Genomic DNA, 144,179 nt, shown 5'->3' with positions numbered 1-144,179 from the left:
GAACGCTGAAGATCACAAAGCATCGAGTAGGATGCTTTCATCTCTCCAAGAAACATCGTGACTGCTGAGCGAATACTGATCAACGCACACACACATGCGCACACAGACACCAAGGCAGACACACCAATCCTTCTCTGAACACCGAGGCACACACACCAATCCTTCTCTGAACACACTCCATTCCTCTCTGCTGCTTAATTAGACTATTCAGCCCTCTGGCCTGTTTAGCGATGCTAATTTTCAAGCATAATGAAACACGATGCCATCAAAACATGACCTGCTTAAAAATGATAATTACTGTTTTCATTCCTCCATGATCCTCCCTCAAAAAAAGATATGGCCAACAATAAAAACAGCTCTCCTCCCGTGGCTCCTCTCTGCTTATCCAGACGGAGTTAACTGCACAACCTGCTCCTCTAGTACCCACTTCAAACCCTCCACTCTGACTTTAGGGTCCCTCTGACTCGTGTCTAAGACTCGACTCACTGCGGTCCACTCGCTATCTATACATGTATTTTTAAAACACATTTAAATTGTCATTAGTTGATCTGATGAGAAGTATAATATTAAAACCAACAGCAGAGCACACAGAGGAAATCAGAGTTCTTTCAAATACAGCATCAATGCAAAATATTAAGAAATTAAAGACTGTGGAGGATTAAAAGAAAAATGTATGTAAAAGTTCCCTCACTGGCTCTACTCCATATGTCTTAATGGGTAATCTGAGAAAAAAATGGTCTTACCATCTGGTTACTCCAATTATTGGCATCCTGGCTACAACAGTACATAAATATTACACTGGAGACAAGTAATGTCCATCTGTACGGCTGAGTGCTGTATCCTGAAGAGAGGAACCTTCTGCTTTGCTGTTCTGCACACAGGTCTGTGTTTAAAAGCATATATATACAGACACATCACTTCTCATAATTATTCCTGTTACTGGCAAAGCCAAAGGCTGGTTTGCTGGAAGCCTGTGCACACACATAGACCCACACCACGCACACCGCTCAGATGTTTGTGTAATGCAGAGCATTTAAATCAAACAGCTCAAGTGGCTCAGTCATTCTGCTGGCATGTGAGGCATGCACACACACACACACACACACACACACACACACACAAATACATACAAGCCCCATCTGCAGTATGGTTTGCACACATGTCGAGGCGTGTGCCAGTCATTTGTGGGCAAATCTCCAAATAACTGGCACCTGGTTGGCACCAGCACTACTGTAGCAGGTGTGAATGTGTGTGTGTGTGTGTGTGTGTGTGTGTGTGTGTGTGTGTGTGTGTGTGTGTGTGTGTGTGTGTGTGTGTGTGTGTGTGTGTGTGTGTGTGTGTGTGTGTGTGTGTGTGTGTGTGTGTGTGTGTGTGGTGCATAATACCCCACAAGGGAGGCAGAAGGGGGAGTTATGGCAGCAGGATGGGGGACAGGGGCACTGGATGCCCAGTAACTGCCTCATATGGTTTGGGACAGCAGTAAGAGATGAAGAGGAGGAGGAGTGAGGGAATGGGACTGGCATCAGATACCAGGCCACAAGGGGAAAGAGAGCGAAATTAAGTAATATGAACTAATAGTATCGGATCAAGAGAAAAATCACAGGCAGAATTGAGGGCATTAAGACATGAGGTGATAATAACCCATCAAGTTATCCCTTTACATACTTTATACTCTTGGGAAATTTGAAACATGTGGGAAACAGGCACATGAACATACCAGTATTTACAGAATAAAAATCCACTTCCTGCTCGTCCGAGTGGCAATTTCAAAGTTCCCAAACAATGTAAGATACATGAGAGTAGATGACTAACATTACATCTGGAAGATGTGTAGAAATTAAGTGGTTGAATGGTTCTGGCTGTTCTCATCCAGATTTTGTAGGAAACACTACTAAAAGTAGTGGGCTAGAATTCGTATAAATTTCACATAATCGTGAGTCAGGAGGCTGGTTGGTTTGCTGCAAAGTAGGAAAACAGACAAAGAAGTTGAGATGGACCAACAACCCAGCACTAACCGTAGGTTTACGTTATCTCTAAAGTGAATATAAGGATAGTAATGCATGATCATGATCATTATAGAGCTAATAATTGATGTTTGGTAAACATGAAACCATAATGTTGGTTACCGAGATGCTGGTGCTAGAGGAGGTTCTCACTGTGTTTCACACAAATGTTGTAATAAAGCTATAAGCCAAAGTTCAGACTTCTTGCACACGCGTCCTAAGTCCTATGCACATTTCCTGCTATCTCTAAGCTCCACCAGCTCACTGTCTTTTCATCCAATTACAACCTAACAAGCTCGTCGCCTTGAGTCAATCACCTGCAGGCTGTCAAAGTTTAGAATGTCATCCCCCTTCTACTGTCTCATCAGACGCCAACACGAGATGCCCCATCTTTGTGCGTCCACACTGAGAGGGGGAATTTACTTGTGCATCCATGTACGATTTCTCTCTAGAGTCTAAGCGCCAAAGTTTGATTCTCTGTATACAAAAATAATAATATTTCAATCTATTTCTATAGATTCGATTTTTAAATTTGAAGTATATTCCTCTGTTCACAATAACATTAATAATACTATATTATTCGAATGAAATCATTTTGATTTGTTTCTCTATAAGTCTTTTCTAAAATAAATAATCCTTGAATTAAAAAATTCTTTAAATATGTACAGAAATCTACCACAAGTATCAATGTGGAGGAAACCAGTGAAGTGTTTCTGCACTTGTTGTTGTGAGTCATGGCTCTCACAATAACAAGTCGTTGCTCAGAGACACAGACGACACAAAATCCACACGTGCTACAGTGACAGGACATAAAAATATGACCTGAATAACAAGTTGATAGTCCCCTCTCTGGGCGGCACAGGGGGAAACCAACTGAAATCTGATAGTAAATGCTTTTTGATGGAGTCTGTGTAGAGACACACTAGGGTTGAGACATTTACCCAGCATGCAACATGTAAAGCCCTTGCATAGCTGTGACTTCACCTCGAACAATAAGAACCATCTGCGTGAAGAAAGAAAAAAGGACGAGAGGAATAACAACAGAGAGAGGGGGAGGTTTGGCATGCGGGCAAAACATCAAAATAAATCTATAAATCAATGGCACTAAATGAAATCCCACTCTCATTATAAACCCACGCAAAACTCATAAGCACTTCAGCGTAGACTACACAAACACGAGGCCTGGCGCCAAAAAACACATAGTTGTTCCCCATCGGGTGTTCGAGATTCAGCAGCCGTCCATTACAGAGGAGATGGCAGTGACGACGACTTACGTCCGCACGATGTTATGTCGTTGTTCACCCAAGCTGACCTCCCTTCATCGCTGCTTCCTCTCCCAGTCCCCGCCCCCTATCCTTCTTCTTCACGTGAATTTAGCCACGTTCACCACGTTCGCTTTGTCCGAAAGATGCAGCGACAGATGCAAAAGTTTTAGTTGTTACTAGATTGTGGCGTTTTTGATCAACAATGTGCACGTAGATGTCATTAATATCAGCTTGTATTGAAATACGTATTCACTTGGTATTCTCTGTGTTGAGTCTGCATGAACTCATGTGTGTCCAGCTGTGTTTTGCGCCGGGCCAGATGTGAGTCTGATTGATATGTTTGGCACCCTCCCTCCCTTTCACACACGCTCACACACTCACACAGTGTTCCTCCCTGATCCAGATGTTCTGTGTTCATCGCAGCGGCTCAGAGACTTTTTGGCAAAACGGGCCACAGCTCCTCCCTCACACTTCTCCTCAACCAGATGCTCGGAAACACACCTCACACAAGGAGAGGGAGACAGAGGAGGAGCAGAAAAGTGATGATGTTGTCACACAAACACTTAGACACAGACATAAATACACAATGCTGCGTCTACATGGCCACAGCTTTAACCATAACTACGACTCACCCCTTTATAGGGTAAGTTTAAGGACATTAACCTGAGCCTAACCTAACCCCATAATGTGACTGTGTCAGTTTTAGGCCCAAACAACTTTCATAATACCTAGCAGACCACAACTAGACACACATACACACAAATACACAGACACACACACACACAATGAGTCATTGGCACCTCGTATTACGGTAAGCCATATATCGGTGATGTTCCTGAGAGACAAGGAGGAGTGTGAGCGTGTGTGAGTGTGTGTGTGTGTTGCAGCAAGGGATTGTCCTGGCTTAGTCATCACTGTGCCGACAACTTTCTATGGACACAATGTGCCGCACTCTCTCTCCTCCCTCGCAGTTCAGCTGAATTCCAGTTGTGTCTTATTGGCTGAACAACTGAGAGGCTCATGTCATTTCAAAGTCCTTTGTAACCATGAGATTAATGATATGATTTATGGAGATTCAGTTGATTCGGGTCAAAGAATGTCTTAGAGGAATCTGATCAACAAACTTTGCAGCAAACACCAATAAATTATTATTCATCCATTTGGAAATATAGGGATTTTATTGCACTGAAAGCTCTGATAAACCAGCAAACTGAAGTGAGACTGTTAAATATATCAGAGCATTCAGCAGCTGAAGAACCAGGTATTTATTTACCTGTTGGGAATGAAAGAATAAAAAGCAGAGTGAATACTGGACTTCCAAACATCAGGTGGCCAGAAACACACAAATACTCCTCTGTATCTGCTTGGTGTGTAATTGGGTAATTGTTTGCTTACAAGCTCATCAGAAACTGTTGATGACAAGACTCACATTTTCCTGACATTTTCCTGAGGGGCTGTGCTTGATAAACTGAAACGAATGTCCAAGTCAGTAACTCTAGACATACAGACACATATCAGATGTGAACTTGAAAAACAACAAGATTCCAGAGCATCTTGTGGTTTAGTTTGCAGGTTTGGAAGTGACTAAGAACAGCAAAACTTAGCTATGTCTTCAAAACAAAACTGTAAATCAGTAGTAAATGTTGGATGATTATCCAAATAACACGCACGCACACACACGCGCACGTATGCACACAATGACTGAAAAGTGACCCAGTTTCTGGGCCCTGCAGACTTTAACTGACACTGAGTGACCCGAATAGTGATGCTGCTGACACTTGCTATCCTCAAAACTCTGTGTTTCTCTCTTCCTCTCACACACAGATTGTGCGACAGTTGATGTGTTTGTGTGATGCAGCGGACATTAACCAGGGCACCTTTGTTTGGACTGAAGGCTGACCCAGGACAGGGTTACAGCCTTATTCATTGCAATGGTTTATGAGGCTTTGCAGGAGTGAGTATGAATGAGTGTGTGCATGGGTCAGACAGACAGACAGAGAGAGAGAGAGAGCGTGCTTGGTGCTTGGTCAGTCTTCCCTCCAGGAAATATGGCTCTATATACAGTACACACACACACACACCATCATTTTCAGATAGTGTGACACAAATGCACATTTCACCTTTCATATGTAATATATATTAAAGAAACACTTATTTGGGGATAGAAGCCCTGTTTGCTTTCTTATTGGCAGGTGTTTTGGAGCCATAAACTTGAGACTTCGACTTAAGTCAAACTTAATCATCCCGTTTCAGGTCCTGGGGAAGTTTATGTGAAGATATTAGTAGAAAGCCTTTAGCAGCTCCAGAGGAAGCTGTGTAAAATCTGATAAGTCTTCAAGTGATGTCACTTAAGTCAGTGTCGATAGAGGGTGTGGTGGTAGAAAGAAGTTACATCACCAGACTTCAACCAAAATACTGCAGACACTTTTGACCTAGGACAGACTTTGACATTCACAGATGCAACAGACCTGCATGTTGACTTGAATAAAAACTGCCCGTCAGTATAGAGGTTGTCAGTAATGTCCCGTTGAAGGGAGGCATCTCAACGACATCTCTAATCAGCTGTCAAGCCTACATATACCCAGTCAACCCATATGCTGTTAGTCTCACATTTCCTGATTCATCCTTTCCCATCCCCTCATCCATTAACCTCTCTATCTCATCCAACCCCTCTGCTCATCCCTACCCAAATCCACTCATCCTCTTTTCCCTCCCTCATCCCTTCTTACTAAGTTTGGGGCATACCTCTTACATCTCTAATTCTATAGGTACCGTCTGGGGGGGCTGTAAGAAGCTTGGGTGGAATAATTCCTGAGATGGAATCCCCACACTGTATCCCTCCGCCCAGTTAGCAGACCAACCTGTCAGACACATCTTCATCTATAATACAATAATCGTACTGAACCCACAGGAAAATTGATATCATACTTAGACTTTACTTCCTAATTCAATCCAGAGACGCACAGGGAGTTGTGTCCAGACACAAAAGTCAGACAACCAAGTCAGCTGATGAGCAGACATTTTCCACATCAATTCAATGGCTGCAAAACAACACAATTAAACAAATATGTAATCACTATATCAATAACTTATTGCAGGAAACATTGCAGCTGCAACTAGAATGAAGCTCAGTCGAGGTCACCTCCATTAAGGCCCAAAAGTTTCCTTAGATTTATTCAAGCTGCATCAAATCTCCCACACTCATAGATGTAAATCCTTTTCATCAAGTGAAAACAGTGAAAATGTAGAAAAACACCCTATCAAGCAAAATTCCAAGATCCTCTTCATGATGTAGATCCGCACGATGATTGACTGGGTTCTTTCAAGAATCATACAACATCTATACCAAGTTTTTTTGAAAACCATTCAGTTGTTGTTGTGTCCTCTTGCTTACAAACATACGAAACCAACCGACCAACATACAAAAAAATGGATAGGGGTTAAAACATAACCTCCTTGTCAGAGGTAAAAATAGTTGTATACAGTCTGTACCAATGCTGTTTAATATGAACCCATATGAAACGTAAACCACCTTGGGTCCAGCAGCTACCGTGAACAAATATAAAGAGACCCTGAGCCTCTGTAGAAGCAGCACATACAGATCAGGGGAGTGTTGTATACAGAACAGTGTGTAGGAGGCTTGTGATGCAGTGAGGAAGCACAATAGGCAATATTGCATCAGTAATATCTCGTTCTGCCAAGATTAGGTCTGTGAGTGACAGTTTACAGACTGATGGATGGTGGCAGGTGAAGCAGAACCATGTGTTTAACCATAAATCGATCCACAATCCATACTGTTTTTTTATGCAGTACCCCTCAGACTGCAGTACTGTTCAATATGACTCATAACATCATATAATATAGACTGGTGGGATGTCCTTGAATGATTTTCCATGTTCTGTAATATATAATATTTATGGAGTCAGTTCAGTTTACTTGCAATCAGATTCTCAAGGGTTTTTCCTGTAGGGTTAAAAGTTTCTGAATTTAACATCAGAAAAAGCAAAGCTTGTCTAGAGATGCACTCACTTGCCTGATTCTGTTGTCAACAAATTATTCAGTATCCTGCACCAAGCAGCACTAAAAATCTTCATGTGCATGTGACTCAGCAAGAAAGCTGCAAGGACTCTAACAAATACACAGTGGACCCATACAACGACAATAAACATGATCTTCTTTTACATTAATGTCAATTTTCCACTTATTTCTTTATTAAAAAACAAAGAGCAATGTGGAAAGAAAATAACAATTGAACGACTTCCTGTAACCGACTGATATGTTTTCAGGCAGTTCTTTCTCCTGCAATTTACTCTGATGTGCAGATCATATTGGTTATGTGACATTTATTACCAAATAAACATGAACTATGGTTCTCATCAGTTTCTGAGGAGCATGAGCTAGATGGATTTAAAGAGTGTGTGTTCATGTGTGTCACAGTGTTCAAATGTTTAACCCATTAAAACCTCTGGCCTTCTCTCAGATCGAGCTTGAGATTTCTGAAAAGGAGTAAGCATCAGATTAAATCATCCACCAAATTATACAACCACACATATGATCTTTCAGGCTGGTTTCTGGAAAGAGTGAATCATGGACGGATGAAGAAGTGACTCAGTCTGCTTATTCAGGATCAGCTCTGTCACTGACTCTTACCTGCAGCAGGCAGTTTTGATTTGAGCACAAAGTGACTACACATCTATAAGCTAGTTAAATTTAAGACATGTTTAATAACATTTGAAATTAATTTTAAGTACTTCCAGGCACTGACTTTAACCACCATAAGTACTGGTCATTCTCAAGCCACTATTCATTAAACTTGCATTTATTCATGTTCATAAACTTGCTAAAAGGCTGGCTGGAACCAAATGGTAACCTTTAAAAAAGTTGTGTAAAGGGTAAAAATATATCGAATTAAATTCTGATAAAAATGTATCAAACAGAGGCGGGCAGTGGGTCAGAATTAAAATGATGATCATGCAAAAGAACTTTATAAGTTTATATGAGGACGAGTAAGCGATAATTTTTTTTTTTTTTACATCCCCTTTGACTCCTCCACTTCCAGTCAGATAAGTTTCACGACTGACAGAGATCAAGCCAGTGCATCAAAATGGACAACAGAGACGTTTTCAGTGGCCTGTGAAATATGCCACAATGTATCAGCTGTTGATAGTCACAAGTTCTGCACTTTATCGCTGAGGAAACACACTGACAGCTGCAGGAGTACAGGAGCTGCGACAGTTCACAGATACTTTTCACAACTCAAGCACCAAAACAGGAGCACAAGGAGGCCATTGCCCATTTGATGTGAGGGACTTGTATGTTGCATGTGCGTTTGATCGCAGGCGACGGGTCGGGTCGGGTCATATGTTAATGTCTCTAGATGTGACTTGGAGATAATTACGGTTTGGAACCTGAACAGAGCTTTGCAGGTTTGCAGTTTGCAAACATGGACCCGTGCAGGACTCTGCTGCAGGCACCCTGATTTAATTCTGCATGTTATGGGAAAGATGCAGAACATAATATCTTTAAATTCAGGTAAAAATAAAAACAACACAAGAACTTCCGTTACTGCCTGAGTCACCAAAATCAGATTTCTTTGTTCATATCTAATTCAGGTTTTTTTTTTTTTCAGTCTGACCTTTTCAAACAAGAATTCGTGACACTTTCATATGTGGTTTAAATCTGATGCAAGTGACCTTAACATCACTCTACAGCAACATTATAGTAACAATACTGTACAGCCACTCGCTCGTACAAACATGGAAGACAGCAGACACTGACAGAGGCTGTTAGTGGCAGGACAGAGGTGTAGGCATTATCCAGACTTCTCCAAACTTGAGATCTCGTATAACAACCAATCAGTTAGAAAACATCATGAAAGAAATGGCTCAACAAGGCCACAGAAGAATGTTGCTGCAATGTCAGAGGACAATTAAGAATCTGAAAGCAAAGTCCAAAGAAGCTCAAGCCGAACCAACGAAGCAGTCATGGTTAACACATCTGTCCATCTTACAACGACTTTACCCTTGTGGTAAACTGAGCTGTCAATCAACGCTGGCGAACAGGAGCCTGAAACGTCAGGGAGCAGAACTACTTCAGCTGGCAGCCACGATATTAGCGATAACAAGATTTGTAAGTGAACTTGCAGCCTCTGAGCTGCTTATAATGTGAGCCATGAGCCGTTCTCTGACTGCTCAACAACTTATTCATGAAACCGTATGGGCTGACTTCATTGGCCTCAATGTTGTTCAGGGGGCTGCGTGTGCATGGTATGATGTGTTGTTCCTTTGTGCATGCGGATCAGTTCAGTTAGTTTGTTGGCCAAACCAAAAAATCGGATCTGAGCAATAAATCTGAATTGAGCACCGAGACTTGCAGTGTGAACGTAGTGTTTGACAGGACGAGAAGCAGAAGAAGTCAGACAAGTAGACAAGTTGTAAACAAGCCAAACATTTAGATTCTTAAAACTTAAAACTGTTTTTCAAAGTTTAATAAATTCATCTTTCTTTTCCCAGACAAGTCCATTCTGAAGCAAGTTTAAAATATATTGTTCATACCAAATAATGAGGATTATGACAAGAAACTTTGAGAGATGTGCTTGGAATAGAACAAAATATAATCACTATGAAGATGGAGGGATCCAGGAAGCAGCACTGGTTTCCAGAGCCAGTCCGGTCATGGTTTGACTGCAGCTTAATGAGATTTACTGGCACTTATTCACATTATCACTCTCCAACATGCAAGCAGACATGAGCAGACAAATGGGCAAATGGGACCATACACAACATGCCATTCATACTGTGAACACTACAAATGACTGTGAGATCAGCTCAATTCAATATATGTCTTTATCTCCACTGAAAAGAAAATAATAAAATCAAATTCTCAGCTATGATAATACATAAGTAGAAGTCAAGGAACGATCAATGCTAGTGGTCAGGTGGCTGAATGAGGTCAGGCTACCAAAACATGTGTGTAAACAATGCACTGTCAACTCAAAAGCAGAAAACACACACAGCTCCCACACTTTTTATCCTCTTCTTCCAGGCTTATCAGGTTCCTGTGTCACCGGCCCTTCTGCAATGCTTTCAGTTCCCACTCACACAAGTTAAGCCTGAAGAAGATTGTCTGCGTCAGAGTTTGTGTGTCTCTGTATGTGTGTGTGTGTGTGTTTTTGGGTGTGTATGTCTGCAGTGACTTCCTTCCTTTTGTAAGCAAACGTGCGTGCATCCTAAATCATGATGCATGCGTGGATTTGTTGTGTGCACAATGTGTGTATGTGTGTGCATGCGTGCGTGTTTGTGTGATGCGTGCATGCTGTGAATGGGATCCAAGACACAAAAGAGAGGCAGATTAACATAACAATATCCAAATCCCTCTGTGCCCTTGGAACAGCAGGCGAAGAGGGTGCAGACAACACTAACTCTCTGTGAGTTAGCAATCTTGTGTTTGCCTCCATCATCAGAGCATGGACGTGCCTGCATGACAGAGTGTGCCTGTAACTGTGACAGGAAAAGTGTGTGTCGGTGTGGGTGTGTGTGTGTGTGTTTGTGCAGTGCAGCCAGGCATGAAGTGGAGCAGCATTGTCAATATGCTCCTGTATCATATTGTCATTCTGTGTTCCCACTTTGTATTCCCTCCTATCAGTCCAGACCCGAGCCACAGGCCAGCCCATCATCTGTGCTACATTACTGTGGAGTTCTCTTTCCCTATCTCTCCTATCAAGAAAATGATCTTTCATTTCAAGAGCATTATTTCTTCATTTCACGTTCAGATTTTGTATCGCTTCCTCTCCGAACCCCGCCCTCTCTCCTCAATACTGTAGATCCCTTCATGCGTGCAAAGTTTGTCTGCTCCTCATCAAAACTGCTCTTAGAATTGCTTTTACTGCAGAGTTGAGAAGCTTCTCCGGTTTGAGTCTTTCTCCTCACGCTCAGGCTGCTTCTGTGTGCTTACAAAACTTCTGCAAAAAGGGATCAACAGAACTTGAGAGGGCCAAAGTTTTGATGGGAAACTGAGAAATAAGGCTCTCATCTAATATTTATTATAACCAGCATTGCTTTAAAACACAATCACATCAATAAGGCATAATTACACATGAACAGAACAGAATAAAGTTCGAGAGACAAAGTCAAAAAGAAAAAGCTTTACATGACTTTGTGATGCTGTAATTTCTTAATGTGTTGACAACCCCACCCATGAGCTTCAATTGTGCAGATTTTACATCAGACCCTAGTCACCAAGAAGAAGTGAGGCAGGTGTGGCTCTGCAGTATTCAGAAACTTTGATCCCTTACAGTGAAAAGGAATCAGGATTAAACCTTGGATCTAGTTTTTGAGAAGTTGCATTGGTGAAACATTCACATTTTTCCCATCCACCGTTTCTCAACATCATGTCTCCATCCTCTTTCAAACTCTCTCTTCTGTCAACTATTTTTCTTTGCCCACACACACACACACACACACACTCACTTCTCATTTCACCCTTTGCCAACTTAATTTTCAATTTCACATTCCTCCTCTTGTCTCCTCCCTCCTGTTGAGCCTCATCTCACCATTCTTAATTTGTCCTCATTTCGCCTATTACAAGTACTCAGTATTCTCGCTCATACCCTTGTTCTATTTTCCAAAACACTTGAGAGCTGTACTTCTCAGTTATCTAATCATGACGGCAGAGAGAGCGAGAGGGAGAAAGTCAAAGAAAGAAAGGAAGTGTTGGAAACTCGTGAGGGAATTTAAGCAAAGCCGTCCCTCCCTTCAGCCTGACAACGCTTGAAAACACACTGTTAAAATAGGGTGTATGGCAGGTGTTCACACACACACACACACACACATACACACACACACACATTGTCATATTGATACGTGCTCACAAAAACATGTGCAGAAACTAACGCTTTGCAGGAATCAATTTAGCAGGTTTAATCTCTTCCATATGGGCGTCGGGGCTAATGCATCTGCTAAGGCTATTAGCCGCTATGAGCCCTGTGGATACAGGCTAGACGAGCCCTATTATCACATTGGCAGCGCCTGAAAATATCACTGTAGCCAATAACCCAACAGCAGCAACAACAATAACAAACCGCTGTTCTCACCATCACAAAGACGACAGGTCTCCTGGGGACCTCTGTCGTGCTTGCAGATTCCTGCCTCGTTGATACAGGGTCAACTTGATGGAGAGAAAAAGAGGTGAGGCTAAGAAAGAATAGGCCATGTTGCTGATTGCCACGGTAACAGACGACCCAGTTTGTCACTTAAACACATCCAGGTGCACGACCGCACACTCACAAACACCAGAAGACACTTTGAATAGGTGAATACACCTTTGTATGCTGGATGTCATCTGCCAGTTCCTAAACAAGCAAACACGGAAAGTTCACACCTGTTTGACTCACCTAAGCTCGATGGCCTCCTCCATCTCGCCACAAGAACTCATCTCAAGCCGGAACGACAGCAGACGAGAGGAGATGACAACAAGCTGAGAGCAAGAACTCCCTCAGACCAGACGCCACGGCAAAAGCAACAGAACGAGAAAAAGATGCGAGGGGGAGATGAGAGGAGCGAGGAAGCGTGTGATGATATTGCATTTGAGAATGAGGGACAGAGAGGAGAGGGAACACAGAGCGCGCTCAAGAGAGAGAGGGAGAGAGAGAGAGAGAGAGAGAGAGAGAGAGAGAGAGAGAGAGAGAGAGAGGGAGAGGGAGAGAGGAGAGAGAGAGAGAGAGAGAGAGAGAGAGAGAGAGAGAGAGAGAGAGAGAGAGAGAGAGAGATAGAGAGAGAGAGAGAGAGAGAACCACACCTCTTCTTAAAGGATTAACTTGGAAGAAGGAGCCTGGACACATTTGCAATTACACACGATACGCAGAAAGTGATGCACCTAAACACAATAAAATTGCCCACAACCCAGTCTGGATGAGCGTCTGGTGTACACACACCCACACACACTCACAGCTGCGCTAAAAATAAAGCCAAATCAATGTTTGATGCTCCAAATCCTGGGAGTGGGGGAAGAAGAGAGTGGGAGGATAGAAAGAGAGAGAGAGTAGCAGAGAGAGAGGAGGGGTGATAAGCGAGTCATGGCGGGTGGTGACACAGTTTTCTTCGCTCTCCATCTGCTGTGGGCGAACTGGTCAGCAGTGCACTGGGGGAGAGGGCAAGAACTGGGGCTGGGGACGGGCGCTGGAGGACGAGTTTAACCGGAGGACTGGACCTCATCCTGGTTGTGTGTTTTCACAGCTGGACACGAGGGAGAGTGCTGCTCCACAGAGCTGGATGCTGAAGGGCAGGCTGAGGCTACAGAAGGCAGCGTTTCCAAAAGATGAATTAATAATGATCTGTTTCTTCTTATGAATCCCACAGACCATCACAAGCACCTGGTCAGATGCCAACGCCATGTTTTTGGTTCCGGATTTTCTAGCTGTGGTGTAGAGGTATTCTAGTAAATGTGGTTCCAAAGTTTGGTCACAGGGCTCGGCACTTTCAACAGCTCTGTGGGACACGCTCTGATTTACATAATGTTTAGGTCAACTTTTTAACTGTGTCAGATGTGACGCAGTCGATGCCCTTGCATTGCACTGTAGTGTATCGTAAATCGTTGCATGGCCACTTACTATGCAAATTACAAATCTAAGAAATTCTCGTGCCCAAAATATAGTAGAGCGAAAGCGGCAGGTTAGCTGTTGGGTCAAAGATAGATCAGCAGATGGATGCAGAGGAAGGACAGAAGAACAAATTGATCTGGCACAACAAATACACACATCCACTCCCTTCTGTTACAATACTTGTGATTGCCATATTTCTAATGTCAACCACCCGATAGGCGACACAAAGGATATTTAATGAATAATCTTTTAGTACAAAAATTCCTCTTCATCACACGATAAACCTCTGTGCAGAGTTTTGGCATCAGTTAATCCTCCTTGGATCTCTATCTCAAACACCCAGAATCAAAAAGGCTTGTTGGCATTGGGTTTCGAGACAACACATAGACTGGGAACTACACCACTGCATCTTTGCACCTCTCATCAGAGGCGTAAAAGTAGTGGTATAAATGCACTTGAAACACAGTGATATCAGGGAGGGTAGTTAGGAAAACACACACATATAAGATGTGCTGCCTTCAGACATGAATTGGTCGTCAGATGTTTTCCAAAGGGGCTGTACGTCAGAACACAAATGTCTAACATAGTTGAATAAGCCTATTTAGAATACAGCAGGAAAATGCAAAACGGAAATTAACAAACAGATTGTAAGTATCTCAGGATGTAGAAGACAAACAAGATTTAAGAGCTTTTGGTGATAAGAGCTGACGCTGGTGTTGATGTGCTGTACACAAAAACATCTGATTTCCGCATTTGAATTGATATGCCATGTCCTGCCTCCAGCTCGCTCTAACCCAGACGCCTGGGCACGCCAGATTGCTCCTGACATTCTCATTTTGTTTTAAACGCATCTGACTCAGACACTCTACTGCTGCGGTGTTTCTGTATGTGAAAAGCAACCTCCTGACAAAGTCCAGAGCCAATTGTCAGCACATTATCTGGAGTTCCTCTAAATACAGCGATGGTGCGAAAACTCAATTGCTTTAACTCTAATAAAGCAGTGAACGTTCACAGTTTATTTGCCACCTTTAACTGCATGTATAATGACTTGAGGGACACTCTAGCAGTTTGCGGCGGAGCTCCACTGTGTATTCTTGCTGTTTAGCAGCAATGCAGTTCGGTTACAACACCAATAAAATCTAACGTGAGTGGAGAAACGGATTCTGGTCACACAGGATGCACTTTGAGACACGTCGGGCCGAAGGTGAAACTCAGTTGGATGTAGTCTGTGTTGCAGGAGGGTTACAGCTGAGGCTCAGGCTTTGCTGCAGCTCAGTGTCGTGTTGTGTGTTTAACGCTATCTCACACATTCCTCGCCCTTCCACGATGCAAGTTCATCCCCATAAGCTGTTTACCGCTCCAACCCAGAGCCAGAGATAAACAATGGATGAGAGTCAGAGGGATCAAAAACGTCCTTGTTGTGCTCTGGCTTTGTTCACGTGTCTGTTACAGACACAGCATTCTGGATAATTCAACAGCAGCTTCCTCTGTGCTTGTTGTTGGCAGAGGTGACATTAAACGCTGACTGGCATCCTGATTCTGATGTAATAAAAATGTCCCTGTGTGACTTCACAGAACGGCAATAATTACAAAATGCATTAAGCACCCACTCCAACCAAATGGTTAGATACAACTACAAGAATCGTTTCCTGATAGTGTTGCTGCAAACACACGTCTTTGTCCCGTCTTCTATGACATAATTTGAAGACCATTAAATCTACTGAAATCATCACTGCTGACAGATATTACCTCATGTTAGGATCCTGTCACACTCTCTCGGTTTGGAGTTTTTCAATTGTTAGAAAGGTGCCCAGCAACTGTGACATTTACAAATACAGATAAACCCCCACTCACAAATGTCACTGTGGTCCCAATGCTACCAGAAGATTGTTCTGTAAATCTGACATCTGATGTGGGAAAATATGTGTGTTTCATTTAATCTATTAGTCTGGGTCTGCAAGAACAAACTTTTTGTGACATGGCCAAAGCTGTATTACAGTATGGTTGATGAAAATGTTTAAATTTGGCTTTTAGTAAAAGCTAAGAACCATGAGCTTTCATCATTTCTACGTTTACCTCTTTAATAGCTCATCCTCCTCCGCTGTTCTTCTTCACTCCTCCAGGAGAGAGAGAATAATAGGGTGAGAAAAAAATATCTAAAAATAAGACGCAGCCACAGAGGAAGACAAAAGGAGCCACAGTTTTTAACTAATCAGAGGTGGGTGCAGTGTGTCATATCTGCCAAGTACTGTACTGCAGAATGTGTGTGTGTGTGTGTGTGTGTGTGTGTGTGTGTGTGTGTGTGCGTGCGTGCGTGCGTGCGTGCGTGCGTGCGTGTGTGTGCGTGTGTAGGCATCTGCTTGTGCATGCGTTTTCATCTGACTGACTGTGTATATCTGTGTACATGGGCAGACACTAACATAAGCCATTTAAAGCTGCTGCGTAGTTATGAAACATGATGATCTCACCGGCCAGGTTGTGGCAGACACACTTCCTGCTCGCAAGAAATAAGCCCTGCGGCACGTGTTTCATGCGAGCTTTCCCACCAGTTAGAGCACACACACAGAAACACAATCATCTTGTCATTGTGTTCGTAATTGTCTACATGTGCATGTAATATGTTTGTGTCTGTGAACATGTTAAGTCTGGGAGGCTGTGGTTTCGCTGCCACCATGCCTCAGTGAATCCATGCCAGCTTGTTATTTTAATCAACACTCTGTAACACACACACACACACACGCGAGCACACGCACACACACACGCGAGCACACGCACGCACACACACACACACACACACACACACACACACACACACACACACACACACACACACACACACACACACACACACACACACACACACACACACACACACACACACACACACACACACACACACACACACACACACACACACACACACAGACACACACACACACACACACACAACAAATACTTGGTAATCTAGGTTTATGTGCAAATAAGCAATCTTCAGAATGTGGCAGCAGGCCCTCGAGCGCAGACATGCATATAATAACAAGTAACCACCTACTTCCTGTATCCTCTCAGAAACTGTAATGACGCTAAAATGAATGAAGAGGGGTTACTGAGCAAGTCAGTCCTTTAGCACCAGGTTGTTAAAGTTTAATTCTCTAAAAGCTGCTGTGTGTTTTTGTCATATTTCTTCTTATTTATATACTAATCAGGCAAGAAAATTTGAATTCATAAAGTCAATACAAACTGAATCCTTGAATAAATCAGACCCAGTCAAATCAAGTTTATAGAGGAGAAGAGTAAAGTTTTACAGCATTAAATGAGTGTCCTGTTACTAAGAGCAAGAGGACCAGTAAAGGCAGGGCTGATGAAGGCTGCAAGCTTTCAAACATGCTCTAAAGTCTAGACATTTTCCTGAAATTATCCGGAGGGGCTGTATATGAAAACAAAAAATGTCTGAGTCAGTTGTTTCAGACATTTTCCCGGAATCTTTTCTGCCAGCTTCCTGGTTAAATGTCAAGAAAGTGTGTTGAGGCCGTGTGAAACATTCTGCAGACACAAAACTGGAAGAATATGTGTATGTTTGCTGTATAGAAGATGCAAATGATGATGTCAACTTGAATTGACAGTGAGATTAGATAGCTTTTCATTTGCGCAGTGGAATTTATATTTCATGTCCTGCCTCCAGCTCTACCCAGACACTGCCCAGCACCTGAAAAACACTTTTCTCAAGGTAGAAATTTAGTTTGAATGTGACTGAATCTTCCACTGCTAGACAGTGTGTTTTACTTTCTTTCATTTTATGCATAGCATCATATACAGCATTCCCTCCTCGAAAAAATAACCAGAGCAGACGAGAAGAAAACATCACAAAAAAAGTTGTTTTCTTGTTTTCTTTAATGTGGAAAAGACAGAGCTTATTGGAGGAAAATAAAACCCGACCACTGCATGACATCATTTCCTTTAAAATACCACATGTGACAGGCATGCAACAAAAACCTCAATGGAGTGCGTGTGTGTGTGTGCTTGTCAGTCTATTAGAACAGCCACCTCTTAAATCTACACTAAGTTATTTCTTAGCCGCTATGAGGCAGAACAATAAGCTTGAAATACAATACTGATTTATTCCCACCTCATTAAATCCATCATAATATATAAATATTGATTAGCGAAGCTTTAACATAATGTAACATGAGCTAATGTGGCATTAGAACACAAGAAGCAACAATAAGTGTATTCTGTGCAGAAACAGGTGGCCAATCTTTACCTGAGTTTACTAAATGTGCTTCGTTATGAGATTTCGGCTGCTCCAGATTGTCATCACGTTATAACGCCTCTTTGACTTCTTCCAAACCAAACTCCAGCGATCCAATCAGTGGCTGATAAGAAAGCCTGATGCATTTTGATCAGCCAGTCACCTCAATAACAAGCACCCAGCAAACACCCTCTTTTTATCCAGTCACATTCCGAAAAATTATACCCAGTCGGACACGCTGTCCAATCGTGAGGCAGGACAGCCAAATCCTCAGGCCTCATCCTGACAGGCTGCTCATCGATTTCTGCCTCTGGTCAATACCACTCGTTTTTTCTTCTTTCTCTCCCTCCTGTCATCCATTTCTCCTCTCGGTGACTCCATCATCATATGTCTCCATTATCCCTGACTTATCTTTCTCCACACGCACACAAAGCCTGCGGTTACAGACAACGCCAACTGTAAGATGATGGAGGAGTGTGTGAGTGTCCCCTCAAGTGTCTTTGGACACACACACACACACACACACACACACACACACACACACACACACACACACAGACTGAGAGTGTGTGTGTACATGAATGAATGAGTCAGATGTGCTGGGCCAAAGAGATGACAGCAGCTAGTTTCTTTTTGAAGGCCTTGCATCCTCTCTCCCTCTTCCCAATCAACTTGGCATCCAAACTCCGTCATACCAGAGTACACACGCATACATGCCAGGGCAATGTGAAAACCTCACTGCTGCATGGCAACCGGATTCCATGGCAACCGATGGTATGGGGATTTTTTTGTGGGCCGAGAGAGAGAGATAGACAGAGAGAGAGAGGAGGGGAAGGAAAAGGGGGGGTGGCAGATATTTGGGAGGAAAAAAGGGCAACTCTGGAAAAGAACAAAAATAGAAAGAAAGAAAGAAAGAAAGAAAGAAAGAAAGAAAGAAAGAAAGAAAGAAAGAAAGAAAGAAAGAAAGAAAGAAAGAAAGAATGAGGAAGGCAGAGGAAGTAGGGAACACACACACACACACACACACACACACACACACACACACACACACACACACACACACACACACACACACACACACACACACACACACACACACACACACACACACACACACTTCAGATGGGGCTGAGGAGACAGAGACAGTGACAACATTGTGGGTGAGAGTAGACCTCCCTCGGGGCAGATTACAGTGAGGTCTTCCGGTTGAGGGCCAGGAAAACAAGATAGAGGAAAAGAAACAAACAGAGGAGGAGAGAAATAGATGGAAAAGTCCCGAAATATTTTTGGTGAGGTTTTAGATTATAGCCGGCAAACAACAATTTAAATATGTTGTAAATATGGTATAAGGAAAATACTAAGCAGGTGGTTAGACAGTCAGAAGCAGCAAGAATTGAATTATAACAATATATTATATTATTATCATTATTATCACATTTAAAGTTTGGTGAACAATGACACATTTCTTATTACTGTCCACATTGCCAACACTTAAACTGTAAAAAAGGAAAATGTCAGAAGAAAGAAGAAGAAACTGACATTTATAAGTTTTAAGTAAATAACATGATGCTATTATTTAATTTTTGTAAGGACATTTTTATAAATGAATGAATCAAAGTTGTTGGTCTCTCATTCCTGTGGGTCTTCCTGTATTGTATTTTACTGATGCTCCATATGTGCTATAATTACAGGATTACTGTTACGGAGGTGTTGGAGGAGAGGAGAGGAGAGGAGAGGAGAGGAGAGGAGAGGAGAGGAGAGGAGAGGAGAGGAGAGGAGAGGAGAGGAGAGGAGAGGAGAGGAGAGGAGAGGAGAGGAGAGGAGAGGAGAGGAGAGGAGAGGAGACATGGTGCCTTGTTGCCTGTGTAACAGCGCCCCTACTGGATTGAGGGAGCGCATCACTCTGACAGCAGCCTGTGCTCATGCTGTGTATTTGTGTGTGTGAGTCATTATCCAGGTCCCTTTGTGGTCTCTGACCTCTGACCTCATGTCAGATCTGTCCAGACAGGCACAGTTTTTTCACTTCCTTTTGCTGACCCATGTCTGCATGCACTGAATGCAAATCCCACTGTATGAATGTAAACGTCATGTAAAATAATGTTGCATTGTTTTAGCAGATTTCAAGTGTTGATAGGCAACACAATGCATTCATGCATAATGCATGATTATGCTTGTAAAGCAACTAAATACAAGGACAAAGCTTTAAAATCAATGAGGCTTTTAAAGCTTTTAACATCTGCTGCATCACTCAGTCTGACTGCTTGTCTGTCTCTCTCTGCATTCCTGGACAGGAAACATTTGGAAGATGTCTTAATGTTAAAACAATGGCCTCCATATATAGATTATAAAATGAAATGTATATATTTATTTAAGCAGTAAAAGTCCTGTTGAGAGTAACAATCTCCTTTACAAGGGAGTCCTGGCCAAAGCAGGCAGTAACACAAAGTACAAGTTAAACAAGTAAAAACTAGAATTATGGTGCAAAACTGACCAAACATCCTAGAACATTCACATCCCAGAGACTCCATTAGTCTTTTAATTTGGATTTAAAAGCATTTGCTAAATTCCGATTTTGTAACTTTTTGTCACATATTCCAGTCTGATGGGGCTAGGTACCTAAACGTCCTTTTCCCAATCTCTGTACACACCTCCGGTACAGATGTAAAAGTCTGTTGACCACAGATAATACAGTCCATCACAGGGAATTAAAGTACCGCTGTTTTCTGTCCCAGATATGAATCAATATTTTGCTCTTCTTATCTTGAACTTGACCACCTCCAACAGACAGCAGACGGTCTAATGCTGGCTCTATATGTATACGCATCTGCTATCTGTCAGTCTGTTTATTCATCTGTATGTCAATCTATCTCTTTGCCTGTGTGACATCCACCGGAGGGGGACTCTTGCAGCATTTTCTGGGCCACCAGAAGAAGGCCCTGTCCTCCTCTATTTGCCCACATCAGCAATCCTCCTTACAGCAACATCTGGTGACACAGAAACGTACTAAACAAAATAACAATACCTCTGAGGCACAATTGTTTTCATGGACAGAGCGGCAGAGGGCCATGAGGAAGATTTAAAAAAAAAATTAAAGTCAGTCTCTGTTATCATCGCCAACAAGAGCAGTACCAGTGGCCGACTTTTTCAGTGGTTTGGGAGATTTTGTGGCTGCGAGGCGAGACTGAATGACCTTCATGAGATGGTCGTGCCTTATCGACCGGCACTGAAAGCCCAAGCTGGTCACCCAGAAACACACACACAGGGGAAGTAGCAGACATGCACCGTGGTGACGCTAAATCACGTATTGGTGTCTCTGTTAGCTGAAATCTTACGTGAATATTGAATAATAACCCATGTGTGGATATTCAGGACCTTTACGAAAAATATATCTCCTCACACTCTATGATCAGGATACATCTCACAGCAGAGGAACTTTATGTCTAGATTATCTCCAACAAATATCAATGAGCTGAGCTATTTTGGGAAAATTTTGACAATTTACCAAATAGGACTTTGACACAAACCTTTGCAGCGCTGTTGTGATGATATTTTCTAAATGAATAACATTGAAAAAATGTGAATGAGCACAAGATGGCTATTCGTTCTTCATGATTGGACATGCCCACGTTGGCCCTGCGGTATTCTACAAATGCATCGCTTTAACTGGTGTGTGAAAGAAGAGAAGAGAAAATAAAAAAAGAAGGACTCAGTAAATATTTAGAGGATAGGAAAGGAGGGAAGTCGTGGTAACAAATAGGGAGCAGAGAATGAAAAAAGACTACAAAGATGGAAGGAAACTAGAAGGAATTAAAACACACATGGAAGAGAACAGAGAATGAAGGGAAGGAGCATACAATAATGAGGAAGTGAAAAGGACTTGGGAAAGAGAGAAGGGAGAAGGAAAGGAGACATCCACAGGTCCTATCGCATTCGAGCTCGGTTAAAACATCCAACAGCGAGTTCCAGAAAACACGGCCATGTTAGACTTCTCAGAACATCAGTGTGTCTCCAGGAGAGAGGAAGTAGAGTGGGATTGTGAAGAGGCAGAGCAAACACAGCGGAGGTGAAGACCCGCAACCTGAGCCGAGGCCAGAGAAGGAAACCGGGTAAATAAACCACAAGTGGACACGATGTTTATAGGACCGTTGCTAGAAAACAGACGCTCAGCTAAAGTCACTGTGACACACAGACGAGAGGAGAGGATATACAACATTCATGTGTCGGTTCACTTCAACCATATCGGCCTCTGTGACCCACACACACTCCCCCCCCCCCCCCTTCCTCTTTCAGCACCGCACCAAAACAAACATCCATCAAAAGCGAAGGCAAGACACCTCAATAGGCATCATGCCACTGGAAAAGCGTGGCGGGACAAAAGAGAGGGATTCTTTTAGAAACCAAGAAGTGTGTGTATGTTTGCACGCATGCTTGTGTGTGTGTGTGTGTCACCCCCCCCAGTCACTACAGATTACAGACACACACCACAGATGGCCAGCGCGTCTCGTCTTTTCACCACCGCCGCCGGGAATAATGGCCAGTGGTGGTGGCCCCTCCTCTCCCCCCCCCCCCCCCAATCCATTGCCTTTCTCCTTTGTCAGCACGTGTGTCCGTCAAATGGAAGCGTGTGAGGGGGACAATGGCGGCCAGACAAAGAGCCCGCCTACCCCCCACCAGGAGGCTGAACAGTGGGGCACGTGGGCCTTATCATCCAGGGAACAATAGCACGGAGGGGAGACAGGGAGCGAGGGTGTGGCACCCCCGGCACCCACCGCAACATGGGATGGTGAGGTGCATTATGGGTGGCCCTGGGTTGAGTTGAACTTGGAAGATGTATTTATTTTATTGGAGGGCATATAACACCAAAAAATAAATATTCAGCAGCAGTGTTTCCTCTGAGGTGTGTACATCTGGTGAGATACAACATTTACGTTTTAATTCATCAAATTATTAGTCACTTTTTCACTTCCTCTCCAGATGCAAATACTTGCCTTTTTATCTTTCAGCCCATCAGCTATACATTTGCATAAGTAACACGAGCGCTGACTGTTATCAAAGCGTTCCATATGTCTGCAGACAGACTGCCTCCCTTCCAGACAGCTACAGGATTTCATTAATATCTAAACAGTTTGATGATGAACTTGTAAAGACATAAAACCTCTGCTTCAAGTCACAAATCCATCATCATTAAATCCGGTGAAGGGTTTTGTTGTTATTGTGTAGTTAGAGTGAAGACTAACCTCGACCTGTTGGAATTTGAGAGTCACTTCTTGAACAGCCACTAGGAGTCGCTTGGTGTAGCAGACCACTTTCTGCTCGTATTCTGCATTGTGTTGTGATGTTCGGCTACTTCCATACTATTCATAACATCCTGTCTATAAGAACAAACCTGAAATATCTTGCACAGGAATTGTTTTGAATAGCTTGTATCCTGTAGGCTAAGCAGTGAATCATTGTAAAGTGCAGAAGATAACTGCACAACTGCTGTTAGCAAAGATAACAGGGTCAGTGACACTTGTAATTGAATAATGTGTGCTACACTGGTAGCATGTAGTAATTTTAAAAGGACCTGACGAATCAGCGAAGGCTACGCTGTAAGTGAAAAGATCCAATCAGCAAGCGGTTGAGAGTCTATGTCATCGTGTCCAAACTTCTCTTTCTGCCGGTCCAGACTAAAACACAGGGCCGGAGTTTTCAAACGAGTCCAACAGCATTTCCAAACTTCTCTGATTTCCGAGTAGTGTGGACTTTCATAGGAAAAGAAACACAGGAATTGCACAATCGTTCCGATCAAATAATTTTTGCTTCTGTCTACCACTCAGCTCCCAGCGTTGGCTCTCACTGCAGCAGGACATGGAAAAGTAGCACTGAAATAGAAACCCAAGGGAAACAACCAGGTTTGCTACAGGAAACTAGGGAAGGAACCTATTTAGAAACTTATTTTGAGGGAGGTTTATATTGGAAAATATAAAATAAAGAAAATTGCTCGCTACATGGATTAAGCTACGTGCACAGACTAAAATATGGACTTGATTTTGATGTAAGGACACTCTTGAATCTTAATTCAAGTCTTGGCGAGTTGATTTTCAAACAGCAACAGGATAAAATTAAACTAATCACTTCCAGAGAAAAGGTCATCAGTGACACACAGTATTCAGAATTTGCAGTTTTAAGGGCAGGACCAACAATTAGCATTGCTCTGGCATTTCATATCAAACCACAGTGTTTGTCATTTGATGGCCCCAACCAAACCCTCAGCTGAGACAAGTCCACTGCGGAGGGCGAGACCCAGCTGGTGGATTGACTCCGGCCTCAGGCCTCTACTTGCTCCAGAGGCTTCACACCATCTCTCCTGGGACATCTTTGATGTAACTAACTGGATACCTGCCTGAACAGGGCAGGGTTATGAGTGTTCGTGAGTATGTACACTCAAGGGCATGCATGCTTGTTTGTAAATGCAGGACAAGGTTTTTCTTTTTTGTCTGCGGAGGTCAGGGTGCAGAGAGTAAGGGGAGAAAGTTTCGAACAGCTGGGCTGAAGCTGCAGGGGCACAAGACAGAGGAGGGGGCAGTGACATGCAGGCAGGCGGGCTGCTGACAGGCTCTTTTCAGGCAGCAGCTGGTTGGAGTGGGGGTCTTACCAGCTGTGCCTCCGCTGACCTCTCCCCACACTTGTCCACCTCCTCTTCCTCCCCGGAACCCCTCTTACCCTCCCCCAAGAGCAAAAAACCTCACCCAAATGTCAGCAGGAGCACGCAGGCACATCACACACACAACCATCTGTCGGTAGGAGGAGAGTTGTCTCTCTGATTGCTCCATAACACAGTGATGGTGACAGTTGTGGTAAAAAAACGCAGCACCACACCCCAAACAAAAGCCCTGGAGATATGGAAATATTCTTAACCAGACATCTACCAACAAGCCTCCTCTGACATCTCCAACCCAGAAACAGCTTCCCTGGGTAGATCCGTGTGGCTGAAAGGCTGTGACTCACACACACACACGCACACACACACACACACACACACACACACACACACACACACACACACACACACACACACACACACACACACACACACACACACACACACACACACACACACACACACACACACACACACACACACACACACACACACACACACACACACACACACACACACACACATTTTGAAGCAATGACGGGAAGCAAAATAATCCTCACAGGCGCTGGAAATGGATCAATAGTAGACTGTTTTGAATATGAGTTTTGTTAATAGTTCTGAAGTAACTTCTGCAAGTTTTTTATTGTACAGCATGTTGATGATCGCTGAGTACAGGGGATATTTCTGCTTTGTAATGTTTTCATAGAAAAACCTAAACCATTTACGCCAAATTAAACAGCACAAACATATCAATTTAGAGAAAGCATCATTAATTATGGTGTGCTTCTATCATTCTGTTACAGTGCATCTCATATTTCTTAATCCACGCCTCTTGGAAAGAGAGGATGACTCATGGAGCTTCAACACCTCTCTTCATTATGATCTGCCTCCATGCTGACAGCAGATCAGCACAGATCAGACATAATTGATATAAATATTACAACATATTAAAAAATCCTTCAGCAACCCTTCAGAAGTGCTTATCCAGAGCGCCACTAAATAAATGCATCCACAAAGTAATTGATTCAAGCTCCATTCTTGTTTTCACTTCGTTGGGTGTGCCTGGCGAGTGGAATCTGCTGTATCGGAGCGGAACTATATTTGAAAAAGAAAAGCCAAAGAGAAGAAGGGACAAAAAGAGTGAGTAAAGGCCAAAAGTCTGTAGGATTAAGAGAAAAAGAAAATATAATACTAATAATATAAAGTAAGTATAATTAGCCCAAGCTCAGGCAGTTGGGCATAAAGGAATTAAGGGGAGTCACTTGGGAGCTACATTCAGTCTCTCCTGAATTTGATTTCGGTTTTAATTAGAAATACTCACCAACACACACCAACCTGGTTCCAAGTGAAATATGACTGGTTTGTGTTACAGCACAGTTCAAAACAGATGGAGTCGGTTGAAGAGAAGCAGTGGTTTTGCTCCTAAATACCTCAAAGATATTCCTCAATTCACTACACACTGCTATACTCACATGTTAGGATGATTTGAAACATTAGTTTTCTCTGAAAAAGGAGAATGTGCGCATGCGTGTGTGTGTGTGTGTGTGTGTGTGTGTGTGTGTGTGTGTGTGTGTGTTAGTGTGTGTGTGTATGTGTGTGTGTGTGTGTATGTGTGTGTGTGTGTCTGTGTGCGTCCATGACCTTTAAGTCACTGGCAGGCAGAAGGACTTGTAACTTGTGAATGAATCCACCCGTGACTGATGGGTCTGGATACTCACTAACTGAGCGAAATAGCATTTGCAACTCTGTGCGTGTGTTTATTAAATCTGTTCTGTGTTTGTTTCCTTCTAAAAGTCAAACAGGTTCCAGGATGATATTTATTTGTGATATAGGGAAACCCTCCTGAAGAGGGTCTCTTTACTCTGTCTCTTTACCCTCAAGGGTTAGCAGTTTGAATATTACATATGGACAGATTGTATTAGATAACACAGACCTACATAGAGCCATGCACAGACACACACACAAAGCTCTATTACTTGCAAATGCACTTATGGTATCAAGAGTATACTTGAAGGAACATTTTGCTAAGTAAATATTTTGTATCTCATAAAATTTCAGTCTTAAACCCTGTAAATGAATTGGTTCCTCAATCTTGTAATGTTTTCTTCAGTCTGGTCTTGTGACTGAAACAGACACAGTGACAGCAGAAACATATAAAAAGTAATTTATTTCAAGAAAAAGTGTGATTTTAAGCCTGAATATGAGAAAAAGTGACTTGAACATATTTCATAGTACAAAACGGTGTTGTTGCCTCAGCTTTAATTTTTATTAAAAAATGATATTTCTGTTTCATATCTTGTGAGACACACATACAGTACAGATACAAAGGGGAGGGAGTAGCCTTCACAGCACATTGAACCCAATCTCTCTAACTTTGCTTTATGAACCTGGGGCCTGAGGCAAACTAGACTAGATAAGATTATTCTCTTTGCATGTTAGGCAAGTTGTAAATACTGTAGATGTGCACTGGGGAATTGGTGAAGAAAATTGTGAGCAAAAGGAAAGTAGTGTAGAGCAACGCGGAATGCAGCCCAATGGGGAAATGAATGTGCATGCATGATGTGTGAACAGGATGATGTTTGTACAACTCTCATCTGACCTCTGACTATTTTAACTCATTCACAAAACAAAATACAGAACCACACACATTCTGTAAAAGAAGGAGCCACAATAATCAATCCATCATCCATACCACTTCTCCTTTGTGGGTCATCGGGGGAGCTGGAGAGAGGTGGGGTACACTCTGGACAGGTTGCCAGCAAATCGCAGGAGCCACATACAGAGACAAACAACCATTCACACTCACATTGAGACCAACAGTGAATTTAGATCCTAACCCCAATCTGAATGTTTTGGGACTGTGGGAGGAAGTTTGAGTGCTCAGAGAAAACCCACACAGACACGGGGAGCGCATGCAAACTCCACATAGACAGAGTGTGGTTGTGATGCAGCAGCTATTAACATACACCTGCATAGAAATAGAAATAGACAGCATGCATAAACAGCAGTGAGGCCTCATGCAACTGCTCTTCAGGCTGAGGATCTGTCCATCACAACATGTCTCCAGGGAAAAGGAAAGGAAGGGATCCGAAACCAGTATGCCAAGTCGATTTCCCTCCCTGCGCTAACAACCAGCCAGTCTCAAAAATCTTTCAAAATGCATTTGTGTCAAAATATGGCATTCACTTTATAGCCAAATTATCATCTCCTGCGAATACAGTTTGACTGTGCAGCACTTCAGCAAGAAGTCTGTCTTCCATACAGCCTGTGTCACAGCCACGTACTGTGGGAGGCGGCTGCCAGGATGTAAACAAATCCATGTGAGGAAAGAAGCTGTGCTGAGTTTGTAAGTGTGTGTGTCTATGTGTGTGTGCGTGTATGTGTGTGTGTGCGTGTATGTGTGTGTGTGCGTGTATGTGTGTGTGTGTGTGTGCGTGTATGTGTGTGTGTGTGTGTAAGAGAGAGGAGGGAAGAGAGAAAAAAGCTTCAAAGATGGTCTACAGCTGAGAACGGGGTTACAAGAGGTTGAGATTCTCCTCTGGTTCTCAAGAATGCAAAGCAAGAGCAATAACACATTCCCTATGTGGAGCACAGTGGGCAACACTGGACAGATAGGATGTAAACACACACACACACACACACACACACACAGACTCAGAGAGTGTGGTGTGTCCCGGGCTTGTTCTCCTCACAAGTATATCAAGAAGCCATCTGGTGAATCAGACGATCCAGATACAGGATGTGAATGAGTGAGACTGGTGTCTAGCAATATATTTGTATTCTTCTCTCACAAACCCTTTATCGCCTCTGTTTTCCTCCTTTACTCCTTCACCTCTACCACCACTCTTTAAAAACAGAGAGACGATGGGTTATGTCAAAGGACGGGAGGCTTAAAGAGAATGGCTAATGCGAGCTCACCTCCCCTGACATATCGACTTCACAGAGACCGGAGTGGTAGTACAGGGCGAGAGATGAATGAGGAGCTGCTCCACTGTGATCAGACCATAGTGTTCCAATTACATCAAATCATTTCCACGCTGGTTGCGTCACATTGATGTCTGTCTCCCAAATATTCCTCTGGGATCCGAGGTGTGAGTAGACACAGCCTGTGTGAGGACCGTCTATACACTTTCTATCGATCTCCTTGTTAAGGCTTGTTGAGGCCTGAGGTGCCTGGAGCCCCATCCAATGAAGGCGACTGAAGAAAAAAAGCAAAAGAACCCCAGCTGTATCTTCAATTCCATCATGCCTGTAGTCAAAGCAGTGGAATTTACTTCAGAAGGATCGCGTTGAGTGGAATGATGTGAAGTAGTTTCAGCTATGAAATACAATAAAAAAATCAATGTTACTGGATGTGTTTTTGGTTTCCTATTCCAAAAGGGCGTGGATGTGATGTGGTTCGGCAAAGAAGTTGGTGCAGACAGGAGTGTGGTTAAACGAGCTTGCACAGACCATGCAAGCTATGCTGCATCTAACCTGTTCTTGTGTTTTCATTACTTCTCTGTGCTTCTTTCTTGTAATGAGATCATGGTCAATTTAGTGTGTGACCAGGAATCTTTACTGAAGCACTGAAGTACTGAAATACAGACTGCCTCATTATTTCAGTGAAGCTATGAGTAACCACAGAACAGCTGTGATTTAAAGAGAAAAAGACATGCACTAAAGTCCACAAACCCCATCCCATCCCTCACCTGATCATACCGGACATTTTCCTTTTGCTGTGAACACATCTGACCCCCAAAAATGTCCTCCGTCATTCTTCATATGAGAAAGGCAAACTGAAATTGTCCCAATCATCTGGACATTTGAGTTAATGGCTGAGAACAGCTAATGACAACTGCCAAGCCAGACGATCTGGTCTCTTCTATTGAGGATTTGTCGAAGGAGTTGAGTCTGTAAAGTCACTGAATTGGCAACACTCTGCATTTTTATGCAGTCCGCTCTGGTAGCGTTTATTGCAGGAAGTGATGAATTGGGCTTAAATAATTTCACATTTGGAAATGAGCGCAAGTGAGTGGGGGAGTTTATTTGCTTTTCGGGTTGAAAAGTCCCTGTACATTTTGGTTATGCTTGGAAAATGTTGAACCGATGTCTGCGGTCCCTGTGCACCATGCTTTCTCATGCATGCTTCCTAACAGTTACGAGAGCCTAACATAATACCTGACTGTCTGACTGCTAGCTGTATACAGACCAGGAAGGCCCTGGCTTGATTGGCTATCTGATTTACAGGCATTCTGGTTGGTTAGCTTGCCACAGACAAATCCTGAATCCCTACTGGGCGTGCTGGGCTTGCTGGGCGGACAGGCTACTCATCTTCCGACAGTTCAAACAGACAAAGGCTGCTCTGTTCCTCTGGGAGCCAGCCGGCAGAGACTGCCACTTCCTCTGACCGACAGAGGCAGACAGAGGGGGAAAGTGAGGTGGCTGAAGAAATGGATCTTTTGAGGGAAAGGGAGATGACTATGAGAAGGATAGAAAGCAGGAGGAGCTTTTAATTTAGCAAGGACTGAAAGGATATCGGAAAAAGGACAGGAAGGATTACATAAAAAATTGATGAGGGATAAGGGAGGTATAGAAAAGGTGTGGAGGTGAGTCACTGACCATTAGCTACAGTCCAACGTGGTTGTTGTGTAATGAGCTACGATCAGTCAAAATGTTACTCTCCATTGCCCTTTTCACAAAGTATTTGCCTCACAGTCTCTAGGCGGTCACAACGGGAACAATCCACTCTAAATGCTAACAACATCTCCATCTCCAGCATGCTTTTACAGCAGACCAGCCTGCAAAACAAGACATCTCTCCCTCCTCCATCTTGCCCTCATTTCATCTTTCTCTCCCTGTGCTCTGTCCATCTCCCCAGCACCTACGATGGCTCCTCACGTCTTTCCTCTTGGCCCGGGGCCCCATCCATCTGCACCAGCAAATGCGGAGCTGTCGTGTGAAAACCAGTCTGATTTGTATCCCAGATTTGTCCCCTGTTAAAAAGCTGTTATTTTTTTCGTTCTGAGTCTTGCATTTCATTTGAAATTCTCTTTTCACGGCTGATTTTTCTTTCCCACAGAATTCGAAGCCAATACTATTTCACAAAATCAACATCCTGAGATGATATTGTAGGTTGTGAAGGATTATGAGAGCCATGAAACAGGAAATACTGTGTCGTAAACACATCTAACATAATGAATTGGCCAGCTACTTTCAGCCAAAAATAAAATACACACAGCATGTATTTATACTAATATTTGAGACCTATATCATTCTGCTACACATTTCTGAAGTATGACGCGTGTAAGTATTCAATGTTAACAGAGGAGAAGAGACAGATGATTAGCTCAGCTTGTCACAGACTGGAGGAATGGAAACAGCTAGACTGGCTCCAAATCTGAATCTGAATCGAATTGATACCTGCAGAAAAATAGCTTTGTTAAAACTTCTCAACACTCAGTTTGGGAAGACAAAGTAAATAAACTAGAATGGTACTCAGAGAGTGCATATCTCCTCAACAGTGATGCATTTTTCTATGAGAAATCAATGAAATTGTTGAAACAATAACCATCTCCCAATCTTCAATAGATCTGCCCACTGATCAGCACCTAAATTCACTGGGCTCTTTCCTGACTCATACTGAATCATTCCACCAAGTTATGTGGAAATCCTTCCAGCATTTGTGCATAATCCTGCTAACTAGAAGAATGACAGACAAATGCACACGGAAGAAATAAAAATGTAACAATAAATGTAAAACCCACTTAAAAATTATAATCGTAATACAGTGTGTGACCAAAGGGCAAAAATGGAAATGTGAAAATGATTAACCATAATTTAACAGTTAATTAACTAATGTGTAACTAACAAGCGAATGAATAATGTAATGTGGGTCAACAGTAAATTAGCAGTAGTTTAGCAGCAGAGTACTGGTGAATGTGTGCAGAAAGGGGAGGGAGTGTATAACTGGAAGATGTTAATTAGTGAGAGTAAGAGCCACACTAGCTGTGTCCCCCTGGAGTGTAAATACTAAGATAACCTGATTTATGTTGTTAAAATACAGAGACCGGAATCAAATATCTGATCTCTCCTCAATAAATTACAGGAGCATATTTCCCTGAATGCAAAAGTATTAATTTAAAAGGGATTGAGAAACATAAGCTGGGTGGTGAAACATATCTTCAAGCAATTTCCTCATTTCTAATTTCTAAAAAAGTTAATATCAGGAATATTTCAAAAAGCAGTGACCCTCCTCCTCACGTCTACTCTTCACACCTCTAAGCATTTCTGTTATAGGGTTTCTAATGAAAACAAGCCTCCAATCTCATAATAGGGATTTACAGTCAGATCTGTCTGTTTTCAAAAGGGACCTAACTTTAATAGCATACTTATCCACTGTAGCATCATCAGATGGTCCTCTCAGGATTTACAGTGCGTCTGTAGTACTCAGTGTTTATGATCGGCTTCAATTACATCTCATAAAACATTCCTGTACTAGACTGTTATTAATAGTACTCTTTTTTTTTAACCTTCCTTCTTGTATTTTTGTATATTTATCCTTCTCACATGTTTAATAGGGATTACTTTCATCCTTTCCATTGTATTCATGATGATCATGATGCCAACAGCTGGGAGAGTGAGCCACATCTGGTGCACAGCTGGCCCCCCATAGAAAGACAGGCAGACGCAAGGGACTGAGAGGGGGATAAGAGAAAAGAGGAGAGGAGTAGTGAGGGGATACGGTGTGAAAAGAAAACCTATGTGAGGTTTATTAAAGGTTGGTGAGTGCTGCGGAGCTCAAACGAGGGATGAAAGGAGAAGCGCAATGGAAGGGAGGAAAGGATATGAGGAAACAGGGAGGTGTGGCAGAAAAAACGAATGAAAGTCTGCGAACACAAAGATAGCAAGGCCAAAAGGAAAGAAAAGAGGACTGATGGAGGCAGAGACAGAGATGAAGGGAGGACAGTCATGTGGAGTCAGATGCTCTCGATTAGCGGCATTGCAGTCAGAGCCTCTCGCCATGACAACCATGAGTCATCGCATGGTAAACAGAGAGTCTCTCTTGGTTGATACAACTCCTTGGCCAGGGATTCTGGGCAAGATGAAAAGGTTACTAAATCAAATCAACGTTATCATATGTATAATTATATAAGCAACAGAATAACTCGTACAGTACACACTGAAAACTAAAATTAAGCAGCTGTTGAAGTCTCAAGCAGCAGTTTTTGTTTCATATAATGACCGTTTATGTGGAAACATAATTACAGTGTTTGAATTCTTGTCATTTAAATGTATTTAATAATTTTTTTCATAATAACACAAACAGAAATCCCCACGGACCCCCTGCGATTATGCCAACTAATATGTCATTCAACACAGTGCTGCTCGCCTCCTCCAGCAGCTGAGACTGTAAGGCTGCTGCATTGGTTGGGCTGTGGGGGGGGGTAAGGGAGACAGGGCTGCTCAGCCTGAAGACAGTGACTCCTGCACCAGGCAGGGGCAGGGACAACTGTTTGAACAGCTTGTTAAAAGTTTGCCTTGGTTAAATGTCGGCTAAAAGAGGAATGAAATGTAAACAGGATTTTCTTAGGGAAGAAAAAGTGAACGATTTCACTGTGGACTAATACGGAATACCAATACTGATTATATTCATATATGACAATATTAGAAAATAATCAATAAATCAAATTTGATTTCTATAGTCCATATTCACAAAATACAATTGTCTCATAGGGTTTAACAAGGTGTGACATCCTCTGTCCTCTGTCCTTAAACTCTTAACAAGAGTAAGGAAAAACTACCCCAAGGAACACAACACATTATTTAAAAAATATTCTTTAACTACCGAGCATAACTAACTCTTGTTGATATGAATATTCTGTGTAAAAGTGACTTTTTAAATATTCCTCAAATGTAAAATAAACTGCAACTTACCGAGTCAGAAGTTTCACGATAAATAAATAAGCTTAGCAGAGCTCATTAGTGACTTACACATGGAGATGATATATCATCCTGTCAAGCTCTAATAAGCCCTGCTATGTATAGTATTTCATTAGAAAGTCATACAGGGTAATGTGAGAGCCACCATTACCTCCAGTGTGTCATTCCTGCCTGCACCCCCTGTGAAGAGTTTTCTAACAGCCTCGCTCGACACTCGCGTTGCTTGACATTTATTTTGTCAGCCCATGTAATTTCTTGTCAAATACACACACCACTGAGCTACTAGTCTAACAGAACATGCACACACACGTGCACTATACTGTACATATACTCCAGTGACTCATTTGTGTGGAGGTGAGTTGTGGTGGCTGCTCATAAACTCAAACTTGCCCCCTTTCTCTCCCTCGGTGACACAGCACACACACACACACACACACACACACACACACAGAGCTGTATTTCTTTGTGTGTCCTCTATCGTGTGGAGTGCTATCAGCTGTCCTCCATCCTTCACCCCGTCTCTGGGTCTCCGACTGCTTCAGCCAGGCCGGTGGAGCGATGCAACACACTCACATCCTTACAGATGCAGGCCATCAACCATAAAAACAAGTTTTAAGCGACACCCCGCTCCTGTCCCACCCCCACCTCACTCGCTGCAACCTCTATCTCTCTCTCCCTCTCTCCACTCTTCACATAGCCCAGTGAATGGGCCCCTCTGTGCTCTGGTAGATTTAACTTGGGTTCTTCGATCTATTGCTAACAATCTCTCTCCCCGGCGTCACACTGGAATAGTACAGCGGAGGAGCCACTGTTGAATTAAAGGCTGTGAAACCCTCAGCTACACACACACTCACATAGTACAGGCTTTGAATTAAACCCGACACGTGCAGGGAGAAAGTCATCGTACATGAGCTGTAAGTACTATAAATAACAGGAGATTAGACAATGCCAGGGTTTCTCTCATGCATTAAGGTGCAGAAAGACCATCTGCGCTCATTTACCTTCTCATATAGATCTAATGGAGAATCCTGATTATGCAATCGTATTTATTTTTAATCCAGGGAGAATTTGAAAGCATGTACACTGTTTTACAGCTACAGACTGTCACAGATATAGGAGATGGGCTCCAGGGTTTCTCCTGCCAGACCCAAAGCATGTGAGAACACAGCTGGAGATCCTCCAGAGGATTCATCATGAGTGATGACGCTTCTTGCACACGACAGATGAAAAACTGAACCAAATTTCACAAAGCAAATTAGGGTTTTGACCTTTGGCCAACGGAATTCTGATCAATTCATCCTTGAGTTGCAGTGAATGTTTGTGCCAAATGTAAGGAAATTCCTTATGAGTAAATTACATGAACAAGTCATGAGATCACAGTGACCTTCAATAACTATAACATAATCAGTTCATCTCTGATTCCAAGTGAACCTTTGCACCAAATTGTACTTAAGGTGTTCCTGAGAGTTTGTGTACAATAGAGAAAAGAATGTCACTGTGACCTTGACCTATGACCTTTGAAAAGCAAAATCTGGTCAATTCATCCTTGAGTCCAAGTGACCATTTATACATGATTTGTAGAAATTCATTTGCAGCGTTCTTGAGATATCATATTTACAAGTCAAAACATTTGTTTTCTTTGGAAAATGTCCAGACTCCATTGTGTGGACATTCTCCGATGTGCAGGTCTGACAACAGCTTTGGTATTTCTGTAGTTCTCCCATGAATCTTACTGGGACTGAGCCTCCTCCTCATTTAGGCCAGTCATCACTCTGTGTAGAAATGGTGCAAAGGCAGCACAACACTGTGTTCACACAGCATCAGGAGGTTTGGGGTTAAAACCGTTTCTGTGGTATACGTTCGCAGTAGGTGCTAAGTGTAATTTGGGACAAACCATGTGAAAACAATCGAAAAAGCTGCAAGCAAAGCAGCAAGCAAAGCAGCTGCTAAAAGCTTGTGAAAGCATATAGATCAAATCAGACCCTGAGGGAGGGATGTGGTGTGCAAGAGGCTGAAGTTGAGACTGAAGCATTTTCAGCATTTGGCACTTTCATCGAGATGTTGCGTCTAATCTTCAACAGCTAAATAAGCTGAAATAGGTCATCATCAAAATATAAATCAAGATGCCAATAACTCAAACTCAAAGTGACAGTTATTTGTGGCGAAGAGCGCCCCGTCCGACTGAGAAAGACCCATTTCCACTGTTCTTGTTATCTGCAGAGAAGAAAGCTACTGAAGCAAAGAAATAAACTGCTGATCACTAAAGAAACAGGCACACACACAGACACGCACACACACACACAGCCATGCACACACAAGCCAGTGAGCATCGCTCTACACACACGCATGGTCAAACACGTAGCACAACACAAATCATTACCTTCACACATAAGACATGGCTTTCAATCCATTGTTCCAATCATTTATCAATCCACATAAGCATAATGCAAACAAAAATAAGGATGTGCAGCAAATGTACACACACACAGACACACAAACAAAACAACAGGCCCATGTCTCTGCACTGTGAGTATGCCATTAGTGTGTGCACTAATGGAACTACTATAAGTAGGAAGAGGAGTGGTTGGATCTAACTAGCCAGCAAAAATCTGATAACTCCACTCAGCACATACCGAAGGCACTTAGGCATCAGACGGCAAAGATGGAAGAGTGTGCGTGTGTTATGTGTGCGTGTGTTGTGTGTGTGTTTGTATGTGTGTGAGTAAGAAAGTGAGAGGGAGGATAACATGGATGTAAATGTTAGAGGACAATCTCCTCTGAGACAGAACTCAGAGGAGAGGAGTCTCTGCCACCATCGAAAAGACAGCAAGTGAGGAAGGGGAACTAAAGGCTCCCGCAGCCTCCATGATGGCAAATTCTCTCCCAGTCCATCTTTTCCTCTTCTTCTTTTACATGATCACTCGCCCATTCTCCGTCTTTCTGCAGAGTCACTTTCTCTCTCTTCCAATTTCTGTTATCTTGTCTTTCTCTCTGCTCCTCAGCACCCTCCTTCAAATCTACACGACTTCCTCTTCCTCCACTTATGTCTTTGCATCCTTCCTCTCCTCACCATCTTTCTAGTGCTTCAAATCTCATTATCTTTTTATATTTAATTTTGTTAATTAGCTAATACCACTGCTATAAATATATTATTCTGTAACTAATTTAAGGATTTTACACACAAACACAATTTAAAAATGTACATGCAAGCACAGCACAAACAAGTCACTGTGCATCATGGCAGTCCACTCAGAAATCAAACCTCAGTGCAGTTGTATTTTAATGTTTTATAGTTTAAATCATAATATGGTTTGCTTGTTATCCTTCTCAGTGAAGGCTCAACAACTTATGTTCTGATCCAGCTGATTTAAAACTATTATCAACCAGAAATCCTGTCGTAAATCATTAGAGAAGTTCCTTTGAGCTGCACAGGCCCCTGACCTGCAGCAGTCTGGCGCTGTGAAGGCCTCGAAGGAAGCTCAGCGAGGCCGCTGGCAGTAGCTGGGTCGTGGCTGGAAGTAGAGCTATAGTGGACCCACCCTGACCAGCACAAAAGGGGGGGCAACGCCCTCCTCCGCCACTAGCACAACCCAGAAAGCCTGGTGATTGGCCAGCTTGATGACCTTTGATCCCCGCTGTATTGTGGTCTCAGCTGGGCCGGCGCTCCCCCTTGCCCGTGTTTGTGTGTGTGTGTGTGTATGTGTGTGTGTGTGTGTGTGTATGTGTGTGAGTGTGTGTGTGTGTGTGTGTGTGTGTGTGGGTGTGTATATGTGTGTGGGTGTGTATATGTGTGTGTGTGTGTGCGGACAACAAAAGACAGACAAGTCCTAATGCAGCAATCAGAGCTGTGGAAGATGGGAAGTGGTCTAAGGGGATATGGAGTGTATGAGTGTATGAGTGTACGTGCGTGTGCGTGTGTGTGTTGCAGGATGGATGGGGGTTGTGTAATTATGTTCTTGTTGTGATGACTGAGTTGCAGCGTTGATTAACCACACCGTAGCTAATTTAAATCCGGCAACCCCTCTGATTTGACTTCTAAAACCTCGACCTCTCTTCCTTCTTTTCTTCTTGCCTCAGCCCTATAGACCAAATTCTGGACCAAACCCAGCCCTCCTCAGTCAGAGACCTAGACCACACCTAGACTTCCACTAATCCTAGCTTCAGAACAAATCTCTATCAGGCCCTCCTCCTTCAGGTTTTGGACCATACCTAGTCTATGCTAGTGCTGGTTCCGAGCTTGTTCACCTTGCATATCTGGTGAGAACCAGTTTGCTTTTCCATGAGGTAGAGCCCTCGTAGAGACACATCATTACATCACTTTATACGTCTCCCACTGAGCAGCTGACTTCAAGCCCAACATCAACAATGGTCAACTATAGCGTCTGTTTTCAAGTGTTGCACCGGGCTTCGCAGAACTAAATTGGCATCCAAACAGTGCAAGAGACCATAAACCTAGCTCCTCTCTATCCTTGGCTTAGGTGCAAACATAGCAGTCTCTTATTCCAGCTCTAAAACAAACCTCTCATGCTCCAAACCAAACTCACCATACTCTAGTCAGGTCCAATTTAGAGCTCTACTAAACTGACGAGGGGCCAAAACTCTCCACACTGGTCTGGGTCCAGCAGCATTTCCAAACTTCTACGTTTTAGCAACTCTAAAACTCCAGAGTAGTATGAACGCCCAGAGTATCAAGCAGAAAAATAGTGTCAGTCCCAGGCCTTGACTTCCTCTCATCCAAACTCCAGACCCAATTTAAACCTTCTCCAGCCCACCTCATCCAGGTTTTGGACCGTACCTCCCCTCGAGTGACTACAACAGACCAGACCCAGCACCTCTCTGGTTCAAACATAGCGTCCTCCTACTCGCGCTCCAAAACAAGTCCAGTCCGAACATAACTCATGCTCCAAACCAAACTCACCATCCTCTACTCTAGTCTCAGGCTCAATTTAGAGCTCCATTAAACTGACTCTGGGCCAAACCTCTCCACCCTGGCCTGAGCGGGTGCTGTCCACGCAGGTGGTCTGTAAGGATCGCGGGCTCAGACACCCTGAGCCCTGCACCTCCTCTCTTAATAAACCCCATGTGACACACTCTCTCTCTTTCTCTGAGGCAGTGGGTCAGGGTGACCCCCCCCCCCCCCCCCTCCCTTAACAGCATGACTGGCTGTCTGAGGAATGCCATGTCACGGAACAGATGGAGCTCCACAGACAATGGAGCAGCATGCATTTACCAGGTCCATATACGAAGGCATGTGCCAAGTGCATAAGTGTGTGTGTGTGTGTGTGTGTATGACTCCAGTCTGAAAGCCATACTTTGGCACTTTTCCTCTGGTTCCCTACCAACCTCCTATTTACATCAGGGAGCAGGGATAGATTCGGAGAAAGCAGCAGCAGAAGAGGAAGCTCTGAATAACTCTGAAAATGATGTAACCATACCTAAAAAAGAACAGCTCATCACCGACCATGGTGCATGATGGGGGGGGGGGGGGGGGGGGTGTTGGAGGCTGGAAGAAGTATTCACAAACTCTTGTTTGAGAGGCCGTGCACGCTGTCCAGAAGAAAGAAATTCCTTGAAAGACCCGCAAAACTATGAGCCAACCACTACCCTATCATCAAGGTGACTCTTTACAGCTCCATCGATACCACATTATTCCATTCCCACGCCAATAATGATGCAATGATGGGTGTCATTTGGTCCAAATATGATCAATATTACAACAGCAGAGCCTGAAAGTTACAGTTTTTATTGCAATATGGCTTCACTGGGATATGCCTACAGGACAATAACCATGTAAGGTTGATCTGTGAGTCTGTAGTTTTGAGTCATGTATTGTTTTTGTCTCGTTAAAGATGAAAACCATCATCATATACATTTCATTCATTTCACAGATATGGGCCCAATAGCAGCTGATGTGAAAGCCTACCAACTCAACCATTACATGTGGTTTGGAGTGGATCGCTCACTTCTCCATTACGCACTCATCCATCCCTTCACTCATTGATTATAAAGACATAAGCCTGGAAGTGTCAGGACATGGGGGGGGGGGAAGACGAGAAGAAAAAAATCCAGTGAACTCACCCAAGAGATCGACGTCTGATCTGCTCCCCGCTCCTCCCCTGTGCGGATCCAGGACCCCGGACTGAAACCACTGCAGCTCACCACAGAGAAGATGAGGATCTGTAAATATTTCACCGGATCTCCTTCCTCCGCACTGGGAGGGCGACGGATCGAGGCGAGGTGGAGCCGCGGATCAGCCTGGTTCCGATGCGCACACAGGCGCACGCTCGCATTCAAACAGAGAAAAGGTTCAAACCAGCGATCCAGTCTCGCTCCTGCGATCAAAACAAAAAAAAACGCACGGACCCAGGGTTTGAGGATCTCGCAGTGTGAGAGTCACCTCGGATGCTTTGCGTGTAGACTGTGTGCACTACCCGGGCTGCTTCCCCCGGCTCCACCCGCTAACCCAGCCTTTCCTGGGCGCCCATTGGCACAGGCGGCCGGACATGCAAATCCACTCTTCCCATTGATGTTTTCCAGAAAGAAGTGGGGAAAAAAGCGCATGGATTCGTGTCAGGAGCTCCACTGCGCCACCGTGTGGTGACCAAGCTGCTGTGTCCCTCTGAGCAGCAGCAGGAGGAGCAGGACGCCTCTGGGATCAGGTGTCTCCTGCAAAAGGACGCATGGTCAGGTGCTCTGCAGGTTGATCTCAGTGAACAGGGATGTATCCACAGTGAGTCAGTGACCTCTATCTAAGTAGGATGAGAACCGGTCGAAGATGTTTTCACTTGAAACAGTGTTCTGGATTGATATCACTTCACATTGATTGGTACATACTAATCAATCAAATATCAGGTTCAAGTTCAAGTTTTATGTAAGTTAACACAGGGTCAACAGTATCAATCGATCAAATCTTATTTGTATAGCCCATATTCACAATAATTCCCATATAGGGCTTAACTAGGTGTGACATCCTCTGTTCTTAACCCTCAACAAGAGTGAGGAAAAAGTAACAAAAAGGGTTAGGGTTAGTGTCACATGAGGGGGATCCCTCTCCTAAGACAGACAGAAACTCACGAGATGCTGTGAGTAACAGAGCAGATCAGTAAGATAACAAAATCTACAACATTCATGAGATAAGACAGTGTCTAACATAGCTGGAGAGTTGTAACAAAGTATTAATACACTATTAAAAAACGAGCAGATGTCCTCTCACCAGAAGGTCAGCTGTTTGAATTTGTGAAATGTGTGAAAAGTGCTTTGACTGGTCATCAGGAAAAGTGCTATATAAAGACTAGTACTAACATGTTAAGCAATCTAGATGTAATCATATTCTACAATCAGCTGCCACCACGACCTGCGATGTGGCCACAGCAGTGATCCTCAATCTGCAATGAAAAAGCACAAAGACTCCGGGGAAGAAGTCAAGTCAGTCAAAAAAAGAGAAGCTCCATGTGTCATGTGTCCCCAGACTAGTCTAGGCCTATAGCAGCATAACAATTATAAGCTTTATCATAAAGGAAGGCTTTAAGCAGACTCTTAAACATAGACAGGGTGTCTGCCTCCTGAATGAAAACTGGGAGAGGACTCCACAGGAGAGGAGCTGAAAGCTCTGGCTCCTACTCTAACATTTAAGACTAAGTAGGTACGTAAAAGTAAGCCTGAAGTCTGTGGTGTTAATATGGATACATAGCCAGGATAAGAAAAATACAGATGCCACATGCCACCATGCCTCTCAATAATTGGGCACTATGAGCAAAATCAAAAAATGTTGTACTTTTATGAGGGTTTCTTAGATGAGGGTCCATAGCACACTGACAGGGGGTCCATGAAAAGATTTGTTTGTTAAAGTTGCCATTATATGGGTATATGTTGACATTGTGAAAATGATTTCAATACATGTCTAATATCTTTTTAGGACTTTTTCTTTTTTTGTTCTTTCACTAGTAGAAAGGTAAAAAAATGTGGCCATCTCAAATTATTCAGGGACATTAGGGGGATCCCACAATAACTTACTATCTTATTGGGGGTCCTTGGTTGAGAAAAAATAGAGAACATCTTGTGTGTCTTTCAGAGTATTGATACAGGATTCATGGCGTTTATCAATCAGGGCATTGTTTTAGTTTTATATTTGTATGTGCTCCATGTTTAAAGATTTCAACTTTGAATGGAAAAGAAGGATGGAGCAGAGGAGCAGTGGAGCAGCAAAACAAAACTGTTGGACATCATATGCTGACTTTCTTGACACGTCTTTGCACAAACAGCATGTAAACACTCTCAGAAACCTTTCACATGTTTTATACTTCATTAAAGATCTGGCCACAGGTAGAAATCATCCCTCCACAGTCCAGTTTGAGCCCTGATGAAAAAAGTCTGACAGGTCCAAAAAGAACCAATTCTCCTCCAATAAAGTGAAGCCAGCTGCTTCTTACATGCAGAGAAACGCTCCAACTTTCCATTGCGTAACACTAAAAAAGAAGAATGTGATTTTTGTTCCTCTCAACATGTGCTGCAGTCATTAACTGAGAACTAATTCCAAAACTCAGAAAAAAATAAAGTTTGTGGATCATAAGACATGAACCTCAACCAGCAAAGGGACGCGAGCATCAAACACTGACAGAGATGTGATTAAAGGCTGCATCTTATTCCATCAGATTTTTTTTATGTCTCAGCTCCTGCAATGTGTTATGTGGGCAGCTTGCAGACAGTCCTGTTGTGCTGTAGATAATATATAAATAAGACAGCACAGCCTTGAAACTAAAACAGCCCCTGGAAATAAAAAGAACCATCAATAAGCTGTAACCTTGTATTATTAAGAGCCAAATCTGTTGTACCATTGGTCAGATGGTCAATACGACAACAGTGTAGGAGGAGAATAAGATCCTCCATAAAAACATGGCCTTCAGTCAATGACATTTCCCAAAGACGTCTGAAACTGAAATGGAAAGATCAATACAGAGTGGAGAGTCCTTGGCTTAAAGCATCTTCTTGACACTTGCCAGTAAATGTCAATTTGTGAGGCATATAAAGCTTTTTTCATATTTTATTCAATACAAAATACACAGCCCACTGTCTTGTTAAAAGGACTCTTGGTTTTACAATATGGAGTTTTGTGGCAAATATGATTTTATAACGTAAGACCCAATTACTCTGTGGGATTCCATCAGATCCCCTTCCCGAATTACTCTGATAATCTGCTCACCTAGTCTCCTGGTTGAGAAGAAAGCTTCATTCACCAACTCATCAGCAGTGCACAGAGCCCTCCTAACAAAGGAGAGCACTTGGCAGCAGGGGCTTGATGAGGCAGGAGCTTATTATCTCTCCTTAAACACAGAAGATAACACTGTTCTTGCCAATAAGGTGGACCTTGCTTTCACAGACTTCAGGAGGTTAGAGTGAATTAGTTTTAACAATGGGAGCATATACGTTTCTCTTTATGAAAAGTAGACGCTGATTGCAACTTACAGCAGCTTTGTTAACTGTGACAGATGTAAGCAGTATAATTACACACACACACACACACACACAGTCACACTGAATTAAATATTCCTTTCTTCAATTAACATAGAGATTTAATAGATGATAAAGACATTTTGGCTTCAGCAGATATTTGTTATGACAGATGTATCACCATTATTTTACAGTATTTTAATTCCTTGTCATAGTGTGACAGGTATTTAAAGTCAAACACACTCAAAGTTCTCATGAGAGGTCAGTTACATCTGGATGGTGTAGGGTCTTAACTATGTCTGATCCAGTGTCTCCACCTGTGAATTCAAGACTCCATCCTTCTGTCCCTCGACTCAGAAGCCCACTCTGAAATAGTCCTCTGCGTATTTAGGCACTAATCTTGTCCCCGAGCGTCTATGTGCTGGCCTGCGCCGCCTGCTCGGCCTGCCTCCTCTGGTTGTAGTTGTTGTACACGTCAAGGAACATGTCTTTGCACGATATGCTTGCGTTCAGCTTGGAGCAGATGAGGAAGGAGCCGGCCATCTTGCGGTGGAGGGAGTAGGTCTCCTCGGGTGGAGGGGCGAGGCGGTGGCGCAGCATGACGGGGATGAGGCTCTGGATGCGCTGGGTGGTGCTCTGGTTGCCAAAGTCAAAGGGCTCTGCAGACGCAAAGGCTTCGCCGAGGATCATCACGGCCTCTACATGGGCCTCCTCGAAGGCCTGAAGGGGAGCAGGGAGAGGCGTTAAGGCTCATGGAGGCACCCGTTTTGTATTAGTAGTACAAAAAAAGACAAAATCTTCACAAATGCTTTAAAATTTAGAAAAACGTACACGTCACAGAAATCAGAATGTAATACACATACAGAAAACAAACACATATGTATGCATTCATCCATACAGTAAAGAAACAAGTAATATACAGGGGAGAATGAGGTAAGTTGATTCAGTGGGTAAGAGACCTCCCTGTGTTTAGACAACCATAAAGAAATTAAGAAAGTTTAGTTGACATTACTCATTCCATCTTTGACTCAAGCACCTGGAGAGTGGTGAGCAAACCAGAGCAAAGAAATATGTTATTGTTATTGTTTGTGATTGTTATCATGCAAAGTAAATTTGTCATGTTACTAAAGTGGTCAGTCTTGTATCTTAATTCAAATAGAAATGTTATTGACATTAGTACACGTTAATTGAAGTAAATGAAAGCTACAAAACAAGGTAATAAACTTAACAGAACTGGTGATCTGAGCTACCGTGTGAAACAGCTTTGTCAAAATGGTGGTTGTGGGTTAAAACGAGCCAGTGATAGGGGGGTAAATTGAACCAATGGTCTGGTATAACCATCACTTCCAACATACTTCCATGTGTCCTTTACATTGGCATGGTTGTTAAGCAATACATCCACTAGAGTGTAGTGTTCAGAGGAAGGAAGGCTCCATCCATTTCCTATACTTGTTTATTGTTGAAAATAAATTTGCCTTTACAATGAAATTACTACCTGTTCTATAAGAACCAACACAGAGGCTCATAGCTGTACAGCAGTTAATGCTGACATTTCCGTGTGCTCACTCTGAGCCAGCAAGGAGAAATGTTTACTAGAATTGTTATAACCATAAGTGTAAACAGAATCTGAGGTATATTATCCATAGACCTATATTGTTTATGGATACATCTTTTTTTCTCCAACTTAACTTAGAACAAACTGTGTTTGTTAAAACAAAATCACTCCAACACGGGAGAAAATGTACGATTGAACTGGTCTATAAATCACAGGTGTGAAATCACCCTGAGCGAAGAGAAACGGCATCAGTCACAGGGAGAGAAACTGAGACACACAGAGGCACAAATAAAGAGGGTAAAAGCAGAAGAGGATAAACCATATTAAAAATAAATGAGCCCAGCAGCAGCAGAGACTTAGACAGAAATATATTACCTTGGTCTCAAAGCCTGTCAGGAACTTCAAGTCTTTCGATTTGGAAAGAACAGTTGCTCGATCGCCCACGGAAGCTGCGTGCACCACCTGAACATGTAACACAGACAAAACAATTGTATGGATATGGTAATGCTAACCTGGTTTCTTTATTTATTACAAGTACACTGAAGTAGCTGAAAGCAGAGGGATGTGTGTGTATGTTTGTGATTGTGTATGGGTGTTTTTCCTCTTGTGTTGTAAAATCTATGCAATGACTCTTGTGCTCAATAATTTGTGTTTATTTAGTCTCAAAATTAAAAGCACACTCCCAACAGAGCATTTTCTAGTCTGCAAGCACACAGAACAGTATTTGCAAGCATAAAAGCACATGCTCGCATTTCATGCAAGGGGCTCACACTAGTGGGAACTCTCCCTTTCCTACGTGCTCGCAACTAGATACAGTAGAAATGCACTCTCGCGAGTATGCATTTGTGCTCACATGCACATATTTTGAGACTTAAATACCATGTACCTTGTCGCACAAATTATATTCTGTGGTTCCCTGGTAGGTACTTAGCAATCTTATAATTTATATGATTTTACCTCTACGTAGTCGTCTGTGAATGACTCTGGGTAACTCCTACACGCTCCAAAGTCCAACAGAACAACCTGAGGGAAAGATGAGTGCGTTATATCACTGCTGCATGTGATGGTTGCGATTGTAAAAATCGCAACCATCGAATTAAAATCTAAATTCTGTTCCAACCCATTTCCGTATAAGACGATACATTAATGATCTCTACACCGGATCCCCTCACCTTGTCTGTTTCTGAGTTGTAGAAGAAGTTGGACCAGTTCGGATCCGTCTGCATGAACCTGAACTCAAACAGCTCCCTGAGACACAACTGGAGGATGTTGTAAGAGATCTGGAGAGGAGAGAGGAGAGTGTTGTGTTTACCGTCATGCTGCTGTTATCAATTTGGTATGTTCATACTGTAGCTCTTTTTACAGTCTGATGTGTGAAACCCATTTTATACATCTTACTCTTTTCACTGTGGCTATCTCATATTACTCTGGTACAGTTGACTGCCACACACTCACCATGACTAAAGATGATGTTGTACTGTATGTCATGCCCACTTTCACTGCTGCTCTCCTTTACACGCCGTGTTTGAGGTCCTATTTTATAATTTGCCAGCACACACTATGGCATATGTGACAAATTGCAATTGTAAGTACACGTCGATAAAAATCAGTGTTGCCTTGCTACAAACAGAAACTGAAAGAGCTACTGAAGATGTGATGTTGCAAGTCTCTCCTCCTGATGGTGGCAGTCCTTAACCTGAACGCCTCACCTGATAGAGGCAGCAAAGAATAATTTAGCTTTCACCTGCAGAAGGATTTCACCTGCAGACTCTCCTCAGCCACAACCAGCTTGAGCTGGTCTCTCCCCTGAAGCTTTTTTCAGTTGTTTGGGTTTTAAACTAATCTCCTGCAGAAAATAGCACACTGATGTCGCTAGGAAGCCCCGGCAGCAGACTGACAGGGAATAAGGCTGCATGCCATCCTTTGTCTTGGTGCCATGCTCTCTTCTAACGGTGGGAAATGGCTAGCCTAACTTCCCAGGGCACTGAGTTCAACGGCCATTGTGCCTCTTAACAAAGCACCAAGTCTGGTTGGAGCAAAATCACTATCACCTACTCTGGAAACACAAGTCTCCTCTTCAGGTCCACTTGCATCTCCCAATCAGAAGCACGATGTAAAATGGAGGATGGCTTCGTGGCTATTGTTTTTACTTCTTGGAGCCTTGTCTCCTTCCCTCTGGAAGCTAGTACATTTGGGTGTTGAAACCTGGTGTTTGTTGGCTTTGATCCCCTGCAGGTCTGGCTATTTGGCCATTTTTATCAAGGACCTTCTCCTCCATCTGTACTGACCTTCTCCCAGTGCTTAGGGACAATCGGTGTATGTTCCTTTCTTTTCACATCAACAAATCGATTTAACAAGGACAATTAAATACAGGCAGGCGTACAATGCATTAAAGGTCAATAAGTAAACAGGATAAGCAGACAGATTTATCCAGTCTGTCCCTCTACTTGTCACAGGGTTTCAGCTCTAACTGGTTTCCTTAATTAAACTGAGATGGACATTATATTATTTGCCAGAAAACCACCTAGAGTCATATGTTTTCCCCATTTCAAATGCTCCATTGGAGATTTTGTGACATTGACGAATTCCATGTGTCTGTTGAGTCGACGCATACCCGGTTCCTGGTCTCCTGGTCCAGGTCTACGCAGCGGTCCAGTGGGACTCCCTGTATCAGCTCCATGGCCAGAACCCTCTTTCCTGACAGCTCGTCGATCACCTCAGGGACTTTGAAGAGCTCAGATCCTTCCAGCAAGGACCTGATGGCAAAACAATAAAGAAATTTGTGATTAATTTGTAGAATATGTAGAGAATATGAAAATTCAGTCAGGTAAATTAAATATACTGTAGGACCTACAAAAAGTCTCAGAAAATAGAGTTTTTCCGAGTAAAATAAATCTTGTGATACATAACCTGCCACCATTTTATATTGATATAACATAAGTAGAAGGCAGGATGTATAAAGCTTCTACAAGGACACAACATCAAACACACATACTGTAAAATCTTCAGAGTCCTACACAGGGATAGAATTGAAATGAAAGAAATGTGTAACATACAGTTTGTAGCAGCAGCAACATTTTTACCTAAAATATTTAGTAAAAATCCTGAAACCAACAAAGCTGGTGTGGTTTCTACTCTGCGGGGGAGCCACTATGGGTCAATGAGTCACATAAACACATCATATACCTGAACTTTTTGGCAGACTGTGCTTCCCTCTTGTAGTCACACTCCCATGCCAGCTCCCTCTGAAGAACCTCCAAGCTGCTGTCTGGAAACAGACCTGCGGAAAACAAACAAGCCAAAACTCAGGAGCAAAACCAAAGAAAGCGAATCAACGCTGTCAACTTCAAACATTATAACATTGGTGACATAAAACAATTCTGATGATACATGAAAGTCTGTAAAGAGGATTGAAAAAAATTATCAACATACAGTTTACAATGTATTACAAAGACCTTTAAAAAATACATCCACATCCACTGGAGTTCATGTCTCTTTTATTTCTCACTTTTTATGTCTTTTAAAAATGTTCTTTTATGTAATGTTTATTTAGCTTTTTATTATTAGAAAATGTATATTATTGAATAAAAAGTGAAATGAAGCATCACTGACTGGTCACGGTCTGACTGTCTCCTTCTCTCTTTATTTCTCTTATAATAATGCTGTCAGTATGTGTGTAATGCCTCGATTTCATTTAATGTTTATCTTGGTGCCTGTAACACTACCTCTGATGATCTGTAAGGCGTAAATGATTACACTGCAGTGTTTTCTTTTAAGTGAGTTAGACTAAACATTTTATCACCTGTAAATATGGGTTGGGGGTTAGTGCTGGGTTGGACTGGGCTGTTCCACTTACACTGAGAAATCTGCCTACATTACTGCAGCACCACCCAGTGGTCAAAGCTTTAATAGTGAAATTACTACTCAACCTGCAACAATAAAATATGACAAAGGCCAAGCCTGCCATAAATATCATATATATATGTATGTTTTGGAATTAAAATACTATACTTATGTGCTGCACATAAGTCATGGGGAACAAAAACAGTGAACACTGATGTATTTTTTACCTTCAGGCAGAACCACACTCAGCTTTAGTACGGACATCAGGTTGTTTATGTCACTCTGGATGCTCTCTGCCACTCCAGGATACTAAGTAGAAAATGAGAATAAGACAAAAGTAAAGTCAGAAAATGACGGACACTGTGAGTGAGATGGAAGTGTGTATGAGTACCCTCATACCTGGATCTTCAAGGCTATTTCTCTGCCGTCCTTTAACACCCCATGATGCACCTGGCCAATGGAAGCTGCGGCAAACGGTTTGTCTTCAAAGGAGGATAGTTTCTCTCGCCAGCCTGGCCCCAGGTCCTCCTCTAAAACTTTCTACACACACATACAAACACACAAGAGATCTGTCTCTGAACTAAGTCTGAAAACAGACATTCTATATTAAATCGGATTGAGTATTATTTAGTTTTTTTCTGATATCAGTGCTACATAGATACTTTTAAAATGGTTTAAGTGCCTTAATGGTGCCAGAACTGAAACTCTTTTCCTTAAAAAAAAAGTACAGAACAATGATTAATAATGAGAACCGCTTTTATATTGCTAAGGAAATTCAAGGTATTAACTTTTAACAGCTTAAAGAATACTAAACTGAAACATACTAATGTAAATAAGTTCCGGTGTCAGAATCCTTTCACGTGAGATGCAGCCCCATTTTCAAACATTTCCTTTTTAGGCATTTTGTTGTCGTACCAACTCGAGATTAGGGTAGCCACTGGCTAACTGTCGGCTAAAGTTAAGTGCTGCAAGAGTCATGTTAAGAGTGTGTTACCACCAGCGTTAAGTTAAACTGTTAACTAAACACGAGGGTTGATGTTTATGTTGCCTTGTTAGAACAACAATTTCAGTGCATAACTGCTGGAACCGCAGCCAATCAGGCACTGACCCTTAGCAACCCTAATATGAAATGAATAGATCACGTGAAACACAAACAAGATCATCAGCCTGACTTACAGTCATCTGCCAGGTGGGCATGAAGTCTGCGCTCTGTCGGACCCTCTCAAAGATCTTCTGCAGCTGGGGGTTGATGAAAGAGTTGTCTGAGGAGAAAAATTAAATAAATTAAAAAATATTTTCAAATCCTCTGTGATTGAATGCATCAGAGCAGCATTTCACAGCGATGCAGTCCCTACAGTTCGTACCTTGAATGCTGAGCATCTGCCCTATTTTAAGTGCAGCGCCGCGAACCTTACACAGCGTGTTGACTATTCTCTCAGCATTGGCCTCTGACAGCAGAGGAGAGTCGAGCAGCGCACTCATGTCTGCAACAACAACAGTGCACAGAGAGTTAACGAGGGATTATTAGCAGTGATATTAGGCACAGCGTATTAAAAGTACAGCAGCGAAAACACAAGTAATTAGTCTAAGCAATTATCTTCAACTGCTGCAGCTCCAGCCCCTAAACTGGGCCACGTGTAGGAAGCAGAGTGTAAAAAAACCAGGGCAGTGGTACATCATTAAACCAACACTGAGGCTTTTGTTAATGATCTTGTAAAACCTGGTTTAAAAGCCGGCCATGGCTGGCAGGTGCTGACACATTAGAAACTTCTTCAGGGCCGAGCAGCTGTCCATGTGTCTGTGGTGAGCTAGACTGACAGCTGTTTTACTGGATTAGTGGAGAGAACAGCAGGAAAAAGAAGGGAAAAATAGAGACAGGGTTATTGTTTTACCTCCTTTTTGTTTGCCTGCCAGTGACTGTTTCGCCACTTCTGCAATGGCACCGATCCCGAGGCCAACAGCCAGGCCTGCAGCAAATAGACAGAGACACAATGCTTTCAGATACAGGACCACTAAACGGATGCTGGAAGGAGACACTGACCTGACACAGCTGTTGCTGGTTGAAGAATTCAATCACATCTTTTGCTAAATGTGTGTTAAACATACTAATAACATCCATCCATCTACACCGCTTTCGGATTCGAGGGTTGAGGGGGGCTCTGGAGACAATTCCAACAGACAGTGGTCAAGAAGAGGGGTACAACCTGGACGGGTCGTCAGTGTATCCCTTAAGTGGTTAAAAACCACTAACAGCCAATAACATCTGGCTTTTGTGTGCAATGGGAATGGATTCAATCTGCATTCACTTCTGGGTCCAATAACTCTGCAGTAGAGGCAGGTTTTAAACGGCACTGACAGAAACATGACATCTGGGTGAACGTGCTAATTTGACTTGACAGTGAGATGAGAGCGCCCCACAAATTTCAGTGCATTTGTGACATTGAACCTGACGCACTAGGAATAAAAAATATTGAGGCAAACTCCTCCACTGGAAATGGTCGTCAGTAGTCATTTGCCTTTTTAGTGGGTTTACCAACTTTTAAATAACCCACGTAAACCTGCTAATTTCGGTTTAAAAGAATACACTGCAAGAATATTTAGGGAACAGTGAATGAGGCAAAATTCATAGTTCCAATGTAATTGTTATTTAATATAGTTTTTCTAATAAATTTGTATTGACGGGACATTGTAAACTAAATAGACAACTTTAGAGCAACATTGAACAGCCAAGTTTATAGGTGTTTTTACACGATTTAACACCGTCATTCACTTCACATTTTGATATTTTACATAAATGTTGGAAGTGCTGGTATAATAAACAATGTATTGTAGATGTGTCCATTGATGCAGAGTCAATCAATGCTACACTGTAATTCAACTATGCTCGGTAGTTAGAGCAGTTTGTAAAGCTGTTTTCAGACATGACCTCGGGGGGTACAGTCTTTCTCTGGAGTTTTACGATCCCACCAGCCCGATGCAGCAGCCAATTCTGCGCTCTGATGATTTCACAACAACACAGAAATCTCTGGAGTGTTCAAGCGAGGGCTGCTGCAGCATACAGAGGCAGGATGTGATGTATATAAAGAACGCTGTTAGTTTGCAGCACATCGACACCAGCGTCAGGCCTTATCACCAAAAGCTCTCTTAACATCTTTGTTGGTATCTTTTACGTGTATGGCTGTGCTTTTTCATCCTAAGATTTGAAAAGAAAATGCGTCTGCAGCATTTTACTGCTGCTTGCCGTGAATCCTGCAGATGATCTCCTGCTGTGTTCTCACATTGACTCTTTAGGACAATGTGTTACCACAACACTAGAGGGCTGTCCGGAGACAGACAGCAGGAGGTCTGGATGCTCTCACTCAGACATTTGCGTTCAGACACACAGCCCCACTGGACAATGTCCGGAGGATCTCTGGAGTTCAGTGCATGTCCGAAGACCACTAAAGATTTGGTATTTCACAAGATAGATATTTTGTTTATACAACTTGAGGCAGAATTAATCCATTTCCCCTATGGTCTCAGGTACGTGAACAGTGCACCTCACAAAACTGATATCCACTCAGCTACAATGAAAAACTGAAGAAAAGGTGAATTGCTCTTACCTCCAAAGTTGAACAGTCTGCTGATTCTAGTGGCAGGCACTTTCCTCTCTCTGGCACGCTCACTCAGCTGAAGAAGGACATACCAGATCAGAAAACAATCAACCACAGAAACCTTTTATTTGAAATCTCTTCCAAAGCTGTGTCAGATCATAGCTAATTAACTAATCTTAACCTTAAATGAATCTTCAAATAACATAAAGTGCAGGTAACACATAACAGAACAAGAGCCCATCTTAATAAGCAGTATGACAAGTACATTACTACTGTATAAACATGACATCAGTGCACTGACTCAAAGTTATCGTTCTTTTTAAAATGTTTGTTTTAAGGTCATATACTAAAGGGCACCTCTAGCAAAATTTTTGTATCTGATATCGTAAGAGCTTATTTTAGTGTATTTGCACTATTTAAGTAAGACTGGGACTAGTTAATTACACTCAGTAAAAATAATTAATATATTTATACATTTTTATGAAGATGGAAAAACTCAGAGCTTCATATTCTAATCCAAATTTGGTATATTGTTACAATTCAGGTATAACCCACCTAACTTTCCTTCTGTACAATCACTCAGTTGTAAACATAAAATTAACTGCATTGCTTAAATCTACAGCCTTCAATAAGTTTTTGTAACAATAACTTATTTTCCTATTGCAGTCTATAGATTGAACCTTTGTACCAACCTTCTGTCTGACAGGTTTGACCAGGGCCTGCTTGGCCTCCCTGGCTTTCTTGATGTCCTCAGGTGTGAGTCTGGCCACCACAGTGTCGTGCAGAGATCTGGTCTGACAGTAGTACCGGTGGAGGCCAGGAGCGGTGTGGAGGAAGCGAGCACCCTGCCCAGGCCAGCCTGCCCCTCCTGCCCCTCCTGCCCCCGGAGGAGGATGTACTTCTTTGGTAGAGGGAGGAGAGGACAGTTTATTATTGAATACATGAGGCTAACATGAGAGAACAATGTTGTTACTATTTTTATATGCACCCTTAAAAAGGTAGGGTTGGTGAGTTGTCTTTGAAAGACTTTGTATCTTATTTGTTGGAGTCCTCGCAGGACTGTACTAAACATGACCAATAATTTCATTCAAACCAAATTAAATAATTGTCTGACGTACTGGGATGTATCCGTTGCATTTTTTTACAAAGATTAACAACCCAAGCTTTAAGTTAGGTTATAACTGTATAGTTCAAACATTTGAACACTGAAAAATTCAGTCCTAAAAGTGAAAATAATAATAATACATTAACACTCTATACATAATAAGATACTTAAATTATTCACCGTCTTATCCAATCCACAAAGATGCTCTTTTGGTGCCATATACTTAATGTGTGCCACCTCCTCTACATGCTAACAAGTGGAACTTCAGTGTACCTGTTTCCATATGTGCTGCTGCTCCAGCTTCTGTCTGGCTTTGCGTCACTGCATCAGAAGAGAAGTCGGAACCAACAGCCCATTTGGCTGCTTCATCGGGGTTCATATTCTCCCAGCCCTCCGCATCCGGAAACACATCCTCCTTTACTGCCTGTTGCTACAGGCACAGCAGAGATGGAGGAACATTCAGACAAAAAATCATTACATGTGCCTATAACACGGGTTCCAACGCTTATTAGTGAGTTCCCTGAGTTCAAAGTGATGGACTGATAATGTATTTAAAAGCCTCACCGTGCTACTGCCTCCCATAAAGGTGCCAGCGAGTCCTTCCACCATGTCCTGAGCAGCTTTGACTCCTGCTCCCAGGGAGCAGTTGCAGGCCATAAGTCGGAGATGCTCTCCCTGTGTGGACACGAGGGCAGAGCCCACTTTACCTGCCCCCCGCAGCACCTGCACGACCTCTGACAGCATCACTGCAACACAAGAGAGGGGGGGCAGAGGAGGGAATCAGGTTCTTCACCCTGCTACATGCTTTAACCTTGGATGCAATTGGCTGCCCATGTTTCAGGACATGCCACTGTGGCATGAACACGTGTGGATTGCGTCACAAATAGCTGACAACGCAAACGCACTAAACATGTACAATATGAAATAACAACAACAATAAGAGGCCGTAATCGGCTCTGTTAACTGGCTCATTAGCTAGCTCCTGTCTCATAGTGTCTCAATGTTGTGTTGCGTCGGTAGCTGCGGACTGAAGCATGAAGTCACAAACATGCAAACACCCGGAGCCACATTGGATTCTTCCACACGGAAACACAGACAATGATGAATGAAGCTCGCTGCTGTTCACAAGTCAAACCACTCACTTGTCTTCGGGATGAGTTCTCCAGTGATTCTCAGTGACTGTCCCCTTCCTCCACGGAACTGCTAGATGCTCTGTTTTGCAACGACCCCAAACCCGGAAGTTGAATCTGACTAGTTGACGGAGCTCCAATCACAACCCCAGGCTTGGAACCCGGATATTAATTAAGGAGGGGGTGTATCCCCTAAACCAATAGCAGTGCAAAGAGTCAATGATGGACGGCTGAGTAGCACTGTTTATCCAATCAACGCCCACCAAAGGCGGGTCTGAAATAGAGCCACGTCGAATGAGAATGAAGAGGGACGTATCCAACACGCACGTGCAGCAGGGGACAGTTACCAAAGCAGAGAAGAGAAATACAGTACAGAGTGTCTTAAAATTGCCTGTAAAGAAAAATACTTAATTCAACCATAAAATATGATTTATGTTGTCTGCATGTTCCTGTCAGTAAGTTATATAGACTGGCATAAAGTGCAGATTTGACCAGTATACCGTATATTTACTGTATTTGCCATTCAAAGAGTAGAAAATATATGCCATGAAAACTGAAATAATGGGTTTTGTCTGGTAAAAATTATAATCTTGTGTCACCCATCTGTGCCACACACACAAAAAAGATGGAAATATCATCGGCCACATATAATCATATTCAGGAATGTTTGGGTTAAAACATGTATTAAAATTGCTCTGAAAATGATGTAATAATTATAAATTACAAAATGATTGATGGGAGTGACGAGGGTGATTAAATTAAACACCCTCAATTAGATGGTAAGATTACAGATTTTACTTTAAATTGCAGAATTTACAAGTAGGAGTTGTGAGTAATAGAGCAATTAATTTCGAATACCTCAGCAGACCAGAATAGAAAGTTATTTGATGCCAAATCCTAAAAGTGTCAAAAATACGTAACAAATTATGTTTTGATTCTCACTTGGAGTAAATTATTTGGACAGAAAACATACAATTCCAAACCAATAAAATGAAATCATTACATAATCTGAATATTATTTCAATACAAATTCAGAAATAGCCCAGTCCTGCAGACTGATGCTCTCCTGTATGAAACTGAATGACAGTATTTTAAGGAGGACTGCATTTCTTCGCTTCATTATTATCTCTAACAGTTCATCCATCTTTTTTTTACCACTATGTTACTAACTCCAGATCTCCATTGTGACCATCTCTATTTGTCAGTGTCATACAGTCGAGAACATTATCTAGAGAGAAAAGAAGGACATTGATGGTGACTTGTGTAAAGATTGTCAGCACTGTCTACACTCACTGTCTACACACGGTTTCCAGGATGGACACACTCACATACGGTGAAATCTGGCCCTCTGCTGGACTCAGAAGGTGCTACTCTAATCTTCTGCTTTCCTACAGCTTCTTGAAATGCAAGCAGAGGGACCACTATGACATATAATAGAGCTGGGCGAGATGGCCAACAATTAAATTAAATACATTTTCATATCGGTCATTATAAAAAAAAGAGTTACACTCTTTATGGATAGATAGATAGATAGATAGATAGATAGATAGATAGATAGATAGATAGATAGATAGATAGATAGATAGATAGATAGATAGATAGATAGATAGATAGATAGATAGATAGATAGATAGATAGATAGATAGATAGATAGATAGATAGATAGATAGATAGATAGATAGATAGATAGATAGATAGATAGATAGATAGATAGATAGATAGATAGATAGATAGATAGATAGATAGATAGATAGATAGATAGATAGATAGATAGATAGATAGATAGATAGATAGATAGATAGATGATTTTATTCATCCCCGAAGGGAAATTAAGTCGTCATAGCAGCCGGTATTTTTTAATACAATAAAATACAATACAATAGAATAAAATAAAAAATATTGAGGAAGAAAGAATAAGAATAAAGAATAAAGAATAAATAGGACGGAATAAATGGGGATAGAATGACACTTTATTAACAGCTAAATATTTTACAAATCTGAGGGAGATGAATTATGTGAATACATCCTCATTGTGCTTACACAATACAAGACTTTTGTTATATTGCTATCAATGAAAATGTATTGATCAGAAATGTTAAATGTACATTATGTTATATTAAGGTTATCTCTATGTTATGCTACATACTGATTCCACAAACATCTCTATGTCTGTTTGTCTATGGAACGCATATCTCCCACTTTCTATGTGTATTGTAAATTGCCAGAGAAAGTGAAGTGTCGAGTTTGGTGGGATTTGGAGGCGTGGTACTCAGTCTGTGGACCGTGTTGAACATACACAGACATTCCCAGGGGTCACAAGGGCTGATCTCCATTGTGACAACAACATTTATAGAATCCCTTCATCTTCAGCATCATCTTCAAAGTAAAAAAAGAGTCTACAAAACACTTTCATGGGTAAACAGCAGGAGTTTAAAGAGGCGGACATTTGTGAGAACTGCAGCAGTAACTATAGTAGGAGAATATCAGAGGACATTTAGGTTAAACACATGGTGTAAATGACGCCGTTTCGAGTCAAATTTGAATGTCTGGGCCAACAGACACTTGGATGACACAGGCGCAGTATAGAAGCATGTCATGTTTTTTCTGCTGTTTCTCTACATTTGAATAAGTGGTCGCCATTTAATTCAATTTTATTGGATTTGGCTGCAACACTGTTTATCCCTGGAACTCCAAAAGTGTTTTGCGGACTCAAACACTTCACCCACCCCTCTATCCGCATAGTGGTGAGTAGATATTGGGTGAATTTTCATTTTTCGGTGAACTATCCCTTTAAATATTCATGGCATATAAACCAGGTGGGATGAACACAAAGTTTTCTAACTTCACTCTGCACCAAACGTCACACACACAATAAAAAGTGACAGTATATTGTAGAACTGTTTAAGATGTGATTAAGATTTAATTTATTTGTCCTGCATCAATCATGCACACACAATCATGCCCAGCAATTTGTAGGTAGACACAGCACACAGAACACAACACACACAAGGGCAGTGTCCACACGGAGCAGTAGGCAGCTATATATTGGAATGGCAGATGTTAGAGGGAAGTAAGGTGCCAGCTTGCTCGGGGGCACTTAGACAGCGGGATAGGGAGAGGAGACTCACTAATGACAAGGAATAGTTATGAAGTAGCTCTGGATTTGTAACACAGACCAAACGGTTTACAACGGACACAAGTCCAATGTTTGTGAGTCAGTAACAATGCACATCAGTGTGTTGATGTTCACACCTGTCCGGGCCGCGGTGACCTTTGAGATGTGACAGTAGTGGAGCGAGGCTGGGGGCAGAGGGCAGCAGAGGGAGGGAGCAGTGCGGACGCCATATATGGGCACACCATCGTCTCTGCCTCGCTATTGGCTGCGGGCCTTATGCAGCTGCTTGTCAACAAGATGGCCTTCCTCCCTTCGCCGTCCTGACACTGATTATTTTGGTATCCCCGAGAACATACCGTGAAGGCTTGTGTCGCTTCCAAATAGAAAGCACGGAGACCTGCTGCCGGGAGCCCCGAGGAGGCTTGGAGTCAGCCGCCCTGGGTCCAGAGGAGTGACAGGCACAGCGAGCCTCGGCAGCAGCCACCACCGGACAAGGTTGAGAAGAGACAGTTAGCTGCTGGCTAATGTCGACGCTAGCCAGCGAGTGAGCTAGCTTAGCTACGTGGATAGTTGGATACTCGTGTCACCTGCATTTCCCCAGGCAAAGTGCTCTGGTCCGAGCCCAACACAGCAACTTGTCACCGACAGTCACGAGGGTCGTCGGCGGGGACTGACATTGCTGAGGTAAGTTAGCTTGAACGAAATGATGTTCAGTGTTTTTTATCCTGTTAGCTTGTTAGCCAACGTTGTCGTGTTATTGTGCAGGTAAGTTGTGCTACCGAGTTAGCAAGCTCGTTAGCTAGCGACGAGTGTATTTACACTGCAAATAGCCATAATAAGCCAGATCGTGTATTACAGTTCCTAGAAACCTAGCAGGTTTAGACCAGGTTATTGTTAACCATTGAGTGACGGGAGGAAACGTTCAAGGTGTCAAACAGACACTTGGCATTTTACTACGACGCTAGGAAAGCTGTTTGCTAATGCAGCAACCAGCTAATGGGTTATCAAAGGTGATTGCTGCAGTTTAAATTGACAACTAGAGTAATAGTGTTGTTGTTGTTTTTTGTCAGTTTTCTGAAGCAATAGTTGTTTGTCACCGGAGAAGTTGGCTCAATATCCTCAAATGCTGTGGTGTAATGTCATTTCAAACACAACCAGGAAAAGTAGTAGTGATGCGACTTGTAGGCCTTCGCTTTAGAAAGAACAGTGACGCTCAAACAACACCGGGTAAACAAACCCATAGAAGACAGGTTCTATCTGATATGACAAGACGACCCGGAGTGAGTCTTGTCATTGATTTAAAAGCAGCTGTTTGGTTGAGTTTGAAGTCCCCCTGCTTGTGATACAGATCAGGAAGAATGATATGCCCTCATCCACTGACTCAATAAGGCACCGTGTTGACACAGAGCCTTTGTGATTGGAGTATCAGGGTTGGCACTAAAGTTTTGACGATGTTACAGCACACACACGCACCCACACACACGCACGCACACACACACACACACAGGAATGCCTGCCAGTCTTCTTAGGTGTCCTGACTGAAAGACTGCTCTCCATATAATGTTCCTGGGCAGACTGCTGCTGCTGGAGTGATGCACTAAGCTCTATTGTTCCGTTGACAGTTTGCAGCAAAGCTGGCCTGCTGGCCCTGCCTCTGTTGCATTGTCTTCACAGGCACACATGCAGGGTGGGAGATTGAGCTAAGACTTTTTGGCATGCTTCATTATTATCATTTTTCAGCTTTTTGGCCATCTGGCTGACATGGTGTTGATTTTAGGTGTGGGAGAGCTGCAGGATAGCACAGGGGCTGAGTCAGAGTGACTGTTTGTCTTTTTTTGCCTTTTGCAAGGTTGCGTTTGACCAATAAGATGATAGATTTAAGGGAAAACTACACAGTAACAACTTGCCATTGCACCATTTGCTAATCCAACTTGTAATGGGAATGTACTATGGTGTATTTTTGTTTTGCGTACATATTCACACATTCACACAATTTTGCATACACATTCACACAATAAAAAAATGTCTCAGCTTAAACAAAAGATATATGTGCCACAAAAGTCATAATTGAGCTTCTCCAGCCATCACTGAGAACCAGAAACGAAGGACAAATTTATTGTGAGTATCTGTGGGTATAATACAACTTCTGCGTTTTGTACAGACAGACAATCAAAGAAGAGAGGGCTAGAAGAAAAGTCAGTGAAACTTTAGTACTACCACATGATTTTAACTGTCGGTTGTATTTAACTATAAACTAAGTTAGCACAGTTGACTTAATCAGTTACTTCAAAAACAGTATGCTGCATGAGCAATGCCAGGTAAAAGTTTGCTTTGCATTTGGTCTGAACCCGCATTAGACTATGCATTCTGAACTGCACACACCTTGCATCGTGAAACCATTACCCTAGTGAGACATCATGCCAAACTGCTCTTGACCACACAATCCAGCAGAAATTCAGTTTCAATGTAATGAGACAAACCTGTCAGTCTGTCACTATGTAAACAGTCATATTGTAATATTTGAACATATCAGTAACCTCATGCATAAGAGTTTGTATGATAGGCAAAGTGTACATCTGCCCAAAAGCCATAAATGGCTTGCGCCAAAACATCTGATTTATGAAATAGTGTAAGCACACCTGTAGTCAGTGTTCCCCTATACATCTCTATCAACTTGAACATGTGCAAGCCCCATGCCAATGTTTTCAACAAGCGCTAGCTGTTGGCAGGACGACATTAAGACATTACTTTGTTGTAACCTCATAGCAATAACCTTTAATTGCATGAAGGATTGTAGTCATCAGATGTTTAGCTTTATGATATCAGAGAAACAAGCTGTGCAATCAGCTCTTCTCACATCCTAAACCGATGTCCTGACTCAGACCAATAGCATCTGAGAAACACTCGTTTATGAATATGCTTTATTCACTGTTCCACAAAAGAAAACCTGACCTGAAATGTTGAATGCTGAATTTTGCAGTTAACACACTGTAAATAGGATTACATTTTTTAACCATCTTTACATAAAAAATAAAAAAAGAAGCCTCTGAACTGTGTGGTGAGAAGAGAGTCTTAATTTAAATTCATGTTGTTGGGGCAGCAGCCCACCCCCCACCTTTTGTTATATTGTGAAGCAGCAGGGTATACCCCCTTTTGAGGTGTGAGCGATGGCTAATATCTTTTACAATTTAGAGGTGCTCATGGAATACATATGGCCACTAGCATAACCACAAACACAACTGTTGGTTTGCAAGTAACTCTTAAAGTGGCTCTAAAAGTGACATGTTATGAAGTGAAAATAAATGTGTGAGAGGCATCATTATACAATATGATACTACCTGACATTTAATTTCCGCATATCAGGTTTCAATTTACTGCCTCATCATCCCCACTGGCAGTTTTCCTGAAATGTTTGTATGCATAGGTCAGGTTTTGCCAACAGGTGTGCACTCATATGCTACTGTTAAATTTGTTTATATAGATCCTAACTTTTGCACAAGAAGTGTCATAGACCTCCATCAGGCCCCATTTTGCGCATATGCGGTTTAGATGAGGCCTCTGCACCTTGTTAACATCTAAGTAGGCATTGTGTGTAGCTGTATAATCAGTGCTATGTAGATTTCCACATCATGAATGCAGCAGTAATTCTCAAGCATTTGACAGAACGGCGACTAAGCCATTTGTTTATCTAGACACGTTTCACAGTGTTAGAAAAACTTCTCTTTCAGAGCAGACGAGGAGCGATTTACTCTGGATTATTTACAAAATGTACATGTGTGTAGGTTAAATAGTACAACTTCTCTGTCTGGTCAACTCAACCCCTCCTTTCAATTTTGGCGAGACTAACTTGAACTCTGTGCAGGTCATCCAGGGGGATATGTCGTACCTAAGGCCTATCGAGCTATGCAGTTGTGTATACGTGCGGTCGTAGTAATTGAAGGGTTAAATAACACATACTGAAAACACATTTTTTTAACAGTAATTTGTCAAACAGCTTGGATACCTAACGATGCAGTCTCCAGCACACTACTGTTGCTGCGGTGTCGCTAGCTGCCACTATACTTTGGTGGGATTTGTAGGATTACGTTGATGCAGAAAGCTTAAAACCAAACCCAAGCCTTAATTTGCAGGAGCTCTCTCAAATGAAGAGGAAAAAAAAATCTAAGTATGTCAGTACTTACTTGGACTGTGGACTAGTAATGTTGAGTGTTGTAAACTGAATGATGGATGACTCCTGACTCTGTGTGGTTGTGATTTGCTGATAGGACAGTGTCTGCTCAGTGTCTCAGAAAGATGTCTTTTACAGGCAGGCATTTGACATTTTGATTACCTATTCATTGGTACGTTTTTCTGGCATTGTTTATATAGACTAGTAACTCATTACATTAAGTCCCTAGTTTTTACACCCATAGACACCCATAGTGAACATGTGAACATGTTTTTGTGCACAACCCAGCTGAAGTGATGGGTACACCTACTAAGGTACATCTAAGATGAAAACTACTGTTGTGCTGAGACGTTCTCCCTGCCTGCTGATTTTGGTGAAGACTGATGTTTTGGTGGGCCATCAACAAGGTGTAATTTCCTCCAACCCTGTAGATCACCTGTTTAGCTGTGACAGACAAGTCTGGTGTCAATATGTCTGTGTGAGAGGGAGACAGTGGGGCAAAGAGCATGGCACAGAGCTCTATAATGAAGCAACTGCACAATACACTAAGCAAGAAATATTTTATGTTATGAGAAGTGGAAAACAAGTTTAAGTTCATTATGAAACTGTAGCAGAAGAAATAAGACCATGGTAGACAGCCACAGTCACTGTTATTCTAGGGAAACACTGCACTGTTGGTGTGGATAGATTTACAAAATGACAATGTGGAGAAAAAAGATGTTTCATTAAGATGAAGCCCAAGTGCTGTGCAGCAGTCAATATTCTAATGCCACTAAATATCTGATCGGTCATGTGAATGCCACTTAAGCCAGTCATGCAATGGAATCCTTTTCATTTGTCTTTATAAATGTTCATGTTGTCAGATGTCCTCTCAAGCATGAAACAGATCTAATGCACAGTCTCTGTGCAGCAGCCCAGAAGTTACTGTTCTCCTTGTTAACTAGTGGTGTTTATGCACTGTTGTATACTTGGTTAAGTCATCTGACAACATGAACAGACAAAATAATGCAATGACCACGGTTAAATTGTGTGTAACTAAATTAAAGAATGATATCGGTGAGCAGGAGGTGACAGAAAGGAGTTTAAACCTGCTGAGACCAACAGGAGTAATCTGGCTGTCCTGATCCATCCTTGTGGTGGCACAGTATAGTATTCACATTGGAGTCCTGCAGTGGGCAGTTTCTTGTCAGCTCCTCTCATAATGCATCACAATCTGCTCTGAAAGATGGATTGCATGACGCAATGAGAGGGAGGGGGAAGAGGAGTTGATGGACAGGATGTAGAGATAAAAGTGGTTAAAGAGACTCATAAAGGGTCAGGGAGAGCGAGGACAATAAAATGGGTTCTTTAGCTTTTTCTCTCAACAGTATAATCTGGCTGCCCTTAGCAGAGTTACTGCTGTGTGATTACAGAGGAAGCATTTGAATTGGTTCACCACAGCGTGGGCGGTGTTTGCTTTTTGCACTTCTCTTAGCCATTCCATTAGTTCAAATGTACAAAATATCACCCATTCATTTTGTAAGGGGCACCACAATGACCTGTTTCAAGCCTATGGAGCATGGTGGAATAATTAAGGGCTGTAATACTACATTTTTATTCTCTACTAAAACAGACCCTGTGTCCGCTCATATTGGCACTTTTCCAATGCAAGCTGTTTACGTGCACACTAATATCCTGGTTATGGTTGTTATTGGTGCGTCCTTTTTATGTGGTTATGTTTTTTGTTTATGTAAATGTCTTAACCCTGATAGAGAAGACATTGTTTTCATTTTGAGAAATTTGTATATGCTTTTTATTAGCAGTAGTCTGATATAAAGCAGAATACTGTGGTCTGTAAATACCTTATCCAGCTTTCTGAACAGTGTTTTATCGTGAAGAACATAGTGGCAAGATTCTCAAATCAAGACTTGATTGTACTTGGATACAGTTTGAATCACTCAATCATATTAATAATCAGGTTTCTTATTCGCCATGTGAATATTGGGTATATAATAAGATACAGATCAAACCGTAAAGATTTTCAGGAAGCTAATGGAGATTCTATTCAAATTAAAAAAGAACCAGAAATTTGTCTTACTATCAAGCTTTACATCTGTGAGTGTAGTTTACATCATTGGTCAGCTGAGTGCTGCGTGCCTGAATCAAGTTTCATCATTGGTCATCTGGTCAAGTTCTGGGAGTTCTCTCATAGGCTGTTGTCCTTTCAAAATAAACTGGAACAAACAGTTTCCATTATCAGACCATTTTTGGCGACATTTTGTCAGAAGTATCTAAGTAGTTGTTTGGACAAACCATAGCAACTTTACATCGAAGAGATTCATCAGTACTGCCGTGTCAGCAAGAGGCACCTCCCTGTGTCAACTGTGGGGTACGTTCAGCTCCAACAAAATGCAGCAAAATGTTTATTTGGTACGTTGAACACCCTGTTCCGTTTGGCTTGCACACTGCCTGTTTCATACCAGAGTTTATCTACATGTCACTGCTGACTTGCTGACTTTTTGTGAGTTGTGCAAAGGGACTCATTTTGTTATTATAGTTAAATTGTGCCTTGAATTTTGGATGGGCAACACCTCTGACACACCCATGAAATGAGAGGAAACCTGCCTGAAGCTTGTTTAACACCTTTTTTAGCACCAATTCAAGGAAACAAGTTATTCAACCCGGGAACTCCATCCAAACACAGCACACTGGTGATGAGACTGAAATGTCCTGGTTCCTTGAGTGGCAGAGAGGCGGAGCATTAGTTTATGACATAGATGGAGGCTACAAACTGTGACCAACAAAAAAAGCGGCATTCAGACATGCATGGCAAACATGGACTCTTCTAGGTATTACATGGAGCAGCCGTGTGTGTTTTTCAAATGTGTCCTAAATATCACACATTTACCATGGTTCTGCCAAATACTATGTTTTGACTTAGTCCTGTTCATTTTAACATGACTAACTGAAAGAAATAAAGGGGTAGAAGTGGTTTTATTGTCTATGATAATATATACGTTTTGATTTGTTTAAATACATTCTAATCAATATTAATATTATATAAAATTCTCACCTTTTAGCACATTATCTTTTCCTATTAGATGTTGTATTTTTCAACATTGTAATGTTAGCAGTATATACCAGATTGTGTAGTGCCATGACAAACTTTGCAGTGACCAATCGTCCCCTGTTAAACTCTATATAATCTGGAAATTGGCAAAAGATGCTCAAATTGTCTTAGGCTGTTGCAATTTATCTTAAATGATGTTTGAGATTAATCCTATTATACAGTTTTAGCATGTTATGTATAAGGCTTAACCTGAATAGGGGCAGTTCAGGACTGACAGATGAAGTGTAACTGTTGGTTCAAGCTGTTCTAAGATACAGACGGCGCCTTCAGATCAGCAGCGAGTCAAATGTGTTGTTCCATTGCCACCTACTCGTCTCCTTAAGCACGAGTGCACGTTCCTGGCAGCCCTGGCAGCTGGCATAGTTGCAGAAGCAAAGCACGCTGGGTGGACTAAAGGCTTTCGCCCCCCTGTAGGATACTTATTGGCAGGGAGTAAGGGGTGTGAACAGGGAGGACACTACAGCAGTTTCACTACTACTACCCCACCCCCTCCTGCAGCTTGCTAAAAATAGGTCCAGCATATGCCTGTTTGCTCCTCCCTGCGTTGCCTCTTATTAAGCAAGTCCTCTTTGAAGCACTGAGATGCCTGAGAGGAGAAGAGGGAGAAAGAGGAGGGCCCATTTGAAGCTTTTGTTTTCCATCGTTCTTCCCTTTCATCGGCCGGCCTCAGACACCAAATCTGAAATGGAATCCCTTTAATTTGATTTAGAGGCTCAGAAGCAGTGGAGATTATCATGGCACACAGAAGCAAATGTAAGTGCTAATTGAGTTTGGCCAAAGTAGGAGGCAGGCAGTTGTGAAAGTTCAGAGAGCAGTATAATGATAGTTCTGTCCAGTCTAGGGGCTCAGCTGCTGAAGTACTGGGCTAACATTCGGTCTGAATTGTACCTCAAGGCAACTATTCAACACAGCCATGATTAGTCAATGATTGTCTGAATGGATCCATGCACCAAAGATTCTTTTTTGTTCTAGTGACAATGAACGCTCTTTTCAGGGATTGAACTTTAGTAATATTTTCTCTCTCCTCTCATTCCTCCGCAGGTTATATGCCCAGGGTTGCAGGCTGGCTTGTTGGCAGACAGTGCCCATCAGGTTGGCACTGGGATAGAGAGCCAACAATGAGAGCCCTGGCTCTGGGTGTTTGCTGGCCAGCATAGATGCAGATATGCCTCAGTGGTCCGCATCCTGATGGACCGAGACACCTTCTCCCACATCCGCCTTTGGTGCCCGCGCCCCTTTGGCACCTACTCCCAGAACAAAGCTAGGAGCCCAGGCTCAGGGGGCAGCAGTGGAGGCGGAGGTGGGGCAGGGTCCCCCTCCCTCTGTAAGGCTGAGCCCTCTTCAGGTGCCAGAAAGACAGGGAGTGAAAGTGAAGATGGTGTGTTGATAGTGGGGGTGCAAGAAGAAAATGGCGAAGAGGAGGATGTGGGCTCAGAGAACACCCCACCTGAACCTGAGCTCGAATCCAGCTCCGCGACACAGAGCCAGGCCCCTCCACCCCCTTCAACTTCTCCCTCGCCACCCTCTCCTGGGTCCCAGATGGAAGATGGGCGTGTGCTGTTAGACACCTGGTATGTCATTAAGCCGGGCAACACCAAGGAGAAGATAGCCTTCTTTGTTGCACACCAGTTCAGTGGAGCAGGCCAGCCCAGACCCAGTGCCATGAAGGTAAGGAACTGAAACAATAAGTATAAAAAAAATAATAATTCTCACTTCGATTTTTTTATTTGAATTTAAATAATTTTGTTTTACAGGTAAAGGGTAATTGGGCGACTGACTGCAGTAAAGCCAAAAGACGAAGACGATGCTCCTCTTACGACCCTCCAACACGCTCCCAAGTCTCAGAGCTGAATCTCAGCCATGACTCTCCTCTTGCACCTTCCAGCCCCGATGAGCCTTCTCTAGGAGGTGTGAATGAAACGGACCTCTTGTCAGTGGCAGAGATGGTTGCCTTGGTTGAGCAGAGGACGGCTATGGCCCTCCAGGGGATTGTAGCCGTTCATGGGAACCAACATGAGCAACCCCCTACAACCACTCACAATCTGGATCTTGCCTCCCACGAGCACACTCTACTCCGGGGCACGGTATCAGACCCCACACCTATGGTATTTGTGTCAGACAGTTCAAATGGCCAGCCCTCCAAAGAGGCTCAAGAGTCATCATCTCCCTTCCAGACAGACCAGGAGCTGGAGGAGCAGCAGGAGTCCTTACGGGTGGCTCAGGCCATCGCGCACTTTGAGTCCCAGAACCTAGAGAATCGGCTCCCTCTGGGTGCTGGTTCTGGTATAGACTCCTCTAATCAGGACAAGGGGTGTAGGAAAGGAGAAGAGTCCGGCATTGTAACCCCTCCTCCGCCGCCCAGCCACAGCCACATTCACGGTGAGGTTAGGATAGCTTTCAGAGTGTCGAATCTGGACCCGCGCTCTCAGTTGGAGACAGCTGGCAGGTCCCGCTGTATGTTTATGAGCTGTGGTGGTGGGAGCAACCAGGCAGCAGCCAGGGCCAAAGAGAAGATCACCTGTGACCTCTACCAGCTCGTCAGCCCCTCATCAAGAGACCCCAGTAGTCTCCTGCTTGCTGCCACATCTGCTGCCCCCAAACAAGATGGAGATCATCATCTTCCAGAAAGGCTTGTCTGTGGCAGCCCCGACCCAACCCAAGAGCTTTCCTCTGGCGAGAAGAAAACCGCTGGTATGGGGAGGGAGCGAGTGACAGGCTTCCATGTGGAGGTCGTGGTGACAGGTGCTGTGGACCAGTGTGTGTTTTATGGCAAGGACAGTACAGAGAATGTGCAGGAGGAGACAGTGTGTTTCGCTATGACTAATGGGGCAGGGAGTGGTGGGGGTTCCACTGACCCTTCATCAGATGATCCTCCTCCTGGACAGCTCTTCTTCCTTCAGCAGCCCCGGGGCCCTGAGGAAGATGCAAAAGGAATAAGCCCTGTTAGTGGGTCAGGAATGTGCTCTTTGGACTGTGCCAACAACAACGGCCCTGGGGCAGGGGTGGCAGTGGGTTCTGGGGAGCGGGCAACTCGACCAGACTCTCCGAGCGTTGTGGACGACTGTTCAGACCCTTCGCTGTGTCGCCTCTACCGCCATGTGTCCCATGACTTCCTGGAGATCCGCTTTCAGATTCAGAGGCTCCTCGAACCGCGCCAGTACATGCTGCTGCTGCCCGACCATATCATGGTCAACATCTTCAGCTATCTGCCGACACGCTCCTTGGCAGCCCTCAAGTGCACATGCCATTACTTCAAAATGCTGATTGAGGCGTATGGAGTGCGAGCAGTGGATTCACGCTGGAATCAAGACCCACTATACAGGGACGACCCCTGCAAACAGTGTAAGCGGCAATATGAGCGCGGAGATGTTTCCTTGTGCCGTTGGCACCCCAAACCTTACCACCATGACCTGCCTTATGGACGTTCCTACTGGATGTGCTGCCGGCGTACAGACAAGGACACACCAGGCTGCCGTGTTGGGCTCCATGACAACAACTGGGTCCAGCAGCCTTCGGATGGATCTCAGCCCATCCGCGTCAAGAGAGAGGACAGAAGGGAGGAGGCCAGGTAGAAAGGAAAAAGTACAGCTCACACAAACCAACTCTCATCTCCGCTTGTGTACCATCTGTTTTCTTCCTCTCACCTCTGTCCAGAGGACGATCAGGGGAAGAGGGGTATGAGGAGAAATTAGCACTCCACGAATGCTTCTGTTTTACTTTGCTCCAGGAGTCCTCTCTCATACTTGCCCTCAGTGGAGGGAGTTTGAGAGGTAAAGAAGGAAGAGAGGTGTGTCACTCTCCTTGCCTTTTTTTCAAAGCCCTCCAGTGTCCCTCGCTACCCCCCCCCCCCCCCCCCCCCACCCCCCCCCCCCCCCCCCCACTGTGTCCAGAGTGGCACCTTTAAAAGATTGCATACCAGGGTTGGGGTCCCCTCATGCTGCTGTCAGTAAGCCCTCTTTCTGCCTCTTAATCATCTGGGTTCCTGTCTTACTCCATACATGGTAGTTGGGTCATTCACGGGAAAACTCTGCAGTGTATTTGACTGAGATTAGCATTCATAAAGTGACGCATTGAAATGTAATGCCCTAGAGCCTGCTTACTGTTCCCAATACCTGTTCTGTGTTATCACACACTTCCATGTTAGCTGTACAATGGTGCTTCAAGGAATGAGATGTACAACAGATGTAAAACTTCAGTGGTGGAATGTTCGGAGTTGCTCTAGAAATGTGATTGTATAAAGCAAACTTGATTTTCCGTTGTATAAGATTGCCATTTGTACCTGTTCTGCACCACGACTCTCTATTTTTTCTGAATGTGCTGTAAAGTACTGTGTTGATCAGTCCCCTGATAATGCTGCTGAAATCATTGCCTGTCACTTATGTAAATACTGAAATAGCCATACCATTGGTTAATGACGGGCTCATTGTTTCAGAGAGGACCCTAACCTTGCTGACCAGCCATATAGAGGAGCCACTGAGGATTTCTGGTTTACAGAGAATTGTGGGAGATGGACTTTATTGATCAAGACATGTGGGATTGAATGGGATTAAAAAGAGAAACTTGATGTCACTTTGGAAAGGCCTGATGTCACTTTGTATGGTTTGATTGACTTGCTTGTTTGCCTTTTTTTTGTTTGGCTGTTTTTATTGGTGTGTGTGTGTGTCAGAGAATGTTTGCTGTTGTTTGCTTTTATTCTTGAGGACTGTGTTCTCCCTGTATTAGTCTGAGGGCCTACTCATCCAGCAAAGATGTATTTTTGTTTTAAATACTCCATCTTTGCTTTAACCCCCAGCTCTCTTCCTTTCCTCCTCCCCTCCGTCCTCCCGATTGGGCAGAGGGCAGTGTTCACCAAAGCCATCATTCATGCTTCAAAACGAGTTAAACCAACAACCACAGACTGCAGAAACTCTCTACACCAGCTTCCAGCCTTAATAGCCCCCTACCTCTTTCCCATCCTGCAGGAGACTGAGGCGTCGGATACCTCACAGATGATTAAGAGTATTGGGAATTGCACAGGACCCTGTAAGTGGCAAGATTTCAGGAGCTTGATGGACTCAATTGAGCTCTACTGGTTCCACCCATAACTCTGTGTGTTGGGGTGTAAGATGAACAGTGCCTGATGACGGCTCTGACTCTTCACTGGGGAAAAAAACAAAACCTCTGTCCTCCCCCTTTCCCCTTTGCTTTTCCACTTTCTCTACCTGCAAGCTGACAGACTGGACATTGAAGATCTGAATGTGATGAATGATGCTGAAAACGCTGCATGGAGGAGGGAAGATGGTTGGGTAGTCATGGGAGAACTCTGTAGGTTCCAGACATGTACAATGCTAATGGAAAATATCTGCTTAAATAAAAACAGAAGTGATGATTAAAAACTGGAAATCTGAATCAATACATGGTTGTGTGGTGTGTGACGAGCAAATAATGGCCTTAAAAATGATCAACTACAGGGATTGATTTAGTCATTTGTCCAGAGTTACCCAGCGCATCTTATCAGAGCTGAACCTAGTGTGGCCAACTACCCGCTTTCAAAAGTGTAATATGGAATATGTAGGCGAGTGCTACTATTTGTTCTTCTACAATCACTGAATTGTTATAGACAACTTCTATTGATCTATGATAAATATTTCAAATCAAATAACTAAAAGCTTGTCAGTAACCGAAATGAGCAGACTTACATGTTATCCTACAAATGAACGTCTCACTCTGAAATAGTGTTGGCTGTAATTTTCTTACCTAGGGTGGAGGGGGTTGTAAAGTGAGTTTCATAATGTTATGTTTTCACCCTAGTCCAGTTGTTTGTTGGTTGGTTTGATGTAAAAAGGATAAAACACACCAAAAAACATTTCCATGACACTTGGAAAATATATGGTTTTGGTCAGGGAATATTACATTTTGGTGTGAATTCGGATCAGGGGCAGATCCAAAATCTGTTTTCACTTTGTTTAATGTTGTGATATAGGGCATTTTTCATCATTGATGGGTCTTGATGAAAAATATCAGACAACTGTATGATTTAAATACAAGGAGACTGTAAGGTTTGTGCTCCACTGAGTGCCAGTTAATCTTCTTGTTTTTGAGTCCAGTTTTTAAGAGAGGTACAAAATAATGCTACTCGTTGAGCTATTTGAAACTTTATTGAGTTTACACCTTTCCTTACTTCCAAGTTAAAAACTTCTCTAACACCTTTTATTTCAGTGCTGCTATCGGGTGAAGCCTGACCTGTGATTGAATCGGCATGTAACACTATACAGTAATGGTACTTTAACCCGATAACATATTTTTAGACACCGCATTACGAATGCCTCTTAAAAGCGGAGAAATCCAATGAAGCAATTATGCTCTATAGAGAAGACTGTTTTCTGCATGACCAATATCTCAGTCTAAAATGTTTTTAGGTAGTGTCTGCAGTGTAATGACAGTGTAGTGACAATTCATTGCCAACAGGTGGCAACACCGCTTTATTCGTCTGTGAGTGTAACATCAGACGATGTTACATGAAGCCTTCAGCTCTAGGAACAAGATGTTAAGCAAAGTAACCCCACATGAAAACTTCTACAGCCATCATGATGAAAGGATTCGCATCAGCAGTGTACTTCCACACTGATGTGAGGCATCTGCTCAGTCTCCTCTGGTGCTTCTTGCTGCAGGTCAGGGGAGCCGCTGGCGCTTCCACAGAGATGAGCAATCAGGTGACAGATACCTCGCCCATCATCCTATGGTCAGCCTCTGGTCGGGCTCTTCTCCCTTTCTCCTCTTGCTCCCAGTCCAGGTCTTTCCTCTCCTCTTTGGAATGCCGGAGACTGAACACCAGGCAATGACGGAAAGAGAGAGACCTCAGACTTTCACAGACTTTTGAAACCTCTGCCAAACTTCCTTCCTCTATCAGCAGACACAGCCCAAACCATATGAGACACATCAGACCACCATAATTCTTGTGAGTAAGAAACCACTTACATGTTTGTCCTCAATAGGCTCAGTGCAGCAGCTGAACAGCAGCACCAGTGCAAATGTGCAGAAGAAGAGTATGATTGCAAAGTGCAGGTCATCCCACACATCAAGAATGGGCAGTTAGAGGGGAAAATACAGCTGCCAGTACCGAACCAGAGCTCAGGCAACATCCGACACAGACCCATCACCAGATCACCAGTCAGGCCCCAGAAAGCTGCAGTGGAGGACGGACAGAAAGAAGGATTTCACTTAGTGGTCCATTTTTTATCTGTGATGCACAGACACTTTATGATGATCAGTAGTTATATAACGTCATATGTGTTGTCATGAATGCTACAATGCACAGCACCCAGACTCTACAGGAGAGACATGGGAGGCTGGTGAGGAGGCCACACTATATGAAGTCACTGCATCATATATTATAGCCTCAACAAAGGAAGAGCTTTGTTTGAATAAATATTCAGTGTACTTGGGTCAAAACTGCAGTTTCTTTCAATGGAGCCCACTAAAATAAAGGTAATTTTTCTATTGAGAAATATTCAGTGTAATTTGAGGGTTTTTCATTCGCTACACTTTACCTATAAAACCTTAGTTGTTTGTTCTGAGTTTGTTCTCAATCTCATCTATATTAAATGGGCTAGGTGTATTGTGAGGATTTGATCACCAAATAGCTAAACATTTAATGGCACAGCTATTGGCAACCTAAAGCAAACTACAAAAATGTTCTGTGAAAAAAACACATTAGTTGAACCCCGACCCAAACCTTCGAAAGGAGAGCACCTTACTTAGACACTTGTTTCATCTATTGTAGAAACACAACAATGTAGGCAACACATTGTTTCTTATTTATAAGAATGTGTGTAGTAATAAAGCTAAAACAAATTAAAATGCATATTTTGGTGTGCATATTTCTTGCAGTTGTTTAACAGATGTTTTTTTCTTGCATAGTAACTAGTCAGGGGGATAATAGGTGTTTCTTGTACAATGTGACTTGGATGTTTCTTCGATAAAGACCTTGTGGGTCACAACGATGAGTCGTGAAATGTTTTATTGCTTGTAAACGTTTTAGTGTGGAGTGAAAGCAATGCAGTTACATATGTGCAATAGGTTTTCACAAGAGACAGGTAGCTCTATGAGAGAGGAGAGTTAAAGGAATGCAAAGGCTAGATAGTGTTTGTTCACAACAACAGTGTCCATTTACCTGCCCAATATAATGAGTTCGCGCTCTGTGGCCTGTGGTCTGATGCGAGTCCAGATGTCCAGGGTGAACGGAGGGCTGCTTCTGTTAAAGATGGAGGCCAAGGGGGACATGAGGGCAGCTAACATCACAGCCAGCATCAGACCTCGCAAACCTGCACACACAGAGACAGCAGGAGGGAAGGAGAGCGGAAGAGGTAGAAAGTCAGAGGGAAAAGGTAGAGCCAATAGAGGTGAAGAGAAATGGAAGACTTCTGTATAAGTTGTTGATAATTGTCATGTGTCCTTACCATTGGACATGACTGAGACCACTAGTTTAAGATAAGCAATGTTGGAGCAGCCCACCTCAGTCCCACACACCCTTTTACACACTTTAGGGACGATACAGCCGACCTCATCTACAGGTGGAAAGAAAAAAACACACACACACACACACACTCTGTAAAGATACAGTAGTTGAGTAAACACATTGAGACAGTGTTTTCCATCACATTAGTGAATGATCCACATGACGGAGGACTGAACTCCTCATCATGCCGCCTGGTGTACTCACCCCAGCTGTGAGGTAGACAGGTACAAACAGCCAGCCCAGCAGCAGCACAATGAAAAGAGCCTGACACATTAGTGAAACAACAGAACAGGAACTTTGATGAACCGTGTCTTCATTCAGTCCAATGAGATGGAGGCACACAAACATTCCACTCAAACCCTCCCACTGCGATGCCACTAGCTGCCCCAGTGCCGGAGAAAGCTCTGTCACCCGAGGTCCGATAGTGAGGAGGTTCAGGATGTGACAGTATATATATTAATATATATACACAATATATTATTAATTATTTATTTAATTATTTATTCTATTTGAAAGGGACAGAGTACATTCATGAACATTAGTATAAATCACCAAATGTTAAAATGATCAGAGAATTGAGTGCATAGTCAAACTTTGAATGAATCCTGACCATGGAATATGTGCTGCCAGTGGAAGTGATGAATCCACCATTAAAGTCAATTAGGTCATTCTTGTATGCAAAGCTATATTAACAACTTAACCTAAACTTAACATGAAATTTTAGCAGTTTTAAGGATTCTGCAAAGTTATCTTCAGTTGGTATAAATTTCATGCTGTGTGTTTCCATGAAAGAATTTTGTGATTAAAAAGTCTGTAGATATGGACAGTTAGATGTTGATTTTATGTTGAATTTCTGAAGCTTAATTTTGACCTCAAATAAAGCTTTTAATACGCGTTTGCATGTATTTTCTGTGCATTTAGTGTCTCTTCCACTGAAAATGCATTAGGAGAGATCCTTCTTTATCCAGTATGAAATGACAGGGGGATGTTAAAGTCAATATCAGTGTTTGACCCTGGATCTTTTAAAATCCTCCAAACCTATTATATCATAATAGAACCTGATTGGATTTATTCTGATCAATTCTGATATTGAAATCACATAAGGATACATTGATAACGATACCTGACTTTTTTTTTGTTATAAGGAAATATAACTTAACTGCCCTCTAGTGGGCAATTATGGATAGATGACACTTTCCAAATAATATGAAATATATCTTTGGCCTTTTTGTGTCTTACAACTTGTTACAAGCTGATATCAGCCTACAAAGTGTTCTTACTTGTCGAACTCTACCACATGCTGAGCTCACCGGCCACCAGCTCATTTACCGACCTGCCAGGAAATATCCTCTAACTGTCCCACGCTTGGTCCAGAACATGGACTAGAGCACAAATGTGAGCCACATGCAGTATGAACCATTTATTTTGGTACATTACACCCATTTGACATCAATATGTTATGGTAATATACAGTAAGTGTCTTTTAACTCAGCCAACACTGACAACCAGGATGATATAGCCATTCATGATGGAGCTGTCTGCTGGGTTGTTGATGGTCACCTTGTCTGACGAGTGATTCTCCATTAGTCCACTTGGACCTGAAAACACTGTGATTGATCTGCAACTAGATGAAGTCCACTTCCACAACCTGTCTCTGGTTTATCTGCAGCCTAAAGTCTTAAAGCTCTCTTGTATCGGCCAATGCATCTAAACACAGGTCTCATTACGACCATACAGCGACAAGAAGTACTGTACCATCAGAAAGACTGATGTATGGACAGGAGAGATGGGATGGTCAGTCTGAAGGAGACCTTTGGCCAGCAGAGGAAACGGGCAGTTTCAGCAATTTATTAATTGCAGTAATTATTAACACCACACCATGAAAAACAAGTTCTCGGTCACATATTTCCAAGGAATTTTCAGCAATAAATGTACTTGTAACTATAGAGCTGGGTGTCAAACATCATACCACAATAAAAACCTTCACTTCAGTAGATATCCACGATTATCAGGATAAATGTAACTTTATTATTTCTGCTCCTTAGGGAATGTTGTGGTCTGAAACTCATCATTATGATCAGAGAATAAAAAACACTTGATCAACACAAAAACATTCGACAAATCTGAGGTAAAATTGTGTGCTTACAGTATATAAATATACATGGAACCTTTGTTATATTGCTATTGATGAAAATTATATTGGGATAATTATAGATAATTGTATTATTCCAACATTCTGTTGAGCAAATGTTTAACTGAAGAGCATACATGTAAACATGTGATATACCTAAATTATTCTTGTGTTACAGCTCTAGCCATCACACTGTAAACAATGTGTCCTGTTGAACGCTGTGTGGGTTTATTTCTCAATTTGATCAATAATCAGCCAAGTGTGTTCAGATGTTATAAAGTCATCAATACAAAACAATGTAAGCAAATAGTCCTTTAATCGTTTCATAGCACTGCTTTCATCGAACAGCCACCTTCCTTTCAGACCACAAACTTCATTAGAATGTACAGATGAGGGCAGATGTACTTCTCTGAATGGGCACAGTACGCGGGGGCGCTCGTGTCGAACAGATTTAGGCCTCGGAATAGAAAACATGCAAGCGGACACAGTCACTTTTCACGCATCTTACAAGCTGTAAGCAAGAAGAAAAGAAAATCAAGTCGTTTAGACATGTCTGGGTGATAATTCAGAACATTAGAGTTATGGGTTATTAAAGAGGCAGTGTATCAGAGATATTTAGAAAGACAGGGTTGAAATTCATGACCAAAAAAATGTATTTGACTAGTGAACACCTCTTTCATAAAAAATGATCAGGTATGAAGTGTTACAATGTTAAATGTCTTGAGCCCAAAACATCTTCTTTCCAAATTTTGGAGATTCTTGCTGAAAATCAGTTTAATGCTTGGGGGTTAATTCTCTCTCTATTCCCAGAACCTTCATTGTACAAGTTATACATATGTATGGTCTGAACTGGTTTTGTAAAGAGTTACACAAGCACAGCCTTCCCATGGTCCATCTGTTCTGGCCTTAGCTGGGGCTGATACAAAAATATGGACTTTTTGTTAAAGGAGCAACATTCACATCATAGAACTAGTGTTTCCAATTTGCTGGGTGGAGATACATAAAATCACAAAGCAAACAAATTCCCTCACAGTCCCTCTTTCAATTCATGGAAAAAGTAAATAAATCGTTGTCTCTGTTCAAGAGCATGGGCAGGGTGAGAAAAACGATGTCCTGGAATAGTGTTTGATGTAATAAATACACATAATGGAATTAACTTGAGTATGTCATGTATCATGTTGTATGAATGAAATCAGACTTAGGTCATAATGTTTTAGTGTTTCAAAGCTCACTGGAAATAACTTCTGTGGCTGGAGTTTTTAAATGGGAGGATGGTTTCACTGAAACTGAAAATGGAGTGTCCGGTTGGTTGGTTGATAACCGAGTGGAAATCAGTTAGAAGCAGAGTTATGAGAGAAATGTGATCAGTCTAATTTAATCTATTACATAAATTTTGCTCTTTTTTTTTACCAACTAAATCATCGATTTTCAACTATTTCAGAGTATCGGTGATTTACAGCTTTAGTAAACTTAAAATAAATAAGCGTCGTAGGTCTAAGGTCTTGCACAGTCGCACTTCAATTAAAAATCCAATCTTGCAATTGCAGAGGCACAATCTGTATCCATCTTCATTTCCAGTTTGAGGTTGACAAATTCCCACAGTATCTTTACTGTGCCAATGGTTTCTAATCTAAAGTCACGTCTGAAACAAGTATGTGGCCCAATGATGAAGTCCTTTTTAATGGATTTGAGATCTACACACATGTGCTCCTGTGTGACAGGTTTATCTAAACACATGGCATAGAGTCATCATACAGAACAACGGAGCCATAAACACTGCAGTCAGAGCTAAAGTCCCCATTCAAAAAGCAACAACAAAATAAAATAAAAACAACTTTACAATACATTTCAATAAATAATGTGCAAATGATAGTGTGTTCAGATGAGTATTAACCTTTGTGCCAAATGCATTCACAAGTCAAATGGAGCAGCTGAAAGGAACAGGTCAGTTTGATTTGACTGGCGGTCACATGGTCTCATGTTTCAGAAAGACAAACGGCCTCGTCATGAAATCAAAATCTCACATAGTTACCAATGTCCAGTGGAATTGTTAAAAACTGTGAATGTGCCCTCTTTTGCCGTCAAAAATAAAAACACAGCTACCATTTCTTTCTTGTGTCAACATTTTTTCACAACTTTGCATTGCCATCAAGCTCACATCCACACATGATTCTCCATCTTTACATTTTGATGTTGATGGTGGAAGACGGTGTTCCTTTTATCCTGTGATTCATCCAGCCATATCTGCACATTTCTCACAAATGATACGTTTCACTTCTTTAGACTTGACGATAAATTAGTTAGTCAACAATAAACTAACATGATTGTTTCATTCAAATTAAAACCGGTGTTGGACCTGTGCTGAGCATTCAGGGGTTCGACTGAGCCTAGGAGAAGTAGGACTTGTATCAAGCACTGAGGCGTTCTGCTTATAAAGGATTAGCCTGATGTGTTGTGCTGAGATACTAACATGAGCACATGGACAGACTTTTCCTGAGATGAGAAGCAGCTCAGTCTTGTTTCATGTGATGCGTTTTCCTCTCAAGTTAACTTTTTGTGTAGCCCTTGATTGTAGTGAGAAAAAAATGGGGACTTTACCAGCTCATGTTAGAGGGAAAGTTCAAAAAAATTATTAAAGTTGATAAAGGATTATAAGGGAGGGGAAAGGATTCATGATTCAGGGAGAAAACATAGGAGACTAAACAGCAGTCCCAGTTGAGCAGTTCAGAAGAAGAAGAGGCTGTGACAGGTGAGAAAAGATTTAAGACGTCTTTAGTTCGTACACTGAAGCTGCTTCCATCAGTGCTTTGCAACATGATTTTCAGGGCAGCCCTGGTTCCATTTCTAAAGGCCAAGTTCAGTCCAGCTGAGCTGCAAACAAGCAGAACAGAGGGTGCCTAGGTTTTTGATTAGGGCACTACATTTATTAGTTTACGTTTAGGAGAATCAGTGAAACGTAGCCTCGTCTGAAATGTGCAGGTATCCTTGTCTGTGTCTGAACAGCTGAATACAAAAACTGCATTGAAAGGATTCTTCAACAAAAAACATTAAAGTGTGAGAATACAATTCAAAAGGCCCTATTCTCTCTCAGAGGACTTGACTGTTCGGACAGCGAGTGGTTTAGGTTACATTCATGTGCTTGTTGTCTGTTCCTTAAAACCTGGTTCTGGCTCCACTTGCTCTCTGCCTGTACATTTGACGATCCATATTAAATTTCACAAGATCTGTCTGCATCCACTCCATTTATACCCAGCTCTGTGGCTGCATGCCAACTGTATAAAATGGTCTCTTCCTCATGACTTATCTCATCATGTCATGGGGTCAAGGAGGAGCTCATTCAGAACTCAGCCTGAACCTCATCTGTGTGTAGCATGAATGGCTGCCTCCACTTCAGTCAGAATGGGCCCAGTCAAGCTAGTCAGCAGCCTTCTTGCAGTTTTCTTTGGCTAGTCTCAGTCTGGACAGGATGTGTTTCTTAGGGAATTTTAGAGTGGTGCACCCAAACTGGCTCACTCCTCCAGTATCCCCAGGAAGCTTTTCACGTCTCTGGACCCAGCTGCGCCAACCAGGCTTCCAGCAGTACACACTGTCATAGAACCGGGAGCCGTTTTCCCCACCCAGCACATAAATCCTCCTTTTCCACCTGGCCACACCCCCGGCTGCTATCCGCCGAGGGAGCCCGGGAAATACCACAGGGCTGGGGGCTCGGTCGCTTCCACCGCCTGCAGCCCCGCGCTGCTCTGCAGTCACCATCACCCCTCCCCCTGTCACCTCCCTCTCTACACCAGACCCCCTGCCCTCTCTGAAAAACAGAACACGCCCAGTGGCGTCTAAAGTCTCCAAGTTAGTGTAGTTTCCATCAAGGAACTTTGTGGTATCCCTCATGTATCCCCCAATAGCACAGACCCCTCCTCGCACGGCTACTCCTCCAGCAAGACAGGTGGCGCCAGAGTCCAGCGCCACACGTGTCCAGCAGTCGGTTAGGGTGTGATAAATGAGCACCCCAGAGTGGACCACAGCTCGGTTCTGTTCGAGTGTGGTTCCACCCAGGAGGTACAGTCGTCCACGTAATGCTGCGCAGGCAAAGGCACGCAGCGGGAGCGGCAGCCGGGGCCCCGGGGTCCACTGCAGGGTTGACAGCTCCAGGGTCTCGCTGGAGTCTAGCAGGGCCGAGCGGTTACTGCCCCCTAAGGCATAGAGTGAGTCTCCACAGCCCAGCAGGCCGAGCATGGCCCTGGGCTGGACCATCGAAGGCCGCTCTATCCAGTGGTCCAACACTGCATCATATTCATGCACTGCTGCAGACACAGAACCTGTCCGCAGGATCCCACCAGCCACAAACAGCCTGTCACCTACAGCAGTGCAGCCAGGACTGACAAGAGATCCCAGCGCTGCTAACTTTTCCCACTTTCCTGTCCGAGGATCAAAGCAGTCCACTGTGTAGTCTCTCGCAGCTAAATTCTCATCCTCCCGAGGTGTCAGGTCCACACAGACAATCTTCTTTTCAAACATTCCCTCCCTCGGTCTCAGAGGCCCCCCGAGGCCCTCACCAGCTGCGGCAGGCCCCAACTCCTGGCTCAGTCTTCGGCTCTCTTCCTGGGAAAGCAGCCCAGGCCGCAGGTGGTGAAGCAGGGCAGGCATGTGAGCGTACCTGTCCAGGGGCTGGTGCTCTGCCCATCGGCGCGCCGCATCGTAGACCTCGGCCTCCGAGTCCACTCCCAAACGGTCTGAGCTCAGTAGGCTGCCTAAGGTGCCGTGGTCAAGTAGCAGGAAGTCTTTCTGCCGGGCCACCCGGGGAAAGTGCTGGGCTACCAGCCGCAGGGAGGCCCGCAGCAGCAGCTGGTCGTGGTGAGAGCGAGCCAGAGAGTACATACCCAGACAGTTATCTACTGAGAGGTGCTCAAAGAGAAACCTGGAGAGAGAAGAGGTGAGAGCAATGACAGGAGAGAAAGACAGGTGAAAAGTTAGAAGAGGGGGGAAAAGGGGAGGGCAAAAACAAAAGGAAAGTTAAAGTAAATATTAGGGCTGTCAAACAATTCAAATTTGTAATCTGATGAACCACAGGGTAGCTGTGAGTAATCACGATTAAGCTACATTTCTAAATGACTGAAAAATCCCCATTTTCATTGTATATTGTTGTAGGAACGGGAAGATAAATCACAGAAGGCCGATTTATACATTTAACATTTGTCTTTTTATTGATGACAAGTCCAAATGATAGTTAAGATGGAAAAATAAAATAAAATCCAACTAAAACACCACTCCATAATTAAATGTGGATATCTCTTTGCTATGCCTCTGAGCAAACATAGGATGATGTTATTTAGATTTTATTTTTTCTAAATCAAATTCAAAGAATCCTTTATCCTAAAGAATTGGTGCATCTTAGCCTTTTTCTTTTTTAGCAAATATAGGATGGTTGAAGAAGACTTCTTTCTTTTCTTTTTTAAAAATCAAACAAGAACCAAACCTTTACAAAATTAATGTGAATGTGAAATCTGAATCTGAGCCCATCTTTAGAAGCAGAGTTGAGCCAGTTCACACTTAAAAAGAAAAAGTTCCAAGTTCAGTTCATGCAGATGAAAATGAACTAGTTCATGTTCATAGTTCATTTTGTATGATTTAGGTGACAAACGTACAGTCATGTGTTTGGTTCTGAATCGATGGTGTCGGATCATGTCTGCGTCGCTCCGCTCATTTTAACACTGAGTCCTGACTGTTAGAGCTACGTCTCGTGTTGTACTGAGCACAAGATTCATCGACGAGTCATTTTCATGGTGTTTAAATCAATCAATCAATCAATCAAGTTTTATTTGTATAGCCCACATTCACAAATAACAATTCGTCTCATGGGGCTTTAACATTGTGTGACATCCTCTGTCCTTAACCCTCAACAAGAGTAAGGAAAAACTACTAAAAACCCTTTTCACAGGTACATTCCCTCCCTCGGTCTCAGAGGCCCCCCTAAATGCAGCCTCTTAAACTCTGGAGCGAATCAAACAAACACCAAGTGACTTCATGTACTGATCAGGTCCTGATATTAGTTCCAGTGAGAGCAGAGTGGATGAGGACCCAGAGACTCCAGCTTGGTACAAACCAGCTGCAGCTTCTGCTCTGATCACTGAGAAGCTGATCACTGAGCAGCTGAGATCAGAGAAACTCTGGGTTTCACTGTTCTTCTACAGAGTCACTGACCGGCTTCACGTGAACGAGCTCTGATCTCACTGTGTGTCTCTGAGCGAGTGAGTGGGGGCGGGTATGGGAACATGGAGCGGATCATTCTGCGTATGCATTTAATGTTTTAAAAAAATGAATGCGTTAATTCCAAAAATCATCCCGCGTTAATTTTGACAGCCCTAGTAAATATATAACTGATTGATCTGTAAAGTCTCAATCAATGTAAACTTCATCTGTCACTTTCACACAGCGACTTCACCTGGAGCACAGGTCCTGAAGAGGCATGACCTGCAGCCGGTTGGCGGCCACAAACAGATCCTCCGCTGTGTCCAGAGAGAGACCCGCCTCGCCAGTGTACACAAACTGGATGACGGTCTCCATGACAGACGGCGTCACTTCCTCCAGACGGATCTCTGTGAGGCGAGACTCCACCAGGGGGCTGGTGAACATGGCCCTGAAGTAGGGGCTCACGGCTGCTAAGAGGACTCTGAGCAGAGAGAAGGTTGGAAGGAAAAAGAGAGGAATACAGAGGATAAAGAAGATAGACGTTTCTGTTAAAGACAGATCACAGGTCTACAGAAACTACTGTTGTGTTTGGGTGAAGGAGAAGCAGCTAACTTCAAACCAGGAAACCTCTGGCATGTTCCCTCTTTGATATCTTCCCTCTTTTGAAAAGCTGTACATGGATTTCCTCAAGAGCAGAACTGGCCTGTATCATAGCATCTTTATCTGAAGTTAGATTTTCATTATTGTCTTTGACGTGCATGTCGGCAAGCAGAGAGGTGGAAAAAGGACAAACTCAGAGTATCATATGAAATCTTACAGAGCCGTCTATCTGATTACCAGAAGGCGGTAAAACTAAGTTTATATCTGGTCTCCAATAACTAGCACAGACCTCAGGTTATTTTTAATATTTTTAATAATATCATAAACCCTGGTAGTCGAACTCCTATTCTGCCTACACCTGTCCCCTGTGATTCCTTTCTTAAATGTTTTGTTGAAAAAATGTCCCTTCTTAGATCATCCTTGACTATGTCCACTGACCATCAGCCCCTATCCCTCCAATGCTCCCAGCTGTCTTTGGTAAATTCGAGCCCATATCAATATCCTTCCTATCCGAGGTGGTTTACCATCTCGACCCACAAATTGCCCTCCGTATATATGCTGTCCCTTGTATCAATTTTTGAGAAATATAATGTCTGCTTTGCAGACGAAATTCAAATATACTTGTCCCTGAACCATACAACTAAGACATCACTGCAGCCCTTGCTTGACGGCTTAAATGCCATAAAATCATGGGTGGATTCAAACTTCCTCAAATTAAACAATAAAAGTGAGGTTATCATATTTGGACAATCAGAACTGCAAGATGTGGACAATCCAAGGTAAAGGACTACCTCCCACAAAAAGAGTTATCCATGAATTCATAACCTCCTGTCTTGATTATTGTAATTCCCTGTATGTAAGCTTAGACAAATCCTTCATTAAACGTCTGCAGCTAGTCCAAAATGCTGCTGCTCGCCTGCTGACTAGGACAAAAAAGAGACCATATCACACCCTTTAAAAATAGGGTGTTTTCTTTGACATTTCCAAGGTAATTATTTATGGATCTTGAACAATTAAAAATATCACACATTTAGGGCACCGATATGTTCCAGTGTGTGATATTTATTGCAGCTTGATTGACTTTAAGGAGACCTTGGCAGAGGTATATGCTCTACTGAAATAATGCTCTTTGGACTGCACATTGATCAAAGACATGACAGCTCCAGCTACTTGAATTCAGTATCCATCATTATTTGTTCATCATACAATCATTTTTTACCCCACACTACAAATCTACGAATGGCTATGAATTCAATATTAGTGCAAAAATATACGTGTTTGAATCTGCTCGCTATAACCAGCTAGGAGATCTCTGACCCGATTTCCTTTAAACTCCCACAACTACAGTGACTGCCTTTAGGGAGTTTACAAATGTAATGTGTTTATAACAATACCTGTGACACATGAACTTCTTCCCCTCAACAAGCAGAGTGACATCACACAGCTGCTGAGCGTCCAGGAGCTGCTTCAGTCCTGCAATCACCAGAGATGAGGGGGAGGACAGGAGGGAGAGAAGAACGATAGACCAAATAAAAGGCAGATTATAAACGGTAGGGAGGCCAGGAGAACAGAAATGAGTCATAATAACAGTCTTCTGTCTCACCATGTGTGATGTAGTCGCCCAGCGGGGTGGTGCTGTCATCGGGGAAGTCCTCCTCCTCGGAGTCGCTGTCGGACAGAGGCTCCCCCCCTCCCCCGTCCCCGTCCTGCCACGGCTGGGGACGCCAGGTGACTGTGCCCCCCCGCACAGCATTCATCTGAGACACACACACACAGCAGAGACATATAAATACATGTATGTATAAGCGAAGTGAGCACACACACACACACACACACACACACACACACACACACACACACACACACACACACACACACACACACACACACACACACACACACACACACACACACACACACACACACACACACACACACACACACACACACACCCATGTGTGTTATAGAGAGAGGCCTGGAGCAGCCATGAGCAGTTGCTTTACAGCTACACATGCTAGGGTCATGTACAGCTTATTGTTCAGATTAGTTGGAAACATATTTACCACACCCGGTTACCACAATATGTCTCCATTTCATTTCAATCTACCTGAACAAAGACTGGTCCTAATAAACCCAGACAAACACCCAGCAGGCCGGTGGGGTAGCATCACTTCACCGGATCAGATAGTGGATCTTGTTTTTAGCTTTCATTACCTTCGCTCTCCTTCTGGTTTCCACCGTGAAGGCTGTGGGTCTCCCTCTCGTCAGGAATCGGTGAGGCAGTGTAGAGGAGCGGGCTCTCGCTGGGTCCAAGCGGCCGGTTATCAGCACAAGTTGCTGGGGAGTTCCCTGGCTCCCATTCGGTGGTCTCTAGCCCCCGGGCTCCTTCGGGGGACAGTGCTCGTCCCGGCGGCCTCCGGTGGGGACTCGTCAGGCTCCTCGTTGCTGCTCCGGCAGCTCCGTGCACAACATCACCGCCAACCCGAGGAGCAAACCCGCTCACAAAGGAGCTCCACTTCCCCTCCGACGGTGACGGTGCTCGGCCTCGCAGCTCTCAGTCCACCATGACCGGGAGCACCCGGGTCCGGCTCGGCGGGGGGACGGTGAGGGGGGGTCGGGTTAACGGAGCACCGGGAGTTGGGCTCAGCTTCAATCGGCCGCACTTGTCATGTCTGAACCGGATTACCGCAACGTTCAACTTCCGCTCCTTTGATTGGCTGACCTTTGACTCGTGACGTCAGCTCGGAGCGGAGATGGTTTGTTTTGGTTACTGGTAAAATTACAAGATTTAAATTTATCACAAATGTTGGATAGAATATAGTTATGATTTTAAAATAATATTTTAAACGTTTTGTCGTATTGTTTTTATGTTAAACAAACAACTTCCGCATTTGTGTTGCGTTCAATGAAAATATGGCCGTTTAGTTTGCTCTACACAGTGCTCCCTGCTTTCAGGAGCAAACAAGAAAATAATAGTTGAGTTTAGTTCGAACATCAAATGGTAAAAGCTATTTTTTGGGGGAAAATGACAAACTAAAAATCATCAACAGTAGTGTAAGTAGTGGAAAAACATAAATATGCATTAACCTAGATTCATATTTCTTATTCTGTCCGAAAAGGAGTAGGAACATGCTTTTCGTGTCCTACCCCTATTCCAATAAAAGCCCAAAAATGTGAGGGTTCAATATTCACAACATTTCTTCCATTAATTCAAACGCGAACATGTTTAGGTGCATTGTAGTTTAAGATTGAGCAGGAGTTTACATCGAAGCCATTATTCCTACGCTCAGTGAACGCAACAGTCACCACCGGACAAACATGGCGACGTGCATCGGCGTGGTGGCGAGAGTCGGCGGCGCTGCACTCAGCGCGTTGCAGCCGGCGTGCAGACAGGCTGCCGGCCGGAGGGCGCGCCTGTCCGTCCCGCAGCGCCTCGGTCACAGCGGCCGGAGCAGCCTGTACGACCATGTCCGGGAAGGCTACAGCGACAAGCCCGAGCTGGACATGAGGGACGTGTGTGAGGACACCGACAAAGTCATCGCCAATGTGGAGAGCAGGAAGGGCGACCTGCGGCCGGACGATGTCAGGAAGATCGTAAGTGTTTACCTTCGTGACGTCAAACAACTCCGTCTTCTATTCGTGTTTGAGGAGGTGGAAGCTGGATCTGTTGTTCTAAAGTCTTCTTCATGTGCTGAGACGAATGTGCAAGAAAAGTACTCAAACTAATACTAATTTTATAAGATTTACTCGTGTCACCTTGTTAAACGAAATCCTCAATCAATGAACATGTAAACATTAACTGCATGACACAAGATGTCCACTGACATTATATGATAACAAGTCCAACTTCATGTCCTTGCACTTGAGGTTCAGACATACACTGCTCCAAAAAATGAAGGGAACACTTAATCATAACTTTATAAGAGTCAGTGAAACTTCAGGGCCACCAACCTGCCCCGTGAGGAAGCACAAGGGATTCTGAATCAATGTGCCCTGCTTTGGTGCAAATTAAGTGACTGCAGGTGCAATGGAGAGTTTTGATCAGGGTGCACAGGTATTCCAGCAAGAAGAACAGTGTGTCTCCCAGTGCAGTCTCAAGAGCAAGGAGGAGACACCAGGAGACCGGCTGCTACACAAGGAGAGCTGGACAGGAAGATAGAAGGGCATCAGCCCAGCTGCAGGACCGGGATCTGCTCCTCTGTGAGAGGAGGAACAGGAGGAGCCCTACGAAATGACCTCCAGCAGGCTACTGGTGTGCATGTTTCTCACAAAACTATCAGAAACTGACTGCATCAGGTGGCATGAGGCCCAATGTCCTCTAGTGGGACCTGAGCTCACAGCCCAGCACATGATTGGCATTCGACAGCGAACAACAGAATTGGCAGGTCCGCTATTGGTGCCCCGTTCTCTTCACAGATGAGAGCCGATTCACACTGAGCACATGTGACCAGCAGGAAACAGTCTGGAGCAGCTGTGGGGAACATTATGCTGCCTCTAACATCACCCAGCATGACCGGTTTGGCGGTGGGTCAGTGGTGGTTTGGAAGGTCGCACAGGTACTGGGATGAAATACTCTGAGAGATTGTCAGACCTTATGCTGGTGCAGTGGGCCCTGGGTTCCTCCTGGTGCAGAACAATGCCCGGCCTCACGTGGTCAGAGTGTGCAGGCAGTTCCTGGATGACAAAGGCATTGATGCCATTGACTGGCCCTCACGTTCCCATGACCTAAATCCAATTGAGCACCTTTGGGACGTTACGTATCTGTGTATCCGACGCTGCCAAGTACCTCCACAGACTGTGCAGGATCTCCCTGATGCTCTGATCCAGGTCTAGGAGGAGATCGCCCAGGACACCATCCACCGACTCATCAAGAGCCTACTGGCACACGGGGGGGCAACACACACTACTGAGTCACATTATGAGTTGCTGTGAAGAAATTCGAGAAAGTTGGATCAGCCTGTGATTTAAATTTTTGACTTGGATTTTCGGTGTGGTTGTGTATCCAGCCCTTAATGGGTTGATGGATTTGGGTGCCACTGACCATTGTTACTTCATTTTGTTTCACCAAATTATACAATGTACATAAGTAAAGATTTTTAACATGAATAAATTGTTCATCAAGATCTAATATGTGACTTAAGTGTTCCCTTAATTTTTAGAGCAGTTGTATACCGATATATAGATTTATGTTTGGTTTTCAATGCACAAATTTCCTTGTGATTACATTGCATTTACTTTTTTTGCTGAGTGTGTCTGTTTTTACTAAGCCCTTTGCTGCTAACTGCAAATTTCCCCCATAATATGATTAATTAATGATTCAATATTAATTAATGATGAATCAATAATTAATGATCTTATCTCATATACAATTAAACAAGGGTAACACAAGGAAACATAGAAAGTCATTGTGTAAACTTTATATTCTGAATGCTTTTTTAGTTTCATGCCCACTGTTTGACTGGATTCTGCCATGTCTTTGTGTTTGTGTTTGTGTGTCTCTCCACATTACAGGTATGTGTGTGGCAGGAGCTCCAGGCAGTGAGGACAGAGATCTCTGAGCTGGAGAAGCTGAAGAGACACATCAGTGACACAGTCAGAGCTCTAGTGGTCAGTTGATGTTTTTACAGCAGTGGCTCACCATCACCAGTTTTCTAAAATATGCTGTTTGTGTTGGTCGTTTACGACATTATAGATATCTTATAAATATTTTCTCCAACCCCAAATCCCTATTTTCACTTTACTTTTTTTTCTCTACAGAAAACGAATGACAAGAAAGCTCTGGCCAATGTAAGTTCTAACCTTAGAGCTTCATCTCTGTGATATTAACTGATTGAATCTCTGTAACTCACTCTCTGTTTTGTTGTTGTCCACCCTGCAGCTTCAGGAGTACACCCAGGCTCTGCAGAGGGGGCGAGAGATTCGCAGCCGGCTGAATCAGCTCTACACTGCAGACACTGAGCTGGATCAGGAGCACTACAGCCGAGCGCTCAGATTACCCAACACAACACACCCTGACGTGGTTAGCGCACATACACACACACACACACACACATATTGTCAAGAGCATCTGGGCAGAGTTTTGCTGTGAAGAAAATCTGTCACTAAAAGTTTCCCTTCCCTTTTTTCAGCCAGTTGGAGATGAGAGCCAGGCGAGGGTGGTGGAGCTGGTCGGAGAGAAACCTGGTGAGTGACTTGATCTGTGCTGCTAGAGATGTGTTGGTGATTGGATTTTGAATCTTCTATGGATGTAATCCTCTCACTCTTTGCTGTAGAGTTTGACTTCAAGCCAAGGGGCCACGTAGAACTGGGTGAGGAGTTGGGTCTCATCAGGCAGAGGTGAGAATGGCTGTTCTTTGTCATTAGATACTTCTTAATCTTTAGTTCATATGATTGAAAGAAATACTGTAAATTGTAATCTTCTGGCTACTATTTAGTTCACTCTCATTGATTTGATGATGATATTTTGTTCCTTTATTCTCCTGCAGGCATCTAGCTCACGTTTCAGGCCACAGGTCCTATTACCTGAGGGGAGCAGGGGCCAGACTTCAGATCGCACTTCAAAACTTCGCCCTCGACACACTGCAGCAACGGGTGAGTGCATGTTGGGACAGTTTGGATAGGATGTGTATTTTGGTAACATATTGAAGAGCCAAGCTTGACTGTTCCTTTTTACTACAGGGCTTCATTCCCATGGTTGTCCCTGACGTGCTGAAGGGGGCAGTGTTTGTGAGTAGAAGAGCTTCTAACACATTTTACTTGATAAAAGATAACAATAGATCTAATCTAAAGATGTGTATTAAATGTTCAAACATTAAACATCAAAAGTGATAGTCTTAAACAGTTTTAGTTTTACAAGCAATGTATCTACCTACCTAAGTTCTCTCACAGTACTCCGCTCCTCCGCTCCCTTCCCTGGTTACCAGTGGCACTAACAGTCTTGTCCTCACTTTGACTCATGTCTCATGTCCTCTCCTCCAGGAGGGTTGTGGGATGCAGCCCAATGCTCACCGCTCTCAGGTCTACTCCCTGGACCCGGCTCGGTTCGTGGATCTCAACCTGGCTGGGACTGGAGAGGTCGGGACAGCAGGTGAATTTGAACTCAGTTCTTCAGTGTTAATGCACTAATGCAATGTGCTGCAATCACGATGATGTTTACTTGTAACAATGGTACCCAGCAGCGTTTCAGTCTGTGGTGGTAATGGGTGCACTTGCACGAAGGCCCCTCTCACAGATTGGAAAACACTGACTATTAAGGTTGTGTATTAGTACCAGTGAACAGTACAGATCCTGTGTTTTCTGGTTGTGCTTTTTCATTTTAAAAACGTCCCGAAACACTCTCAGAACACGGGCATGTTTTGGTCGACTCACAAATTTCTCAACATCACTCCACCCAACTTCAACCTGAGTAAAGGTGTTAATAGTTTGAATGACCCAAAACTTCTGGGCCTTTACATACACAAGCAAATATGGTTCACAGTGCATCTTCCCAGAAACATTTCATACTGTCGCAAAATAAAATTGTACTATAGAGATTGTAGCTGACAAACTAATTGTTGGCCAGTTACATAGTTTTCAGTTGATCAGTCCCTGTGTTCATTCATGAGACTTCATGTGACTCATTGTTTAAGTGAAGTTTGTGGTTTTACTAATTGGTTTATCTCATCTTTAATAATCTACATAGCAATAGTATTATGAGTAACATGAGCCATGCTAGTCTCATGCTGTGTGACTTAAACTGTGCTCATTAAGTTTGGTTAAGTTCTACTCTTTTTTAATGGGGGGGAGAGTATCTGTCAATGCATAAATTGTTAATTTATTTAAATTATTTAGTGTTTTTACTGGTTCTGATGATCTTTTATTCCCATAGTTAATGTAACCGATCTTCAAATGGGATTTCAGTCTTGTTACCAGTATTGCAATAAATGCATTGGTTTCTGCAGATTTATCAGCATTTAAAGCTAATAAAAGCCTCTGAGAAGAAAGTAAGCTAAGGAAGCTAGTAGTTTTGACTTTGCAGGGAGACTCGATATCAGAACCAGTATTGATGTGCAGAGCATGTTTAAATCTATGCAGTACCGTCATAGTCAAATGTGTGGTTCTTGACAGGTCTGAATGTGCCTCATCAAAAAGGACATGCATCAATTTGTAGTGTGTAGTAATCTGACTACTGTCTCTCGTCCTCAGGCTATTTCATGGATCATGCAGTAAACTGGAAGGACCTTCCTGTCAGGTTAGGAGCAGCTTTCCCTCATAGTTTGCATTGGATATGTGTTAATATTAAAGTAAGTGCAGCTGACAGGAGCTGTCATCTGTGTCTGCAGGTCGGTGTGCAGCAGCACTTGCTACAGAGCAGAGACCGACACCGGCAGAGAGACGTGGGGCCTCTACAGAGTTCATCACTTCACCAAGGTAGATAGAACGGTAACACCTCGAGACAGACTCATGACCCTTTTGGTTTTACTGGGTGTTTGATTTTCAAATGTTTTGTGTGTTCAGGTGGAGATGTTTGGAGTGACAGCAGATGAGACAGGAGAGGAGAGCTCTCAGCTGCTGCAGGAGTTTGTCTCCTTGCAGAAAGAGATGTTCTCTGCACTGGAGTTACACTACAGGTCAGTTCACACTCACACACACAATCTCAGTAATTCAATTATTTTATTCATCAATTTAGATTAACATAAAATGTTAATAGTGGTACACATTATGTGAGTTGTCCATGTGTTTTCCCTCAGAGTGCTGGACATGTCGACACAGGAACTGGGTCCTCCTGCTTACAGGAAGTATGACATAGAAGCCTGGATGCCAGGGAGGAACAGTTACGGAGAGGTGGGTCCCATCATATCACTTTTACCTACATTACTCACTGTCCCTTGTTTCGAAATCACAAGTCGGATGTGTAAAATGATAGCTGAACTGATAATCTGCTGATCATGATATTCTGTATGTAAAGGGGTTGATTTGTGCTAAGATCTGCACAAACAGACACACAAACCTGCCTTCAGTCCAAAGAGACTTTAGCTATTCGCTCCCCTTTTAAGCCACAACTCATATAATCTGAAGTTCGCCCAAAGACACACCCTCATATTGTAAAGTTAAACTTGACTTTTGCCACTTTGAAACAGACACAATATAATATTATTTTTTTCTATTCATCTTTATAAAAGATAACATGGCGTTGTTACACATGCAGTTAAAAGAAGGTCTTTAACTTCCCGTTATTAAGAAAAAGCTGAATTGAAAGAGGTTTATTGCTTGGGATGATTCTCATGGCAGTTCTTGTCTATAGATTTCCAGCGGCTCCAACTGCACCGACTACCAGAGCAGACGCCTCAACATCCTGTATGAGAGAGAGGACGGCAGCATGCAGTACGCCCACACAGTAAGACTGCAGGAGAGGCTCCACTGCTGTTTCACTTTATAATCCAGCTCTATTTCCATAATGTGTTTCTGTCCTTACCCTTGTAGGTGAATGCTACAGCATGTGCCATCCCCCGAACCATCATCGCGATCCTTGAGACACATCAGACCAAAGTAAGATGCCAAAACACTTAACTTTGTTCTGAAAAAGTGGCAACATGTGGTAAAATGATGTAATTTCAAGGCTCCAGTAGTAAATACCAGATATTAATGTTCTGTTCAGGAATGAGATGAATGTGAATCCCTTGTGCTGCTCAATATAACAAAATAAATGTATCACATGACATTGTTAAGCCTCTGTGCCAAAAGTCAAGGTCACTGTGACCCTATAATACACATTTTACAATACACATGTGAAATCAATAGTTCGGGAACACCTTGAGGGAATTTCCGGAGCAAACATTCAGTTGGAATCCAAAGATGAACTGATATGATTGGTCAAAGATCAAGGTCATGGTGACCTCACAATCCCAACCTTCATCCTGCTTCCTCTCTGTGTGTTTCTCAGTTTTATTGGTTTGCAGTTAGTGTGCAATGTGTGGTGTTGTTGGAGCTCCCCCTAGTGACTGTTGTTGTTAGTTCAATCAATCAGACTTCATTTGTAGGACCAAGACCATCAAGAGCTGAGTTATTAAGAGTTGCCACCTAATTTTTTTTTTAAATAAAATATATATATATATATATAGCATTTCAATATGCTTTGTTGGAATAAACTAGAAGCACTACTAATGATTATTTTCAAATTGACTGTGCGAGGAAAGTGATATTTGAAACATGAGAGCACATAAAGCTTTATAAGTAAAAACTTGAATCAAAATTATAAACCTGAATATGTATGCTTGGCCTATAAAGGAATCCTATACCTCTGAATGTCCAACATTTCTAAATATTTGTTTACTATAGTTTAAGACAAGAAGGATGATCACTTATCTTGTATTTATTTGACGTTAACAGTTAATCTTCAAAACCATTTTTCGCTCGTCCCATCTCCCCTCAGGAGGGAACAGTGCGTGTGCCCCGAGCCCTGCAGCCTTATTTGGGTCTAGAAGTGATCGAGAAGCCAAAGTACTGTGCCCTGAAATACATTGGACCCAACCAGCACAATCGACCACCCAGGCCTGCTCCCAAGACCAGATGAAGTGACTGCAAGTGAAGAGCTCGGACCCCCGGCTGTCAACACCTGCCGTTTCACTTCCATTATCAAATCACCTGAAACAGAAAGTCCATATGTGACAAATATGCATCAGGAAATCTTGACTACAGTTTGTTGTCCATTTAAAAGGTTGTGAATAATCTATTTTGTGCTTAAGCTGAAATTACTGAATGAATTGCGTGCATCAGTGTTTTGAGATGATTGGATCAGACCTCAGTCAAGCAGTTTTCTGACAGTGTAAATATTTTTTTTAATGCTATGAAATTGTGAATGGAAGCCTGAATGTGTGTTGTCACCATGACAGAATCACACACATAAAATTACCTTGATGACAGTGTGACCTTGAGGGGGAATGTGTAAATGAGTGAATATGGGGGAGACGCTGCACAATAGAATAATTATTGTCTCCTGGAGGTGATATTAAGTAATAGGTTGTTAATGTCTGTTGCATTACCAGTTGTTACAAAGTGAACGTATTTAACCAGTTGGTAGAGGAGGTGATAATGTCTGCATGGACCTCATAATAAATAGAATACAGTTATAAATGTGAATAAGAATTACTTAAATTCCTTCTTGTGTGAGATGCCAGGATGGTAAACGCTCTGTATTTGTTATTTGCTTGTCTTGATGACCACTCATAGGACTTTAAAGTGCAGTCTTGCCCTTCACACACACACATTCATACAGAGCATCTGTGTGCAGCACTTTCTCTATCATAGATCACTCACACACACTGCCAGCAGCTGTAAGGGCCAATTTGGGGCTCAGTATCTTGCTGGAGAACACTTCGGCACGTGACTGACCAACACTGACGTCTTAAATCAGCTGCAGAAAACCTTTAAAACATACTGAAAAAGGGGTACAGGAAAAAACACACAATATTTCTCACAGTGTTATAGAAAGTGAAAAATTAAAACCCGGACGTCCCCTGATCCACTCCAAAAGTAAATGCTCTTCCTTGACCCACAGCCCAGCCTACCACCAAGTGTCAAGTAAATCGGTTTAGTCGTTTTTGTGTAATCTGGTGTACAGACAGACTGATAATAAGGAATAACAACACAACCTGCTTGGTGGAGGTAACAAGCAGAGTCCTCACGCTGGGAGGTGCTCCCTTCACATTCTGGCACAGGAGCTTTTAAGCACCTTAATTCTCAGGCCAGGTGCAACTCACTGGCCTGAGATCAGGACGGAGCCACAGGCGAGATAAAGAGTAGGAGCACACTTCCATATCTGTATGAGACTGTTGTAATCATATGTGGTTATCAGCATCAAATGAGAAGCTGGGGTCTGATCAGGTAGATTTAAACAGAAAGCTGCTGTTCTTCCCCAAGCAACAGCTGAATACTTTTTGTCAAAGGAGTGAAGGGTTGACATCAGAATATATCAATTAATGTTCATCAATAAAACCAGAGATTATTTTAGTGAAGGAGGAACATGAGACCTTTTCATCCTGCTTCTTTTTCATTCATTTCCAGCTGTTGTTTTTTTTTTTTTTTTTTCAAATGCACTTTATCATACCTTCCATTAAACCCCATGCAAACATTAATTTGTTTGTTATCCATTAAACTATTGGAAAACTATGCTGACTTCCACCTCCATTACTGTTGCTGGTCCAAAACAGGTGACTCAGCAATACAGAGGCGCTGAAATACAACCACAAAAACAAACCAAACAAAGTAAATGATTCTTGGGGGTGAACCTCGTTTTAATTAAACAGTTTGATTTCCTGTGGTCTAATAATTATAATGAGAACATCTCTTTGACAACATTGTGGTAACACTTGGTGCCCTGTGGATGCTGTCCTCACCTAGATAAAGTGTTTGTCTCCACCTTTTTATTTATTGTACGTGGCCTTGGGGGGACCCTGCTGTTGCACAGGTAATAACTTTATTTATTGTCACTTTTCTAAACAGAGAGACATTGTGTATTGCAACAATTGCACAGTTACACATCTTAGCTTGTCTTTTGTGTTGCCACGGTTGCAGAAGTACCAAGCACAGCTGTCCATGTTCCATCCAATTTATTTATTTAGTAATGACGTTACCAACTGCTCTTCAGGCAACCCCCAGACATGAGAGGGATGTGGACAGCAGAGGATTGTGGGAAGAAAAGAGCTCGGAGTTCTAACACATCAATCTACTCTGACAGTGAAGCCAATTCAATTAGCATTAAATACATTTCCTTGAAACCTATTCTAATTTGAACCATGACTACTATTTGACTAACTCTAACTGTTACTCTAACCTAACCCTAAAATGTGTCCTCACCTTAAGATTGTATTATTGAGATTTTGGGGACTTTTTTTTGTCCCCATCATGTGACTAAACAGATAGAACACACACACACAAACAGGTCACTTTAGTGGACATTACAGAGACTTTCATTCATTACCTGGAGATTAGCCTACCTTAATCTGAACCATGTACTTCCTGCTCTACCTTAAACATAACATTACCATCCAACTAACTGGTCAGTGGCCATACGTCTGCACACACACACACACACACACACACACACACACACACACACACACACACACTGATTGGCTCCACCTCCCTCGGCGGGTGTGTGTGTGAAGAAGCTCCCGCTCCGTTATTTCAAGGTTATCATCTACTGCAGGAACCTCGCAGCTCGGATCTTATGGGATTTCTGATAACTGCAGTGTTTGTCTGGGCTGTGGTCGGAGGTGAGTGTTCTCCACATCCATCATCACTAAACTGCAGCGGGGGGAAATGTGCGTGCGTGTGTTTATTTTGGGTGCATTGACCAAATCGCGCTCAGCACACACACACACACACCCGCACACACACATACCCACACACACACACACACACACACACGCCACTGCCTCAGCTGTATGTTATTTATTAAGAGTATGTATTGAGTATATTAGTAGGTTAGCAGCCTGCTGAAAACGTGGGATTCTAATGACAGTGTATGGAGCAGCGTTTATGTGTCAGTCAGCATAACACTGAAATCCTTTCAGACTAATACTGAACCAAAGCGTTGTTATATAATTTGTTGTGCGTCCACCTCTCTGCTTGTGTGTGCGTGCGCATGCACCACAACATGAAGCTGCGCACAGGTAAGCGGAACGCTCAAGCGTGCTGCATGGTGCTGTGAACAGCACGTTACTGAGGAGATGGGTGAGGGTCCCTGAGAGGGGCGTGTCTCAATGTGGTATGTGTGTGTGAGGGTGTTGTGTTATTGTGCAGCGGCAGCAGTTATAGAGCGGAACACTCAACTGTTAGTGGAGCTGGAGACCAAGACAACAAGAATAGCACTCACTCTAGATCAGTATACTATACTATACTGCAGTATACCTTACTATACTATACTAAACTTCATTATCTTACTATACTATACTATACTGCATTATACCTTACTGTACTAGACTAAACTTCATTGTCTTACTATACTATTCTAAACTGCATTATACAGTACTAAACTAGAGGATACTAAACTGCATATTACCTTACTATACTAAACCGCATTTTACCTTACTATACTAAACTGCATTATACCGTACTATACTAGACTATACTAAACTGCATTATACCTTACTATACTATACTATACAACCCTATCCTACCCGACACAACACTGCACTATACTATATACTATAAAATATACTATAGCATACTATAATGTACTATGCTATAACAATCATTATATATTACTATACTGTACTATGCAACACTGCATTATATTATACTTTACTACTGTTCATACTATACCATACTATACTATACAACCCTATACTATACACTGCACTGCATTGTACTATATTATAATTTACTATACTCTACTATACCACTCCATACTATGGTACAACCCTCTCCTACCCTAAATAACACTGCACAATACTATATTATACTGCACTGCGCTATACTATACTATATTGAACTATTTACTACCACATACTATAATAAATAATATACTTTAATACACTATATACTAAGAAGGGCATTTCATCCAGGGCTGCAGCCCTTGAAACAGTGAATTAAAACGTTTTTTTTTACAAACAATGCTTTCATTGTCAAATTTAATTTACATTATAGTCAATCAACTTGAGGAAAGCAAGTGAATCGTTTTCTCAATTCACCAAATAATTGGCATTTTTGAATGTAACTAATCCCACTCATTAGAGCATCATGCCCCGTTACCCTTAAAACACCAGAACCCCTCAAGGCTGCGTGCCGACCCTCTCCGACCTGCAAGTCATTTCTAACAGACGTTGCAGTTCAAGTGCTGAGAAGATCCTGAGACAGCCCAACCACCCTGGAAACACCTTCCTCTCCCTGCTGCCATCAGGCCGGGGTTCCGCTGCCTGAGAACCAACACAGAGAGGATGAGGAGGAGTTCCTTCCTTCAGGCCATCTGTTTGCTCAACTTTAAGCATTAAACCGGACTCAGAACACTTGCATACTTGCACAGTTCCTGCACCACAGCAGAACTCACAACTACTGCACTCACCTTACATGTATATAGTATTTTATTTTTATATTTATATTTTACCTTTGTAATATTTGCCATTATGTGATACTATTGTGTGCTATTTTTTTATATTGTGTCTTTTATATTATTATTTTAAAACTGAATGCAGGCACAATAACACATTTCTCTGCACATTGTAATTCAGTCAGCTGCACCAAATTTTACACACCTATTGATATCAGTTCACTAAATATGCCTTATTATTTTCATCAATTTCCAACAATTATTCTCCAAAAAACTGTGAAAATGTTCATCACCACTTTAGGGAAAGAGATAATCCTTCCAGTAGTTTTAGGATAAACTTGCTTACAAACAAACCAACCAACAAACAAAGGGACAGGGCTGAAAACAACCTCCTTGGCGAACTTAGTCAATTCTCACATTTAGTGCAACCATAGCTATTACTATGTCTCAACATCCCCTCAGAACCAGCATCTATAGGTAATACAATATAGCAAGAAACTGATCATTTAAACTCAACATTGTGCAGGTACCTGTGAGTTCCTGCAGTACATGCACATGTTACTAACTCTGATGTGACTGCATGTTTTAGTGCATGCATCATTTTTTATTTTATAACCTGCAGATATGTTTTTTTTTCTTGATTTCTAACATGGAGTTTGGTTGAACATGGGCAGCAGCAGCCGGACAAAGCCAATAAAACCAGAGCCGCATCACAGTGGTAATTATGGGGCTGGGGTATCCCAGCTTAGAGAGAGAGAGAGAGTGTGGATTACATTCATACACACTCACTCTCTCTCTCTCTCCTCGTCACATGCACTTGCAGAGCATTTCAGTGCCAGACGGTACGCAGCAGCTCACGTGTCTGTATGGGGGGTTCACCACTGGTCGAAGGTATCAATTAGTCCCATTGATTCTGCTCTGTGCTGATCTGGTTGTGTGCGGACACGGACCACGGGGTTTAGATTAAATCTTACAGCTTCTACTTCTACTTCCTGTCAGTAAATGGACCTAATGCACTCTGTACTTTGGTGAAAATCTCAGCAGATCAAGCAGAATTATTTTTATATAAAAACTGTTTTATGTGTAGCAAGCAACACCAATGTGTTTTTTGATGCACAGACACAGATGAAATTAATGGCTGGTAGATGGTAGAGATAAAACAGTTCATTCAGTTAAATTTATGTGTGCACCCATTTTTTAATTGACATTCTTGTAGGTATTTGCCTCCATTTAAGTTTGATTTACTTCATTATTTCGATGGCTTTCTGAAAAACATTGGTAGATTGAAAATGTTACTACATGACATTTAGATTCATGAGTAAATGAAGGTGCAGTAATTGAACAGCATCATATATTGTGCCTCAGACAGTCCTTGTGCACAACAAAAGAAAAGGTCTCGGGCTTCAGGCTGAATAAAGATTTTGATCTACACTGACATTTAGCTGCTTGTCAGATCTGCTGTATCTTTGTGAGATAGGGTGCTGAGGGCACTGCTTAGTGTCCCTTTAATGGTCTACTGGCAGACAGGGATTGGTGACTGATTTAGCCCAGGTTGGAATCTACCTGTGAGATAAAGCCTTTGGGAAGATCTGCATCCTGGAGAGAGAGAGAGAGAGAGAAAGAGAGAGAGAGCGAAGAGGGTTAAGCTTCTTTGCTGTGTCGCTTTACCAAGATAACTGTGCTTAACCTTCATAAGAGAACAGCTCCACCCACGCCCGTGCAGGATAAGCGACTGCTAAGTAGTGTGGTGATTTTTGGTTATAGATTGGTGCTGCCTTTGCTTGTGTTGAAACGCAATAGTGTTTTTTTCGTATTCACAAACACATTTCTTACGACTGTCTACCCTCTTGTTTTGTGTCTCAGTGGGAAGCCGGCCAGCTACCACCCCCCTTAATGATGCAAAGGTCAGAAATAACTCTTTTTAATTCCCCCTATCATTCAGCACATTGTACATATATACCTTTTAATTACTAGGTCTCTAATTATGTGTGTTTTGTGTCTTGTTCCTCCAGGTTGAGTGTATTATTCAGGAAACTCTAAATGAGGACGGGTCACAACACGCGTGTGGCCCAGAGCTCACAGGTGACGTCTTTAATCATCAACAGAAAAGTATGTGTTAACAATTTTGACAATTGAGCAGCGGTGGCTCACGGTAGAGAGCGTCGTCCACTAACTAGACATTTGGTGGTTCGATCCCCAGCTCCTCCTGTCACCAATGGTGTGAGAGAAAAAGTGCTGTGTCTCGAAGCACCGTATGAATGAGTGGGTGAATGGATGATAGTGACTTTAAAGCGCTTCGAGTGGTCAATAAGACTAGGCAAGCGCTATATAAACAAAGTCAATTTTAATTACCATTTATCGATCAATTTTTTACATCCGCAAAAACATTATCATCATAAAACTAGAAGATTTGCTGCTTCTCCTGTGTTTTATATATTTATTAATAAAAAACAATGCCTTTTTGGCTGTTGGTATTGATGCAAGACAAGATAGGGCAGTGGGAAATAGTGACAGGAAGTTTACTGCAGTATTTTCTTTTCTACATACTAACTGTTAATTGATTAACTTATAATGAAATAACAAATGGAACTGCTGCAATTCAACTCTCACCAGATAATTGTGTCTCCTTATCTTTTAAATTCCAATCATTCCAATCTTGTGATTGTGTGTGAACACATTTTTTTTAATGCAAAATAATTTAGCATTTTCCAAAGCTAGCATTTATTGTGTTGGTGTGTTAATGTGTCTGAGTGTTAATGTGTTGTTATTCTCTGCAGAGGAACTTGACGAGGTGCAAAGACATCAGAGTCTTCTCAGGGAGCTGCAGAAGTTGGCTGATGATGGTACACACACACACACACAGACACACACAGACACACACACACACACACACACACACACACACACACACACACACACACACTCTCTCTCTCTCTCTCTCTCTCTCTCTGACTTGTTATTTCCTTTTTTGGGAGAGATATAGTAGTAATGTCCACAGCAAGCTTGTATTTTAACACCACAGCGAACATAGCACTGACTATTGCAATCTGAATGTTGCAGAGAGAGAAAGGGAGCATGAGGATGAGAGGGAGAACGAGCGTTATGAGGACAACTTGGCCGACGATGAGAGCAACTTTGAGCAGAGGGATGAGGAGGAGAACAAGAAGGAGGAGAGAGACCTGACCAACCTTGTGAAAAAGACCAGCGAAAAGAATAATTACAAGGACGAGGGAGATGACACCAAAGAGAAGATGATGGATAGGCCACGTATTGATGACACAGGGAGGGATGATGAAGAGGAGAGAGCCAAGGAGCTTGAGGAGCTGCTGGCTGAGGAGATAACCAAGAAAGTGAAGGAGGAGAGTAATGATGAAGAGCTCAAAGAACTGCTGAAAGAGCTGAAAAAGAAGCGATATGAGTCTGTGAAGGAGAGGGAGATACAGAAAGGTTCTGAAACGGACCAGAAGGAGGAGGTGGAGGACAAGAAGGAAGAGGAGGAAAAAGAAAGTAAAGGAGAAACGGTGGAGGACTTGGAAAAGAAGAGGGTTGAGGAGAGGAAGAAGAACGAGGTGGAGCTGATGGTGGAGAAGGAGAAGGTGGAGAAGGAGCTCAAAGTGCTTCTCAAAGAGCAGGACAACAAGAGCAAGCCAGAGCAGGAGAGGGAGATGAAGGAGAAGCAGGAGGAGCTGGACGAACTTATGAGGAAGATGAAGAGGGTGAATGAGGAAGAGGAGCAGGAGAAGCAGGGTGGGACCAAAGAGGAAGGGGTGGGTGACATACTGGTGGAGGAGAATAGCGAAAAGGAGGAGGGAGAAGGAGAAAAGGAGTCTGATGAGAAAGCAGAGAATGAAGTCAAGAAGAACAAGGAGGAGGTGGCAACAGAGGTGAAGGAGCCCCAGCAAAAGAGAGTGATGGAGAAAGCCAGTGACGAGGCCACAAGGCAGTTTGAGAGGGAAAGGTACAAAGATGAGGAGGAACAGGAGGAAAATGGGGAGGATGAGGAAGATGAGGATGAGTATGTCAGAGAGGACGAGGAGGGGCAAGAGGAGGATGATGATGAAGAGGGTGAAGCCGAAGAAGATGAAGGAGAGGTAAGTGCAAAACATATTGAAATGCTTGCATGGGTTTGGTCACATTGAATATTACAGCCCAAAGACTAATTAAATACTAACTGGGCACATATACTGAAACTTAATTAGTTTTATACTGGGATGAGAAACAGGAAATTAGAGATTAATTGAGTAAAACTGTAGATCAGCTTTTATGTCCTGTCAGTCAAGCTCCCTTAAAAGAGTCTGGAGCTATGTAAAACGGTAGGTTAAAGGATGTGCAGACTGTAAAGTAAGTCTGTTTTTTTACCTTTTCAAACCTAGATATGTTTACAGAGCAGGTGAAGTTAATAGAAGATGACCAAGGACTGAGCCTTGGGGAACTCCACATATCTTGTTGTACATTCACATGTATATTTACCAGTTGTTCCTGTCTTGAAGATATCTCCTGAACCACTTTAGCTAAACTGAAAACGTACCTGAGTCAATGTCTAAAAAAAATCCTCCGGAACCTATATAACAACTGTCTCAGTACTGTGGTGGAGTTTATATAATATCGTTTATTACCACAGTAAAAACTACAAAAACACTAGAATAGCACTCAATGGAGCACAAACCTCCACCAAGTTCCCAATAGTGTGCATATTAAAGCACATTTAAATTCACTAGATCCTGACTTTTATTTGCACCAACTTTTACCCCGATTTTACCACATTTTACCCCCCAAAGATGAAGATCCAAAAATATTTTTGAAATAATTGAAAATGTTGAAAAATGCTATTGTCAGATCCATACCAATCATTCCACCAAGTTTCATGGTAATCTGTCCTGCAGGTTTTGCATAATCTTGCCTAAAGTATTTTATTCTAAGTATTGTATTTTATTTCTGTGTCCCTCTCAACTTTTCTAAGTACCCAGTAAGTATTTCCTTTGTACCCATACTATATATTAACATTGCATTTATTTGTTTTTCTTGCTTCAGGAGCTGCTGGAGATTGAAGCCGAGCTGCGCAAAGTGGCTGCAGAGCTGAGAGAGCTTCGCAGAGGCTAAGTCACATGCTCAATCACTCAATCATACACATACACACACATACACAAACACACACTGGACCGACAAAACCCTTTGTTGTATTCACAATCACAAATTCACCTCACACATTTCTCCGGTTGAACAGCCTTCAAGTCCCTTCAGCACTCAGAGAAATATCTTCAGTTGTCAATCTGTAAGTGGACAGTGGTGGAAAGTGTACACACTGTTGTTTCATGCCTGCTTTTAGATGACCTGGAAAAGGCCGTGTCTGTTTTTTTGAATGTTTCTGAGTGTTGAGGAGAAGGAGATTCCTCTTCTGGATGATCTGAAAGCTTGTTGTGTCCGTCACTCGTGTCCCTGGCTCTGTACCTGTAAATGCTGTTTGTGAAGTAGACAGGTGATGTCGCTTCAGTTGTAAACCGCCGTGGACACAAAGCATTCAGCACTTTGATTCAAATGTTCATTTTGACAGCAAATTGCCAACCATGCACACACCATCATCTTTGAAATGTGAGTCACAACAACCGTCAGCCAGAGCTACTCTCGTCTGAAGGTATCATCCTCAGTGGTGTGTTCTTGTGGGATAAGCAGATTCCCTACTCTAAGTACTATGTGCATTTCAATATATATTTTGTGCAATAATCAATGTGATAGCTGTTCCTGCTGTTATGACTGTTAATGATATGTATTATTGGTATTTCTACACTGGAGTAAGTCATTAGTTCCTCTTGATTTCTTTGGTTACAAAGTAGAAAAGGAGGATTGTGTTTTATTTGGCTCATGCACTGTTAAAACCAGACTGTTTGTGATGAACCAGGGTGACACAAATAAACCACAGAGGAGAGTGATTGTGAAATCTGCACGCAGACACATATGTCAGATTTTGTACTGCGTGTGGGTTAGTGTGTGTTGACGGGACGTGATGTACTTAGAGCTTACAAGGTCTAAAAGTGTCACCTCAGGTTCTCAGTCAGCTTTGCACTCTTATCTTAACAAGCCAAGGAGAAGCCAAGGAAGAGAGGGAAACACTTAAGCCATTTTTTCGTCTTTTGGTAACAGCAACACCGACAATAACGCTCAGTCGTGTTACTTCATTGTCATGTCAATTGTGTAAATAGCAGATATTATGGTTTTTAAGCCAAGGTTATGAGAAAGCTGAAGTAATGGCGCCCCCAAGAGGACACTGGGTATAAATCCACATGGTGCAGGATGAACAGGGTTACCACTAGAGGCCCACTTGACTGCAATAACACAATGTAGACTACAGCACATGTGAATGCAATAATTATTCAAATAATTCATGTATTTAAATATGTACTCAAAGTGCATCATGCAGTTCTCATCTAGCAAATATACTCTCTCTTTTTTTCTACACAGCCAAGATTTAAAAAACATTTATGTATTTAAACGCTGGCAAAGTTGCCGGCCAACTTGTGTAAACACATAGTAATAAGGAACAATAATCATTCAGCACTGTTGAGCTCACTGCTGTCTATTCCAAAGAGGAGACAAGATTTTTGTTCACATGAGAATAAATTAAAAATGAATGTACTGTTTTCTTTTTATAGAGAAGTGCTAAATGTATTTCCACAAAAATGTATCTCACAAACAAGCAGGAGAGATATCAAAAATGTATGTGGGTGGGGTCTGATATATACTGGGCATAGAGGACAATTCTAGAGACAGGAAAAAATGTATTATAACAAAAACACCATTTGTAATATTACTGGCCAATCAGAGTGCTGTATTTTGTGCCTGTTGTATCTACTTCTATGCTTACTGTCTATCAATAAACAGAAAGTGGTTTAAACCAGCATGTGTCAGTGTCAGTTTGGTTGATCGACTTGAATCTCTGGAATCATTATTGTTGTTTACAGGGGATACAGAGTCAAATCAAGCTCTGTTACACATTGTAAATAAATAATGAAGCAAAGTCTTCGAAACAGCTTATTTGGTTCCAAGCCAATCCTCAGTCACATCTGCTCCCAAGGCGACTTAAAGGCCGGCGGACGGACCACCTGCAGTCTGTGTTGTCTGAGGAGAGCTGCTGGCCCGGGGGCTGGCGGAGGTCTGTTTGTCTAACACTGTCTTGATGTGGCTGAGCAGGGAGGAGTAAAACTGTGGCACTCCCTCGTACCCTGGTGGAGAGAAGAGGGTGTCAGAATATGAGCGTGTCCGTGTGTGCCTGTGTCCGTGCAGCTGCAGTATACCTGGGAAGATGTTGATGTCGATGACAGTCAGGGTGTGTGTGTGTATGTTGATGATGACGTCCACGCCGAACAGGGCCATGCCCAGCTGAACCTGGAGCTCTCTGACCAGCGCGGCCACGGCCTGGGAGCTGAGGGGGGGCAGGCACGGCATCTGCACGTCCAGCTTAGAGAAACAAAAATACATTTCAAGCTGCATTTCGTTAAATTTGGTCGAGGGACTATACTCCAGCATTCTACTACTAAAAGTACAAAACAAATAGACAAAATGTACTCAAGTAACAGTAAAAGTACCACAGTGTCTTTTCTAAGTCAGTAAAAGGAAGTACTTGCCTTTAAAAAATCATAAAGTATTTGTACAGGCAGAGTGCAACCTATTCCCTAATGCTACTACTATATCAATAATTGTTTATTTTTGGAAAATTCAGTCTCAGTCATACTATCATTGCCAGGTACTGCATTGTAAAGATGTTGTGGAATTCAACGTATAGGTATCTGCTGATATATATATTGGACCTGAACAAAGATCGACTTAGTACATATACATGAAAAATGTATTTCAGTACAGCAATAAAGTAAATGTACTTTGTTACAATTCAGAACAGTCTGCTATAAGTCCTGTGTGGTTTGTGAGTTCTGATTTCTAATACTCACCGCTGTGAGATCAGAGCTGGACTCTGGCTTGGACACCTGGTGGCTGTTGAAGAAGATGGTTTTCCTGTCTGGAAGCAGAGAGAAACCACAGCTACAGTTTATGCAGACATTGGTCAACAAAGAAAACCCAGTAGAGGATAGGACCAGACAGCAGGACATGGCAGCAAAGGACAAGGAAGAGAAGGGGAAGGAGGGCAAAGGAAAGAAGGTGAGGACAAAGCAAAAAAAGATAAGGAAAGTACAGAGCCGAGAGTAAAGGAAATGAAATGAAATAAACGCTTCTGTGTGTGTTAGTGAGGTGCACACTGACCACAGGGACCTGAGGTGAAGTTCTTGAGGGAGGGTCTCTCTACACAGAAGTGTTTGTCTCCCACCACGAAGACCTTATGCAGAACCGCTCCGTGGTTGACGAAGCTCTGGAGCACACAGGGAGGATGGATATCAGCCAGACTGCCGGCACTGAAGATCAGAGACATCTGCATAGAGAGAGAGGGTGGACAGATGTTGAGAGAAAATAAACTAAAAGGTTATAAAATTTAAAAAATTATAAAACCCTTTACCTCATGGGATGGTGAGCCATGTGCCACTCTGGTTTTGCAGACTGGAGTCAACAGAGAAAGAGAGGAAATTATTCAGGGATCTGTTATACTTTTTGAATTCAGTAGAGGGAGAAACATGACAACATTTAACACATTCCAACGTTAACACGCCACTGACCACAAATCTAGTCCCAAAAAATCTGACTACTGTCGTTTTTAAATGCAGCAGATTAACTTTAAGGCTTAATTTATAGACATTATGACCTCAGTGGTTAATATGCCGTGGATGAATCTATGTAACACAAATTATATATATATTATTACCAATTACAGAGTCATTTATGGAACAAAAAAGTTATTAAGACAGTAAAAGGCCACAGTGAAGAGTGAACTGACTGAGGGGAAAGCTGAGGCCCTGAGACATCACGGTCTGCTTGATGGTCGACAGGTCAGCGGCACTGGGGACCTCTAGGTAAGAAGGGCTGCAGATATGCCAGTCTGTACAGAAATACATAGGAAAGGCATGTGTTAACATCTGTACAGGACAGTGAAGGACAGTAATTAGACAAGAGGGTACAGTTGACCTCGGAGGGAGTTGTGCAACTGGCTCATGATCCTGTAAGACACAAATCTGTCCAGGAGCTTGGTCATCGCAGGCAGGGGGTCCAGGAGGACGGTACCAGGATGAGTGGACACATAGCTCTGTCATGCAAAAGAAAACATAACCACTGTCAGCATGAAAATATGAAACAGTATGTGAACTGCTGATCATCTGCTAAAACTATCCATTTCTTGATCTATCTATGAACACATTTGTTTTTCACAAACTGGTTGGCTGATAAGAATTGGCCAGTATGACATTTATGTTTGCTGACATGTGCTGATATGTAAGCATTTATTCAACTGAGTGAAAAATGCAGAAAAGATATACCTTAAATATGTTAATTCTATATCATTCACAAGTTCTTTTTACAGGCGTGTTTTTTAAATGTTTATTTATATTTACTTTTAATAAAGTTTATGGTTAAATTGTCACATTGCGCGGCTCAATGTAATTTCTTTGTCATAAGGGTTTAATAAAGAGGTCTTAGGAATCATTTTCAATTTTTTAAAAAAAAGAAAAAACGCTGATATATGTAGTATCAGAGGGTCTCCCTATTACTCACATATATTGTTATTGGTCCCAAAAAATTTGACTCTGATTATTTCTTTAGTTACATGGCATACATTACATATAATCTGTAATCCAGCCTGGACCCGGTCAGCAGCAGCAATAACAATCCTCCCTGAACAGCTCCAGCAGAAGTTACTTCTCCAGCCTTACCTGGAAGTTGGCGAGCAGCTGCTGTGATCGGCTGTCGTGCTCCGCCTCCACGATGACATCAGACAGCTTGTGAACGATGACATTGAAGGGTCCCTGGGGTATCAGCGGCTGAGTGAGGTCAATCTGCCACGGATGAAACACTCATTTACACCCTATTTAGTCCATTTAGAGCTCCATACTTAAAAGTCCTGAACCTTCTAATCTCCCCTTACATATTTGTGAATTTTTATAAATGATAGAGTAAATCTAAAATGCCCCTCTGCACCTATAAGTCATGGCACACAACATATTTAATGTAACGTGTTTGTGCTCTTTCTGTCTGGTCACACAGACCCTCACTGATGCTGCTGAGCGATGGACAGGGTTCTCAGTTTTTATCTCTGACCTAGAAAAGTACACATCAACACCTCAGTACCAGCATGTATCTGTGATGTCATGAATCAACAGTGTTGAATGTGCTATAGAGGCGGATTGAGGCGGTGTGTCTTCTCTACAAGGGTAACTTTACTGAGTAGGTACAAACAGACAGCCATTGTTGAGGGTTTGCTACAAGCCAAACGTAAGAGGCGCAGGCAGGTGGCTGTGACATGGATTAGTAAAGTTGTTGACGTCTGTGTATGACACTTGTGTGTGTGTTTCTCTGTGGATGCTTTTTCTAACTATTTCCACTATTTCTTCTCTAACCTATGTTTTTCCGGCTATGTGTGTGTTATGGCAAGTGTTCAAATACCTTTTATATGCATTCAGAATTATTATCTTAAACACACAGACACACACATACACACACATATTCAGAATGATTTCATATATGACTCGCAAACTTAGATTTTTATCGATATTCGTATGCAGTTTTTAATTTGTTTTTATCATTGTTGAGTTTGAGATTCTATTGCTTTATTTCATTGTATTTAGTTGCTGCTTCAGCTGAGTTTTTATGATTCTGGTGTTCTATCTCATTGCTCAGTACTTAGCTTTGTTCCTTCTCATGGACCTCATGTTTTGGAATGACGATAAACCTTCGTGAATCTTAAAAAGCACTCACCTCCACCACTTCCACTCCATGGACCCTGCAGGGAAAAAATAAAAAAATCTTTTATACTTTGAATGGTGATGTTTACACAGGGTTAACAACACAAGCAATGCTTCTCATGCAATATTAAATCCTTTTATTATTTATATATGTTACTGCTAACATAAAGAATGTCTACAGTAGATCTTTGACTGTCCTTACAAATGTTATTCTCAAACATTCCAAAACTAAGAAAATTGTTGTACTTGATATTCTTTCTCTGGCATTTTTAAGGTGCATTTATGTTTACATGTTATGTTTAAGTTCTATATACAGGTATATGTTGTTGCTTTTAATCTATTTATAATAACGTTTATGATTAAACTGAACAATTGATCATTAGCAACATTTATTTCTATATCTATCAATCTACAGATTTTTATATATAGACCTCAAACAATATATCTGTTAGCTGTAAAGAATTTGCCAATATCAACATTTATGTTTGCTGATATGTGTTGCTGTTTTGTCTGTATTTTATTTATAAAAGGTAAATGTTTAAACTGTAACATAGCAGGGCTTAATGTAATTTGTAATAATTTCTTCGTCATAAGGGTTTGATAACAACATTTTAGGAATCAGTGCCATTAAAAAAAATATGTATATCAGCCAATTGGTATCAGAGGGACTCCCTATTACACACACAGACACACAGAGAAACACACTGACACACACACACACACGCACGCACACACACACACACACACACACACACACACACACACACACACACACACACACACAAAATAAGCCAAAATGAATGGAAATCAACTTACCCACAGAAATCTCTAAATGCATTCAGGTTAATCCTCCTCCGTTTCTTGTCACTGAGACAGAAGCCCACCCTGCGGCCTGACATGAGGCTGAGAGAGTGAGTGAGGGGCCAAATGACAGCAGAGACACAGACCCTCCCTCCCCCCCCCCCTCAGACTGAGCTCACACCCCCTCCAGTCCAGTCCCAGTGTGTTTGATATGAAGATATAAGAAGAAGAAGAAGCAGACCTGCCTCAGGTGTGTGACAGTATTCGTCGTGGAAAGAGAGAGGGCCAGTTTAACTGGAAGAGTCACTTGACTTCCTTATTGCTGTTACTTCAACAGGAGAGGGAGACAAACACACACACAGACACACACACGTGTGTACTTCTATCTTAGTGAGGACACTCGTTGACACATTCCCTAGCCCCTTACCCTAACCTTAACCATCTGAAATAAAAGCCTAACCCTAACCTAAACCTCATTCTAACCCTAAAACCAAGCCTTAACCCTGCCCGTTGAAAAAGTGAGGACAGGTCAAAATGTCCTCACTTTGCAAAAATGTCCCCACTCTGTGTGGTCTATGCTTAAAATGGTCCTCACAAAGGTACAGGAACACACAAATACACACACACTCACACACACACGCGCGCGCGCGCACAGAGGGAATAACAAGTGAAAGAGAAAGTAAGAGAATCTGTGAGGAAACGGCTCCATTCTCCTGCTGATAGTTCACTGCTGCTAACACACACTGTGTCCTCTCATCTAACTCTGGGTGAAGAAGAAGAGAGGATCATCGACCACTGCACTGGATGTGAAGACACTTGAGGAGCTGCTGTGAAGTTCACCCGAGGTCACGGTTGGAAACAATGTCGCGCGGTTCAAACGCAGGATTCGACCGACACATCACCATCTTCTCCCCGGAGGGCCGCCTCTACCAAGTGGGTAAGAACCACGAGTCCGTCCGTCCAGGCCCGGAGCAGGTTTACTGCTCACTACTGCTGCTGCTCCACTGCTTTACACTGTTACTGCTCATTCACACAGATCCACACACTTCTCATGATGTGGCTGATCAGATGTTAAAATAAGATCTGTCCTCACAGGCAAACCTTAAATTTCACTCCACAACTCACAAGTGCTGTGTTGACTCGTTAACAGTGCCACATCCTTTAGTGTGTTACATACCTTCTGTCAGTTTACATACACAGCTTAGCTTATTACCATTTCCTTCATAGTACTCATATTTTTGCTAGTTTTTGTATTCCTCTTTTTATTAACCAGGAAGGTCACATTGAGATCCAATATCTCTTAAAACCACAGAGTGCTGGTCAATTAAAACACAGTAATTTTACAATTACAGTAATTCATGAAACACATTTAAATTCACTAGATCCAGATGAAACATGCATCGACAGGGTGAGGATTCTAAGTTCAGTGAGTCTTGCAGCTTATTCCAATTGGTTAATGAAAGTCAAAGTTAGATTGACTGAGCTCTGTTCTGGCAGAGAAAGAAAGAGAGAATGATTTATATACCATGACATGAAGTTTATTCTCTTCTCTTCTGTCTCATTGTTACATTTGCTTTTCCTGCAGAATATGCCTTCAAAGCCATCTCTCAGAGCGGCCTGACATCAGTGGGGATCCGTGGGATAGACACCGTGGTGCTGATTACACAGAAGAAAATACCTGTAAGGCAATACACACACACAGACATTCATTTGGATGCTGATGATCAGAGGTGAAGCGAAACAGTGAAGCCTGACAGAGTCATGACTCCAGCGTTGTGATGACCTGACAAACAAATATATGAACAAGACACTGCTGTAATGCTGCAAAGAGTCACATCACCATGCCAGAGACAGAATAGAGATCTGGCCCGCATCCCACATCCAGGACCGATGGAACCTGGGCGGTCCGCTGTTTGCCAGATCTGGGCCACAAAGAAGCCGTAGCAGCACCACATGAATGTACCGAAGGCCCAAATTAGTTTTATGCTAATTGGACCATTAATACCATTTACCACATGGGCCACTTTAGGTTGACATCCAGATTACTTACTTTCCTAGAGCTCTGCATGTTTGCCAAAGGCCGGTGGCTCGAACCCTGACTCCCCCAGCTGCATTCCCGAAGTGCCCTTGGGCAAGATACTCAACCCCAAGTTCCCCCCCGACGGCAGTCTCAACTGTGTGTGGATGGCGTGATAGAGAAAGTAGTGCATATAGTCGCGCTGTATGAACCTGTGTGGGAACGGGTGAATGTAGGTGCAGTGGTTGATAAGACTTGAATTTTCCATTTACAATTACATTTTTGCAAACTTTAATTGAGGATAAAATAAAAAAATTTAGTCATCGCGTCTCGATGTCACTGTCTGATCTCACTAATCATGGACGTCAGTAAGCCTGAGTGTTGACCCTGATTATTTCCTTCTGTTTTTGAAGTGATTTATTCATTGTAACGCAAAGATGAAGCAAGACGTTGACAAATACTATTATGTTAGTTAGTTAGTGCAACATAATTTTACAAGGTGAATGTGACTCTGTGACATTTCTCACCTGCAGGACAAGCTGCTGGACTCATCCACCGTGACCAACATGTTCAAATTAACCCCTCGCATCGGCTGTTTGATGACTGGAAACGCTGGTGTGTATTCAGCACAAACACCACACACCCTGCACATGTCACTGTCAAACTTTGATAGAACATTCATGAACCAATGTGACAGGGGTTTATATGAATTTGTTTCAGTTCCCGATGGAAAGCCAAGGGTTTTTTTGTTCCCCTTACTCAAGATTATAACAATTCTTCCCCCCATAAATCCATTAGATCTTCCACAGAGTCCGGCTGGTTGATTATTGTGTTTATGAGGCTGTAGAAATCTGTTGTTTGTCTTGGGGATTTTCTTATTCTCTAACTATAATTACCCTGAAATCTAAAGGATAATATAGATTTGATTTTTATCAAAGGTATTACATGCCGTGTGTAATGATCCCACCTCCTGTGTCTTGTGCAGGGGACAGTCGTTCTCAGGTTCACCGGGGACGGATGGAGGCAGGAGAGTGGAAATATAAGTTTGGTTATGACATCCCCACAGACGTGTTGTGTCGAAGGTTGGCTGAAATCTCCCAGGTCTACACACAAAATGCTGAGATGAGACCTCTGGGCTGCTGTGAGTGTTAAACTGCTCAACTTCTGTACTTCAGCAGAAGATTGATGATGGTTAATCCCGACGTCGACTTTGCTTTTCTTTTTTGTGCGATATTCCTTGCCATTGATGATCTTACTCCAAAACCTGTATTGTTTGCTGATTGTTCAGATTCGATATGAGCCTTTCACAGACAAATCTGTGTCGGTTTATGTGTTTTTCAGAATGCAGATATGTGCCCGATATGAGAACTTTTATTTTGCAGATTTTGTGTCTATAGTTATTTATAACAAAGCTTATAGTTAAACTGTAAAAACATGTTTCATATCAGCCAATATATCTGCGTTGTTTTCTTTCCTCAATGGACCATATGTTCCTCTCATATGTTCCTGTGTGTCTCAGGTATGCTGATGGTGGCTGTGGACCCACAGAAGGGACCTGTCCTGTTTAAGTGTGACCCTGCAGGTTACTACTCCGGCTTCAGAGCCACAGCAGTCGGGGCCAAGCAGACGGAGGCCAACACTTACCTGGAGAAGAAACTAAAGAAAAAGCCTGAACTGACCCACGACAGGACAGTGGAGGTGCAGAGAAAAGACAAGACAGAGAAAATGTATTGTGTGTGTATATAAGCTACTAATCACACACACTTTACCTTCCCCTGTGTCTTTACAGTTGGCTATATCGTGTCTGTCCTCTGTCCTGTCCATGGACTTCAAGGCCAGTGAACTGGAGATTGGTGTGGTCAGCAAAGACAAGCCTAAGTTCATGTGAGTGGAGTCACTCATCACTTCATCTCTATAAACAGATTCTGCTTGTGGAAATGCTGGACTGGAAGATGTCTGGTTTTTGTGTGTAGCTTGACCGATGACCACGGGTAAACAGTCTGTGTGGAGAGCAACAGAGATGCGACATATGGACTGAAATGCATCGGCTATCAGCTTTTGAAGTTTATTTGTAGAGCACATTTTCAACAACAAGGCAACAAGTGCTTTACATACAATTCTTAAGGCCTCATGATTAATTGTTAAAGTAAAACAAAACAAAAATAGGCATCTAAAATAAACTAAAGGAGTTTCATAGACAATACAAATAATTACATTTAAAATAAATAAAAAGAGTGAAAGTAACAGTACAGTGTAAGACTTGATGAAAGGCAGAGTCAAACAGGAAAGTTTATGTGCAGCATAAAAACTGAATGCTGCAACTTCATGTCTAGTTTTGACTCTGTGGACAGAAAGCAGACCTGAGGCATCTGGATGGATCATGACGCAGCAGATCAGAAATTTATTATGTCCCTTAACCATTCATTGAGCCAAAATGTCGTCTGGACCCTAAAACATCTACAATAACAGTCACTGTTTGTGTTTTGTGATGAGAAAGATTTGAGTCAAGAGCTAAAAGAAACTCGTCAGACTGTAAACAGTGTACTGGGAAGGAAAGACAGATACTGACCCAACAAGAGACAACTACTGCTCTGCACTTCATGGGTGTAATGTTGAGCTTTCATTTCATATTGATACTCTGATATTAAATTTTTTCCCAAAATGAAGCTCCTTCTTACACAGAATCCTAACCTCAGTGAATTGACTTTTGAATCGATCTGAATGTTCATGTGATTAATGTATTCATTTATGTTTGGAGTAGTTAACTCTGCCATGTCTAACTTGCATTTTCGGTCTCATCTGTTCACTTCTTACATTTTCTTTTTCCCTCTGCCTCTGCCTCTAATTCCCATTTTCACTTTTCTCCTCCACCCCTCCTTCCTGCAGGATGCTGTCGGAGGCAGAGATAGAAGCCCACCTGGCCGCCATAGCAGAACGCGAGTAAAGTTGCCGTTAACACGCAGCAGACCACGAATCATCATATTTCATTGTCACTGTGTTTGACCTAGCAACAGAGCAGGAAGTTCAACCATGAAGAAACTGAAGCTGGTTGGCTTCACAGCAACTTACCAAACATTTCCTCTGGGATTTATTTCAATGTCCAAACATGACGTTTAAATTCTGATCCGGCTCATTAAACTCTTTTTACAGATTTAGCTTTTTCTTGGATGTGAACAGACTTTTTTGTCATACAGCTTAATTTAACACAGTATGTTTCTAACACCAACCATTGTAAAGATGCAATAAAAATTATATTTCAAACCCTTTAAAAATTCTACTGTCAAACTAAACTACAACAGAAAAGGCACTTTGAAATATTGTACTGTTTTGTTAAAATTGTAATCTTTTTGTGAATATGTGAGATACTTAACTAATTCACCAAATGTGTCCAGATTAACAACACTCCCCTTGTTGACCAGAAGGTGGCATCAGTGAACCATTACCTGAAGTCAGTTGATAAGCTTGTAGCAGCTCTGTTCCAGCTCTGAATCTACAAATTGTTCCACTTCGATCATGTACGTGTGGACACGTGTACATGGACATGAATCAGGTCCAGTGGATTTCATATTAAGACAATTGAAGAATATCTTCACAAGAGGAGAGGGACATAATGTGGATGTGTTTATTCTAGCAGAGGTAATAGTTTTTTTTTGCTGCAATACATGTGGCACCTTGCAGTTTTTGTCCAGTTAGATGTATGTTGCTCCAAGTAGCTTCATGTGACCTCTAGGGGGCACTGTTGTCTCTGCCTATAATTCCCTCTCAGTATTCCATAACAGAATTCACAGTTTCTCCGTGTACTATGCTATTTACGGAAGACTATTTTGACTTGTGTTAACAGCTAAACTTCCAAGTCTCCCAGAGACTGCCTCGTGTGTGTGTGTGTTTGTGTGTGTGTGTGTGTGTGTGTCTCAGACAGCCGATCTTGGCATGACATCTTGTTATGTGTGCCTGTGTGCGTGTCCGTCACTGAGTTTCCACCACGGTGACGGACCACGGTGACCCACCACTGATCTGAGGATGCGGATGTCTGTCTATTTCAATTAATGGATGTTGCGAGCAGTCTGAAGGCACACACACGAACACACACACACATGCACACACATCTACATAGAAATAATGACGGAGAACAACAATGTGAGTCAACTTTTATTTAATTTAAAGCACACTGTGGGAATAAAATGCACATGAATCCTATTGCTTCTTAGGATCAAAACTACATAAAATGAAGCTGTTATACATCATACTGATAAATTTAATAATTTAAGAAGCTTAGTGTTTTCATTCTGACTTACCTGCAAGGCAAATACTGTTTGCATCACATCAATCTACTGAAGTTTGCATACACTTAACATCTTGTCCCATCCTGGCCAGTCCATATTATAACTATAATAGTGAGCCACTGTATCGTCCAGTCTCGCTGAAGAAAAATCGCTGCTCATTATAGATTGTGTATTATAACGTCTCCTCTTTCTAATGTAGAATTGAATTAGATTTTTTATATTGAGATTTTTTACTTTATTTTAAATGATCTTGTTTTAAATTATATTCTCTATGACATTGACTTAATGCATTGCTGAGCGTCCTTCTCTCAACACGTTTCATTTTACCACTGACCCTGTGTTAACATATGACAAATAAAACTTTTTATTTTAAACTTCAAAAAGTTTAAAATAAAAAAATGTGTAAATAAAACAAGTATCCTGATGGATCACAAATACAGACGTCTGATACTTAGAGGAGGTTGAATAGTGGATCCTCAGTGTGTTGGCACACACAATTAGGATTTAGGTTTAGTGGCCGGTGTCAGTGACTCTCAGCAAGAGCAGCAAAAAGCCCTGCTAGTCTCCTTAAAGCTACTAGAGAAAGACGGCCCTGAGGCACATTGATACGCCTCTTAACTTAATTCTTTGTCTCTTGTCCACTTTACCTCGCTGGCCTGAGCATTGAGGTGAAGAAAGGTTGTAAGTGCAGCTTAAAGCCAGGAGAGTCAAGTACGTGCACCCACAGAAACAACAGGATATGGTCAGATGTTAACTGGCCTTTTGCAAACAGTGGAGGAAATCCAGAGAGACGTTGACGTGCAACTGGAGGTGTGCCATGGTTGTGTCTTCACCGTCCTGTGTGGTGCTGCAGACACAGGATGACCTGCAGGGGAGAGAAGAAGAGCCTCTGTAAGGACCATCAGTCATGCACTTTGCACAGGAGCAGAGAAAACATGGAGGATAGACGCAGAGGTCAGCGAGACATCACACTGCAGTCGTCCAGTTGTTGACAGGGGCCGTGCAGCAATCGGTACACCATGTCACCATGTTGTCACGGGGATCAAACCGCCGGTCAGAGCGCTGTGTGTGATGTTGTCCGCACTCAGACATGTAGCTGGAGAAGTGCAGCTTGTTCATGTGGAAATTGTTTTCACCAGCTGGCTTCTGCTTTGCTTTTTCACAGCAGACATTTTGACCTGTCACAGTCGGAAATGTTTCTTTCTAGTGACGTTTACAATGGCTGTGTTCAGTCCACGTGTCCCAGTGAGCCCGTCACAGACGTCATTGTCCATTTAGTGATACATCAAGATATGACCTGTGGTGAAGAAGGCCTCTGCACATGCTTTACATGGGGCTGACATTCACCACAGACATTTATTGAATTCATGAGCTGCCAAGTATCTGTAGCAGAAAATAGTAATATATACCATTAACTATATAATAGCACTAACCTATTAGAACTACTTTCATCTTACACCATGCATCTTTACAAGTAATAGACAGTAGTCCCTGATAATTTCAAACCATATTTCGTACTTATCTTTATGTTGATTTAACTATTCCCAAAAATAAAACTGTTACTTTTAGCTGGACATAATAAACTGGGACTGGGAAAACAATATCAATAAATATAATTTTCATCAATACAACAAATGTCAAATAATATAATAGATATAGCACGTATCCATTGTGTGAACACAGTGAGGAAGTATAACACATAATTGATCTCCCTCATATTTGTAAATTTTTTGCTGTTCTTCAACTGATTGTCATTCTGTGCTCATAAAGACGAGTTTAAAACCATAACTGTCACTTAAAAGCAGAATTGTTTATTTAAATGTAACAAAAAATTTTAATCTGACATTAATTGTTATAATTATTAATAACAACTGATATTTACATTTTCATCTCGATATAACTTTTGACCATGTTGTCCAGCCCTAATTCAGAACTGATAAATATTGAAATACTGTGAGTAAGTTTTTAATTTGCAAACAAGTTCTTAAATTCAAAATCGAATCTATGCTCGGTGAATCTAATCAACCACCACCAATTTCATCTCCCCCATGGCTTTACCTCCCCCGCCTCACCCCTCCATTCATACCACTTTTTGTCTCCCACCCTGTTGTCAATCCCCAAATCATGATCTGCGTTTACCTGACCCTGACCTGTACCTGCACCTGCTCAGCACCTCCCCACCCAAACTCCTCACATGGCACAACTACACTCCACAGTCTCCTTCCTCTCCCCAATCACCCCCTCCCTCCCTCCCCCCTCCCTCCCCTGATATGAATAGTTGACCCGGTGGCTGGTGTCTCCTGGTACTGGGACTGCCTGCCTAGCTGAATGGGCCAAGTGCATCGGCAAGCCAGGGCCCTTTGTGTGTGTGCGTGTGTGTGTGTGTGTTTGTATGTGTGTGTGTGTGTACGTGTACGTGTATATGTGTGTGTGTGTGTGTGTACGTGTTGGGTCACGGCCTGGGGATTAGGTGTGTGTGAGTGATTGAGGGTGACAGCGGACCTAGCATTAGGGGCCCTGTGGCAGATTTTGCAGGCCTGTTTTAGACACACTAAGCTGGATTTACCAGCAGCAGTGTGTCAGCAGTGATGCAGCCAGCCTGGACCTCCTACAGAACACACACACACACATGCACTCAAACACACACACACATACGTAGACCCTTGTGAACTATGACCCCACCTATCTACAGTCATGTAACCTGTCTGACCGCTGCATCATCCCTGTCTTTTGTTCATTTATATGCTTCCTGTTGTAGTAACAAGTAGAAATGTCCCTCTGCTGTAAATGGGCTGAGCCACTATAAACTCTGTGATGCATGTCGTCCATTGTTGCAGACACTAAGCATCAAAACAAACTTTATTGCTGAGTCACACCAGCGTCCACAGTGAAACTTTGCACAGATTTTCAGTCATTTAAATGGAATCACCCCAGTCTGTGGTTTCCCAATCAGTGTTGTAAATGTCAATGCAATAAAACTTTACCATGTATTTACATTGTTTACCACAACATATACTCTTAAAGTTGAAGGAAGCACTGTGAGCAAAAGCTCCAAAGTGGAGGAGGTGATTATATTTATCGATATTCATTAAATAATTCAACTCTAAGGTTGAAAAGTAATGATGCCAAGGCCAAGCTGTGCAACATGCAGTCCGTTGTTCCAATTAAATAGTACAACTGTCGGTTCTCTGATTTGATCAGCAAACCTGTGAGCTATCAATCTATCAATATTGATTATGGAAACCCTCTCCTCTGCCTTTCCTGATCCACAAAACAACACAAAGACTGTCAGGGTATGTGTCGGGTGTCTTGACATATCATCTTGATTTTAAACTTCTCAAAAGGTTCAAATCAAATAATGTGCATTTCACTATATCATCTACACTGAGTATGTGGGGCCAATTGTGTATGCAAATGCAGAGGGTATGTGAGGCCACTGTGGTCGCGTGTGTCTGCACACACACACACATAACTATGCTTGATTGTGTATTTCATTGTGGCCTGCGAATGTTTGTGTGCACACCTTTTGTCAATGTGTGAGTGTGTGAACACCGCTGTGTGTGTGTGTACTCGCTCCCAGATCTCTGTTACAGCCTGTCCATTGTGAAGGAGAGTGTTGAGCAAGATCCTGACCCACCGCGGGTACTAATCAGACGCATTCCTTGGGATTAAACGGCCAATTAACAATAAGGGAACCATTGTAGCCCTGTCTCGTTTTGCGTCACAGTTAAAGGGTTTTGCGCGTGTGTACCTGTTGCAGAGAGTGCATGTGTGAGTGTGCGAGCAACAGTCTGTGCGTGCACTGTGCTTTTTGTGCACAAAAAGCACTCTGTGACTTTGTGTCATTAGGTTGCACTTGTGTGTTTGCAGGTTTCTTAATGAAAATGCACACTGTAGTCATAAGTGAGACTACAATTAGGCTTGGTATTGTGTGCAACTTAAAAAAAATCATGCTGCAACTAAAGTGAGAGGTGGTGCATTATGGGTCTTGCATGCTGCGGGTTGCAAGTCACAAGATGTGTGCGTATGGTTGACACTGTTCTTAAGAATGGGTCATTCCCACGTTCTTTATTAAGACACCTGGCATTTAGACAGTAATCCAAACAAAATATACATAACTCTATTCTATTCTGCACTGGTGTATGGTTTTGTGTGCTGCTGTTGTATGTCTGTTGTGTGTGTGAGTGTATGCAAACTAATGCCTATAAGTGTGTTTTCGGTATCCATGTGTGTGTCTGTGTGTGGTGGGTGTGTGCATCAGTGTGGCACGTGTCAGAGTGTGGCCGAGGATAAGCGAGGCTCAGGGCCTGTTGCTCCACTTCCATGATTACTACTGCTGTCTGCTGCCATATGGGGTGGTGGGGGTGCAGGTGGTGCAGGGTGCAGGCTACTGTATCACGCTATACGCACACACACACACACACGCGCACACACACACACACACACACACACACACACACACACACACACACACACACACACACACACACACACACACTCAATCTCAGCCCACCCACCTCCACCCGAACCAGTTATGCCCTTCCACACAAGCACATCACCATGCGTAGGCTGCTAGAGCACATGCCCAGAGGAGGAGAAACACACACACACACACACACACACACACACACACACACACACACACACACACACACACACACACACATTCTTCAACTTGTTAAAACTAAGCTGATATGTGCATTGATGCATGGTGTGTATTGCTCCTTAGCCATACACCTGGCTGCCTGATTAATCAACTAACAATACTAATAATATTAATAATAACAATAATAATAACTATATAAGATATTAGAATTCCTATTATTCTTAATATGTTGGTGTGATTGTTGTCATTATTATTATTGTTGTTTTTACTATTGTATTTATTCTAGTAAATACAAATTACATACATGCTATGTAACAAATTAAAAGAATAATTAATTAAAATTTTCTCTTAAAAACAAATTTTTACTGATGTTTTTACTAATATTTAAAAATCAGTTGTTGTATGTAATGGGTGACTGTAACGAAATTGTCTCATAAATTATAGTTTCAAACATGTACATATATTTCTCTTTTTGTTTTTCTATTCATGGAGACATTGTGCACCAAATTACTTTTGGGGTATGTTAGATTTATAATTATATTCTTATTATATAAGTAGTTAAAAAAAAATTCTGGACACGCAAATACTGCACTTGTTCATCTTGTAACAAGTGTATGAGTATGAGGGCGAGAACAGGTGTTAACCTGCTAAAGCCCCAGACAGTGGTCAATGAGGGGGGTAAATGATGACAGTTACTGTAACACAGACACACACACACACACACACAGCATGCAGACCCCACCTGCTGCTGTCTGCAGTGGATTAGAGGTCTGTCTACCCTCAGAAGACAGCAGGACACACACATGCACACAGCAGGGGGGCAGCGGTCTGTGAAATTGATCGAGATGCTGGCCAGACATTTTTTTCAGATGAACTCATGTTTAAACTGATGCACACGCCTCTTTCACGTCCAAATTATTTCTCCATTGTAAAGCACTTTGGCACAATGTTGAGAAAAGTGCTTTACAGATAAAGTTGAACTAGCATTACTTGTAGTTATTTTACAGGTGCTGTGCAATTCCCAACAAGAAGAGAGACAACAAAGACACATGTTCTATCTGTAGAACATGAGTTGTCTTACATAATCACTTCATTCATTATTCTGCCCTCCTGGGAGACAGGTTTGAAATCGGGCCTTTAAGCGTTGGAACCATTGTAAGTGGTTGGCTTTCTCATTCATCACAAAGATGCGTGCGGTTGCATTCTCCTGCTGCAGACCTGACACGTCTTCAATCTGAGTTCATCAAATTTAGTTTTATTTCTTTTAAAATGATGCTTAAAGAATAAATGTTAGAAATATGACTTTACTTATAGTAACATTTAGGAGAATTATTTAAGCATGAGAACTACCTAATTACAAAGACATTGTCATACAACTAACTCTTATAGTCAGTATGAAAACCTGGTAGAAAATTTAAAGTAACCTGCAAATCCAGGCCACTGCTTTTGGTGCATATGAAACATATTTATCATGAAATATAATATTATAACATTTGTATATCTAATGTCTGACAATTTTAAACAATATGAATCAATGTTATTAATGTAATTAAGCTTTTTATAAAGTGTAGAAAACAACTCAATTTGTTAGTTGGTTTTTCATTTGTGTGTGTGTGTGTGTGTGTGTGTGTGTGTGTGTGTGTGTGTGTGTGTGTGTGTGTGTGTGTGTGTGTGTGTGTGTGTGTGGTTTGTGGTTTGTGGTTCTTATGCAGTAATGTAGTACATCATTATATAAGTTTATCAAACACAAATCCTACCAAACACATGCTCCTGCACATTTCTACACTTCCACATACTGTACGTTAATGGCCTGTAATTGCGGTCCAGCAGCAGGGTCAGTTCATGTAACCTGTTAATGTGCAGCATTGGACCTTCATAGGGCCCGGTGCGTTACTGTGGATGGAAAAGTGCTGAGTGCTGTGCAGAGAGACACATGGTCTGCATGGCCTGGACTCACGCAGAGTAATCCTCACATCATTTTAATGAGCAACACACACTGACCTCAATACAAACACACACACAGGCAAACACGCATGCACACACACACCCGTAAACACACACACACACACACAGACACACACACACAAGAAAACCATCATTTATAGCTGAAGATAATAAAAGTACATTAAAATCTTACATTCGAGCCACCCTGACTAATTTTAAATGTAAAAATAAGACACTCAGCACTTTAACATTTGCAGAAAGCTCAGACTACCTCTGTCCCAGTGCCCCTCCCATAGCCCCCCTTCCCCATCTGGCCCTCTCTCTCTCCTTCCACGCATTTCTGCCCTGTTTTATCATCGCACTCGTCCACTCTTCCTTCCTTCCTTCCTTCCTTCCTTCCTTCCTTCCTTCCTTCCTTCCTTCCTTCCTTCCTTCCTTCCTTCCTTCCTTCCTTCCTTCCTTCCTTCCTTCCTTCCTTCCTTCCTTCCTTCCTTCCTTCCTTCCTTCCTTCCTTCCTTCCTTCCTTTCAGCCCACCCCAGTAACCTTCCACCCAGTTTCCTCCAGTTACAGTTTCCACCTCCACCAGTTAAGCACCACATACTTTCCTCTCAGTCTGTCCATCTCTCACTGCAGCCTCTCATACACTCACCACTGTGGCCTTCTATCAACGCCGCCGCTTCCAGATCCCCATAATGCCCAGTTACCTTATCAATAACCATCGATCCAGCCACAGAATGGAAGGTCCTGCTCCCTGTCCCTGTGCAGCGAGCGCTCGGTTCTCTCCATCAACCCTTCGTCTGTCAATCTGGCCACAAACCCCTCTTTCCTCCCTTTATCCCGAGGTAAGATACTTACTTTTCAGATAAAGCATATTATGATAAATCGGCTGAACTCTGTGCGTGTGTGTGTGTGAGTGTGAGTGTGTACTGTCACTCACACACACACTCACACAAACACATACACACTATAAGCACCCAGTGTGCACACACAGACATACAAAAATAAACTGTGCGTATCGAACAATTTGATGTTAGAGGTACTTAACAGCTGGGAAAGTGTGTGCGTGTGTGTGTATGTGTTTGTTTGTTTTTGGGGTATTTTGGGATACATCACTCAACAATGGAGACATGAACACAGGGTTTGTTCAGCATCATCACACACAGTAACAATGGATTGGGAACAAACGCACATTTGATTTTGGAGTAATTCTACTCTCAATTTAATTTAATTTTGTATAGAAAATAGAAAGGAAAAAAATCACAACCTGTGATATCCAATAATACAAAGGGCCCAAGACAATTTCTCAGAATGATGAACAATAATGGGCCCAGACCACATTTTTGAATTTAATGTAAAATCCATTTTCAATATTGTCTGTTGTGAAAAAAGGCTGATGAAACTTTCAGTATCACACAGAGACATGTGTGTATACATTGATGAGCAAATGGATGAGCACGATTGTGTGGCTGAATATTTTTTTCCCTTTTTACCACAAGGAATGGATGAGTTCTTGCTCGGCCTTCAATGATGGATGCGTGCATGTGTGTTTGCTGAGAGAACTCATCAGGGGAAATAGTGGAGCATATGGGCCAATGTTCTCCAACTAAGTGGGATGGAAGTTCAGGTCAACAAGGGGAATAAAAGAGTTTGGAGAAAATGAAAACTAAATGAAAATACAATGGCTGTGTTTGCCTGTGGGACGTGTATGCGTGCTTGTTTCAAAATAGGATGTTTATGAAATGCTGTGTGTGTGCGTGTGTGTCTGTGTGTGTGTGTGTGTGTGTGTGTGTGTGTGTGTGTGTGTGTGTGTGTGTGTGCGTCTGTGTGTGTGTGTGTGTGTGTGTGTGCGTCTGTGTGTGTGTGTGTGTGGAGAATAGATTAGATGCACTAAGCCTCTTATGTGCTGGCTGTCCTTAATTTGGTTCTGCTCCGGGTCCTAGTGCATCCATGTTACCAGCAGTCTTTCATACAACAACACTTGTCATGCAACAATGAAAAACACAGATTTGACCTTAAAGAATATTAATATATGTAATTATCTTAAAGCAGGCCTATATGTAATTATGTATATGCCCACTAAAAAAGCAATATAAGGCATTTCAAACTAAATTAATTTAGGGGGGAAGAATGACTGAAAAAATTGTAGAATTACTTTATTTAATCCATTGCAAAAATGTCTATCTTATTTAAAAGCATGGATACAGAGTTTCGGTAACTTTAACAAGTGAGTAAACAAGTGAACTGAGTTTCTATCTAGATCTGTTGAGCAGTGTCATTATATGAACTCATTTATTTTATAAGCAACAGTCATATTGTTCTTTGTTGATATTTTATAATGTGACAACATAAAGCTACAGAAAAAATATATAATTTTAACTTCATATGCACAAACCCTGGGCACAGGCCTCTTTTATTTACCCATAAGAGACTTATTAAATATAATTTATTTTTCTATCATTGATAATGGGTTATGCTAATTACTTCATTCAGTTTTACTTTGCAGGTCTGCGATTATATCTTATGGTATCTTTAATTTGTATTATTAAACAAAGCTTTAATAGCTACTGCTACTGGATAAAATTCAAAGATGTTTTAAAGATTCTAACATTTTAAAAGATAAAGATATTTTCAAAAGTGACATCCATAAAAGTTGGAATTAATAATGTAATTGATTTGTTTATTTGTTTGCTATAGCCTTACCACAGCCTTTTAGAAATAGAAAAAAACCCACTTTGATTACATCATTTTGAAGTAGGTGAATAAAGCGTTAAAATGTGATTGGCCCAAATGTAATAAGTACCCATTAGAATAAAATAAAACAGAAGATGCTCGTGGGAGGCAGGTTCCGAAAGGTTCGCGCGTGCACAGCAGTGTCGTGCGCGCTCTGAGGGAGCTGTTTCCATTCCCGCAGATTTCTTTTTCTATGAGCAGGAGCTTCGACACTTTCCTGTCATATAAACTTCCCATACTCCCTGTGACTCTGAGCCTACAGACACTATAATATGAGACATAATTAATAAATTAACAAACGACATATTAATAAATCAAGCATACCTGGATGTGGAACAGGTGACAGGTTTCCCCTGGAGACAGAAGCTATCCAAACGACACACACATAAACACACACACACACACACACACACACACACACACACACACACACACACACACACACACACACACACACACACACACAAACAAACAAACAAACGCACACACACAGGTAAAGACATTTTTTCACACGCCGGTAGAGTGTCTCTGTCGCTCTGTGTGTCTTATATCTCCGCTTTGGCTTTAACGAACAGGATAAACCCCTTATACAGTTTGGACTGTAGCTACATGGGTCTCTCTCTCTCTGTGCTGTGTGTGTGTGTGTGTGTGTGTGTGTGTGTGTGTGTGTGTGTGTGTGTGTGTGTGTGTGTGTGGATTTTAAACTATAAGAAATCCGATTCAATTAACAAGCGCAGAGAATCGGCTTTGGACACAGTGAAATTGTCTCGCCGCAGAGGATGGCACAGGAGAGCAGACTCACACACGCACACACACAGACACAAACACACACACACGCACACAAATACATAAACAGCTCAGTGTCACTAGAGTGTAACAAAAACATCATATTATTCTATTAAATACATAAATCAATATCAGAAAATATATCAGAATCTTTTCTTTTACTTTGACCATGACGGAGCTGCAACAGTTGTTTGAACGTTCTCTTATAGGCCTGAGGCCTGAAGGCTCCTATCACATTAACAAAAAAACAATATGTCTTTAAACTCTAATTATTTCAAAAGATATCATTTAATTCACTTATTGTTTTATTTCGGTTAACCCTGTTTCATTTGAAGAATATTTTTTGAAAAAATATAGTTCATACCTGTATCTAATTATATGTGAGTTATCATCATCTTCTCCTTTATGTATTATTCTTCTTTTAGAACTTTATATCTATCTACATATAACTACTACCTTCTCCTGCTTGTATCTATCTATCATCTATCTATCTATCTATCTATCTATCTATCTATCTATCTATCTATCTATCTATCTATCTATCTATCTATCTATCTATCTATCTATCTATCTATCTATCTATCTATCTATCTATCTATCTATCTATCTATCTATCTATCTATCTATCTATCTATCTATCTATCTATCTATCTATCTATCTATCTATCTATCTATCTATCTATCTATCTATCTATCTATCTATCTATCTATCTATCTATCTATCTATCTATCTATCTATCTATCTATCTATCTATCTATCTATCTATCTATCTAGCCATAAGTCTTATGCTCTACAACCTCATATCAATCTATGTACATATAACTTGGTATCTATCAATCTATAACTATTCTTCTTCTCCATAACTTTGCCTACAACTCCGCTACTCTATAACTTTATGTACTGTAAGTTTGATATGAAGTATGTAGGCTATGATGTTAATAACATAAATGAAATCAAATACAATGTTAGAATTTGACCATATTATTACTACTACCGTTATTATTATTACTTTCTATTATTATTATTGTTACTTTTATTACATTATTAATAATATAAATATTATGATTATTATTATGACTATTGTTATTATCATTATTGAGCGTGGTGAATGAATGGATGAATGGAAGGAAGGGAGCATGTTGGGGATCAGAAGGGGATTTAATAGCAGAACAACGCGCTCTTTGTGCTGCCTCTATAATCCGGCCTGTACCCCCTTCTCTGCCTCTGCCTCCACACTCCGGCTGCACACATGGGCAGACCAATTATTTTAGGAGGCCAATTTCGCAAAATGTTCACAAGACTCGAAAAGCCTAATACGGTTATTGAGGTTCTGCGGGTACACAATTTATACAATGGTTATTAATTGCATGAGGTCAACTTAAGTTGGCTTTGTCTTAAACAAGCTCGGCGTTATATAAAATCATGTTTTTTAATTGAAACCGATCTTTCATACTGTAGCGCATAAAAATAAGATAATAGTCTAAAGTTTTCATCAAACCGAGACATTGCACTCTGAAGAAGCCGAGTCTGTGCTGAGGTGTCATCATATACAGGCCCAATATTAACAGCCTATATGTGCGCGCGTCTGGGTGAGTGCGCCCACGAGAGAGAGAGAGAGAGAGAGAGAGAGAGAGAGAGAGAGAGAGAGAGAGAGAGAGAGAGAGAGAGAGAGAGAGAGAGAGAGAGAGAGGGGAGGGGGGTTGAGGGAGGAGGGCTCTGGGTGTCTACTTGGGTAAGAAGTTACTTCTAATTAGCCAGTCTGTTCTCGCTCGGCTCACTTGTCCTCCACCTGCAGATCCACATCACACCCTCTCCTCAGCGACCCGGGCCCACGCTCCGTGTCAGCTCGCATCAACAGACGGGCCCAACTGCTTTGGACCTGCCGCTGCGTTTTTGGCACAATTCATTGGACGTCGGTGCGCACGGGCAATTACGCACGACTCTGGTTGGAACAATTGTTTGATAGCTCGGGTCTAGTTTGGTCAGCCTTCATCATTCTCGATGTGGGGTTGATTTGAGTTGTTTGTTGTATTTGCGCAGAGGAAACGCAGAATATAAAGCGAGGTCCGACAGCTGCTGTGATTTTACGCACGCAGGTGGACGCAGGTGCACAGGTACGCAGGTTAGAGCTACAGGCAGGGGTCAGGCTCGACGGCACTAGGTCAGAGGAAGCTGGACAGATAAAGAAGAGGGCCAGTAGGGAAAAAACAACAACTTAGGCAAAAACAACCTAGAGCAAAAGATAAAGAGGGAGGGGGGAGACAGGGAGGAAAAAGACGAGAGAGAGAGAGAGAGAGAGAGAGAGAGAGAGAGAGAGAGAGAGAGAGAGAGAGAGAGAGAGAGAGAGAGAGAGAGAGAGAGAGAGAGAGAGAGAAGAGAGAGAGAGAGACACCCCCTGGAGACTAGCTCGGAGACCCGGCCCCCGGTCAGAGAGAAGGAGAGAGAGAGTTAGGAAGTGAGGGAGTGTTTTAAAGCCGGCAGGAGGCATGATGTCCTACATTAAGCAACCCCATTACGCCGTGAACGGGTTAACGCTGTCCGGCCCGGGCATGGATCTGCTCCACTCCGCTGGCGTTGGATATCCAAGTAAGTAAAAGTGTTTTTATCTTTCATTTTAATCAATTTTATATGTCTTTTGCATTATTATTTAATGTGGAAACGTGAAGTTGGGTATTTTGAAATGCTAAAACCGAAGGAATTTACAGAAAAGGTCGTTAATCTTTATGCGTAAAATATCTGTGAAAAAAATAATTGAGATGATTCTTCAGGCATCTGAACATGTGTTCACTTGACCTATAAGTTCAGCGGATTACAGAGTCAAAAAACAATAAAAAACGTGTGTGAAAGGAGACGCAGCTCGTTCTCACACAGACTTAACATCACCGCAGACTCCAATCTGTTGCTCTTATCGTTTAACCTATTTACAGTAGCAGGCGCATTGTGTTGTACTTTGTGCCACAATGTGTTTTTTTTTGTCATAACTGCGTGAATACTTAACTTATATTGTTCGGTGCGGATGCATGACCTGCTCAGCATCTGTCATCCTTGAGATGAGGCTGTGGAGGATGCCGGGGTTTGGCCTCGGTGTCAGCAGGCGTGTGATACGATGCTGGGCCCTCTCGTTGAATAGATGGAGACGATTTTCCCCCACAAAAAATCCGCGTGAATGTTTGATGTGGAGCCACTTTCGTTTGCCCTCATTATATATTTCGATTCTGAGGGTCTCATCTATGATTATTACAATACAAAAAAAGCATTAAATCCTTTTATTCGATCGAATAAGATGTGTAAATGGCAGAGACTTTATTTAGCTTCAACTTATATCTATCCGGTTTTATCTGGTATTTTTCAACATATATTCGTTTGAATAATTTCTAATAATCAACATTATTGGTTAATTCTTAAAATATGCATCCTAGAAAACAATAGGCCTGCAGTTTATTATTTATCTTAATGTATTTTCTGAATTCACAAGGAATCGCCATTTCATTATTTTGTCCTTCTTTATTAATACAACTAGATAAATATTAAAATAAAGTACTAAATTGGGACATTTGAATAAATTTCTTTTGATTGGAATAATAGTGTTTTCTCTTATAGCCATTCATTGGATTTTGGAAAAGCAATTTTCCTTTTAGAACATTCTTCTTCTAAATAATAATAATAATAATAATAATAATAATAATAATAATAATGAATACAAATAATAATTATAATGTTGTTTTTCTAGACACCCCGCGTAAACAGCGTCGGGAACGCACCACCTTCACACGCGCTCAGCTGGACATCTTGGAGGCTCTGTTTTCCAAAACCCGGTACCCAGACATCTTCATGAGGGAGGAGGTGGCCCTGAAGATCAACCTGCCCGAGTCCAGAGTGCAGGTAACACACAGCACCCATCAGTGCACACTCACTCTAAACTCATCCGCATGTGTGTGTGAGAGAGAGAGAGATACAAAGCTCATGATAAAGTTCTAATTATCTTCCCTCCTCCAGGTCTGGTTCAAGAACCGCCGTGCCAAGTGCCGGCAGCAGCAGCAGCAGAGCACGGGCCAGTCCAAGCCACGGCCCCCTAAGAAGAAGGCGTCCCCTGCCCGTGAGTCCAACGCCGAGGCCAGTGCCAACCCCAGCAATGGAGCCTACAGCCCCCAGCCCCCTCCTCCCGGCACCTCCATCACCCCCAGCTCGAGCTCGGCTAGTGCCACGGTGTCCATCTGGAGCCCGGCCTCCATCTCTCCGCTGCCAGACCCCATGTCTGCCTCAAACACCCCCTGCATGCAGCGCACCACCGCCTACCCCATGACCTACAGCCAGGCCCCCGCCTACAGCCAGAGCTACGCGGGGACCTCCTCCTACTTCACAGGCCTGGACTGCAGCTCCTACCTGTCCCCCATGCACCCGCAGCTGTCGGGCACCGGAGGAGCCCTGAGCCCCATCACGGGCTCCTCGATGGGTGGGCCCCTCAGCCAGTCCCCGGCCTCGCTCACCTCACAGGGCTACACTGCTGCCTCCTTGGGTTTCGGAGCAGTCGACTGTCTAGACTACAAGGACCAAGCTGCCTGGAAGCTCAATTTCAATGCCACTGACTGTCTGGACTACAAGGACCAGAACTCCTGGAAGTTCCAGGTCTTGTAAATGACAGGGGAGGTGGGAGGTGGGGGATTAAAAAAACGAACAAGCAAACAAAAAAATCGAACCCAAGATAACATTTGGTGTTTTATTGGGGAAGGAGGAGAACTTGGGACACATAAATCAGTTATTAATCATATCAGCTGAAGAACTGATCAGCTCAAAATATCTTTTCAGTTTTACTGTTTCAGAAAAACATGCGTGGAATTAAGAGTGTTAATGTTCAACTGTGTAAAAATCAGCTTTGAAATCAAAGAATGGCTGTAAAAGAAGCAAAAGATAACAAGATCAAATCACCTAGAAAGAATTTCAGCTTTAATTCTGCAACTTAAATTGAGTTTAACTTTTACCAATGACAAGACAAATCAAATGAAACATCTAAAGCTAAGGAGGCCTGCAGCGTGCAGAGTGAATCCTTCAAATCAAAGACTTTTTGTATTTGCTTTTATTGAGCTAATGTATTTTTTGACCCACAAGTTTAGACAACCTTCTAATCGACACGTTCAACTGATGAGATCCCAAGCTTGTGTTTATTTCTTCCTCCTATAGCCTTTGTCTCGTAGACGTCCTGTGATGTATTTCTTTGATGAAGCTGCTTCTCATCACTGAGCTGACTCAAAAAGCTTTGAGCCAAACTATTCAACTGACCCTGCAGACATTTGACAGAGGTGTCTTCACAGGGTGGCCGCCCATTCAATAATCCAAGTGTATATAGCAGACGGACGCTGATGATTCCCAGTAGCCTTGTATGATACTGACCCTCTGCAGCCTGTGTGTGATACGAGCAGAGGGGGTAGAGTTGTCACCGCTGTGACTGCAGTACTAACCTGTTGCCTTTGAGCATGGTTGTAATCATTAACAGGAATGGCTTGTACATTGTTAGTTTAATAGGATCACTTCCAGACAATTCGGGCAACAATGGTCACATTGTGGATCTTGGCAGCCGAGTACTTTCCCCCTCCATTCCATGAAGTTACAGGATTGTTGAAGCAGTTCTTGAATCTACAGATGACTTCATCATCATTAAATATTATTATTTTGTTGCTTTTTGCGAACTGCTTGAGAAAGGTGTCTGATGGGAGAGAAGGCTGCATGAGAGAAAGGGAAGGGACTGGGCCGCCATGCAGCCCCCCCCCCCCCCCCCCCCTTTGCACAGAGAGTTTGGTGCCTCTCTCAACTCCAACCTGTAAAGATGTGATGGGTACCACTTTATGTGTTTGATGTATTGTCTGTTTTTTTTGTATTAGACTTAAACAATATTATGTTAAAAAAAATTGTGAATTCGTTGAAGTAAAAATTGTGGTAATTTGTTTTGAAGTTGACATTATTATCAGTATTATTACTATCATTATTAATATTATGTCTTCAGCTGACACAGACATTGATAATGTTCTTTTTTTGTCGTTATTTTGTAAATATTAAAACTTGAAAAATGCAATCATGTGTGGAATCAGCAACGTGTTGTCACACAGGCGCTCCACCCAACACATTCTCTCTTTCTTACTTTCTAGAAAACTGCCAACTTTTTATTTTTTCTCTTGATATTTTTCTGGTTTCTGCTTCTTCTGTTGTTTTTTCTTTTTTTCAAACTCAGGGGTTTATCCAATAAAAGTAGCAGTAATAGGAAACAATGCTGTTCATGCTTCTTAATCATTAACTGTACTTTTATCTTTTGCATGACTATAATCGTCTCTGCTTATTTTTCTGATATGAATTATTTTGTATGTTTCATTTGTCTCCTGTGTTTGACCAGTCTCACCACTACCATGCTAGATAGCTATGATGTTTCTGAGACATTAAACAACTTCATTAAATCTCTGTGGTCACTGACTTCTGTAAATTGAATCATTTAATTGCTTAACATCGGCAGCAAAGGTGGAATCAGGGGTGAGCTTCACCTCGGACATGTGTTATCCTCCTATATCTCTGCCATTTTAGTGCCACAGCAGCAGAATTTTTTTTGAATGTCTGATGACATGAGAGGAGATGGGGAATCTGTTTTTGGGAGCGTTCCACTAATCCATACAAGAGGCTGAGTGGGTATAAGGCAGAAAGATGAGAGGGAGCAGGGCATGAGGACAGAATACAGATTAGAACAAACCATAATACTGAGTCCGAGCGCTCCACCAGCCCCAAACTGAAGTATGAGTGATGGGCAGATTATTTTTGGATTGCTGAACGTTTCAGTGTGTTCTTGCTGCCAAGAGGCCGCTGGGTCAGCTCCACAGGGTTTGAGAGAAGTGCACCCATGAAAGGTTTTAGTCATGCTATTAGCCCGTTTAAAATGGGTCTTAAGTCACTATGACACAATATAAAACAATACACCACTGTAAAATTAATATTAATACAAATACTAATATTGGTATTACTAGTAATACTACCATTACTACTAATTCTACTGTTACAACTACTACTACTACTAAACACAACAATAACAATAATAACAACAACAACACTAATAATAATAATAAATAGTCATAATAGTGATAATAATCAGAATAATCAGAATCAGAATAATCAGAATGTATTCAAATTGTTTTTGTCTTGGTTATTGTTCTTAACTAACTCCAACTTTTGAGTAAAACTGATTAAATTGAAGGTACATGTAAAGTGACTCAAACTGAATTGAAACAACACATTTTCATGTGAAATACCTCAGATTATATAAATATAAAGTGATAAAATGCATTACACTGTAATTTTCAATAAATATTACACTACTGACAATTGAAGCAACGACACAAAAGCAAAAAACCCTGACTGATACACTTGACGGTTAAATATTAGTCACAGCAACAAAATCAATGTAAACCTGACAAATGAGTTGTTATTATTATTTCTGGCCCATGGGATGATGTGATATCATCCATCTGTTGAAGTGTGGTCCTCTCTTTCTTCTGGGCTGAGTGTGGCCTCATCTAGGGGAATTTCCCTTGTGTTTCATCAAACCCTTAACACAACCTGAAGTGAAAGTCACCAACCTGTACATCTTGCAAGTCCAATCTTTCACATTGCAAACTGTTAAGTGTTACACAATTTAAACAACCAGACGTTCAGCACTGATCACTTTACATTATTTCTCTAGTGGTTGTTTGTACTTTTCTACTGTCGGTTTGCAATGATCCTGACTGGGATGTAGATTGAGAACACAGAGCATGTGACACACAACAACACGGGCCAGTCCACAACCTTATGGAGGGATGGACTGATGGAGGGATGGATAGAGAGAGAGAGAGAGTGAGATAGTGAGAGAGAGAGAGAGAGAGAGAGAGAGAGAGAGAGATGGATGGATGGATGGATGGATGGATGGATGGATGGATGGATGGATGGATGGATGGATGGATGGATGGATGGATGGATGGTAGATGGATAGAGAGATAGATAGATAGATAGATAGATACTGTCGATAGATAGATAGATAGATAGATAGATAGATAGATAGATAGATAGATAGATAGATAGATAGATAGATAGATAGATAGATAGATAGATAGATAGATAGATAGATAGATAGATAGATAGATAGATAGATAGATAGATAGATGATGGATAGATAGATAGATAGATAGATAGATAGATAGATAGATAGATAGATAGATAGATAGATAGATAGATAGATAGATAGATAGATAGATAGATAGATAGATAGATAGATAGATAGATAGATAGATAGATAGATAGATAGATAGATAGATAGATAGATAGATAGATAGATAGATAGATAGATAGATAGATAGATAGATAGATAGATAGATAGATAGATAGATAGATAGATGGATGGATGGATGGATGGATGGATGGATGGATGGATGGATGGATGGATGATGGATAGATAGATAGATAGATAGATAGATAGATAGATAGATAGATAGATAGATAGATAGATAGATAGATAGATAGATAGATAGATAGATAGATAGATAGATAGATAGATAGATAGATAGATAGATAGATAGATAGATAGATAGCTAGATAGATAGATAGATAGATAGATAGATAGATAGATAGATAGATAGATAGATAGATAGATAGATAGATAGATAGATAGATAGATAGATAGATAGATAGATAGATAGATAGATAGATAGATAGATAGATAGACCCCATGCCGTGCTCCTGTAATCCCTCAGCAGCATATGGACTGTGAAGCACAGACACAGGCTCAGATACACTCAGGACTTAGAAAATATGATTCATTTCTTTCCCCTCTAATCCCCAGCAAACAAGCTGGTGGCCAGCCTGCTCTGGACGCACAGTGTAATCATGCCACTGGCTGCTGCTGCTGCCGAGGCTGCACGGCCTCCCCATCAGCCCCGACTCCCTCCCTCCCCTCATCCCTTCCTCCCATTTCCTCTTAATCGATTCCTAATCCCAACGCCGCCAAGCATCCACGCGCCAAGCACACGCCCAAACACACACACACGCCCAAACACACACACACACACACACACACACACACACACAAACAGACACTTACAAAAAACAATTATCAAGCATATAATTAGAAATGCACGAGTCACACACACATACGCATAAACAATCCGAACAGTAAGTAATTTCTAAACACAAGACATAAGACACACACATGCACACAAACAGACACACAACTCTTTTACTCAGACACAGACAGACACACACACATACAATCACAAATGTATACGCTTTGTTTGGGTTAAAATGAAATGAAAATCAAATCCATGATGAAACAGAGTTTAATAGAGATGAAGCAGGATCACTGAGTGAACAGTCTGTTCTCAGACTGGGTTAATACAGTGACTGAAAACACAACTCATGTCTAGGTATAATAATCATAAAACAACATTCATTCCAACAGTTGCTTGATCAAATCTAATTCATGCAGTTTTGTCACATACGACAGAATGAACCCACCCATATGTTAAATGGCACAAAAATCTTGATACAGCTCTTATGTTAAACTTTGTTTTACCAAAGAGGTCGAGGTTTCACCCATGTCAGTTTGTGTGTTTGTTTGTAAGCAAGATACAAAACAACTAAATGGATTTCCATGAAACTTACCTAACCCTTATGTGGTATGGGTCAAGGTAGAATCCATTTAATTTTGGTATAGATCTGGATCAGTTGGCGGATTCAGGAACGTTTTGATCACTGTCTTTAACATTGAAGAATTAATGGATCTTGATGTAAAAAAAAATCAGGCATATTTAGGGGACTGATCTCTGAGTGTGATGTTTGGTGCAGCTTGACTCATTGTAAAGGGACTATTGGGCCTTGGCAGAGGTAAACACTGTACTGAGTATTATTCTAGTTACAACTGCTTCATGCTTTCATGAAACCCAGTTTATCGCATCTTTTACATAGGCAGGTTTCGACTCAACCAAAGGTGCCAGAGATGGTCTGAATTTGTTTTGTACTATTTGGGCAATATTAAGCATTAACCACATGGGCACTTTAGGTTCACATCCAAATTATACATTACAAAGAGCACAACATTTGTTTTTGGGACATTTGCTATTTTGCTAGTAGACAACTACAATCACAAGAAGACCAGAAGTTCTGCAGCATTGTCTGAAGTGGCCCAAATCTGCTATATAGCTTTATTTCATGGACCCAATCAGGATGAGCAAAGACAAAAATGTTCACATACCCATTTTTTAATTAAGACATAAGGTATGAACACACCATAATTAATTAAACTAAACAAATGTATACATTGACACACTGTGGACAACTAACGTAATGTGCTCCAAATAATCCCAATGAAGAGTCTTTTTGTGCTTTTTAAGGTTTAAAACGAATCTCAAATTGTTTGTTGTTATTGATTTATGATCGAGTTATAATATTTGAATATGTCTATCAGAAAAATAAATATATAAAACATATAAAACATTTTTTTTTTCAATTTTCCTTTATCGAATAAAGTAACTTCGGTAGACCATGCACGGGTAAAGAGCCTGAAGGGATAGCACAGATGAGAGACCCTGGCTTTCTCTGACAATGGATGGAAATCTACATTATGATTCTTAGAGGAGGAAACCTAAAATAATCTTGCTGTGAATTGTGATAATAATGGTAAATCCATTCCACAATAAAACATTCAAAAATGTAATTAAAAATAAAATACATAATTAACTACAATAAGTAGATACAGTCAATAACTATGACCATAGAAACAATTGTCATTATGTGTTCAGAGTGTGAACACAGTAAAACCAGTGAAAACAACTACCTCATCCAAACTGCTCTGAGTCTGGCTCAGCAACACTTAGAATAATCATCATATTGATCAGTTAAACAATGTCAATCATTAAATAAGATTTGTAGCTTTGCTATAAAGCAGCTAAATCATGCTGCAGCACAGTGTAAGTAGGTGAGAGTGATCTGCAGCTAGTGCTGGTAACAGGATCCGTATTACAGTATGAATGGATCAACCAGCCACTGTCAACCTCAGCATACACTTCTGCTAAGGGCTTTACTGCAGATTACAACTTAACACCTAGTTAATATCACTAATAGTAAAAGTCAGAGTTTAGAGCCACAGATTAATGATATGTTGGACTAAAACTGTTGTCTGGATTATGGCAGTGCTTGGCGGTTGGTGTGTTTTGAGCATCAAACACCAATGTGAAGGGAGGCTTTTTTTTGGGGGGGGGGGGGGTTACCATTGGCCACAGGTGGTACTTCTGTTGTGTGTGAATCTCTGATAATTTTGCTATTTTCCTCCTTGTCAGGGGTTGAATGCCTTGCTCAGTGACAGCAACCCTAAATATTTTTACCCTCCCATTATTTGATTGTCTCTTGAGGGTCCTAACCTATCTCTTCATTTATTATTTACAATCTTTCCTGCCAACCTCCCTCATCTGCCCCTTCTCTCTGTGCCCCCTCGTTCTGTCCACTCCACTTCTCCCTGCAGTTTGTTATTCTTGCTGATCTAATTTAGAGAATGTCCCAAATCCTCTTAGTGTCCTGCTCCCTCAGCGCAACACTAAGTGAATTAGACAGGATTACTGTCTCCCTCTTCCTCCTCCTTCACTTCCTCCTCCTCCTCTTCTTCCTCTTCTCCTTCTCCTCCATGCCGTCACTCTCTGCTCATCATTTCTCCACTTGCATGCCCATCTTCCAATGGACATTTCTGTTTTCATCAGAAGGATTAAAACCTTGCCCCGACTCCAGATGACAAATTGGTTCCAATGTTCCCTTTGTGACAGATGCTCTCGCAGGCCTGGTGCATCATGGGACTTCGAGCATCGTTAAATAAACTTTGACCTCTTGAGAATAAAAATAGAAAATAAACACAGATGAAGTCCACCAAACATCAGCGTAGCCCAGAGAGATGACACTGAGAGCTTGCAAATGAAAAAGTGAATGTTTAATTTCTTTAACTGCTCTGTTTTTTTTTCACTTAATACACTCAAAATAAATACATTTATAACCAGTATACATCCAAACGTCCCCACTTTCCACAAAAGAGCAGGCCTGAAATATCAAAGCCATATTTCTTTGCGTGTGGGATCATCTCTACGTTAATTGGAGAGCAGGCCGGAGGAAGCTCAGAACCAGCATGCCGTCCAGTTCCAGTTTCATGCCAGTGTGATGTAGTTTAATCTGTAGCCACAGGTTCACCCGGATCCAGTGCCAGCGCCGGTCACTTTAGGATCCCAAGTGTTCCCAGGACATCAACATACTGCTCACTTCTTTTCTTTCATTCTGTCTTGATGTGTTTTCAAATACATATTACTATCCATGATGTTATCTTGCCGAACCAAATCAGAAACCCTGAAATGAGATTTGAGAGGGATGAAATTAAAAGGTTGGTGAAAACACACTGCGAGGAGGGGTCTGTAGGAAAAGAAATGTTCACTGATCATTCCTCTGCCTATTTAGAGTGAATACGTGGTTCCCAACCTGGGGATCAGGACCCCCAAGCTGCCAGATCAATTTGAGGGGCCATGTCATGATGAACAGGACAGAAATACATCATATTTTCACTTTACACATGCTGTTTATTTTATTTGACTTCCCTCTAATCTTTTCTATTTCTGCTGAATTACTGGATCACTCATCTCTTGAAGATCACGCTTTGGTTGGTCATGTTAACACCCACAAGACAAGAGAGATGTTGGGAACCACTGATTTAGATCATCACTGCTCAATCAAAATGTGTAAACAATAATTGATTCAGATGATTGTGATGATGAAGTTGTTTTCCTTGCCAACTTGCCACTTAACATGAAATCAATTAGAAAGTAGAAAAATAAAGTTTCTCTGAGTGGAACCATTAAGATTACTTTATATAAATTACATTTATTTTTTAATTACAACTTATTCGATGAAATGATTAGTTGGTGTCATTCTTTGACAAGACATCTTTACAGATGTGGGGAAGCTGTGGCTTTGGTAGAGTGAGTCCTCCTCTAACCAGAAGGTCCTCATGCATCTCCAAGTTAAATCAGCCTACTGCAAACTCCCGGTCAAACACAAGGCCCCATGATTTGGTCAAAAGCTCTGAAAAAAAGGTAGAAGATGAACCTCTACAATAATTTATCAAAGATATGTGTTCCCATTGTGAAAACTGACTTCCTGTTATCAAATAAAAAAACTAATAACAGTACCATTTTAAAAAATGTATCCCACATAGGAGCTATGAGCCATGAAGTGAATGTGCAAACTTTAAAACACTCAAACTTCACTGTTGTGTAGTTCACTGTATAAATACTCTACTTCGTGCAATAGCACAGATTATAGGGAACAGTATGTGCTGATAATAATAACAATGAGTAAATTGAGTGAATAAGCAAATAAGCAGTTTTCACATACACACTACACAAAGAAACAAAACAGAAAAGTGCTTGGTGACACACTTAGAATGAAGATTACTCAATAAAGTTTTTGACCTTTGTCTCCATCGCTCAAGTACTTTTATATACATGTCCCAATACTGCAGCTTTGTTTTAATCTGACTCACCATTTAGTGAGGAAATATTTATAGTTTTTCATTCTTTAAGAGCTTCACTCTTTCAACACATGGAGATGCATTTAGAAACTCCAACATGACACTGGGACGTGTGCATTGTTCAATCCTGCTCTGCTTAAAGCCTGAATATCTTCATCCCTGACTCTCTCTACCTTCCTCATCTTTCTCTGTCTCAATCTCTCACTATCGCCCATCTCTGCACACACACACTTCTCCTCCCTCACTTTCAGTAATTCCAGCGTTGCCTCTCTCTCTCGCTCGCTCGCCCTAATCCAGCTCTGACCTCAATCCCGTGATGTAACGGATCATGTGATGTTGGGGGCGAAAGAGAAATAGAAGAGAGAGAGAGAGAGAGAGAGAGAGAGAGAGAGAGAGAGAGAGAGAGAGAGAGAGAGAGAGAGAGAGAGAGAGAGAGAGAGAGAGAGAGAGAGAGAGAGAGAGAGAGAGAGAGAGAGAGAGGAACAAGGGACGTAAAGTGGGGAAACATGGTCTAATCCCTGATGGTGGAGCCACAGACCAATCACAAGCTGATGGGGTGTTGGGTCAGGGGGTGCCTCCACAAAGTTACAAAATATTAGTCACACACACACACACACACACACACACACACACACACACACACACACACACACACACACATACACAGACCTTTCTCGAAACATCAAGTCAACATGTTTGTTTCATCTTTGTGACTCATGCTGCTGACAACAAACACACCAACAAGTCTGTTTGTGACTGTTATTAATGTCACACTCATACAAATATTTACTGAGTGTGAATATATAAACATATATATAAATATGTATATATGAACATAGCGTCCATATGGCTGGTTGTCTAAATATCATGAGGTTTGACCTGCACAAAATATTGTATGTTCTTTAAAATGTATGGACGACTGTTTCTGCAATGTTAAACACAAATCCACTATCAAAGTGTTTTCATATCATAACATAACATTTACAACACACATCATAAGTATAGTACTGCACAAAAGATAAAATAAGATCTCTTCTAAAAATAAGACGTAACGATGATTGTTTAACAAGAACCAGAATTTTTTTTGTAAAATATAAGTTTCCGCTATTGTTCATAAAGCAGTAATTTGTCTTTCATTACATACTGGTAATAAAGTAGAGACTAAATTTATATTTTGGCAAAAAGGGTAATAATATTTTAGGACTATAATTTTTTAATAGTCTACATGTTATTGTCAGTAACATGTGTTTCATGTAATGCAAACATTGTCATTAGGAGGTGCTGTAGAGAGACAAAAGAGTATTTTGTTTGTGTAAGTGTGTTTCAATGTGTGTGTGTGTGTGTGTGACTGTGTGTCCACAGAGGCTTTTTGTTCTATCCCTCCCTTCTTGTTTCTGGAAGCTCTGTGACTAAAGGAGCACATGGCCGAAGACAGACATACAGACACACAGACACACACACAATATGGTACGTCTCACAGTCGAGAGCAGTATAATAGACTGAGGTTGTAGTGAGATGAAATGACTTAAATAGGTTATCTAGCAAGCTTATTTGCCCTGTACAGTCACATCACATGCCACACTAGTGGATACCAGCAGATGTTAGTGACCACTGACCACCGGTGGGTGTTAGGGACATATCTTCAGTGGTTCCGACAGCATCAACAGGTTTTTGGCTTTTGAACCAGAAGGCAGGCCCAACTCAGGCTGATCAGACCTGGGAGTGTGTCACTATGGAGTCTTGAGGCCCAGTGTCGATATTTCTTCCTGAACCACAGCCAATGGCTTTAGCGCTGGGCAGTCCGTGATCTTTCTTTAATAGTCTGTCACAGGGCTTGTCTGTGAATTCAAAGTCCTTTGAACAATCGGATGGTGGCTGTTGAATTAAAACCCTTGCAAACTTCCACTGGGTGAACTATTGCCTTCCAGACATTTCGTTCTGCCTGAAATCCCATGTCTGCATACTGCAGCCTCTTCCTCTCATTTGCTTCATCAACAGCATCCTCCCAGGGTACTGTCAATTCTGCAAAGTAGACAACACGCAGAGCACCAGGTCTGGTCTTACAGTGGTTGTGACAATATGTGATGGGACTGACCTACATCCAATAGCCCTTCCGAGTCACAGACTTGCTCCTCCAACGGTGGCCCGCTCCTGTTCCCCTTCTCGTCCAAATGCTGTTCTTGGAACTGCGCTCCATGTTTTAGAGGGAAAGGAATTAGTAGCAGTACTTCAATATGTAAAGTGCCTGAAGACAATGTATGCTGTGATTAGGTGCCTGTAGATGAATACAATTTGATTAAATTGAGCGTTACAGAGGACATATCCATTTGCTACATGTCCATGTCCTTGACCTGTTTGTCCCTTCTCCTATAGGCAAAGAGACATCATTTGATGCTTGTAGTTTCTCACCAACATCATAGAAATCTACTCCTTGTTTGTAAATTTCCGTTCCTTGTGACTTGTTAAGCTTTCAGTAGATACAAACGGAATTACGCACAGAAGTCACTCCAACTGTTTCCTAATGTATCTCACGTCGAGAATAAATGAGCCTTGACAGCCTACTTCTAACCCACCTGTAATTTTTCTGTGAATGAGAATCTCCCACTGGTTTATGGTGAGTTCAATGGCACACTTATCAAACTGTTATGTACAGTTTGACATAAGCATGATTTAAATAATAAATTGGTAGAAATTAACACTGAATTGACTGCATAATATAAAAGGCTCACTTGTGCTCACTTGTCTTATCAGTGACACATAGTGTAAAAAACAACTGAATAGCCAAAGCAACAATAAACAACACAACACCAGGGTTTCCTCTCTGACGTCTCATTAATCAGTGTGTGTGTGGCGGAACGAAACCCTGCTGTGTGACTAGTTGACTACCAGGTTGTGCTAATGGCTGAACATGGTTAATCCCTGGGAGCAATTCTCTGCACACCCCCACCCTCAGGTTCTCGAGCCCCCCCCTACTCACCATGTCTCTTTGTGCACTAGTGCAAGAAAATAATCTCAGTGGTGCACTCATCTAGTCTGAACCCACTCACCCCCCATGTCCGATTCCCTACTACTGCACACACACACACAGACACACACACACAAACACATACACACACACACACACGCTTTGTCTCCCCACTAAAGGCTCAGGTGAGTGTTAACACATCCTGATCTCAGTGCTGATGTTAACTACACAATGTTTTTGTGTTTTATTTGTGGTAAGACAACACACCATACACATTCCTGTCAAAAGTTTTCAAATACCTCCACGTTTCCAGCTATTATTTATATTTACACAACTCAATGTCACAGTGCTTCTGACATTGAGTTTAAAATGAAAAAGAAAAAGAAAACTCTGACGGGCCTAAAAATTATGGCAATGAAAAGGAATTTCAAAACAAATTGTGCAGAGGTAGCAGCTAATATGTACGACTACATGGCACAGTTCAATTAGAGTCAGAATGAGGAGGCAACTAAAGACGTAAACTGACTTAAAGCAAAGGTGAAGCCCACGGCCATTTTAAAATGTGCAGCTATTTATTTTAATCATAATAAAATAAACAATAAAAGGGTCCGAGCAGAAAAAATGGTTCTATTCAAAATCTTGAGTTTAGATTGAAAATACGAAAAAGTAAAAGGCACACTGAGCAAATAAACAATCAATAATTGAATATTTTTGTTGAACTGTATATAATCTAAATGCTTGACTCATTCAATTGATTCTTCTTTCTACAGTGGAAATCAAATAATATTCAGAAAGTTTGTCTCAAACTGTTGCACTCGTAGTTTTTTTATCCAAACCATGAGGTTTCAGACTGTCCTCGTCATCCACTGACTTCTTATTTTCTTTTCATTATGTTGCTATAGGATGAAGCCCCTCCCTGACCGACCATTCTGTCTGTCTGTATGTTACAATGTATTTTTCCTCATTTCCTCATGCACTCTTGAGCCAGTCTCAGTTGTCAATCATGACAGTGCACCTTATTTTTATAGCGTCAAATAACAATTGGGGAGCAGTCATGTTGTCTTTCTTTATAAACAGTTTATGGTTGGAAGTTATTTATTCAAACCCATCTTGCACCTCGCAATTATAACAGTCTTTTTGCTGTGAGTAAGTGCCGCGTTTCCATGTGGCAAACGTTTTCATTTCCCACAAACCCGATCCTTCAGTCTGACAAACTGTATTACTTTAAGAAAACAATTAAGGGTTCCATCCTCATTCCATTCTTTACTTCTTTAACTACTTCTACCACTTATTTGTCTGCATCAGTATGTATCCTTATCATTGTATAATTTGTACTAGCTGGTTTGCCTCAGCGTGTATGTTTTAACAAAAAATATATATATAAATATATATATATATATATATATATATATGATTGTTGTCCATTTGTCTGTTGTTTATTCTCTGTTTCTTTGTTTGTTTGTTCTCTTTTTAACATAAACCTGCCCGGGTCTGCAGATGAAAATTTGTCTAAGACACTAACTCTGGTACATCTATATGAATTAATCTACATTGTCCCTTTTAATTAAAAAAAAGTTAAAAGTATAACTAAGTGCAACAGCAAAAATAGATTTGAGGAAAGACTATCTGAAGCTATTTTTGATTCATCCTCTAGCCTCATCTCTGGGCACATATTCTTTGACTGTCACCATTTGGTAGAGAAATAATACTTTTGCTTTTACACATGATAACATGACTTTTTGATGCAGCTCACACTTAAACTGCTGAAACAGGTCGGAGCTTAAGGTCAAAGCTTGTGTCTCTACCAATAAACAGTCTAGGGTCTCTTCCTATCACTGTTTCTCATTCCACTGGAGTTTTGTGGTAAATGTAACCCCGTCCACCAACCCACCACATACATCTGTTCCTCTTCCTTATCCCCCTTCTGTCCCTCTCCACTCTGTGTCCCCTTCTGTCCCAAACACACACACACACACACACACACACACACACACACACACACACACACACACACACACACACACACACACACACACACACACACACTCACACTGTACCAGTTGTGTACTAATCTGGGGTCGACCTTTCAACCTGCCCTCTGCCTCCCCCCCCACCTGCCCCAAACACACACATATACACACACACACACACATCTCTCTCTCTCTCTTCCTGAACATCACATCCATCTCTCTCTTCCACCCATCCCCCCCATCACTCCTCACCCATGCTCCACCCGTCGCTGCACCCTCCCACCACCCCCTCCTCCCAATCCCAGCACTGTGTTAATCTGGTGCTGGTCTGACGGTCAGCACTTTGTGCGGCAGACAGACAGATTGGCTGTAATCCCCTGAGTGCCACAGATGGAGCACCACTATACGCAGACCTTGGGGAAGGTGAACGCACAGTTGTGTACACACACACACAAATATACACACGCACAAAGACATACAATTAGAAAGAAAATACCTA

The 144,179-nt window shown here is 42.1% G+C and overlaps 8 protein-coding genes across 8 annotated transcripts; 4 read left to right on the top strand and 4 right to left on the bottom strand.

Moving 5' to 3' along the window:
- Positions 1 to 42,701: 42,701 nt before the first annotated feature.
- On the bottom strand, positions 42,702 to 54,433 carry coq8b (coenzyme Q8B). The gene is made up of 16 exons (XM_061073033.1): positions 54,365 to 54,433; positions 53,787 to 53,968; positions 53,496 to 53,652; positions 52,810 to 53,018; positions 52,127 to 52,193; positions 50,417 to 50,491; positions 49,889 to 50,008; positions 49,701 to 49,786; positions 48,924 to 49,064; positions 48,752 to 48,833; positions 47,868 to 47,961; positions 47,296 to 47,437; positions 45,854 to 45,961; positions 45,639 to 45,704; positions 45,057 to 45,143; positions 42,702 to 43,846 (listed from the first exon to the last, which is right to left on the bottom strand). Coding segments are annotated over exons 1-16 (1,923 nt in total). The 5' UTR covers positions 54,366 to 54,433; the 3' UTR covers positions 42,702 to 43,540.
- A 3,334-nt stretch (positions 54,434 to 57,767) lies between these two features.
- fbxo46 (F-box protein 46) lies at positions 57,768 to 68,588 on the top strand. Its single transcript, XM_061072720.1, has 3 exons — positions 57,768 to 58,151; positions 65,786 to 66,412; positions 66,499 to 68,588. The coding sequence occupies exons 2-3, from the start codon at positions 65,933 to 65,935 to the stop codon at positions 68,314 to 68,316; spliced, it is 2,298 nt and encodes a 765-aa protein (XP_060928703.1). The 5' UTR covers positions 57,768 to 58,151; positions 65,786 to 65,932; the 3' UTR covers positions 68,317 to 68,588.
- A 2,682-nt stretch (positions 68,589 to 71,270) lies between these two features.
- Positions 71,271 to 74,825, bottom strand: slc5a2 (solute carrier family 5 member 2). Its single transcript, XM_061073417.1, is given in 10 exon segments — positions 71,271 to 71,349; positions 71,351 to 71,453; positions 71,456 to 71,565; positions 71,700 to 71,790; positions 71,793 to 71,924; positions 71,927 to 72,051; positions 72,897 to 73,047; positions 73,183 to 73,290; positions 73,442 to 73,505; positions 74,745 to 74,825. Coding segments are annotated over 10 exon segments (1,044 nt in total).
- Positions 74,826 to 75,671: 846 nt separating this feature from the next.
- si:dkey-260j18.2 (uncharacterized protein LOC325231 homolog) lies at positions 75,672 to 84,806 on the bottom strand. The gene is made up of 5 exons (XM_061073733.1): positions 84,370 to 84,806; positions 83,759 to 83,912; positions 83,550 to 83,628; positions 81,809 to 82,036; positions 75,672 to 80,284 (listed from the first exon to the last, which is right to left on the bottom strand). Exons 2-5 carry the CDS (start codon positions 83,910 to 83,912, stop codon positions 78,787 to 78,789), a joined length of 1,959 nt encoding a protein of 652 aa, XP_060929716.1. The 5' UTR covers positions 84,370 to 84,806; the 3' UTR covers positions 75,672 to 78,786.
- A 667-nt stretch (positions 84,807 to 85,473) lies between these two features.
- sars2 (seryl-tRNA synthetase 2, mitochondrial) lies at positions 85,474 to 93,446 on the top strand. The gene is made up of 16 exons (XM_061073270.1): positions 85,474 to 85,749; positions 87,667 to 87,762; positions 87,913 to 87,942; positions 88,034 to 88,174; positions 88,284 to 88,338; positions 88,428 to 88,491; positions 88,641 to 88,746; positions 88,834 to 88,881; positions 89,134 to 89,242; positions 90,340 to 90,385; positions 90,477 to 90,564; positions 90,652 to 90,764; positions 90,885 to 90,978; positions 91,439 to 91,531; positions 91,618 to 91,683; positions 92,567 to 93,446. The coding sequence occupies exons 1-16, from the start codon at positions 85,474 to 85,476 to the stop codon at positions 92,705 to 92,707; spliced, it is 1,566 nt and encodes a 521-aa protein (XP_060929253.1). The 3' UTR covers positions 92,708 to 93,446.
- Positions 93,447 to 104,257: 10,811 nt separating this feature from the next.
- Positions 104,258 to 108,914, bottom strand: LOC133003630 (inositol-tetrakisphosphate 1-kinase-like). The gene is made up of 10 exons (XM_061073416.1): positions 108,832 to 108,914; positions 108,029 to 108,053; positions 106,987 to 107,109; positions 106,247 to 106,364; positions 106,059 to 106,160; positions 105,684 to 105,724; positions 105,434 to 105,599; positions 105,124 to 105,191; positions 104,473 to 104,635; positions 104,258 to 104,400 (listed from the first exon to the last, which is right to left on the bottom strand). The coding sequence occupies exons 1-10, from the start codon at positions 108,912 to 108,914 to the stop codon at positions 104,258 to 104,260; spliced, it is 1,032 nt and encodes a 343-aa protein (XP_060929399.1).
- Positions 108,915 to 109,478: 564 nt separating this feature from the next.
- LOC133003513 (proteasome subunit alpha type-6-like) lies at positions 109,479 to 114,105 on the top strand. The gene is made up of 7 exons (XM_061073268.1): positions 109,479 to 109,753; positions 110,402 to 110,496; positions 111,367 to 111,448; positions 111,819 to 111,974; positions 112,353 to 112,531; positions 112,623 to 112,717; positions 113,720 to 114,105. Exons 1-7 carry the CDS (start codon positions 109,678 to 109,680, stop codon positions 113,775 to 113,777), a joined length of 741 nt encoding a protein of 246 aa, XP_060929251.1. The 5' UTR covers positions 109,479 to 109,677; the 3' UTR covers positions 113,778 to 114,105.
- A 13,565-nt stretch (positions 114,106 to 127,670) lies between these two features.
- Positions 127,671 to 129,819, top strand: LOC133003714 (homeobox protein otx5-like). The gene is made up of 3 exons (XM_061073504.1): positions 127,671 to 127,770; positions 128,915 to 129,066; positions 129,181 to 129,819. The coding sequence occupies exons 1-3, from the start codon at positions 127,671 to 127,673 to the stop codon at positions 129,817 to 129,819; spliced, it is 891 nt and encodes a 296-aa protein (XP_060929487.1).
- The last annotated feature ends 14,360 nt before the right edge of the window (positions 129,820 to 144,179 follow it).

This window comes from Limanda limanda, chromosome 6, assembly GCF_963576545.1.
Source record: "Limanda limanda chromosome 6, fLimLim1.1, whole genome shotgun sequence".
NCBI classification, from domain to species: Eukaryota; Metazoa; Chordata; class Actinopteri; order Pleuronectiformes; family Pleuronectidae; genus Limanda; species Limanda limanda.
The sequence above is the reverse complement of the archived record's forward strand: the minus strand, read 5'-3'. Positions and strand labels throughout refer to the sequence as shown.

Bases quoted from the DNA above. Each gene is read 5' to 3' on its own strand.
- coq8b (XM_061073033.1), bottom strand. The intron at 45,962-47,295 runs GTATGCGTCGAC...TCTCCTCTCCAG, and splicing joins ACCAGGAGACCAGGAACCGG to ATCTCTTACAACATCCTCCA. The intron at 45,705-45,853 runs GTGAGGGGATCC...TCTTTCCCTCAG, and splicing joins ACAACTCAGAAACAGACAAG to GTTGTTCTGTTGGACTTTGG.
- LOC133003513 (XM_061073268.1), top strand. From the start codon at position 109,678: ATGTCGCGCGGTTCAAACGCAGGATTCGACCGACACATCACCATCTTC. The intron at 111,975-112,352 runs GTGAGTGTTAAA...TGTGTGTCTCAG, and splicing joins GATGAGACCTCTGGGCTGCT to GTATGCTGATGGTGGCTGTG. The intron at 112,532-112,622 runs GTGCAGAGAAAA...GTGTCTTTACAG, and splicing joins CCCACGACAGGACAGTGGAG to TTGGCTATATCGTGTCTGTC.
- fbxo46 (XM_061072720.1), top strand. From the start codon at position 65,933: ATGGACCGAGACACCTTCTCCCACATCCGCCTTTGGTGCCCGCGCCCC. The intron at 66,413-66,498 runs GTAAGGAACTGA...TTTGTTTTACAG, and splicing joins CCAGACCCAGTGCCATGAAG to GTAAAGGGTAATTGGGCGAC.
- si:dkey-260j18.2 (XM_061073733.1), bottom strand. From the start codon at position 83,912: ATGAATGCTGTGCGGGGGGGCACAGTCACCTGGCGTCCCCAGCCGTGG. The intron at 83,629-83,758 runs GTGAGACAGAAG...TGGTGATTGCAG, and splicing joins GGGCGACTACATCACACATG to GACTGAAGCAGCTCCTGGAC. The intron at 82,037-83,549 runs GTATTGTTATAA...CTCTCTGCTCAG, and splicing joins AAGAAGTTCATGTGTCACAG to AGTCCTCTTAGCAGCCGTGA.
- LOC133003714 (XM_061073504.1), top strand. From the start codon at position 127,671: ATGATGTCCTACATTAAGCAACCCCATTACGCCGTGAACGGGTTAACG. The intron at 127,771-128,914 runs GTAAGTAAAAGT...TTGTTTTTCTAG, and splicing joins CGCTGGCGTTGGATATCCAA to ACACCCCGCGTAAACAGCGT. The intron at 129,067-129,180 runs GTAACACACAGC...TCCCTCCTCCAG, and splicing joins TGCCCGAGTCCAGAGTGCAG to GTCTGGTTCAAGAACCGCCG.
- sars2 (XM_061073270.1), top strand. From the start codon at position 85,474: ATGGCGACGTGCATCGGCGTGGTGGCGAGAGTCGGCGGCGCTGCACTC. The intron at 90,565-90,651 runs GTAGATAGAACG...TTGTGTGTTCAG, and splicing joins GAGTTCATCACTTCACCAAG to GTGGAGATGTTTGGAGTGAC. The intron at 90,765-90,884 runs GTCAGTTCACAC...GTTTTCCCTCAG, and splicing joins GCACTGGAGTTACACTACAG to AGTGCTGGACATGTCGACAC.
- LOC133003630 (XM_061073416.1), bottom strand. From the start codon at position 108,914: ATGTCAGGCCGCAGGGTGGGCTTCTGTCTCAGTGACAAGAAACGGAGG. The intron at 106,365-106,986 runs GTAAGGCTGGAG...TTTGCATGACAG, and splicing joins AGCTGCTCGCCAACTTCCAG to AGCTATGTGTCCACTCATCC. The intron at 104,636-105,123 runs GTGAGTATTAGA...TGTTTCTCTAAG, and splicing joins CCAGCTCTGATCTCACAGCG to CTGGACGTGCAGATGCCGTG.